Here is a 118,157-nt window from a genome sequence, read left to right as displayed (position 1 = left end):
AAATCGGGTCAACCACAGTGTGCACAACTTCAATGTTTCTCCCGCTATTTGAGAAGTCGCACCTGCCAAAATTCTCTTTTATTCAGATGTTTGACAGTTCTATCTCTCTCTCTCTCTCTCTCATTTTGCAGCTGGTCAGGCTCAATTCTAAAACAAAAAACAAAAAACCACCCAAAATGAAAATCTGGTTCACTTACAATAAGCAGTTAAATGCCATGGGAGAGTGGTGTGGTGTTGGGGTAGCATATGCTAAGTTCTGACATTCAGTGGATTTTAATAACTACTGGTTGGGAGGAGGCAGCATCAAAACACTCGGGGGAGGGGGGAGATATCGTAAGCTGGGATTTAGCGCATCGCTGGAAATAATATAAGAAGGATTTTAGGTGGAATTATAAATGGCTGGGGGGTATTATATAAAAAGTGAGGGACATCTACCGCTGGGCACTTCTCTGTTAGTCAGTGTTTCAAGAGCACTTAAATATGTATAAGATGCTTGGGAAATAAGAAGTAATCACCCCTCATCCAGGACTCCTCATTGGTGGTAGACATGGTGGAAAGTCTCATCTGGACCATTTTTAAAAATGCACTAACCCAGTCTGCAATTCCCAGGCAAAAAGTGGGTCAGAATGAAGTTCTCTTCTTCTTTTTGCATATCTGCAAATTTTGGGATTCATCTGGAAAGAAAAGCAACCCCAGGATGCATACAAAGAACTATGGCTGTGCTCTGTCTCCACAGTCAAAGGCAGCAATGTTTGTGGACACCAGCTGCTGGAAAGCACAGGAGCGAAAGATGCTCTTGGGCTGGAGTCCTGCCTGTGGGTTTCTCACGGGCATCTGGTTGGCCACCGTGAGAACAGGAAGCAGGACTAGATGGGCCCCCATTGGCCTGATCCAGCTACCAGACTCTTCTCATGTATGTGATGCATAGCTTAGGATAGCAAGTTTTTTGGGGGGATGCATATTATAGGATACAATGGAGACAAAAATGAGTATTTTGTGGAAGAGACACGTTCCCAAACAATTCAAATGTCTGTGTGGATTTTACAAATAAAATAAGATAAAATGATTTTTTTCCAGGGGGATACAGAAATGGAGCAGGCTTATGACAGAGCATGTACAAAACTGAAGGAAGTCAGAAATAGATGGATCTGTCCATCCTTTGTTGGTGGAGGCCTGTAGCCCACAGGAATCCATCCACAGACATCCAGATGCCTTTGAGAAGGTGATTCTGAGATGCCTACTATCTGTGGACATCAAGGTTCTGAGTTCAAAAGGAGAAAGCAGCTTCCTCTGGAGATCATGTTCCTCTCCCCGATTTTGCAAATGGACATCGGAAGCTGTCTTATATCAAGTCAGACCATTGGTCCATCTAGTTCAATATTGTCGGCACTGGCTGGCAGCAGTTTTCCAGGATTTGGGGCAGGGGTCTTTCCCACCCCTACCTGAAGACTCTAGGGATTGAACTAGGCACTGAATTGTGGTGCTTCCATTAAAAGTAGCGTAAGTCGCTGGTATTCATGGTTCTGATTTAAACCAGAATTACATAGGAAGCTGCCTTGCATTGAATCAGACCTTTTTGGCTTTCTCCAGCTCTGTACTGTCTACACCAGGCATGGCCAAACCTGGCCCTCCAGCTGTTTTGGGACTACAACTCCCATCACCCCTAGCTAATAGGACCAGTAGTAAGGGATGATGGGAAATGTAGTCCCAAAACAGCTGGGGGGGACATGTTTGGCCTGATCTACGCTGTTTAACCTCTAGCCCTATGTGGAGATGCTGGGGATTGAATCTGGAATGTTCTGCATGCAAAGCTGGTGCTCTCTGTCACTGAGCTGTGGCCCTTCACCTCACTTGCAATACCTCAGTTCCCACCTCAATGTGCACTGGGGCAGCCCCACTTCTTCCATCGTGCCATGGTTGTTGTCCACCTGAGATGGCATCTATTATTTTGCTCTGCATTCACCCAACATCTGGAGCTTTAGAAACCAAGGGAATGTGATGGGTTTTGTGATGTAAAGCAGTAGCAACAAAACAGGCTGGAGGCTGTATTATACATTAGATGCACACACTTTTATTATTATTGAGGTTGTAGTTTCATTTCATTTCATACCTGGCCTGCACCTTGAGATCTTTCATCTTGCAAGGTTCTCGTAGGGATATCATGGGGAGGGGGAGAAGTGAGTACAGTCTTGCCTTGGTTCTCACACCTAATCCGTTCCAGGAGTCTGTTCGACTCCCAAAACAGTTCGAAAACCAAGGAGGTGCAGCTTCCGATTGGCTGCAGGAGGTTCCTGAACTCAAGCGGAAGCTGTGTTCAGGACATTCGGCTTCCGAAAAACGTTCACAAACTGGAAAACTTACTTCTGGGTTTGCGGCGTTCAGGAGCCAATTTGTTTGACAACTAAGCCGTTCAGGAACCAAGGTACCACTGTACACCACTTTGAGCTCCTTGGAGAATAGCCCCTTTTGAGATTCCTGCAAAGGTCACACACACACACACACACACACACACCAAAGTGACATTTGCTTGCCCTGGTTTGAGGTGCTGTGTGTGGTGGGAAAGATGGCAAAGTATGCCATTAGAAACTCAGAATTCCAGGGCTCCCATGACATCTCTGCAAATTTAAAGCAGCTTCAGATGAGTCTAAGGGGCGGCTCATTCTGTTCCTCTTCCTTTTCCACCCATCCACCCTCCCAAACTCTGACTAATGGGAATGTCAGGGCATGGAGGGAGAGGAGGAATTGCATCTCCTATTAGATTGATTGGCGCCTATCACTGGTTGCTAAGCAACCTGGTTGCGGGTTCACCCAACTGTCTCCAAATGGGCTTAGGAGCCAGGGTGAGGGGCATGAATTGTGGGTATATATATCTATACACACACACACACACACACACAGAGAGAGAGAGAGAGAGAGAGAGGAAGATGAACAAACGCACACAGGAGGATGCTTTCCCTGGTCCAGCAATGAGGCAGTTGCTAAGCAACAGGACTCCTTCCTGACTTTCCTTCCGCAGAATCCACAAGCATATATTTTTGGAAACAGCGGGGGGGGGGGGATATTATATAATTGAGGTGGGAGGAGGAAGTTAATTTAAACCACATCTGTTGGCCGTAGATTTGGCAAGAAGTCCAGGCCCAGGTCAGCAGAGTCCTCGATAGGCAGTTCCGAGGGAGATCTTACTTGGGATGCTGTCTAAACTCTGTTGAGAGGAGTAAAGAGGTTAAATCCCCTGCTCAGAGTGGGGTCACCAACATGTGCCCCAACTAATTTCCCTGGTCTATTATTATTATTTAATTCCAGCCTCTCTCTCCTTGTTCCAGCTGTGCATCTCCATTAACAAAAGTACAACATGGGTTTCCCTCTCATCACCACCTTTGAAAAGGGCGGCATGTTTGATGCTGTTTGTTTTTGAGGACAATTTTGTCATCATAAGAGGCTGTGGATGTGCTCTGGTCCTGCAGAAGCACTACAGCACCACTTTAAACAGTCATGGCTTCCCCCAAATAATCTTGGGTGGCTGGGAGTTGCTAGGAGACTCCTACAGAGCTATAATTCCCATAGTGGTTTAACAGTCCATGCCTTTTCCCAGGGAACTCTGAGAATTGTCATTCTGTGAGGAGAAAACGGGAGTCTCCTTATGACACTCAGCACCCTTAACAAACTGCATTAGAGGGAAGTGAGTATAAAAATGAATATATTGGACAAAATAACACAGAGAGAAAAAGCATTATATCAGAGAATAATGCTGGCACAAATGTGTACATTAGTCAAAACTGCATATAACAATGTTGTTTATTAAGGGAAACTTTGCACCAAAGTGCTGATGGATTTTCATGAGGATTATTGTAATGAAAATTCACAAATTGCTGTGGGAAATTGAATTTAAGAATGGGAAAAATGAGAAACAGGGAGTTGAAATTGACCCTTTTATCCATCTATGTGGATGAAGAATGACTCTTAAACTGGTGGTGAATATGTGCTATGGGACCTCTCTTAGTGGATGAATATATAACTCATTGACTTTTCTTGCAGTGCTTAAAAAGGATCCCTTTGCATACAGGTATATCATTTTCTTTGCGTCCAAGATCTCTTCAGCCACAGCTTGCAAAGGGAATCTCATTTGCTCAATGTAGGAAGCACACCGATGTGGGGTGGCTGTTGTGGAGGGAGGCAGCCAATGAAACCTTCAAGTAGCTTATCTCCCCATTGCCACACAGAGGGATCCACCAGCATTTTCCGGATTTAGACACACTTAGGTCAGTGCTAAATTGGCAGCAGAGCAGAAAGGCATTTGCAAATCCAGAGGGAAAGGTCAGGCACGACATCAGCAGCAGTGGGGCGGGAGAATGCGGTTGGGTTAACCCAGAAATGTGAACCACACAGGCTCTGGAGCATGCTGCAAAGGAGGTCAGAATGAAGGAAGGGGAAGACACATCTGCCTCCACACACACACACACACAGAGAGAGAGAGAGAGAGAGAGAGAGAGAGAGAGAAAACATTGCACCCTCCAGCATTTGGCAGATGAAAATGGGAACATGCTTCTCATTCTTTCCATTTCTGATGTTCAGGCTGTGCGTGCCATTCATTTTGTAATCAGAATGACACCACCCAAGTCCAAGGGGTGGGAAATCCTTCAGGGTCCCCCCACAATAGCCCAAAAGAGGATGGAGCAGGAGTGGATCCAGCTGGACTACTGTGGACAGTTCTGATCACCTCGGAAAGGACATTGCAGAGTTGGAAAAGGTTCAGAAAAGGGCCACCAAAATAATCAAGGCAATGGAGTGACCTCCCCCTATGAGGAAAGGTTGCAGGGCTTTTTGTTGAGAGAAAAGGCAAGTGAGAGGTGTCATGATAGAAGTTTACAAAATTAGGCATGGCATGGAGAAAATGGATAGAGGACAGTTTTTCTGCCCCTCTCATAACACTCGAACACATGGACATGCCATGAAGCTGAATGTTGGGAGATTCAGGACAGAGGAAAAACCATCCTTCATCATGCAGCACATCATTAAACTTTGGAACTCACTTCTTCAGGAGGCAGTGTTGGCCCCCAACCTGGATGGCTTTGAAAAAGGATTAGACAAATTCATGGAGGAGAAGGAGGCCGTCAATGGCTACTAGCCCTGTTGGCTATTCTCTGCCTCAACGGTTGGAGGCAGTAATGCTGGAAGGGGAGAGTGCCCTTGTGCCTGGGTCCTGCTTGTGGGTTTCCCAGCAGAGGCATCTGGTTGGCTGCTGTGAGAACAGGATGCTGGACTAGGTGGCTCATTGGCCTGATCCAAGAGGCTCTTATGTACTGGTATAGGCACGTTGCCAAGTGGGAGCTCTCCGTGGTTCTGAAACAACCAACCTGTCTCACCCTGTGAACTTTTGCATTGGACCAGAGCAGGACAGTTAAGTCTGGGTTCTCTCTGACTGTATAGATTGCACCCAATCATGGCAAAACGTACCAGATTGCCTTGCCCCATATATGCCCACACAACCACTTTGATCGGCAGAACGAGCACTTCTTAAGATCATTGCTACTGAATGTACATTCCGCTGCAACCCACTGCTAACTGTGGCTCCCAGACGTGTGTGCATGTAGATCCCACATTTTTTCAGACACTGACTATGTCACACTTGACAGTTCCAAGTACACACTTAGAGTGTACATGCCCCTCCCCAAACACAAAAGAAACAGTCCGAGAAACTGAAGCTCCCTCCAAACATGTGAATTGACCTCCAGTGTCTGAAAGAGGGCAGAACTGTGATTTACCCCATTAGTTGCCTTTGAGGACGAGGCAGCTCAAGATGGATCAGCGCCACGCTTATTAAAAGAGCTGCATGAATGATTAATAACTCTCCGGAAAGCGAGATGTTGTCCAGACAAAGCTGTGCCTTTCAGCTGAGATACAGCCTCGCGTCAGCTGGATATCTGAGACGCTGCCTCGTCTGCCCTCGCCGGAGCATCGCCATCCTCGGGCTCTTCTCTAACTGTGCCACTTCCAGCTGGAGCGGCATTGTGCGGGCCCACATACTGATCTTTTAAGCCATGGTAGGGGACCCCTTTTCAGCCAGAGGGCCACATGTGCTCATGGGCCAACTTTACAGGGACAACCTGCGGGTGGTGAGCAAGGTCACAGGCGGGGCAGGGTGAGAGAGGAAGGCAGGAGCATCACAGAGTGGTTTGCCATGCCACTTTGTGAAGCACCTCTCCCTTCCATTAAACAGCTCACCTGGCCACCTGACACCCATGCTGCTCACTCACCAGCCTGCCATTATGCTGCAGTTTTCGTGGCCCCCTGTTGGCAGTGGGGCAAACTGCAGTGTAACAACAGCCTTACATTCTTATGTACAGTGGTACCTTGCAAGACGAATGCCTCGTAAGACGAATGCCTCGTAAGACGAAAAACTCGCAAAACGAAAGAGTTTTTCGTTTTTTGAGTTGCTTCGCAAGACGGATTTCCCTATGGGCTTGCTTCGCAAGACGAAAACGTCTTGCAAGTTTGTTTTCTTTGTCTTGCAAGTTTGTTTCCTTTTTCTTAAAACCGTGCATTCACTTCGAGGAGCACTCATAGCACGCGGTGTGGTAGCCTTTTTTGAGGTTTTTGAAGACTTTGGTGATTTTTGAAGCTTTTCCAAAGTCCGTGCTTCGCAAGACGAAAAAATCGCAAGACGAAAAAACTCGCGGAACGAATTAATTTCGTCTTGCGAGGCACCACTGTATATAGGAATAGACAGAGATAGATAGATATAAATGACTTTACATACTTCAACCTATTGTAAACTGCTTCAAGCTCTCCAGATAGTAATACTTAAAGGTAAAGGTACCCCTGATTCTTAGGTCCAGTTGCGGATGACTCTGGGTTTGCATGCTCATCTCGCGCTATAGGCCAATGGAGCCAGTGTTTGTCCGCAGACAGCTTCCGGGTCATGTGGCCAGCATGACTAAGCCGCTTCTAGAGAACCAGAGCAGCGTACAGAAACACTGTTTACCTTCCCGCTGGAGTGGTACCTATTTATCTACTTGCACTTTGACATGCTTTCGAACTGCTAGGTTGGCAGGAGTTGGGACCGAACAATGGGAGTTCACCCCGTTGTGGGGATTCGACTTAATTATTAAATTTATACGCCAAGTTGTTTCTCCACCTGTTTTTGCCTTGGCCCTGCCCACCATTGCCTCTGGCCTCTTCCACCCCTGCACCAAAATATGATTCTTACCTTTGTGCTCTGAAAATCGCCTGCCAAATTTTCAAGGTCAGAATTCTCCATGGATGATTTCTCAACTGAATTTTTGAGACCAAGTGAATGCTAGCAGCCACCTGGGAAATTCTGGATCCCCACCCCCCTTTTTGGTGGCCACCAAAAACAGAGGCCTGCACCTAGAGTAGACCTGTTGAAATTTATGAATGTGACTAACTTAAATCAATTAATTCCAGTAGTTCGAAGTATTTATTTATTTCATAAAATTTATACACTGCTTGGTTTAAGAAATCCACACACCTCAAAGCAGTTTACAGAGAGAATAAAGCAATATAATTATCAGTAAAAACTGTTAAACAACTAATCGCACCATTCAAAAAATAAAATTGGTGATAAACTAAGAACAGATTAAAACATATAGTGACGTTCTGCATGTCTGGGCAGGCTTGTTTAAGCAAATCTGTTTTTAGCAGGCACCAAAAAGAGTACAGAGAAGGTGCCTTCACAGTATCAATAGGGAGGGAGTTCCAAAGTGCAGGTGCTGCCACATCAAAAGATCAATTTCTTACAGTTCTGCAGTGGGTATTATGGGGCATCTGTAACAGTGCTGGTTTTGCAGTTCGAAGTGGTCAACTGGGCATATATGGGGTTAGGCCATCTCTCAGGTAAACTGCTCCTAAGTTGTTAAGGGACCTTACTTGGATACAACCCAGAGGGAGGGGGCAAGTGGGGTGGGGGTCCTGTGCCAATTTCTTTTCTTTAATCATGTATTTTTTTTAAAAAACAAACAAACCATAAACTGGGAGGGGGGGACCCACAATCCTGTACTCTCATTTTTATTTGCTTGCACAAGCTCAGCTGCAATCCAGAGGAGCTTTGATCTTAATTATATTTCCTCTGCCAAACAAAGTATGACATTAAAGGAATGTGGGAGGGGGGAGAAACACCTTTGTAGCATCTAGCTATTCCTCTTCTCGCCCAAGATTATTGTCATCAGGTGGATTTTGATGCCTAATGAGATGGCAAAGCCACCGTCCCTCTTTTTTTCTCCTTCTGGAGGCCGATTATAGGGGAGTGCCGCTAATGTTTTTGAGCCAGTGGGCACCAGTAAAATTGCAGTCTATTGTTTCTTTCCACACAGAGACCTAGATTACATCCTCCTTAGTTAGCAATGGGAGGAAACAGGCACCCCCCCAAAAAACCCCCCTATTTTCAGCTATCAGCTACCCTAGAGGTAGCCAATATGTTCCCTTCCACATGGTGTTGGAGTCCAATTCCCATCACGCTAAGCCAACATAGCCAAAAAAGAGGGGATGATGGGAGTTGTAGTCCAACATCTGGAGTGACCACATTGGCTATCTTTGACCCAACCATTCAGGAGGCTTCAGGAAGATCCATCTCTTGGGAACAAATGAGCCCATCTCCAAAATAAAAGAGGCAGTTGCGTTTTCACAGCAACCACTTCTAAATTGGCCATAAAGGTAAAGGGACCCCTGACCATTAGGTCCAGTCGTGGCCGACTCTGGGGTTGCGGCGCTCATCTCGCTTTACTGGCCGAGGGAGCCGGCGTACAGCTTCCAGGTCATGTGGCCAGCATGACTAAGCCGCTTCTGGTGAACCAGAGCAGTGCACAGAAACGCCGTTTACTTTCCCACCGGAGTGGTACCTATTTATCTACTTGCACTTTGACGTGCTTTCGAACTGCTAGGTTGGCAGGAGCTGACACCGAGCAACGGGAGCTTACCCCGTTGTGGGGATTCAAACCGCCGACCTTCTGATCGGCAAGTCCTAGGCTCTGTGGTTTAACCCACAGCGCCACCTGTGTCCCTCCTTGGCCATAGATGCATCTAAATTAGGATGTGCAAATTTTATGCAAATCTGTGCTCCCTTTCAGTCTCCCTGTCTCTATATAGTCAGTGCATAACTGGCCACCATATTCTTCACCCAGCTGGGGTGGGGAAACGTTCCCAGTCTGAAGGCCACATTCCCTCAGCAAAGGGGCTGCTGTCACCATCAGGCAAGCCTTGGGGCAATCCCTCCCCTCCCGGGCTGGCCTGCTGCTGTGTAAAACATCTGTTGCCAAATGCTGCCATGCCCCAGAACACGCGCCATGCCCCTGCCTGGTCTCCGCCCCTGGTGCCAGAGCATGCAGCTTTGCCACTGCTTGTTCCCTCTGCTTGCTACCATCACAGCCTTCCTCTGGTTTTTCAGCTTTTTAAGGGATGCATCCAGTAGCATAGTGGCAAATTCAGAGGTGCAGGATCCCTTTGTAAGAGTCACAGCCATGCCTCCTCCCAGCTGCCACCCCTTCTAAGATTATGCAGCCTTCTGAGATTGGGGGGGGAATAATTGGGGGTGCACAGCAATGATCACTGCTAGGTCTGCTTTCTGAGCACATACATGGGCTCAGGATTTGGAATGCTCCATTACCCTCTTTTGGAGTGACTTAAGTTGTAAGTTCCATTGCACTCAGCAGAACTTGCACCCCATTCTCTTGAACCCAGGGCGCCTTGTGGTTTCAGGGTCCCTAAATTCTTAGCTTTGAAGCATTCAGAGCAACCCCTCCTCCACGGTGTTCTTTCCACACATCTTCTCCAGAGTGACCCCAGGAGCCCTTCCTCAGTGGCCAACTCACCTTTCACTCTGATTGACTCCAATCAGCACAAAGGGTGAGAAGACTTCTTAGTGGCTCCCACTGTTTAATGATGGAGACCTCAAAAAGCTGCCTTCCTTTGCTGAATTATCCTGCTCAAGCAAAGTAAGCTTGAGATAAAGGATTATGAGCGCCGTTCAAATGCCTAGACTCAGAATGTGCTCAGAGGCACTCTTGCTCTTTAATTCTACTTGTACATCCTTTGCATCTGGCCTTGCTTGGTAGATCTTGGGGTTCCGAGAAAGTAGATCTGGCCAACTGGATGTCTGCCCTGCTTTAAGACATCTAGTCCAAACACTTCCATCTCTGATGGTCCACAAGTTCTCTTAAATCAGCGTTTTAATTTTTTTTCTTGCTGAGATTTGCTCCCATCCTTAGTTGTTCATAACGCTGGAAATATTGCTCTGCAGAGCTCAGAGGGTGCTGGGGGAGGGGGCAGAAAGAGATTGCTGAATGCCACCGAAATGCTGCGATGAAGTGCGGCTCTTTCTGATGCCCTGTTTTGGAGAGCGGGCTGCAAAGCGAATGTTGTAGTTTAGTTTCTTATTTATATCCTTTTGTGTTGAAAGAATAAGGAAAGGAGCCTGCAGAACAGTGGAGCAGCTTGCAGGACAGCAGGGGTACTGTGACCAGGAGAGGGGTAGAGCTAGAAAGCACAAACAACAGAGCAGTCAAGGAGTGTGTGGTTATGAGATAAAGGTAAAAGTAAAGGACTCCTGGACAGTTAAGTCCAGTCAAAGGTGACTATGAGGTATGGCGCTCATCTCACTTTCAGGCTGAGGGAGCCGGTGTTTGTCCATAGACCTTTCCGGGTCATGTGTCCAGCATGACTAAACCGCTTCTGGCGCAACAGAACACTGTGATGTAAGCCAGAATGCATGGAAACACCATTCACCTTTCCGCCACAGTGGTACCTATTTATCTACTTGCACTGGCATGCTTTCGAACTGCTAGGTTGGCAGGAACTGGAACAGAGCAATGGGAGCTCACTCCATCATGGGGATTCCATCCACCGACCTTCTGATTGGCAAGCCCAAGAGGCTCAGTGGTTTAGACCACAGCACCACCCGTGTCCCTGTGGTTAGGAGTCCCTTTTGGTTCAGCTTTTGAGCCAAAGAATCTATGGTGTGCTTTGAAGGAGTGTGTGATCTGTAGGTTATCTGCATTGCGTTATTAGTCCGAGGAATGGAAAGCCATTCAGTTTGCTGAAAAGGTAGATCGAATAAAATCCTTACGTGCCCCTTGGCCGGCCTGCCTTTGACATTTTTTACTGAATTGTATTTCTGGGATAATGTGAGTCTGGGGGCATCTCTGGGGATGTTTGGGGGTGGGGGGCAGGGCTACCTTCCCTCCAGCCACCTCTCAGGGAGATGCTGAGTCCCCTGCGGCCATCCTGGTGGCAGGATGGCTGGTCAGATGGACAGGTGATTGGCAGATCCCAGACTCCCCAGGGAACGGCGGGTGGAAGGAACGAGTTGCTAAATAATTCAGGCAGCGCTCCTGCCTCCCTTGACGCCCCTTTTGTTAACAAACATCATCATCCCGGAAAAAAACCAAACCTAAGCATGTAAGCGAGGAGACAAAGGAGAGATGTATATTACCATCTGCCAAATTAGACTATCTGTAACCCTTGTTTTGCACTGGGAAGGGCAGTCCCAGGGAGAGAGGAGGGGGGGAGATAGACTCCTTTTCATGGTGGCACCAACCAAGGTAATTGGGTGGGGGAGCCAAAACATAAAGGAACCAATCTGTATATGTGGACTGTACCATTTTCAGGCAGCAGGTGAGAGGTCAAAAGAATCCTATGCAAAGCCCTGCTTTATCAAATCATAGAATCGTAGAGTTGGAAGCGAAGAAGAAGAAGAAGAAGAAGAAGAGGAGGAGTAGTAGTAGTAGTTTGGATTTGATATCCCGCCTTTCACTCCCTTTAAGGAGTCTCAAAGTGGCTAACATTCTCCTTTCCCCTCCTCCCCCACAACAAACACTCTGTGAGGTGAGTGAGGCTGAGAGACTTCAGAGAAGTGTGACTGGCCCAAGGTCACCCAGCAGCTGCAGGTGGAGGAGCGGAGACACGAACCCGGTTCCCCAGATTACGAGTCCACCGCTCTTAACCACTACACCACACTGGCTCTCAGACCCTAGAGAATCATCTAGTCCAATCACCTGCAGTGCAGGGATATGTAGCAATGGCCCATTTAGTTCCTAGGTGTCCTGCTGAACATCAGAATTTTTCCAGGAAGCCCGCAAAGAAGTATTGAAGGGAATAAGCCTCCTCTTGCTGTTTTGTCATCTGGCACTGAAAGCTAGACTGCCTTTCAGCATGGAGGTTCTGCTTCACCAACAGAGCTTGCAGCCTTTGCGTTTCGATCCTCCATCCATTTGTCAAAGATGCTGCAGTCGCATCCTGAACCTTCAGTCTTTCAGGGGGCTGGGCTGGAGGACGTCTGAAGACCCCTTCCAGCTTGACAATTATTTTCGAAGTCGTGAAGTGCGGGTAGGGCTGTAGCCCAGTGGTAGAGAATCTGCCTTGGATGCAGAAGTTTCCAGGTTCAAGCCTCAGCACCTCCAGGTAGGACTGAGAAAGAACCCTGCTTGAAACCCAGGAGAACCGCTGCCAGTCTGTGCAGCCAGTACTGAGCTAAAGGACCCAATGACCCGACTCAGCATGAGGCAGCTCCTATGATTTGTCAAAATCTTTTTGACTAACAAGCCTTTCCTCCGGTTAAAAAGGCAGGTGAGGCAAATCAATGTTCTTCGATCGCTCAATGGCCCCTTAATGCAGCAGCCTCTTTCCAGCCAGACCCTGGCAAGGCGGGTGTGTGTGTAGAGAGAGAGAAATATTTTGCTTTCCCTGAAATTAGCTTCTGGAGAAGAAAAGCCCACGTCCGCCAGTGCCAAAGAAAGCCAAGCCCTTTCCTTGGCTTTTGAGGACAGGAGGAAACCACATTCATCAGTGATTAACTAGGTTTCCCATTGAATAAGCCGCGGTGCCCTGCCCGGTCGTGCCCCAGGTGTCTGCCATGCTAATCGGCTTATCAAGAGAGAGCAGCGCTCTCTGGATGGGCCTGGCTTGTGCTTTGATGCTAATGCAGGCAAGTGGAGCGTTATCAGGCGTCCCGGATTCCACCTTGGCCGGCTGCTGCTGCCTCCTGTTTTGCCTCGCTGCCAACCTCATGTTTCGCCAGTTAGAAGAAATCGCCTTCTGGAAAAATAAGATGAGCCTTCCCCTTCTCTATTTTTTTCATCCTTTAAAAACTAGAACCAGTGGAAGAACATAAGGAGAGTCTGCTGGATCAGGCCCACCTAGCCCTGCTGAGAGTCCTGCAGGGAAAAGGGGGCATCCTGTGTTTTCATGGCCATTTTGGGTATTGCTGTCTCTCACACTCACATCCTGCACTCTCGACACACACAAAAGCACATACACTCATTTTTGGGTGCCACACAGTATCTTTCCCTGAAAAAAAGTGCTTTTGGGGGGGAATGAGAGTAAGGTGCAGGTTAAGTGACTTGCCTGGAAGAACATTCCAGAAGATCCTGGTTTGGGGCCTGAAGGAACCTCAAGAGACAACTGTGCAGGGTGGCCTTCGGTCTGATCTTGCAGAACTCTTTTGATGTTCTCACTAGAACCAAGAGAATGGTTTGCAGCACACTGCAGCCTCACATCATATCAGGGGCATTTCAGATGGCCGGCGGATGGCCATCACATCACCCAAGTCCTCTGTTCCCCAGTGGCTGCTCCTGAGGGAAATGGCTCACTTGTGCTTACATGGCAGAAGGAAAAGCTAGAGTCATAAGATTGGTAGGAGCATCGGGGCACAATGAGTCCCCTCTGCCGGGCCCAAAGCAGATGCTTGACTTTTAAAACAGGGAATTCTGAAGCTGTTTCCCCCTAAAGCTGCTGGTGCTTGGACAAATGGGTCAGTTAAGAAAGAGAAAGTCGGAGATCACAATAATTGCTGCATTTTAGATGCTTTTCTTGCTCGCTCGATTGAAACTGCTTGAGGGGCGCTGCAGATGGTGGTGGAGGAGGATAAATGGGTTGGCTTAATTAGATTTATGGCTCATCCTGTTCCCAAAGACTGGGGGCAGATGTCATCACCCTTGTATTCAAAACAAGGGTTGGATCACTCCCCACACCCTCCATATTGTATCAAGGAGGAATGGCTATGCTTGGATCCAAGCCGGGGTCCTTGAGGTAACTCTCCAGTAAGAACATAAGAAGAGGCCTCCTGGATCAGGCCAATGGCCCATCTAATCCGGCATCCTGTTCTCACAGGGTCAAACTAGATGCCCTAAAGGGAAGTCATCAAGGAGGACCTGAGCACAAGAGCCCTTGTGGTTTCCAGCAACCGCCATTCACAAGCATTGCTGCTTCCAACTGTGGAGGCAGAGCAGAGCCATCGTGGTTAGTAGCCATTGACAGTCCTCTCCACTGAATTTGTCTAATCTTCTTTTGAAGCCATCGAGGTTGGTGGCCACATTGTCCTTGCTTGGGAGGAGGTTCCATAGATTAACTCTGCGCTGTGTGAAGAAGGATTTTCTTCTTTATCTTTCCTGAATCTTCCAACATCCAGCTTCATTGGATGTCCACAAATTCTAGCATTAGGAGAGGGAGAGGAAATTGTTTCTTTCTAAACTTTCTCCATGCCCTCCATAATGTTATAAGCCACTATCATGACACTTCTTTCTCGTCTTTAAACTCCAACATCCCAAATGCTGTAGCCTTTCCTCATAGGGGAGTGCTCCCCATCTGGTCTTGAAGCTGCAATCATGGACACTGTTGCAAGGAAAAAAACCTCTTTGATCTCTCTCTCTCTCTCTCTCTCTCTATTTATTTATCATCTATCACATTTATAACCCTCCTTTCCTCCAAGGAAAGGTTCTCCTCCTCCTCGTAGTTCTTCTTACAACAACCTGTGAGGTAGGTTAGGCTGAGAGACAGTGACTGGCCCAAGATCACCCAGCAAGTGTCATCATGGCCAAGTGGGAATTTGAACCCTGGTCTCCCAGGTCCTCATCCATCACTAAAACCACACTGGCTCTCGGTCAGGGGTGTCAACTTGAATAAAATATTGAGGGGCCCAGGTAAGCCCAACGCTGCACAATCAATCACAAGACACATTGTTCACACACCATTTGAATGGCAGTGCCCATCAACTTTGGGGGGCCCCATTCCCTTCAATTATTATTTTTTGGGGGGGAGCAAAGGGACCTCGGCCCTTAGGAGTTGGCTCCTATGCTCTCAGCCACTTGGAAGGAGCCCACCCAAATAACCAGTTCATTCAAATGCACTCGCGTTCTGACATTTTGCCATTCAGCATTGCACATTCTGAATCTGAGGGGTGATGCTGGAGATGGGGGAAATTCCTCTTGAGGGGGTGATGACACTGGGGAAATTTGGAGACCAGAGACTTAATTTGACCCACCTCTGAAAATCCCCATTGCCAACCCCCATCTTTTTGGATGGGGCAGGGGGACAAGGCAGCTCTTACTCGCTCCAGAATGGTGTCTTTCAAGGGCTTATGCTCTGCTAGGATTATAGTTGGCGAATCTGCTAGGGCTGAGCCTCTGAGCTTGTGTGTGTGTGTGTGTGTGTGTGTGTGTGTGTGTAGAGCAGCTATTTATAATAGGATTGTTCTTTGCTGCGCAGCCATCTCTCTACACCCCCCCCCCACATCGCCCGGCACCACATCCATGCCTCCTGTGTAATGCACCAGCTTTTATTAGCTATTAGTCCTATTACTCATGTCTGTGACTTTATTTCATCCCGCCTCTTTCCCTTGCATTGTACTTGGCTTGCCTATAAAATGCCCCTGACTGAGATTCTGAAAAGAAGAAAAGGGATCAGAAAGCCCAAAGTGGGCACCATGGGGTGTAGGGGCAGCGAAGCCCATTAGCGGTGCTGTTTTCCAGGATCCCTCCCACAAGTCTGCCAGAAATTCAGATTATTTTTTAAATGGTGGCTGTGGATCAGAGGGAGGGTAATTATTTTTCCCAGCCCGTGGTTTCTTTCTTCTTCTTAAAATAATAATAATAAAAAAAATCAACAAGCTCTGGGACTCAGGTCGGCCTTTAGGTCAGGCCCTCTCATCTCATTTTGGTTCCTCAGTCAAGAGATGAAAGTGACAGGGAGTCTGGCTGCACCAGGCGATAGACACATCCATCAGTTTAGCTTATGCATTTCTCTAGTCTTAAACATCTTGTGGAAATTCATTAGCATCCATTCACATTTCCCTTAATATACATGTTCATACACAGTCTTGCCTAACATATACAGTGGTACCTTGGGTTACATACACTTCAGGTAACATATGCTTCAGGTTACAGACTCCGCTAACCCAGAAATAGTACCTCAGGTTAAGAACTTTGCTTCAGGATGAGAACAGAAATCGTGCTCCAGCGGCATGGCGGCAGCGGGAGGCCACATTAGCTAAAGTGGTGCTTCAGGTTAAAAACAGTTTCAGGTTAAGAATGGACCTCCAGAACGAATTAAGTACTTAATCCGAGGTACCACTGTACAATAAAGGTATGTAAGGCATTTCCTCTGAATGCATTTCTGTAACAGTCATTCTCTTTTCCCAGGGAATTCTGGGGATTGTAGTTCCATGAGAGGAACAGGCAGTGCTTTTTTCTGGAGGGGGGACGCAGGGGTACGCATACCCCCAAACATTTTGTGAATCTAAGTTTGGCCTCATTGAGGGGCAGTATTTCAATATGAACAGGAAAATGAGAGTACCCCTAAACATTTTTTTAAAGATAAAAAGCACTGGAAATAGGGGGTCTCATAACTCTCAGCACCCTTAATGAGCTCCAGCTCCCAGAATCCTTTGGGGGAAGCCATGACTGTTCAAAGTGGAATCATAGAGCTTTCAATGTACAGTGCAAATGTGGCCTACGTCTACTCTGGGAAGGATTAACACAAGAAATGACTTTGAGGGCACAATCTTATCCCCAATTGCCACACACACACACACACACACACAGAGTCTGAGGTGGAAGGTGAGAGGGTGGGTATGTTGATGTGCCATCAGGCCTGGATTGGGCGTGATGCCATCATGTGACATTGGTAGGGCTGGTGTGGGAGTCAATGGGATTTTGGGCCAGTTCAGTCCCTCCCACCATCAACCACCAGAATGTCTTATTTGGGGCTCCCTATTGGTGGGGATCATGCAGGTGGGTACTTCTACCTGCCCATGTATTTGGTAGGAACCACAGGGAGGTCTGAGCTGGCATTGTGACGTTGGCATCAGAGGCAAGGGACAAATTCAAGCTAGCACCAAGAAGATTGCTCCATCTAGAAGAAATTATTGTTGAATGGAATAATCTACCTTCTCCCCCCCACAACACATTGCGCTGTGGGTTCTCCTGATCTCTCCCAAGCCAATTTAGAGGTGTCAGGGCAAAGAAGAGGGGGGAAGCTCTGTTGCCCTATCAGGTCCTTGTGTGGACTTCCACTGGTGCAAGCAGTTAACTTAATCTGGTCCGCTGGTCAGTTGGAGTAGGTGGGAAACATCTCCACACAATCTACCATGCCTGGTGCAAATTGTGGTTTGCACTGCATCTCCAAATCTCTCCCTTGACTTTTCACAATTTGCCAGGTGGTTTGGGGCAAGTGTGCATGGGAATATATTTAGGTTCCTCCTTTTTTGTCCTCTCACAGGCTTTGAAGCATCAAGCAGAGGGGATCCCAGTTCCTAGAGGAAATGTGTTCTTGAGGAGAGAAGGCCTGGAGCCTGCTCAGTGACGTCCACCTAAGGGGAATGCATCCCAGCTTTTGAGAGGTAAGCTTCCGGGATGACAGGACAAGGGTATTGCTGTATCTCTGTGCTAGGAAGAGGAATGGTTTGCAAGTATAAAAAACCAATGACAGTAACAGTGTGTTGCTTGAACTTCTGAATGCTTCTTTCTATAGAAAATGCACAACCAAAGCTGGGTTGGGTGGAAATCTTTCTGTCCAACAGTGGCGGAAGCTCAAACCGTGACTGCATTGAGGGCAAAGCAGGAAACTGTTGCTTTTATCTAGGCAGCATGGGAAATTTCACTCTTCCCACCTAGAAACAGTACAAAGGTAAATATGGTGCCTTTTGCTCCACCCATTTTTGCCTGCTAGCTCCTCCTACCACTGACATGTGGGCCTCAGAAGGTCGCACAGAGGGAAATGTGATCCTCAGGGTGAAAAAGGTTCCTCAACCCAGTGTACTGTTTTGGGGGAAGTGAATTAGGTAGGCCCACATGAAAGAGGTTAACATCTGGTTACCGCAGCAGCCATTTTCTCTGAGATCCACCAAAGCCCAGAGCTTCAGAAACAGATTATCAGTTGGCACATCTGAAGTGTGGGGGGCATATCAGTGCCTTTGCCCCTCCCTAGTAAATCTTGTATGTTTTGCTTCATTTTTAAAATTATTTTAAGCCACTTTGGGGACTACAGTTGGTACACACAGCTTAAAAGGTCAAGGTAAAGGACCCCTGACAGTTAAGTCCACTCAAAGGAGACTCTGAGGTTGTGGCGCTCATCTCGCTTTACAGGCCGAGGGAGCCGGTGTTTGTCCACAGAGAGTTTTCCGGGTCATGTGGCCAGCATGACTAAACTGCTTCTGGTGCAACGGGACACTGTGGTGGAAACCAGAGCACACGGAAACACCGTTTACCCTCCCTCTGCAGCAGTACCTATTTATCTACTTGCACTGGCATGCTTTCGAACTGCTAGGTTGGCAGAAGCTGGGACTGAGCAGCGGGAGCTCACCCTGTCACGGGGATTCGAACTGCTGACCTTCTGATCGGCAAGCCCAAGAGGCTCAGTGGTTTAGACCACAGTGCCACCCGCATCCCAGCTTAGAAATGCTCTAAATAAATGGGGGAGTCTGTAAGTAATCCTATCAAGAGTGCTACAAAGTGCAACACAAAGCGGTTGTGAGGTCGACCTGCAATTATGTGAGTGAAGGGAAACACTCCTAGGGCCCAATGATGTGCAGTCTACAATAACGCTGGACACTGCCTTCCTGCTAGCTGGACTGTACTGGCTCTGAATGTTCTAGGGTGCCAAAGAATGTTCACAAACATTCCAACTTCTGAGTGACATTGAAGATCAAGTCGGCTCTTGTGAGGGAAATGGGAAAGCAAGCTGGGCTGAGGTAGGAAAAGAAAGGAACTCAGAGCATCAGGGAATATTCACAAACATTCCGACGGTCCAATGACCATTTCAGGATGTCAGAAATCAGGGAAATGGAAGGTCAGTTGGGCCAAGGGAGAAAAACAAGCAAACTCAGAGAGCTTTGAGGTGTGGGTTTTGGGAGCAAAGGATCAGAGGCTTCGAGGAGTCAGGAATGAGAGACAGGTGATGGAAACACGCATTGGATAAGGGGGACCGTATCCTCTTGTCTGCAGAGGGAGCTATAGTGGTGGGTGGGTGGTGGAGCTGTGGGGCTGCCCTCCTTACTTGGCTGCTGCTGCTGCTGGGGTAGGACATGGCAGTGAGGAGATCAGGGCTGCCTCAGAGCTGCCCCGCCATAATCCCAGAGCCGTCTAGGTAGGCTGCAGTGATGCCAGTGCTGGGACAGCTCCAGAGCTCTGCACCAGCACACTGGCCGCTACCGAAAGGTCAGTTCAGCAGTCACAACAACAGCGACAACTGGGTATTTGGCTTCAGGTCTCTCTCTTTTTAAACAAACCAATTAAAAATAACAAGGACCCAAAATGTGCTAAGTAAGGTTGGCCACTGGGCAGGGTTCCAAGCTGTCTTCCTCCTGCTCCTCCACCTCAAAGGTAGATCCCCGGTGGAAGACAGCCAGGATGTTTTTTCTCGGGACGTTGAGCGGAATGCAGCCAAAGCCAAACGCCCCATAGTGGGGGTCGGGTAAAGTTGCCCCACACTGGACCCAGTTCTGCTGGCCTGGCTCCCAGTAATGGATCGCGCTGGAATAGCGGTCGTTGCTGTCGCCCCCGAAGACATATACCCTCTTCCTCCAGCAGACGACGCCCGGGTAAGAGATGGCGATGGGGAGGAGAGGGATGGAGAGTTCTTGGTTCACCGTGCCATCGCTCAACAGGCAGACGCAACGGCCGGTGAAGTACCGGGAGCCTTCGTTGCCTTCCCCAGAAAGCCCCCCGACCACAAATATGCAGTCGCCCAAGGTGACAGCGCTGGCCTCGTAGAATTCAAAGGCCATGGGGACCTGGGACCAGGCGCCAGATTTGATGTCGTAAACCAGGAACCCCTTGTGAGGGGCAGGAAGTTCGGTGTCATCCCTTTCCCCGCCGACGAGGTACAGTTTGCTCTTGAGTGTCACAGAGGCGAAATAAGTCAAGGCAAAGGGGAGACTGGAGATGTCCGTCCACTCCTCGCGCTCCAAGTCATAGCTCTCGGCGCACACGAGAGTCCCGGTGCTGTCCCAGCCTCCAGCAGCGTACAGCCTTTTCTGGCATAGGAGGAAGGCATGCCACGCCCGGGCTGTGGTCATGGGAGGCAGCTTGGACCAGTGGCCCCCAAGAGTGTCGTACACCAGGAGGTTATTGGAGTAGGAGCCATCTAAATGCTGCCCGCCGGTGATGTAGAGCTTGTGGCCCAGAGAAACGCAGCTAGGCGAGGTCAGCGATTTCAGGTCGGGAAGCTGCTCCCACTGCTCAGTGGACGGGTCGAAGAAGTGGACGTGAGAATCCAGCTCCTCGTCCCCCAGGCTCATCTTGCTCCATTTGGGGAGCCCCACGCACACAACGCCCTTGTGGTACATGCCTTGTCGTAGGCCTCTGCTGGCCCACAGCCGTTCAGGGACGCTGAGTTCCTCCCACGGCAGTCGGACGCACTCATAAAACTCTTCTGTCTCAGCCCGGACCTCGGCCAGTTCCTCAGGGCTCAGGAGAGAGAGGCGGATGTGGTCCATCAGGGCCGCGTGCTTCAGGAGGCGCTCGTCAGGGTTGTGGTACACCCAGCGACGCATGGCCCTGTAGATGGTCAGTTCGGAGTCCACCTCCAGGCCGTCCGAGGCAATTATGCTGACCAGGACGCTGAAGTCGAGGGCAAGGAAGGCTGTGAGCTCGATGAGGTGCTCAAAATGGAAGGCAATGTAGCGCGAGGCCGGGCGGAGGAGAGGCCGGTGATTGTGGGAATACGCCAGCACGTAAAGACCCAGGCAGTTCTCCATGGAAATCCTCTCCATGAGGAATCTGCAAGGAGCAAAGGAGGAAAGACTTTTCTCATATATGTCATGGGGGAGAGAAAATAGGTAGACTGGGACATGCTTTTCTCCCTCTTTCGTAATATCAGAACTTACAATATTAGAACATAGCAGAGCAATTGAAAGTGCTGCTTTTGACCTGCAAAGCCTTATCCCTCAAGGACTGCCTTTCTCCATACGAACTAACCTGAACCCTGCAACCATCATTTGAGGCCCTTCTTCATGTGCCCCTTCCATGGGATGGTGGCAACAGAAGAACAGGGCCTTTTCAGTGGTGGCATCCTATTTGCGGAATGCTCTCTCCAGGGAGGTGCCATCATTACATATCTTCAGGTGCCTGACAAAAACCTTCCTTTTTAAACAGGCCTTTGGCCATTAACCCCTTAGATGGGATGTTTTAATGTATCCCACCCCCTAGTCTTACGTATGGTTTTTGTTGTAAGTCATTTTTGTAAGCCACGTTGATATGCCATGGCAAAAAACAAGGAGGCTGAAGAGAACACGCTGGTTCTGAACTGGCTGTCCAACCCCACAGGGATGTGTCTTTAGATGAATGGCAAAGTTGTGGCCTTTCAGCTCTTTGGACTCCATCAGTGGTCAGGAGTGATGGGGAATTGTAGTCTGGAAACGTGAAGGGCCACAGCTTCCCCTTCCCTGTTTTTGATGCACTGACCTACCCCTTCCTTATTACCTGGTGATGATTTCCAACGCGGACGTGATTTGAAGCCTGCTGGCTGCTGTGAACAGATCTTCTACATCTTCAGAGATGAGGAGCAGCTCCCCTGTATAGATGTAATCCAGGAGCCTCTGGAGGGAGGAGGCGGTCAAATCCATCAGCACAATTTCGCCCTCCCGAGATTCCTTGAAGGTGCTGGTGAACATTCGCTGGAAGTAGAGGCTGATGGAAGCCAAGAGTGTTCTGGAGGGAAAGAGGAGAGATGCGCTAGGATGCATCACACACAGAGAAGAGGCGATAGAGAACATGTTTTGCACCTGGGCTGATTCTACCATTAGAAAGAGTGAGGCAGCTGCTTCAGGCAGGAGTTGCTGGGGTGGTGGTGGCAGGGACTGGCAGCAAGGATTTGAAGGGCAGGGCCATTTTTTGTCATGTGTCCTCCCCTCTGGTCCTGACCTAGCCAGCCACTAAGGATGCTGTCCCATCAGATGTATGAGAGTAAGAAGCTTCAACTTCCGGTCTGGTTAGCTTTCATACATGCACTGGGGTGGAGGGATCCTGCTTGCTTCAGGCAGCAAAATGTCTTGAGCAGGCATGCCCACCGTCTGGGCCAAATCCCCAGCATCTGTGGTTAAAAGGAGCTTAAGGAGCAGAGTGAGGAAAGAGGCTGACGTGCAGCTGCCTGCCAGTACGCCACCAGCCAGATGGAAGAGCGGTCTGGCTCTTTTTCTAAGGAGCTTTTGCGTACTAGGGAAGCAAAGCGCAACCTTGCTTCTGTGGACATCACTTAGTATAAGGCAGCTCTCTGCAAGAAGGGCTGTAGCTCAGTGGTGGAGCAACTGCTTTACATGCAAAAGGTCCCAGATTCAATAGCCAACAACATCTCTGGTAGGGCTTGGAGAGCTCCCTGTCCGAAATCCCAGAAAGCCACTGCCAGTCAGTGTAGGCAATAGAAGGACATAAGAAGAGGAGAAGAACCTGCTGGATCAGGCCCATCTAGTCAAGCATCCTGTGTTCACAGTGGCCAAGCACATGCTTGTAGGAAACCTGCAAGCAGGACCCCAGCATGAGAACTCCCACCCCTATGGCTTCCAGCAACTTTAGCATTTCTGACTCTGACTGTGGAGTCAGGGCATAGCCATTGTGGCTTGTGGACATCAATAGCCCACTCCTCCTCCATGCATTTGTCCAGTCCTCTGTTTAAGCTATCCAAATAGGTGGCCATCACTGCCTCCTGTGGCAGGTAGTTCCATAGTTCCATAACACTGAGCTGGATTGATCAATGGTCTGACACAGCATAAGGCAGCCTCCAATTTTCTGTCCCCGCCTTGATGCAGGTCAAATCCACTTTCTGTGTGTCTCAGCCAAAGTAACTTTGCACCTCTTCTCCTAGAATGCCTTAGCATATACTCCTACAGTCATACCTCAGGTTACAGAAGCTTCAGGTTGGGTTTTTTCGGGTTGCGGACTGCCAAAAGTACCAGAATGGGTTACTTCTGGGTTTCGGCGGTCACGCATGTGCAGAAATGCTAAATTGCGCTTTGCGCATGTGCAGAAGCACCGAATTGCAACTTGTGCGTGCGCAGATGCACCACTGCGGGTTGCGGACGCTGCGGGTTGTGAACGTGCAGCCCACACGGATCACGTTTGCAACCTGAGCGTCCACTGTACTTGATAAATGGCTTCCGTCTTTTCCTTAAAGTCCCTCCTGAGATGCCCCACCCCAGCAGAGCGTGGCTTGGAGTACTGCTGGCTTCTTACCTGTGGCAAGGGAACTTCCTTCCCTCGGCCACCAGGGTGACATCACAGAGCAATTGAGTCTGGTACAGCTGCCTGATACCTGCAGGGGTGAGAGGATGACATGAGGGGGTTAAAGGAGGCCGGTGAGCAGGTTTCGCTTCAACACACCAGGTGATGGTGCAAGTACATTAAAATGTTAAGCATGAGGTTGCCGGATCAGGCCGCATTGCAATAAATAGCATAAAATGAAGAGGACAACAGAGCGCCACATAAAATTTGCATGTGCTAATTAATGCACCCAGCCCTTGCTAAAAGCAGGATTGAATTCCCCACGCATCAGCTGATGTGTGGGGAACTCAAACCAGCTTGCTCGCTGTCTCCCCTGACACCAACTGTGACAGGTGGGAAGAGGCACCTGCCTGCCTATCACCTGACATTACTGTGATGTCAGGTGTCTGAGAGGCAGTGGTCCTGCCCACCTGTCAAAGTTGCTGGAGAGGGGGTGGGATAGAGAGAGAGGAAGATCTGAACCACTGGAGGAAAAAGGTTCCCCTTCTCTGCTCTATAACATAAGAAGCAATGAAAAAAAGAACAAAATGTTTCAAGGAAAAGGTACAGTGTTCCTTTTCTTTATAGTTGGGCACCTATAGGAAGCTACAAAATGTTTAAAATTAGGAGGGAAGGATTCCAGGCAAACTTGCTTTCCCAGTGGGGATGCTCCAGCACAAGACTCCTGCAGCCAACCCGGTTCTTCTGCTTGCTTGTCATGCAAAATCGAACGCACAGGGATAGGGAAAGTCCCTGCCAAGCCTTTAATTTATTTACCACTTATTTTGCTCTGGTTATCTCCCGCTTGGACTACTGCAATGCACTCTACGTGGGGCTACCTTTGAAGGTGACTCGGAAACTACAACTAATCCAGAATGCGGCAGCTAGACTGGTGACTGGGAGCGGCCGCCGAGACCATATAACACCGGTCTTGAAAGACCTACGTTGGCTCCCAGTACGTTTCTGAGCACAATTCAAAGTGTTGGTGCTGACCTTTAAAGCCCTAAACGGCCTCGGTCCAGTATACCTGAAGGAGCGTCTCCACCCCCATCATTCTGCCCGGATGCTGAGGTCCAGCGCCGAGGGCCTTCTGGCGGTTCCCTCATTGCGAGAAGCAAAGCTACAGGGAACCAGGCAGAGGGCCTTCTCGGTAGTGGCCCCCGCCCTGTGGAACACCCTTCCAGCAGATGTCAAAGCGATAAACAACTACCTGACATTCAGAAGACATCTTAAGGCAGCCCTGTTCAGGGAAGTTTTTAACGTGTGATATTTTACTGTATTTTTGGTTTTTATGGAAGCCGCCCAGAGTGGCTGGGGAGGCCCAGCCAGATGGGCGGGGTATAAATAATAAATTATTATTATTATTATTATTATTATTATTATTATTATTATTGTAACTTTTATAAACCACTTGATTTTTTTTAATAACAACAGGTTAAAAACAGATTAAAACTGGGATCAACTTTCTAAGCATGTGGACAGGCATGCCTAAGCAAAAATGTATTTAGCAGGGGGCCAAAAGAGTACCGAAAAGAGCAATCTAGGCTTCTTGAAAAGAAACTGTCACGAATCTTCCAACATTCAGCTTCGCTGCATGTCCTTGAGTTCTACCGTTTTCAGAAAGGGATACAGACTTTTCTCTATCCACTTTCTGGGGCGCAGGGGAAAGGCACCCATGAGGGTCCAGTTCTGGGAGCCCTGGTGCTGCAAGATCTGATTCAGGGGCCTCCTGCTGGCAGCCAGCTTCAGGTTTGGTGAACCCTCCAATTGGCAGGATTGGGGAGCATAGGATCCAACTCCTAGGGGCCGAGGGGGGTTCAGCCTCTCCAATAAAATATTTGAATGGCCGCCACCCCAAAAGTTGATGGCCATTGCCGTTCAAATGGTTTGTGTGCACCGTGTCATGTGATTGGGGACGTGTCATGTGGGACGGGGCTTATTCTCCCCCCCCCAATACTTTATTCAAGTTGGCACCCCTGTTAGGACGCCGCTCTGGCTTCTTAGCCTGCAATTCTGTAGCTTCACTTACCCTGCTTGATGATGTGTTTCAAAGACAGTAGTCCGCTTTGGGGGTCATCTGACCCCAATTCTTTCTCCCTCGGAGCCTCTGTAGTCTTAGCCATTGGGGATGTCTGGCGAGGAAAGCTGTTATCGCCATGAACAAAGATACAGAATGTTAGGTCTGCAATGTTGGGGTTATTCAAAGGGGTGCATTCATTTCAACCTGTTCACACAGACCTAAAAATGCAACCTGTAAAACACAGAATCATAGAATAGAATCATAGAGTTGGATGGACCTCAAAGGTTCTTCCTCTTGTTGTTCTGCTACTAATAATAATTGCATTTATAGCTCATCTTTCCTCCCGAAGAAACTCAAAGAAGCTGACATGGTCCATCTAGCTTAGTATTGTCTGCACTGACTGGCAGCAGCTCGCTATGGTTTCAGCCCTACCCAGAGTTTCCAGGGATTCAGCCTGGGATCATCTGTTGCAGATAAGGTGCTCTACCACTAAACTATGGGCCATTTCCCTAAGAATAAATCAAGATTTCAGTCCTCTTGGTTCTGATGTAAATAGGAATGCAGGAAACTTCCTTATACGGAGTCAGGTTTTGGTCTCTCTAGCTCAGTATTGTCTAGAGAGCCAGTGTGGTGTAGTGGTTAATAGCGGTGGACTCGTAATCTGGGGAACCGGGTTCGGGTCTCCGCTCCTCCACATGCAGCTGCTGGGTGACCTTGGGCCAGTCACACTTCTCTGAAGTCTCTCAGCCTCACTCACCTCAGAGTGTTTGTTGTGGGGGAGGAAGGGAAAGGAGAATGTTAGCCGCTTTGAGACTCCTTAAGGGGAGTGAAAAGTGGAATATCAAGTCCAAACTACTACTACTACTACTACTACTACTACTACTCTTCTTCTTCTTCTTCTTCTTCTTCTTCTTCTTCTTCTTCTTCTTCTTCTTCTTCTTCTCCTCCTCCTCCTCCTCCTCCTCCTCCTCCTCCTCAGTGGTAATGGCTCTCTAGAGCTTCAGGCAGGGAAACATTTCTGGCCTGACCTGGAGAGATACCTGGGATTGAACCCTGGAACCCTCTGCATGAAAAGCAGATCCCCTAACCACTAAGCCATGTGGACCTTCTCATAGGAAGCTGCCTTATACTGAGCCGGATCCAATTAATCTAACTCTTCAACATTTTCATTCATTCATACAGAGAGAGAGAGAGAGAGAGAGAGAGAGAGATGTATCTATAGGCTGTGTTTTCAGCACCACAACACAAAGCAAAATAATAATGAAGTCAAGATAAACCCAAGCAGCTGCATTACTCTTGTTTAAAAAGCATAAAACAATCCAGAATCAGACAGCATCATTAACACATTTTCTAAGAGGTTTTTTTTTAAAAGAAGTCCCTGTCCATAAATATGCAATCCAGAGAAAAGAACAGGAAAGAGGAAATTAAGCTGAGGAGAGCCTTCACACTGAGAGGCTGTCTACCTTTATACTGTCCTTATCACCCTTATTTCAAGATGGGGAAGCAGTGAGCCTGCAGGTGTCATTGGACTCCTAACTCCCAGCAGCCCTGATAATTGAGCTTGCTGGTTGGGATGGCATTAGTAGGGGTGAGAAACATCAGAGCTGCTTCTTCTTCTTCTTCTTCTTCTTCTTCTTCTTCTTCTTCTTCTTCCTCTTTTTCTTCTTCCTCTTCTTCTTAACTGAGGTTGGATGGCCATCAGTCAGGGATGCTTTAGTTGCGCTTCCTGCACTGCATACGGTTTGAATAGATGACCCTTGGGGTCTCTGTCATCTCTACAATTCTATGAGCCTATGATTATTTATCGATTTATCGATTTCCCACCCTTAACCATAAGGCCCCAGGGTGGATTGAAGCATTAAAACACAGTATTAGAAACAATTCAAAACAACTTGAAACCAAAAAAACAAGGCGGCTCCTAAAAAACATACATCTCAAGTGTCAAACGATCAGGGCAAAGAATTACAATGTCAGCATTCTCCAAAATCTGTATAATGAAGGTGTCCAGATACACCTCTGTGGGGAGTTCCACATCTTAGGGGCCACCACAGAGAAGGCCCTCTCCCCTTGAGCCACCCTTCACTGCGGGTGGACGAAATTTGTCTATAGGGAAGGAGGTGACCTTTCAGATATTTCAAATGTTCCCCACTGACCCCTCGCCCCCAATGGTTTCTTAAGCTGAATTAAGTATTTGTATAGTAGGATTAGAAAAAATAATCATATTGCGCTGTCAACATACATGATACATCACAAAGCAATGCCAAAAACTGGCAAGGTCCTTCGCTCCAAGGAGCCTAAAATTTGTGCTTTAATTGGTGGGCAGGAAGCAACTGAGGAGGGAAGGGAGAGAAGGTAAGAAAGAGGTGGTCAAATGCAGACAGACTGTAGGCAACGAGGACCACCATACCTGGGCCAGGGGGAGGAGTCAACAAACCCATGGGGGAGAGAGCTAGACAGGTGAGCTGAGGAGAGCTACCTCACAGGAGTGATGAGGAAGCATCATCTTGGTTGCCCGGGTAACCAGGATTCAGTGGGCTGGGGACACATTGGCCTGGTTGCCATGGTGACAAGGGCACAGATACCTTCTACCTTTAGGCCCAGCAGAAGTGAGAGCCTTGGGTGACACCCACACTGCACAATATCTCTTCCCAGAGCAACAGTTTCCAGCTCCTCGTGGGAAGAACCATGTGCTTTAAATGTGTGCTAAAGGGTGTGGATGTGACCTTTAGGGATCTCAAGTGAGTTGTGAACATCATCGAAAAGGAAGCAGGCAGTCAAAATCTATTTTAGGGCTGTGGGGGACAGACATTGAGCAACTTTAGCCTAGAGCAAATGAAACACATTAAGCTCCCTCGCTCCTCACCAACCAGTACGGTTGGCAATTTACCTGGGTTTGTAGCAACAACAGGTGGAAATGTAAACCATTACATCTTCTAGGATCACTTGGAAGAGCCAGCATGGTCTAATTGTTAAAGTTTTGGGTTTTTGACCTGGGAGACCAGGGATTCAAATTCCCTCCTGGCCATGAAGCTCCCTGACTGACCTTGGGACAGCCACTGCCTCTCAATATAGACCAGTGTTTTCCAAACTTACAATAGCTGCAAACCCTTTTTGAGGGTCCAGTCTTTATGGCGTACCCCGCTTCTTGCACGAAGGTGATGGGGGGTAGTTTTAATAATACTATTTTATCTAGAATAAAGTAAAATTTGAAAAAGATGTTGTTTACCTTTTGAAACCCTTTCATACATCCCCAGGTATGTTTCCCACAATTTGGGAAACACAGCACTAAGGTGAAATAAAAATGCATACATTCATAGAGATAATGTAGGGAATTTGCATTATATTAGAGGCAATTGCTTGTTAGAGAAAACTGCATACAAAAATGTACATATTAGGAGAAATTCACACTGAAGGGCTGATGAATTTTCATGAGATCTTGTGTTTTTGTTTTCAAATCACCAACTGACATGGAGAACTGAATATTGCAAAAATAAATAAAAATGAGATGCCTAGAGGACCCAAAATTATCCAATAGTGCCCCTCCTTCCCTGTCAAACATAAAAAGCAAACCAAACACAATGCTGCTTTAAAAAAGACAAGAAAAACCATATCATTGTTGGGCACCAAAAATCAATGGGCGTCCATTACAAATGTGAGCTGCTGAATGAAGATCCAGGAAATGTGCAAACATTCAGAGAATACCCAGTGAACAGTCAAGGTCAACCTTTGCAGAGGAGAATGCAAGGGGATGGGGATGTGTTACGACTTCTAGAAGAGGGCGTCTGTTTCCAGCACATTTTCAGGCTTGCCTGAGTGAGACGGCTGTTTTCACACAGACGCGGTGCTCCACCTCTCCTTCAGTAATTCCTGCACAATCATTCTTATCTCCTGCCGAATCCACCTCCATTAAGTGGCTGATTGCTTAATTATAAGCCTCTATTCTGCCCTCATTCCCTTCTGTTCCTCGCTAGCAGCCGGCAACCGTCTCTAGTCAATTCCACGGCCAACAGGGTTAGACAGCTGTATTTATATTTCTGCTTGGTGTTTGAGCGCTCCTTCAGAATTAGCTGAAAAGCACTCCCGGGCTATGTTGTGCCACAAATGCCCACTGCCGGTAATATGCCATCGACGTGGGCGGAATTGCCAATGGAGGCACGAGGCAGTCCCTTGCAAGGGGAGCGAGGAATCTCGTTCAGCCTGAAGACCGTATTCCAACTAGAAGGAGGTTGTTGTTGTTTAGTTGTTTAGTCGTGTCCGACTCTTCGTGACCCCATGGACCAAAGCACGCCAGGCACTCCTGTCTTCCACTGCCTCCTGCAGTTTGGTCAAACTCATGCTGGTAGCTTCGAGAACACTGTCCAATCATCTCGTCCTCTGTCGTTCCCTTCTCCTTGTCCCCTCCATCTTTCCCAACATCAGGGTCTTTTCCAGGGAGTCTTCTCTTCTCATGAGGTGGCCAAAGTACTGGAGCCTCAGCTTCAGGATCTGTCCTTCCAGTGAGCACTCAGGGCTGATTTCCTTAAGAATGGATAGGTTTGATCTTCTTGCAGTCCATGGGACTCTCAAGAGTCTCCTCCAGCACCATAATTCAAAAGCATCAGTTCTTCGGTGACCAGCCTTCTTTATGGTCCAGGCTACTCCAAATATCCCATAGAATTGAAGAGTTGGAAGGGACCCCAAGGAATGCAGGAATCCCAGCTACAAAAGCCCTGACAGATGGCCACCCATCCAACCTCTGATTAAACACTTCTAATCCTCAGAAAGTTCTTCCTAACGGGCCACCTCATTCATGGGCCAACTTTGCTGAGTCATTTCACAGGGGTGGATCCTGGCGATGGAGGTTAATTAGGAGGAGGCAGCAGAGGAGAGCAGGACAGCTCAGTGTGTCTATGCTGTAATTTGCAACCAGCACCTGCCAGGTTGAAGCTTGCAGCTTCCTTATTAATATTTTTAAAAATTATTAACCCCGACAAAAGAACAGTGGCAAGAGAAATTGATGGACTATGCGGAATTGGCAAAATTGACGTACAAACTGTGTGATAACGAGAACTGTGACTTCAAAGAATAATGGGAACCTTTTACAAAGTACTTAAAGAAACAACAAAATGAATTGGGCTCCTTGGCAGGTTTTGAATAAACAGACACAAATTTATTTGTTAATATAATAGACGGATAACTTAGAGATTTTTACATTTTTAGAACATGCAGAGAATAATATGTGTTAATAAATCAGAAAGAGAAACTGAGTGAAGTTGTAGGGGGGAGGGGGTATGTGGGGGAGATGGGAGGGGGAAAATACAATTGATGAAATAATTCGTTATGTGAAAATAGTCAATATTTTTTTTTAAAAAAATAAAAAATTATTATTAAAGGGACTCTCCCCCACCTGGAGATTCCAGCCCTCTCGCTGCCACCTGCAGGGGGCCAGGCAAACCTGTCTGCATTTGCCTTAGCCAGAACAGTCCAGCTATAAAGGCTTCCTGGCTGGGGCTTAGAACTCTGCCTGCACAGTCTCTTTGCCCAGCTGCATTCACACAGCAGTTTATTCCATCTCCCCGGTGATTCCCTACCTGTTTATTTTTGCATTATTCTTCTTTGGCGATCACTCGTAGCCGAGTAAGATTGTCTTCCATAAACACGGTTTTAACAATGAGTCCGTAAGTGACTGTGGAGACCAATTCTGGATCCACGCGTCCTTCCACAGTGGGGACATAGGTTTCCGGGCGGGAGTTGATTGAACTTTCACTCCACGGAAAAGCGACTTCCAGTAATATAGCGGAATATGGCACAAGTTTGGCACTCGTTTCCACATCACTGCTTCCAGAAACAATCCGTTTGCAAGTAGCATGGGAATGAATGCTAAACCTGGGCTATATTCTGCTACATATTCCCGGAACTGGCTTTTAAGTTGTGTGAAAACGCAAACATAATGCAGACACTAACAGGTACGGAAAGAGAATAAACCGCTCGTCGGAAAATAGGACCTTTCTTTACACTGAGTCAGACCAACTCGAGGATATCCAGTGAAGGTCGGAAGATTCAGGGGACAAATAAAAGAAAGGACTTCTTTGTGCAGCACATACAGTAGTTGAACTATGGAACTCACCCCTCCAAGAGACAATGAGGGCAACCAACTTGGATGCCTTTAAAAGAGGACTGGACAAATTCATGGCGGAGAGGGCAGCTGATGGCTACTAGCTGTGATGGCTGAGCTCTGCCTCTACAGCCAGAGGCAGGAATGCTTCGGAATACCCATTGCTAGAAACTGCAGGAGGGGAGAATGTGCTTGTGCTCGAATCCTGCTTGTGGGTTTCCCTTTGCAGCATCTGGCAGATTTAGGGCAGCATGGCCGGTTCCCCCACACTGGGCGTTGAGCCAAGGGGGTGCTGCAGGGCACCACAACTATGACGTAGTGCAGGGGTCAGCAAACTTTTTGAGTAGGGGGCTGGTCCACTGTCCCTCAGACCTTGTGGGGGGCCGGACTATATATTTTGAAAAAATAAATAAATGATGCAAGAGCACCATGAGCTTACCTGTGTGTTGCAAGCAGCAGGGGCTGGCAGCAGAAGCGGCAGGATGATGAGTGGCTTGCAAAAGGGCTCCAGAGAGGGGCTGCTTAAAATGGCGGATGCTTGAGCACTGCTGCTGCTGGCACCAACAAAGCCCAACCCCCTTCCTCCTCTAGGCAGGGCAGGGAGAAGCCAGGAGGAGGGAGGGAGGAAGCGGCGGTGGCGGTGCCATGTGTGAGAGAGGGAAAGGACATGAGATCCACGTGGCGATTCCCAGACCGTCCACGGGCCAGATCCAGAAGGCAATTGAACCTGATCTGGCCCACGGGCCTTAGTTTGCTGACCCATGACGTAGTGCATGCACAGAACAGAAGGTGCTGGATTTTGGCTCTGCTGAAATTTGGAAGGCCAAAGTCCACTCCTGCACTTGTTTGGCCCCTGTGAGAACAGGATGCTGTACTAGATGGGTCCCTGGTCTGATCCAGCAGGGCTCTTCCTATGTTCCACGGAATCATTTATCTCAGAATCGTCCACACTGATCAGGAGCGGCTCCCCAGGATGCCAGGCAGCCTTTTCTCCTAGCCTTACCTGGAGATGCCTTGCAAAGCGGATGCTCTATCCCTGAGCTAAGCCCTTCCTTCCTCTTGCCAAAGCCGACCCTGTCAAAAGCTACCAATCTTAGGGGAAGTGGGGAGGGGGGAGCTATGGAGCAATGTTCCAGATTAAAAATAGAACCGGGGTGGTGGTAGTTATATTCTCAGATCCTCTTTCCCTCGCAAGCCACACACTGTTTGGGTCACTCCTTTCCCGCCTAATTGGTGTTTTTCATTGCGTCCAAAGCCGCCAGTCCCTCTGGTGCATACGCTTATTTATTGGGCATTCCTCTTCTCCCGCTCTCTCTCGCTCTCTCCCACACCCCAGTGCTGCCGCCAATACTTTTGCACGCAGGAAGATGGAGCTGGCAAATTAGCATCTTGATTGTGCAAAAGCAGAAGAGGAGGAAAATGAGGCAACTTGTCTTTTGCAGAGTCCAGAGCGGGGTGTGTGTGTGTGTGTGTGTGTGTGTGTGTGTGTGCCATGCTTGAGGAAGATACAAGCAATTACGCTGCCCCTAATAAGAGGCTCATCAAACGCCAGGGCAAACTCCTCCGGGGTATCCCAGCTGCTTGCACTTTCATGCCAGGACTGGCATTAAATATTCTGATATCTGGACAGGAATCCTGATCAAGGTCCGGGAACTGGGGGGAGAAAACACACACACCCCAGCCTAATTTTCCTCTGATTAGGAGCTACTCCAATTGCTCAAGTCCTTTAATCAGCAGTGCCGTGGCTGGCTGCTGCAGTGGGAGACCTGCTGCCAATCCAGCCACTACAGTCTGGCTGCAGAATAAGAGGCTGAACCAGTGGTGAAAGGATGGGGAACCTCAGACTAGCAGCCTCAGGGCCCAGTAGAACCTCAGTGGAGCCTCAGGTCTCAATTGAGCCTCAGAGGACTGTCAGGCTTTGGTGGAGCCTCAATGGAACTTCAGGCCTCAGTGGAGCCTCAAGTTTCAGTGGAGCCTTGGTGGAGCTTTGGGTCTGAATGGAGCCCTCAGAGGACCGTCAGGATTTGGTGGAGCCTCAATGGAACTTCAGGCCTCAGTGGAGCCTTGGTGGATCTCAGGCTTCAATGGGGCTTCAGTAGAACCTCAGGCTCCTCAGTGGTGAAGTTGGGTTATGCTCCGGGCTGAATGGGCTTGTGAAAGGGAGGGATGAGGAACCTCAGGCCCAAGTGCCACATGTGGTCCTCTAGGCTTTTCTGCCTGGCCCTTGGGACTCCTCATATCACACACCCTTCTTCTCCAGATGTTTCCCTGTTTATTTATTCACATCACCTGTACCTCTCCTTGTAGCCAAAAAGGCTCTCAGAGCGGCTTATGAAAATCAATCCTAAGGCACTCCCCTGCCCAGTGGCTCACAATCTTAAAAAAAGGGACGTCACACAAGAAAAAAGGAGGAGGAGGGAGGAGGGAAAAGTGAGCCTCTTGAGAAACTTCACTGGTCCCTAGCATGCTGTTCTCCCAGAGCCTCTGAGTAAGAGAGCACCTGGCTTTTCGCTTAGCTCCTGCTGTGTTTTAGGATGCAGAAATAAACATGTTTTTTCTTTCTCCCTTTCCTCAATCTCAACAGGGTCTACAGAAGGCCCCACCCACCCACCCACCCACCCAAATACACACCCGGCATTCATGGCTCTCTACAACAACGGTGCCAGGATGCCTTCTCCACAGGAGGCCTCCAACGGCTTCCCCCAGGCGGGGGCCTCGGGCACATGGCACAAGCCAGAGGACGAGGTGAGGCTGGTGGAGGCCGGTTTGGTGAAGAAGGCTCACCGGGAGATCCTGGACCACGAGAGGAAGCGACGGGTGGAGCTGAAATGCATGGAGTTGCAGGAGATGATGGAGGAGCAAGGGTGAGCGCAGCATTCATTTACTATGCATTTACTGCTGCTACTACTACTACTACTACCACTACATTTATATCCCATCTTTCCTCCATGGAGCTCAAAGTGGCATGTATAGTTCTCCTCATTTTATCCTCCTAACAGCCCTGTGAGGTAGGCTAGGCTAAGAGTGAATGCTGGGCCCAAGGTCACCCAGTAAGATTCATGGATTTGAACCCTGGTCTCTACCAGGTCCTTGTCCAGCACTCTAACCACTATGTTACTGCTGGCTGCTGCTATTATTATTATTATTATTATTCCAATTCTATTTATTGACTTAGTTTAGAACATTTGTAAACCTCTTAACATTTTGAAAACCTCTAATATAAAAGCAAACAATATCCTCAAAGCAAAAATACAACCCAAAACCGGTAAAATAGCAGCACAAAAGCATATCATTCTAATTATCGCCGTCAACACCAGTATTGTGAGATGTGCATCTGAACCCACACTTGCGCACATTCAATGCACAGCTCTGAGACGATTGGAATCGTTTTGCTAGGGTCAGGACGTGCCTCCGTTCTGAATATGGGCAACATAGGAGAGTATAAGACCACCAGCCTCTGCTTGTCCGTCTCCTTCTGGCTTACAGTTCCAGGGGAGGCCAAGTGGACACCAGGCCAGCTGGCAAGGACCAGACCCTGGAGAGCTCTCAGAAGGCTGTGCTTGCTGGGACTGGCTATTGCCCCAGTGACATGCTGAGGCCTTTTGAGGGCCGACTGGCCTGAACCTCTTATTCACCCCACCTGCTCTGAGGAGTTGACTGCTCTTTTGCCCTGTTATGTAATGGCTAGTTTCTGCCATGCGGAGGTGATGAATTGGAGAAATGTCTTCTCTTTTTTTTTAAAAAAAAGTAATATTTATTAAAGTTTTAAAGGTTACACAAGGAAAAAAGAGGAAACACCAAGTTAAGCAAAAACAAGACAACACATCACAATAAGGAAAAAACCAAAAAAACAGAAAACAGAAAAATAGATACAATTAAAAAACACAACGAACCTTCCCATAACTTATCTTTCATTTGCTTGTTTCCTTGACCTCCTCACACCTCCCTTTTTTGTATTCTAGTTCGGTTAGCTATTTCAGCAAATCCTTTCCATCTTTCCCAGTTTTTGTCCTATACTTTATCTTAATATAATGTAACTTTACTTTCCCTCCTTTCACCAATTAACAGTCTATTTTTACCTAATCCTTTATAACATTTCTGCTAAAGCCACATAACTTCATTCCAGCCTCCTTCTAACATTCCTTAATTTTACAATGTTTCTGTAAATAAACTTTAAATTTCTTCCCAGTTAAAGGAGTTCTGATAGGCCAACAGCTTCTGGCCTGGATGGTGAGTTTGGTGCAGTGTGAGCGAGTTCAGGCCCCGGTAAACATTTTGGGGGGGCCTCTCAACAAGGGCCAACCGGTTAAAAATATTTACACAAGATAAAAATAAACGTGCAGTCTTACTTTTGTTAATAAGAAACATGATAATATTTGCACCTGTTGACAATATTGCAACCCAATGACTAATAACAATAATCTAAGCACCAGCATGATCGTCACATAATACAGTGGTATTATGTGTATCGCACAACCTACAAACGTGATTGTGTTTAACAAGTTGAGGCTGAGCTGTCATACTGACAGTGTGCAAGAGCGAATATTCATAGAGACTTGGTAATACTCAGAAATGTTCGGCACACGGCACAAGTTCGCAAGTTGCTGTTCAGAGTTGTACATGTATTGAATAAGAAGTGCATATTTTGTTAAGAATTATAGATAGGCGACTCCCGACTTAAGCCGGGTTACATTCTGGGCACCTGGGCACATCAGCGAAATGCACTTAAGTGGGGAGCCTCATCAGAGAGGGGAACTGGGGTGATTTAAGAGGCACTGGACAAACATTTTTATTTTATACCGCACTTTTGCCTCCAGATAACCAGAAAGGGCAGGCAACAGCGCAACCAAGCAATACAGCTTCCCGCCCAACAGATGCTGAGTGAGATACTGCTGCAGCCGTAAAAACTCTGTGCGCCATTTTGGAACCCACAGGTTCTTTTTAAAAAAGCCTTTTAAACCTTTATTTCTGGACTTTGGGCTCACTGGCATCCTCTTAGGGCTCTGGGGAGTGTCTCATGAGCCACAAGGACTTTCCAGCCCTCTCCTACCATTTCCAGATTTGAATTGATTGATTGATTGATTGATTGATTGATTGATTGATTTCCAGGCGATCCGCGTATACACGACCACACGTAAGTGGCGAGATGCCTGTAAAACATACTCAAGATAGTTGGGTCCTGAGTCCCCTTCCAGACCACCAGGTCCCAGTAATTTGTACCAGCTCCCCTCCCCTCTCGTCACCCCGAGTGGTAATATCTTCTGTCCCTCTGAGCCAGATGGAGGATTGTGTCCAGAGAACACAACATCCTCGGCTGTAGTCTGAAGTGGTAATGGTGCTTAATTTTTGCGTGCTTAAATTAGTCCCCTCCCTATATGTGTGTGTGTGTGTGTGTGTGTGTGTGTGTGTAATCATGGGAATAAGGTACGGTTTGATTGCTGGTAAAACATGCACGTCTGAGACAATATGGTCCCCCAAGGACTGGACCATCTGCCATTTTGATCATTCCCAACTCGCTCCCCGAATGCGTTTGAAGTGCTTGCCAACCCGCCATTCAAGCTAGATGGGCCATAGCCTTGTATGGCTTACATTTACTGCAAGGCACGATCCTATTTGATGGTGAATTTCACCCCTGAGAGGGCAGCCAAGAAAGCAGGGTCATCAGAGGGTCAGAATGGATGATAGTCTGCTCCCTAGCAATGGAAGCTCAAGTCCCCAGGTGGTTCTGTTTTGATCCTGTTGGTACTTCAAGGGATGGATGACTCATAGGGATTTCCGTGCTGGGGGGTTGGATAGCAGAAGGCGACAGCGATAGCGTGACGTAAGATCCTTCTTTCTGACAAAGAGAAGCAGCTGGTTTCAGCTCACCCAGCTGGTCTGTGACTCAGACTCTGACTGTAGCAGCGATCTCTGGTGGGCTGGGCTGGTCAGTTTCACTTCCTCCACAGTGACAGGATCCCTGAAGAAGAAGCTAGGAGTGGATAGATCTAGGTCTGTTTTGTGTGCCCTTAATCACAGGTCTGACCCATCCCATTTTTTTTGCGGGTTAAAAAAAAAAGCATTTTTATTGTACGCATTTTAATAAATTCTTCTAAAATGCCTAAAATTCTGTATTATAAACATTGCATTAAAGTATTGTAAAGTTGTGCCATCAAATCAACTAATATTCAGGAAGATTAACCTGTGGAGATTATTTTTCTGAAAATAAATATTTCCCCCGTTAAAATACACATTTTTACACTTGTCCTTGGTTTCCCCCCCTAAAATATGCATGTTTGTAAAATATGCTTGTGTGTGTGTTTTTAAAACAAATCTACCTTGCAAGATTTGGAGACTTCCATACAGAGCTGAGTCCTAATATGCATGTAAATCCAGCTTGATTTGCTTTGAAATCAGAGCAAATAACTCTTTGCTACACCTTATGTGGAGGCCTTGGTTCCATTCCAGTCAAGTGAAATATGGCACACAAGAAATTTTCTGGGGACTTTTAATAAACCAAAGGCAAGCTTCCCGAAGAGAAATCCATCTGGTCAGGACCTCCTACGGAGTCAACCATTGTGCAAAAGTCCCTTCCTGTCTCCCTGGTGGTTTGTTTTTAAATATAACTGGAAATCCAGCAATAAAATAACAGGACCTTATAGGCTAAAGCATTTGGTCCCAGATAAATGCCAGCTTTCCTTTCCCTTTCGCACCCAACTCCTTGCCATAAAACTGGGTCCTTGTGTTTAGTGGAAAAGCAACTACCCTGTTAGCCACTGTGAGATGCTAGACTAGAAGGGCCAGTTGGGAGGTTTCCTAAAATATGTATTTTATTTTCTGTGTGCACCTTATGTATTTATTTGAAGAATTTTTGCCCTGCTCTTTCATGGACACCCCCAAATACCTGGGACGATTGCCCCACACACCCAATAGCATTGCACAATTTGAAGGACATACCGTGGCAGGGGCCTCCTTGGCACAAAAGGAAGCTCTAAACAATCCTAATCCTGCACCGTCCCTCCCTTCCCGTAATGATTAATCCAGCCCCAGACAGAGCCCCATAAGAAACAGGCCTCCCTCCCCCCCCCCCACTAAGAGCTCTGTGAAAATGAAAAACAAGCAGCCTGCCTTTGGATGGGAGAGCCTGCTGGAGAAGACAAATATTTGCAGTGGAGCATTATTCATGGCATGGTCTTGGCGGTGGGCTGGGCGTCAGAGGGATTGGGCCATGCTGGAGACAGCAGATGGCCCCCTTGCTTCTCATTAGCTGTTTGTTTATTTTGCAGAGGGAGGCTTTTGGGTTTTTTGAGGGCGGGAAGGAAACAACCCTGAATCGGAAACAAAGAAAGGAATTACTTCCTTTGTGGCTCTTGGTGGGGCGCAGGGACCCTCCCAGTGGACACGCCACAAAATTTTGGGGTTGGCTTTTATAGCCCTCCCCCCCATTCAGTGTCCCCCTTAAAACTGCAGCAGCTGGAAGGACTGTTGTTTCAAAAATATACGTAGAAAGATTGATTTGGTTACCTGTGGCAACATGGTAAATTCTGAAATGGTAGTTCCCAGCGCCACACACGCTGCCTGACCCCCACAATCAGTGGCGCTGTGAGTGTCACATGCCACCCCAATCTCTGAGTGGCGAGAGACTCCAGAGGTTTCAGGCATCTGCCCAGGTTCAGTTTTCTCGGAACGAAGGTCAGTGGAGACTGTGGTGTCTTTAGTATACATGGTTTTATTTATTTTAGATATACAACCTGAGCATTGGATGGAGGGGCTCACAGTATTAACACCCCAACCTTCCTGCTTCTCCATTGGTCACAGCTTTGGATCCAGCACAGAGCAAGCAGGTTTCTGTGTATCCAGCTTCCCACCTTGCTTCTGTGCCTTGATTAGGGTAATCTGGTCATGGTAAGATTCGAATGCAGGTCTTCCGGGCTCATAACTCATATTGCGCACCGCACCAGCTTCTAAAAGCCCAGGCCTTCTTGATACCCCCAGACTCTCCGCTGCTCAGGGACTGACAGTGCGTCTGTTCCTTTGTATCTGCCTTCCTTTGAATTTTACTTTCCGCTGTTGAATTTTGATGTATATTTCAAAAGGCAATGATTTAACGAGTCTGTTGGTTCCTGCTTTCTCTCTCTGCCACTCGCCTTGCCGGCTCCCTTTCATCTGACAACCGTCCTGAAGCATCTCGAAGCCACAGACTGTTTTCATGTCGTGGGACTTCAGAGAGATGGGAAAGGGGGGCGGGCGCCAGAAAGCTGGTGGACCAGCACAAAAAGCCTTTGCTCATTCAAGCCGTGTGCCGTGGCAAACGCGTCTCTCTCCCTGCCACTTTGTCACCGTAATTGCCAACCCGGATGAGAGCAGACAAATGCATTGAGGCTAGAACTGTCGACAGCTGCTAACCATGAGAACTAAATGGAGCTGCCATATTTAATGGCAGTCTATCTGAGAATTTCAGGTGCTGGGGCAAACAGGGAAGGGCCAATATACCTGAAGGAGCATCTCCACCCCCATCATTCATCCCAGACACTGAGGTCCAGCTCCGAGGGCCTTTTGGCAGTTCCCTCACTGCAAGAAGTGAGGCTCCAGGGAGAGGACAGGGAAGGGTTAGTCCTTCTAAATATTGTTGCAGGATGATAATTAGTTGATATCTCTCTTTTTTTGATGTATTTAAAATTTTGCGCTTTGTATGCTTTTATAACTGTAAGCCTCTTTGAGACATTTTACGTAGCAATAATAAATACAACAAATTATCATTATTATATTAGGGGAAAATGGAAAAAAAACCATATTGGGCAAAATAAAAGTCAAATGTGTATGTATTAGCAGAAATGAATCTTAAAGGCTGATGAGGACTTTTTTAAAAAATAAAAAATAAATAAAAAACTGATCTGGAAAATCAGCAAACTGAAGTGAAAAGGGAGAAATTGAAATTAACCTGTTGGTCCACCTATATCCTACCAGTGTTGAAATAAAATCCACCTGCTAGTCCAGTCTGCTCCTGTACATAGAACAGGAATTGAGTTGGGTGGGGGCGCATCTTATCCTTTGCCTCAAAAAGCTTTAGTCTAGCCCTGGTCTGACATGGAGCTTCTTGTGATCTTACAAATCCATATCAGCACATAGGCTATACTTCTAGCTTTGCTGGTGGGATCTGGGACTTCCAATTCTCTGTGCAAACCAATAGCGGAAACACAGTAGAGTCAGTTTCAGATCTGACCAGATGTGCAAGATGACACAGACTTCATCCTTCCCCCCCCCCCGAGATTGATTCCAACCTCTGTTGTGGCTCAGAATGTGTGTGCTTTTGGAGACAGGGAAAATGATGCAACTCTGTGCTCAGGTAACACGTGAGCCCCAGATCTGAATCTGTTCCAGGCTGGTTTTGGAACACAAACTGCCTTTGCCATCCCCGTGGGCAATGTGTGCCGGGAGACAGGCAAGGGGGAACGCTACCCGGCTGATTTCCATTGATCCTTCCATCCCTTTGGATGCAGCAGAAACCAGCTTAGTGGCTTCTGGAAGAGGCTTGGGCAAGTTGATAGGGAAGGCTACAAGCCAGGATGGCTGTGTCCTCCCTCCATCATCAGAGGCAGGATGCTGGGGATCATGTGCAAGGGAGAGTTGTTATGCTCATATTCCACCTGCAGGCTTCCTATAGGTATCTTGTGGGTCAGTGCTGGAATTGGTGGCCTTTGGCTCTTCTCATTCCTCCGCATCCACCCGCCCTGTGGAACGCCCTCCCACCAGATGTCAAAGAGAACAACAACTACCAGACTTTTAGAAGACATCTGAAGGCAGCCCTGTTTAGGGAAGCTTTTAATGTTTAACAGACCACTGCATTTTAATACTTTATTGGAAGCCGCCCAGAGTGCCCGGGGTATAAATAATAAATTATTATTATTATTATTATTATTATTATTATTATTAGGTAGGGCTGGGAATGTCCCCTGCCTGAAACCCTAGGGAGACGCTGCCAGTCTGTGTAGACAATACTGAGTGAGACGGGCCTGACTCTGTATAAGGCAATGTCTTATGTTCCTGTGCTCCAGGTGTTTACATTTTAGGAAGGGCTGTAGCATCTGCTTTGCAGACAGAAGGTCTTCAGTTCAGTCCCTGGCATCTCCAGGTAGGAATGGGGATTTCTGCTACCTGAAACCATAAAACAGAATCATAGAATCATGGAATTGTAGAGTTGGAAGGGACCCCGAGGGTCATCTAGTCCAACCCCCTGCAACGCAGGAATCTCAGCTAAAGCCTCCATGACAGATGGCCACCCAACCTCTGCTTTATAGGAAGGTGAGTCCACCAGCTCATGAGGGAATGCATTCCACTGTCAATCAGCTGTCAGAAAGCACTTCTTGATGTTTACTCAAAAACTCCTTTCTTGTAACTACAAGCCAGTGGTTTGGGTCCTATGTTCCAGAAAACAAGCTCGCTCCATCTTCCTTGTGACAGCCCTTTAGATATTTGAAGATGGTTATCATATCATAATGTAAAGGTAAAGGACCCCTGACCATTAGGTCCAGTCGTGGCCAACTCTGGGGTTGCGGCGCTCATCTCGCTTCATTGGCCAAGGGAGCTAGCATACAGCTTCCAGGTCATGTGGCCAGCATGACTAAGCCGCTTCTGGCGAACCAGAGCAGCGCACGGAAACGCCGTTTACCTTCCCACTAGAGTGGTACCTATTTATCTACTTGCACTTTGATGCGCTTTCGAACTGCGAGGTTGGCAGGAGCAGGGACTGAGCAACGGGAGCTCACCCCGTCGCAGGGATTCAAACCGCCGACCTTCTGATCGGCAAGTCCTAGGCTCTGTGGTTTAACCCACAGCGCCACCCGCGTCCCTATCATACCATACCTGTCGGTACAATCTTGAGTTGGGTAGGCTGCAATGGTCCGAAACGGCTTCCTCTGTTTCTTTGCATCGCACGTTGGAAATTTACGCAGAAACCAAGAGCTGGGCTTTGTGCGTTGCAGTGATGCAGTGCTCCTCCCAAGAAAGGGGTGGGGGTGGGGAAAATACCCATTGTAACAGCAAACAAGGCAAAATAGGTAGCGGTGTTTGTGTGTCGGGGGAAGGAGCTGGCTGTCTCTTCCGCACTACCTGAGCTCCGACACTCAAGGTGAACTGCTCAATTATTGAACGGCGGAGCACGTCTGGAGACCATGAAATATTCAAGAGCCCTCGGATGCCAAGCTGAGCCCACACAGGGCTTTCGCCTGAGAGGAGAATGAATGGGAGCTGCCCCTTTTCAGATCAGTTTGTTCCTCCACTCCAACAAGCAGGAGGAAAAGTGGGGCATCCTTTGGGTGGGTCCAAGGCAGAACGTATGAAGGCTGGATCAGGCCAAAGGGGGCTCATCTAGTCTAACATCCTGTTCTGGCAGTGGCCAACCAGATGCCCGTGAGAAACCCACAAGCAGGACTTGAGTGCAATGGCGCTCTTCACACCTGCGATTCCCAGCAATTGGTATTCAGAAGCATCACTGCCTTCAACTGCAAAGCCAGAGTATCGCTCCTGTGAACAGAAAGAGGCCAGACATGCACTGGAGACAGATGAAGAGAAGGGTGCCTCTGAGCATGCGTAAAGAGGACCTTACATATGAAAATTGTAAAACATCAGACGTTAAATAAATTTCCCGATACTGCAAGTGAAAATCCAAAAGCATAGGAGTATAAGGATGTCTTTGCCTGGTGCCTGAAAGCTGGCAATATTGGTACCAAGCAAGCCTTCTAGGGGAGAAGTATTCTGCAGCCGAGGGGTCACCACTAGAAAAGGCCCTGATTGTCCGCCACCTTTGGAAGAGGCACACAGAGAAAAAGCCTCTAATGGTGATCTGAGACCCTGGGTCTGTTCATGTGGGGATATGAGGTCACTCAGCTGGATCAATATTTGAACTAGGCGGCTTACTTCCTCCTTCTTCCTCCTCTTTGTAAAGATCTTTTATATAATTTGATAACATGCTGCGTATAAGATCTGGTCTGAATAGAGACATTGGCTTCTTATCTCATTATACATGATAAAGCTATTTTTAGCCATCTCACCCCTTGCTTTTTCCTGTAAGACAAATTGCAATCGTTAAGTCGTCAACAGGTTTACCACACCTATCAGCCAATCACCCATTCCCACCACCCTTCTGAGTAATACCCCTCTCACTATATATAAGGGTCTGGTGGCTTCTGTTTCAGTGTATCTGAAGAAGTGTGCATGCACACAAAAGCTCATACCAAGAACAAACTTACTTGGTCTCTAAGGTGCTACTGGAAGGATTTTTTAAAATTTTGTTTCGACTACTGCAGATGAACACGGCTACCTACCTGCGTATAAAACAGAGAGAAAACTAAAAGATGAAAAGGCAAACCCTAAAATGGGAACATAAAGGACAATTACATGTGGGTTAAGTGACAAAGTCCGTCATGAAAGTTAAAAGCAGGAATAAAAGTTATCTTCACATAAAGAATGAATATTTGTCTCATTTGATTGTCAAGTGTAGTTCCAGGTTTGCCAGGCGTGTGATGAAGGTTGCCTTGAAAATGGTGCTTTTTCTGTATATGTCACAAAGGATATAAAAAATGTCTGGAGCTTCCAATCAGGTGGTGGTGATGATGATGATGATTAACCCTCCCTTCACATTGAGGTCCCAGGGTGTGTTACAACACAGCATTTAAAACAGTTCGAAATAATTGGCAATCATAAAAACGAGGTGGGTCCTAAAATTATACACTTCAGGTGTCAAAAGCCAGTGTCAAGGGTGAAATGAGGCATAATTTTCTCCATTGCAGGTATATTACAGAGTGAGTGGAACCAAGCATCCAGTGTAAGATTTGGGGCTGTTTTCCACCGAGTTGCAATTACTAATTAAGCTGCCAAGATTATATATAAAGCCAATTCTTTCAGCATATGCATCTGCATTTGCATCATCAAAAATATCCAGCAACATTCATTTTGGGCAGCAAACTAGGGGGCTTTTGGATTTGGAGCTGAGCCTGTTAAGTGAATCCACACATGAGCTGCCACATCTGAGCTCTCGGGAGCAACACGACAGGTTTTTTCCCATGGCACATTCTAGAAGGCAAAGGTGTGGATTCTGAAACGTCGTGAAATTTCAGAGGTGTGCAAAAATTGCACTTCCGTACTAACACCACCCTTCTGCCTCCAGCTCTGCTCACCTCCCAGCCTGACATGCCCACATACCCTACTGAGCGTAGCTGAGTCACCACGATAGCTTCCCAACGGGATGCTTTGCATCCCTTGAAGGCAGCTGAAGGAGAATTATTGATGGCCTCATTACCCAAGCTTCTGCCTGCATGGGGGGAACCCCAGGGTGCTGCCAAGGGGCGAGAAATGAGAAGGAATGCTCAGCATCACGTAGGATCAGGCTCTAAGCATCACCCACCCAAAGGCACATTTACTTGTGGGTGGGCGCAAGTGGGTGGGTGATCCTGTTATTGCAGCTTCTCGTGGGCCCTGGATCTGCAGCCTAACACAGGAAAGCGCATTCACTTTCCAGCTTCAGGAGGGAAACACCAGCCCTGCTCTTGAAGGAAATAACAGGAATCTATTGCAGCAGCCATCCTCTATACCAACACGTCCCTGGGAGTAAGCTCCAAATTACTCAGTGGGGATTACTGGGGAGTAGACGTCCCTAAACGTGGGTGGTGCTGTGGTCTAAACCACAGAGCCTAGGGCTTGCCGATCAGAAGGTCGGCAGTTCGAATCCCAGTGATGGGGTGAGCTCCCGTTGCTTGGTCCCTGCTCCTGCCAACCTAGCAGACTGAAAGCACATCAAAGTGCAAGTAGATAAATAGGTACCGCTCCAGTGGGAAGGTAAACGGCATTTCCATGCGCTGCTCTGGTTCGCCAGAAGCGGCTTAGTCATGCTGGCCACATGACCCGGAAGCTGTACGCTGACTCCCTCAGCCAATAAAGCGAGATGAGCTCCGCAACCCCGGAGTCGGTCACGACTGGACCTAATGGTCTCTGCCTAGAAAGCACAGGGCAAAGTAAGTGTGGGTGAGCCCTGAGACACACCACTCGTCCATCTAGCTCTGTATTGTCTACACTGACTGGCAGAAGCTTTCCCCTGCCCTACCTAAATACCTATAAATAATAATAAAATCAGTGGTTTTTTTCCTGGAAATAAAAGGTGCCGGTACTTAACACGCAAGGGAAGGCTCTGAGACACCTGCCAGAGCATCTTCCCTCCCTCCCTAAGCTGGGCAGAAGCTTCCCAGGCTCAGGGAGGGAGGCACAAGGCAATAATAAAATGATAATGCTGTTAATGGTAATGAGAATAATACCTGGCAATTGAACCTGGGACCTTCTGCATGCAAAGCAGTGGCTGTTTCATTGACCTCCCCTTCCTCCTCCCCTAATAGAGAGCCTGGCCTGCAATATAGACAGGATTGTGGTGCTGGGCTTATGCAAGGCTGCTCAGTGCAGCAATGGGCATGGCCAGAATCCTGTTTCTTTTTGAGGGGGGTTGGCCAAGCTCCTGCCGAGCTGCTGGGCGCTTTCACTGCTCCGAGAGCACAAAGGAAACAAAGGGAAGCCCCCCCCCCCCGCCATCTCCTCTTCTCCCCGCCTCTCCAGGATGTTTCACCCAATGCTATAAATCATTGAGCTATCGACCCACTGACTCTTGAGGCCTGGCAGCCGGAGAGAGGGGGCCTCTGGTTGCGAGCAGAGAGCAGCGTCCAGCTCCTTTGGCTGGCCCGTAACTCAGAGTTAATGGGCCATGAAAGCTGTGGAAGCCAGGCTGAATCACCCAATAAATACTCGGCCGGGCCTCTTAAGTCAATTGGGAAGGAAAAACAAAGGGGTCCTTTTTCGCCGAGGCCAAACGTCAGAGATAAAAAGCAGCACCTGGGCAGGGAGACCTGTTTGCCCTGGCTATATTTCCCCCCCCCTCCTCCTCCTCTCTCTTTCTGTCTCAGGCCAATGGCCCACTCACTCCAGCATCCTCTTCTCAGAGCACAAGAACCCTCCATCCTTCTGTAGTTTCCAGCAAGTGGTATTCAGAAGCATTGCTGCCTCCAACCACAAAGGCAGAGCAGAGCTGTCATGGCTAGGTAAAGGCAAAGGTAAAGGGGCCCCTGACCATTAGGTCCAGTCGTGGCCAACTCTGGGGTTGCGGCGCTCATCTCGCTTTATTGGCCGAGGGAGCCAGCATACAGCTTCCGGGTCATGTGGCCAGCATGACTAAGCTGCTTCTGGCGAACCAGAGCAGTGCACAGAAATGCCGTTTACTTTCCCACCAGAGCAGTACCTATTTATCTACTTGCACTTTGACGTGCTTTCGAACTGCTAGGTTGGCAGGAGCAGTGACTGAGCAATGGGAGCTCACCCCGTCCCAGGGATTCAAACCGCCGACCTTCTGATTGGCAAGTCCTAGGCTCTGTGGTTTAACCCACAGCGCCACCTGCGTCCCTTTCTGTCATGGCTAGTCGCCATCAATAGCCTTCTGTTCCATGACTTTGTCCAGTCCTCCTGTAAAGCCATCCAAGTTGGTGGTCATCGCTGCCTCCAGTGGGAGAGAGTTCTATAGTTTAACTATGCACCGTGAGAATGAGTACAAAACCCTCCCTGGATGCTAGGTGCCTGATCAGATTAGCCTCCCCACCTCACACCACCGAAATGCCTGGATTGTTTTGGGTGTTTTTAATTGCATGAGAGCCTTAGCATGAATCTTCCTAAGGAGATGAAATATGTTTGAGACCGGCTGGGCTTCTGCAGCACGGTTGATCTTTCCAAAAGGTTTGTCTGTGATGCGTTCTCTGTGGGGCTGCCCTGGAAGGCGACTTGGTCCAAAATGCTGTGACCAGAGCTCAGCAAACGCCCGTTTTTAAACAGTTATCATCATCATCATCGTTATATTGATCCCCCCCCCCGGACTGGCTTTCAACACAGATAAGATACAAAAGCTAATCACCGAATCATAATAAAATTCAAATAGTGTTAAAAACACCAAAAAACCAAAATCTACTGAAATACAGATGATAAAAACAGCAGAGCATTATAAAATCCCTTTTTAAAAAATAAAACAACAACAACCAGTTCCCAAAGGTGTGTCAGAATAAAAGAGTCTTTGTCCGTCAGCAGGACAGTTGCCAGTTTGTTTCCAAGCCCAATTCAAGGACCTCACATTAGTGTCTAAAGCCCCGAAAGGCTCCCAAATATCTGAAATACCTTCTCCTTCCCTACAGACACTTTTAGGTGCCCTCTTGGTAGTTCCACTGCCCTCAGAAGTTTGGGAATGGCAGCTGGACAAGGGCCTTCTCTGTGGAGGCCCCTCAGTTGTGGAAATCTCTCCCGACTACCGTGTGTCTGGCACATTCATTGCATGGCTTTCACCCTAAGCTGAAGATGCACCTCTTTACCCAGCCTTTGGCCACCTGAGAGAAAGAGATTTTAGGACCCACCCCATTTTTTTGAATGGCAAATTGCTTTAATTGAGTTTAATGTTCTATTTTTATAATATTCTTTTTTTTAAAAAAAAATCATTCTCTCATTTTGCAAATAGTTTAACAAAAAGAAAAGAATATTTACACAATCTATCTACAATGCCACATCCTCCTCGACCCCCTCCCCACCTTTCTGTGGTTACCGTACTTATTTTATATCTTTTACCAATGCATATCGAATTCAAACTTATTTACTAATTTTCCTTTTGTATCCCCTTTAAGTTATTCTTACTGCACCTTTTTATGTGAATCCTGCTAATGTTATAAGTTGTTTACATCTTCAAATAGTCCATACATTTCCCCCATTCTGTATTAAAAAGTCTCTCTTCTTGGTTGCTTATTCTCCAGGTAAGTTTTGCCATTTCAGCGCAGTCCATAAATTTTAGTTGCCAATCTTCCTTCATTGGACTTGTTTCTTCTTTCCATCTCTGGCTGTAAATAATTTGGGCAGCCACAGCAGAGTACATAAATAGTCCGTCCCCCTGTCCCCCCGTTCTTTGGGTACCTCTCCACCAATTCTACCTAAAAGAAAAGCTTCTGTTGTTGTTTTTTAAGTTATCTTTAGCATTTTCCCCAACTCATTATAGATCATTTCCCAGAAAGATTTAGCTACCTTACATGGCTCTATTTTTATAATGTTCTGATCTGTCCTGGGACGCTGAAGTAAAGGGCAGGTAAGAAATGCAATGAGATGATGATGGTGATGATGATGATGATGATGCCACAAAAAAGCCAAAATCAAATTCTCACTCGACTGTGAAGCTCACTGGGTGACCTTGGCAGGTCTCTTTCAGACTAACCTTCCTCACCGGGTTGTTGTTGAGATTAAATGTAGAGGGGAGAACTCTGTACGCCTCCTTGAGCTCCTTGGAGAAAACTGGAGGGATATAAGTGCATGATTTTTTAAAAAATAATGTCATCGAATCCTAAAACCTTAGAGTTAGAAGGGACCCTAAGCATCATCTAGTCCACCCCGCTACCAGGCAGGAATCACAGCTGAATAATGGGCAATGGTGGGAGGATGAAACCATGAGTATTCCTGACTAACTCTGTCTTTGCTTTGTCTGCTACGGCAGGTATTCCGAAGAGGAGATCCGTCAGAAAGTGGGGACCTTCCGGCAAATGCTGATGGAAAAAGAGGGTGTTCTCACCCGTGAGGACCAACATGGGCGGCAAATGTGAGTAGGAAGGGATGGCATGTACCAATTGCTTGCCTGGCCAATGTGAATACACCTGTTGCTATATAGAGTCAGTGTGGTGTAGTGGTTAAGAGCGATAGTCTCGTAATCTGGGGAACCGGGTTTGCGTCTCTGCTCCTCCACATGCAGCTGCTGGGTGACCTTGGGCCAGTCACACTTCTCTGAAGTCTCTCAGCCCCATTCACCTCACAGAGTGTTTGCTGTGGGGGAGGAAGGGAAAGGAGAATGTCAGCCGCTTTGAGACTCCTTCGGGTAGCGATAAAGTGGGATATCAAATCCAAACTCTTCTTCTTCTCTTCTATATATCTGTAAAGGCGCTGGGATCCTCACTGCAAACTCTGCCTGTTTTAATATCTCCCTCCTGGTTTCCAGTGTGCCTGAGCCAACAGAGCCTAGTTTCCCCTGAACTCCTTGCATTTAGAAAACTAAGGTGTCAGGGCAAAGGATCCCCCCCCCAAAAAAACTCCTTGCATGTAGAAAACTAGAAAGTTGGGTTTGAAAGCTTCCAGGTCAGGCAACCCAGCTGCTCATTTTCACTGTCCTTGCAGACTGCTTTCCCCCTTCCCTCGAACGCAGCAAGGTGAAGCCAGGCTGGTTGGTTCCCTTCCTGAGGGACTGATTGCCCTCACGGACCATGGCTTGGCCTCCCTGCCCCCACGTGAAAGGCCCTCTCCATCAGTAACGCTTCTGAGCTTTCCCAGGATTGATAGCGACTTAGCTGCCGTGCCAGCAAAGCGCATATTATAATCCATTAGCCAGCACTGGGGGAGGGCGTAGAAGAAACCAGGTCACTGAAGAGGACAGGAAGAGAGCTTGCTGATTCATTGCACAGGAAGGCCTCCTTTGGGTGGGGGAACTGGGGAGGACGTGGAACTTGGGCAAAAGGTAGAGCAGCTTGTGCGGTCCAGGGTATCGTATCACTTTTAATCACACCTTCCAACTTTTTCCGATGCAAAACCGGGATATGCACTTTTTGGGTTGTGCTCCTGGGAGAGTCATGTTCCCCACACCTTGCTCTCGCCCCGAAAACGTGCTTTTGGGGTGAGTTCTTGTGCGGTGCCCAAAAACCGGGCAACCCAGTCAGATGGGTGGCATTTAAATAAATATTAGTATTACAAAATGATGCATGGCATGGATAAAGCGGATAGAGGAAACATTTTTCTCGCTCTCTGAAAACACTGTTTCTCATGACGTTGAATGTTGAATGGCTGTCTGAAGACAACTTCTTCTTCTTTGGCGATCACTCATAGCTGAGTGTCTTCCATAAACACGGTTTTAACAATGAGTCTGTAAGTGACTGTGGAGGCCAGTTCTGGATCCACACGTCCTTCCATAGTGGGGACATTGGTTTCCGGGCGGGAGTTGATCACGGTGTGGATTTGCTTTTTTTTTTTTTTAAATAATATTTATTAAGTTTTTAACAAAAGAAAAAGAGTTACAAAACAATAGACAGTAAACAAAAAACACACATAGTAAAATACAAAAATACAAAAATCAGATTTTCACATAAAAATAAAAATAAAAATAAAAATAAAAATAAAAACCCCTCTTTCTGTTATCTTGCCTCTCATTTACTTATTTTCATGACTTCCTCACACCTTCCTTTTTTGTATTCCATTTAAAAATTTGTTCAGCAAATTCATACCATCTTAATTTAGCCTTAATTATTTCTCCTCACATATTCTAACTTTAAAATTTCATCAAATATTAATCCATTCTTGCATATTCTTGTTTTACCTTATTGCTAGGACCACTTTGTTTCATTCCAACATCATTAACATTCAAAAATTTTACAACGTTTCTGTAAATAAATTTTAAATTTCATCCAATCTTCTTCCACCAACTCTTCTCCCTGGTCTCGGATTCTGCCAGTCATTTCCGCCACACGGTGTGGATTTGCCAAGCGTGCCTTCCTCTTAGCACGTAGTTGAACTATGGAACTCACTTCCCCAGGAGGCAGTGATGGTCTCTGTAATAAACGGAAATCTGCCCTTATTCCTTTATGGGGGACACAAGAGCCCTTATAGAGTCCTTTGCAGTTTCTCCATTGGTCGGAGAAAAGAATAGAGGCCAACCAGAGAATATTGAGAAGCAAAGCAGCTAGTAAGCCTGATCTTTATTGAACTGTTGCAACAGGGTGCCCCCTTCACACGCAGAAAAGGAGGAGGAGGACCCAGAACCCAGGTGTGCCCGCTCTTATATAGACATTTTAAATTGCCCGCCCTGGAGTCCAAGACCACCCCCAGAAACATTATACATACATCACAGAAAGGGCGGTCTACAGCAGAAATCTGAGTGCGTTGTTTATCTCCTATCTGGCAGGTTACCTGTTAATGCTTACTTGATTGGGGAGCCTAGGGAGCCTGGCCAGTCTTTTGTAGTGACAAATACTTAGTTCCTGAGGGAGGTCACAGGCTCACCCTATTCATACATAGATATACCCTTAAGACAGGTTTTGTGAATGAAAAGACAATGGGGAGGCTTTTCCATTTTCCTTTGACCTTGCAGAGAAAACATTTGGTCAGTTTGGGAACCAAAATGGCTCCAGGACTGCCCTCCTGTGCTGCCTCAGACATGTGGCCCATACATTTATATACGTGCCATGAACATTTATTATATGTGTGTGTGTGTGTGTGTGTGTGTGTGTGTGTGTGTGTGTGTTTGGATAAATTCATGAAGGAGACAGCTATCAGTGTCTACTAGCCATGATAGCTCTGCTTTGTCTCCACAGCTGGAGGCAGTAATGTTCCCTGAAGTCATCTGGTTGGCCATTGTCAGAACAGGATGTTTGGACTAGATGGGCCATTGGCCTGATCCAGCAGGCCCTTCTTATGTTCATCTTTCCACATTACTTCTGGATTGGATTAGGGAACTCACTCAATCGATCGGTTTGTAGCAGCCCCAGCAAACCATATTGTGGAAAAACATGGGAGTCTCATGGCCTCTGCCTTTGTGCGTCTGCCTTTGCAAAATCGTAAGCGCTTATAAATATCAAGGCTGGCAAATGGTTTTGAGAAACTGACTCACTCCTCTTTTGCCTGGCATCCCCAGGGGAAAAGCTGAAAGGGGGGAATTATAAGGGGAGGCCACAGCAGCCTGCAGATACAGCCCAGGAAGCATTAATCTCTGTCGCTAAGGGAGCTTAACCCAATTACAAACCGAGTGAATAATTGGCTGCTTTAAGGGAAATGAACCCCAGGATGTTTTGGCTCAGAAAATACAACAGAGACATCAGTGGGCTGGAGAAGCAGGGAAGGAAGCATGGCTGTCACGGAAAAGCCTATTCATGACTTTTGCCTGTGGTAGCTAGAGTGCAAATTAGATGGCTGTGAATAGCACATGTTGGGGCTCAAAGGGGTGGGACCCTTTATAAAAGCGGCAGGGTAAATGTACACCCATTCAGAGCAGGGACAAAATGCATTGCCCTCACTCTGAGTTGGCTTTGTGTTGTTCTCCCACACTCCAAACTCATAAGCTGTAAGGGGGGGTGATGCCATCGTGCTTGCTGGTTCCTATATTCCTCTCAGAGGAAAAGGTTTGAGAGAGTGTGGATTTGCACATTGTGAAATAGAAATCAAGCCCTCGCACTGTGAATGGGGGAAAGGTCTGTTCAAGACTCTGTTTATTAAGACAAGGCAATTGCACCCCCATCAGCCAGGCTCTTCTCTGAGCTAATCAACAGGGTGATCTGCTTACATACAAATTTTATAAGGATGATAAAGTTGTCACAACCTGGTTAATAAGAAACCACAATAAATTGGCTTTGCGGGGGGGGGCACAGGAAAACAACATCGCAGGTCAAAAACCTGAAACATTCCATACTTCCTTCACTCTTTCACCTTTTCTCCCACTTTCAGGCTGACTCTTTCTTTTTATATTCTTGTATTCCCCCTTGTCCCGCTGTTTTCCCCTGGGGAAAACTGCTCTTTAGCGCTCAATCGGAGAAAACAGCAATTTCCCACAGATTGCTGTTTGTTCTGATTTAAAGCTAAAGAGAGGTTTTATCCTGGGAAGGGAGCGGGACAAAGGGAAAACTGCTCGGACCCATGCTTTCTAGACCAGGGCAAGTGGAAGTCTGGTTGAGCCCATCAAGAGAGGTGTCCTTAAGACATAACCTGGCTCAGGCCCAGGGCAGGAGCAAGGTGGGGGCAGTGGGGGTGGTCCACCCTGGCTGTCATCACTGAGGGGGGGGACATTCGTTCCCATGGGCCACCCGCGACTCTCGCCTGCCCCAAGCCGTCGGGGGAAGGGGGGTTGTTGTGTTGCTTTTCGGCACTTCGTTTTGTCAGCCCCACGCTCCCGGGCTGCTGGAGGAAGCATGCAGGCAGGCAGGCAGGCAGGGAGAGGATGGGAATAATAATAATAATTTATTATTTATACCCCGCCCATCTGGCTGGGTTTCCCCAGCCACTCTGGGCAGCTTCCAACAGAATATTAAAATACAATAACCTATTAAACATTAAAAGCTTCCCTAAACAGGGCTGCCTTCAGATGTCTTCTAAAAGTCTGATAGTTGTTTTTCTCTTTGACATCTGATGGGAGGGCGTTCCACAGGGGGGGTGCCACTATCGAGAAGGCCCTCTGCCTGGTTCCCTGTAACTTGGCTTCTTGCAGGGAGGGAACTGCCAGAAGGCCCTCGGCGCTGGACCTCAGTGTCCGGGCAGAATGATGGGGGTGAAAACACTCCTTCAGGTATACTGGACCGAGGCTGTTTAGGGCTTTAAAGGTCAGCACCAAGGAGGCAGGAGAGTAAACAAGTGAAGGGTGGAGGGAAGGAGAGAAGCAGAAAGAAGCAGAAGCTCTATCAACTCAGGACCCAAATCCTGTAACCCCCCCCCCAAAAAAAAAAAAAAAAAAAGCTCAACAGCTTTGGCCAATCCTTCCCTAAAAAAAGCTCAGCAACCTCTGGCAATAACAATGGGCAGATCACAGCCAGTCTTTTTATACTGTGAGTAGATTGCAGTCTCTTGGGAGTCCAACTAGATTTCAATGTTTGGCGGGGGGGTGACAAGAAATTTTCCTCACTGGGTACCACCTGACCTTGCTACGCCACTGCTCAGGCCTATTCCAGGCCCGAATCCTTGCAGAGCCCAGATCCTTACACAACACTTCTGCAATGTCCCCCTCCTCCTTTTGTCTCTGGTGCAGAGCGATCGAGAACCATCACATGGTGGATGGCGAAGAGTACATGATTCAGTACCCGGAGTACGGGAAGGGATGCCCTTTGCAGTGCGACTGCACGACCGACTGCTACCAAGACGACAGCAGACACCGCGAATACAGGTGAGTCTCCCGTGAAGAACACAGGTCATTTCCCACGGTTACAAGAAGGGTCTTTGTGAAAAGGCGTGGACACTTCTTCATGCTCTGATGGTGAGAAACAAACCCTTGGGCAGTACTGCCCCCTAGCTAATGTGGCATTACTTGGGGGGGGGGTTCTAAGAGGCAAGCAGGAGGCAGGAGGACACAGAGACCAGGGGGTGACAGCGGGGGGATGCTAAGAAGTGAGGGGGTGGTAGTGGGCTGTAGGTGGGCTGCCCCAAATCCATTGATCGCTTATTTACCATTGACCAGTTTAGTGCCTAGAGCAAAACACCTTCCTCGCTTCGTATTTAAAGTTTTACTGCTCTTGATCACTTACAAAGCTATTTAATTTGCCACGTTGGTTTGTATTTACGGTTCTTGTCACAAGATAGCCAGTTATTGGAGATAGCCATTGATTTTTCTTATAAATTAGCTACCATAGGTCTGTGGTAAGCGAAGGTTTGTTCATGCCTGGTAAGGAGTTATACATAAATAGCTCATGCTATAAATGTCCATCGCCCTTGCATCTTTGTCAGTGAAAATATTTTTCATGCAACGTCTGGTGCCACTGAATCAGTTTTGTTGAATTAACCAGACAGAAGGTTTTGAGTGGATTTTAAATAAATGCTACTGTTCTGAAATTGTTGTTGTTGTTGTTAATATGCTGCCCATCTGACTGGGATGGCCCAGCCACTGGGCGGCAAACTGCTATTCTGAATGATGTTTTTAATAGGGTAGGGAAAACTGAGGGTGAATTTATGGAACCAGTGGGACTGTGCCCCAAAAATGTTTGAGAACGACTGAATTGGCTTACAGCAGGGTTCATCAATGTTGTGTCCTTCAGAGGTGGATGGACTACAACTCCCACCATCCCAGGCTCTTAGCAATGTCACCTGGGGGCTGATGGGAGTTGGAGTCATATTAGCTTATGGAGTGTATTGTGTTGGCGACCCCTGTAAACCAGCAAGTGACTATCCTAAAATCCTCTTCCTCTACAGGCTGAAGAGACGATCGAGCAGCTCCACCTCCCCCCCACCCAAGAAGAAAAAGAAAAAGAAATCAGGGCATCGCCGGAGCCGGTGAGTCACCCCCCAGTGGCGCTGATGTTGGGTTGGAAGGGCAAACAAGTGGATATGACCCGGGCCAGGGACTCTTCGATCCAGCCAGAATGCTGGGCTTTGAGCAAGTCCTATACAAGGATGTGGGAACTTTTGGCTCTCCAGACGTCGCCGCTGTTACTGCGACAAATTTATTCATAGCCTTCTAAGCCGCAATCTGCAAAAATAAATAAATAACCCCAAACAGTTAAAAACACAAAGACAACAGACACATTTGAAACAGGGCTGAAACCCAAACCATTTTATCCTGCCGGAACCAATATGGCGTCATCTGTTTCTGTTAAGTGCAGATAGTGGGGAGGCCTATCGTATCGCACCAGGAATGTTATTTCAGTTGGTTAGAGCGTGGTGTTGATAATGACAAGGTTGCAGGTTCGATCCCCGCATATTTCCTGCGTTGCAGGGAGTTGGACTGGATGACCCTCAGGGACCTTTCCAACTCTTATGATTCCATGTTTTAGATTTCTCCCAGGCCTTTGTGCAGCCCCCATTCCTCCCTGAAACATAAGCTGTTGAACTCTGGGCTCAGCACACCTTCCCTGTGGTTGGCGTTGCCAGTTTCTTCGGCCTAACACAGAGACTGGCTCTGCGTCCCCCGGCACAGAGACACTTCTTGATGCTTCGCTGTGCCAGTATTCCACACCTGACTGTGAAACGCATCTATTCCTGGATGTACTAAGTGCGGAAAGGGGAGGGTGGGGGTCTCAGCCGTTCTTTGCCTCCAGTTCTCTCCCCCCCCCCATCCTGATTTCAGATCCCTCCGCTAATGATTTCCTCCTCAGAGCTCAGCTAACATTTTAATGAGTGTGGCTTTCTTAAACCAGGCCAGGGGGAAATGAAACTAATGAGGAAAGTAGCGGGGGGGGGGGGACCAGGCGAGAGCGGCGCTGTCTCCTCCCTTGAACCAGATGACGATGTATAGGTATATGTATAAATTCCCCATAGGGCTGAGAGGGTTCATCCCAGAGGACCACCCTATGGGGGCTCAATCAAAAATAAAAAATCCTTTGAATCCAGGGGACAGGAGATTTGGAAGGTTGCCTGGGTAACTGGGCACAGGAAGTGATGTCACAGGGGGATTTGGGGGCGTTTGGCATAAGGCTTGGGATAGCTAAAGAGAAAGAAAACCATTTTGGCAGGCTTGCTTATGGCGGGCTGGGGGAGATCACAGCCTCCAGCATTTCTCCAACGAGAATAGGGATGCCCTATTCAATAATAATAATACAGTGGTACCTCAGGTTACAGACGCTTCAGTTACAGACGCTTCAAGTTACAGACTCCGCTAACTCAGAAATATTACCTCGGGTTAAGACCTTGGCTTCAGGATGAGAACAGAAATTGTGCCACGGCGTTGCGGCAGCAGGAGGCCCCATTAGCTAAAGTGGTGCTTCAGGTTAAGAACAGTTTCAGGTTAAGAATGGACCTCCCGAACGAATTAAGTACTTAACCCGAGGTACCATAATGATGATGATGATGATGATGATGATGATGTTATTAGTTATACCTTGCCCATCTGACTGGGTTGCCACAGCCACTCCAGGCAGCTTCCAACATATATAAAAACATAATAAGACATTAAAAAACTTCCCTCTACAGGGCTGCCTTCAGATGGCTTCTAAAGGTTGTATCTCCTTGCCTTGGGGTTGGGGCATAGCTGTCAACTTTTCCCTTTTCTTGCGAGGAATCCTACTCAGAATAAAGGAATTTCCCTTTAAAAAAGGGAAACATTGACAGCTATAGCGGGCGGGGGGGGGTCACATAACTCCATACCCCGCAACATTTCTCCAGTAAAAATAGGGATGTGCTAAGGAAAAGTAGGACATTCTGGGATCAAATCAGAAACCAGGACAGCTTCTGTAAATCTGGGACTGTCCTGGAAAATAGGGACACTTTGAGGGTCTGGGAGATGCCTTACATTTTGGTGCTGCACTGCTGTGAAGAACAAGCCCCTCTTGAGATGACCATGCTGTAAGAACAGTACTTTGAAACGTTACAAAGTCACCGTCAGTTTCCTCGCATGCTGCATTTCCTGCAAATACATTTTGCTCCCAAGTGGTTCCGTGCGTCGATAATTTACAGACAATCACTATAATTATAACGCAGTACGATAGAAAACGTTAGCAATTCAGCAGCGGCTGCTTATTTGATGCAGGGATGGGGAGTGTGGCGGCCCTCCTTCAGGTGCATATGGCTTCCCCTCTCATCTGCCTCCGTCAGTGGTCAGGGATGATGGGAATTGTAGTCTGGCAACCGGTCCTGGAGGGCCACAGGTTGCCTCTGCTTTCAGCCAAAGGGTGGGGAGGGCACCATGGCCAATGGTATCCGAAGCTGCTGAGATCAAGAAAGAAAAACAGAGTCCTACTGCCCTCACCGCACTCTCAATAGAGGTCATCCATTAGGGTGACTATGGCTAATTCAGTCCCCAAACCACGCCAGAAACCAGCTTGAGATGGATCCTGATCACATATATCCTCCAGGCACTCCTGGTATTAATAATAGCAACATACGACCCAGGATTACGTGGGTGGCGCTGTGGGTTAACCCACAGAGCCTAGGACTTGCCGATCAGAAGGTCGGTGGTTCGAATCCCCGTGACGAGGTGAGCTCCCGTTGCTCGGTCCCTGCTCCTGCCAACCTAGCAGTTCGAAAGCACGTGAAAGTGCAAGTAGATAAATAGGTACCACTCCAGCGGGAAGGTAAACGGCGTTTCCATGCGCTGCTCTGGTTCGCCAGAAGCGGCTTAGCCATGCTGGCCACATAACCCGGAAGCTGTACTCCCTCGGCCAATAAAGCGAGATGAGCGTCACAACTCCAGAGTCGTCCGCGACTGGACCTAATGGTCAGGGGTCCCTTTACCTTTTACCCAGGATAGCTCAGTCAGTAGAGCATGAGACTCTTAATCCCAGGGTCTTGGGTTTGAACCCCACATTGGGCAAAAGTAGACCTGCATTTTAGGGGGCTGAACTAGATGACCTCGTGGCACCTTCCAGCTCTACAGTTCTGTGATTCTATTATTATACCCCCATTAAGCAAATAAAAATAGCATTTGCCAATCCACCAACCCCTCCCCAGAAATGTCTCAACAAGTGGGGCAGGGGAGGGGGGCATCAAATTGAAATCATTAAATTGTTGGCTGGATAAATGAAATGTTATGAATCGCTTTAAGAATTATTGGAAGGATGTCCTCATAGCAAAAGTGTGGTCTTAAGGGAACAAAGCAAGATTATATGGTGGTGTGAAAATTGCAGTATATGTGTTTTATACAAACGTTACCCAAGTGAATACATTTTGGCACACATTACTTGGCTGGAGAAGTGCATTGCAAAATTGGGAGAAGTGTGGATTTTGAAGGGTGTCTGTGTTTCATTTGCATATTGTTTCCGGAAGTGTGGATTAAATAAAGTTTGTCTTTAAATGTGAACTCAGTAGAGTCAGTCCCCCCTTTCTTACTACCTCCCCATAAGAGGTGGTGAAATTTAACAAGTTTAAAAAGTGGGGGTGATGACCACAGCAGATGCCATTCCTTAAATACTGAAATTGTAACATGTGAAAAGGGGGGGGTACTACCTAGCATCGCCCCAACTCCCTGCTGGGGTGGGTCTTACCCATAATGCCACCTAAGTAGGGCTAAATTAAAGCAACAGATACATGAAACATAAAAAGGTTTGTGAAACACCCCCCTTGCAAAATTGTATAAGTCTGAGAAATGTTGTTCTCTCTTGGGTTGTAGTGTGGATAAAACTGGAAAACCCTGAGCTCCTTGGAGGAAAAAAAAGTGTGTGGGGGGGTACAAATTTGGCAGATGGAACAAGAGTTCTCCAACCCCAAATCCCTGGCAATGCTTCTGAACCCCGCAAGTTCTGAACCCCTGCTTTCACCTCCACAGGGACTAGCAACTTGCTCAAGAAAGCTGAGATTCTTTGGGTGTTGAATTGAACCCTTTCTGTGTTTGCGCAGGGTCACAAAAACACACACAGTCCTGATAGATGTGGCCTGTGTAATTTACTTACTGGTTTTAAAAATATGCCAGGTTAGACACTTGTCCGGCCCGGTCCTGATTTCAGAAGTCTACCTTGTTCTCCAAACCCTCCGCTCTTTTCAGAGAGACACTCCTTAACCCCTCCTTTGTCTGTTTCCTGCCTTGCAATCTCAGCAAAAAAAGGAAACCTGGATCTGAACGCAGGTGAGTGCCAACAGAATTCGCATCATCCACATGATCTATTACCTATAATTTCCCATATATTTATAGAAACCCATCCAAGGTGTCTGTTTTTTTTACTGCTTTCCCCACACGGTTTCCCCAGCCACCTAAAAAGCAGTCGCATAAAGTAAGGGGGCTAATTTGTCTGGATGCCTTTAACCCTTGGATGGCTTCAAAAGAGAATTGGACAAATTCATAGAGGGGAGGGCTCTGCCTCTACAGTTGAAGGCAGCCCAGCTTCTGCTTCCCAGTTGCTAGAAACCACAGGAGGGTAGAGGGATCTTGTGGTCAGGTCTGGCTTGCAGATTCCCCATATAAAGCATCTAGTTCAGGGGTCAGCAAACTTTTTCAGCAGGGGGCCAGTCCACTGTCCCTCAGACCTTGTGGGGGGCCGGACTATATTTTGAAATAAATAATAATGAATGAATCCGTGTGCCCCACAAATAACCCAGAGATGCATTTTAAATAAAAGGACACATTCTACTCATGTAAAAACACGCTGATTCCTGGACTGTCCATGGGCCGGACTGAGAATGCGATTGGGCCAGATCTGGCCCCCGGGCCTTAGGTTGCCTACCTATGATCTAGTTGGCCTCTGTGAAAACAGGAAGCTGGACTAGATGGGCCATTGGCTTGATCCAGCAGGCTTTTATTTCCTCCTGACAAACTAACATGATCCTTTTTTTGCTTTTCAGCGGGGATAGCTCTTCCCCGGTCCGGAAGGAGAAGAAGAAGAAGACAGGGAAAAGGCATCGGAGAGACAGGTAAAGGAGACTCAGGGCTCCCCCTTTTCATCTCCCCCTATCCTATGGAAGGTCCATAGCTCACTGGCAGAACATCTGCTTTTCATGCTGAAGGTGCCCCCGTTCAATCCCCAGTGTCATCTCCGGGGAGGGGTGGGGAAAGGCACTGAAAATCCTGCCAGCATCTCTTTGCATCTCAAATGCTTCACTAACAGAGCCAGAACCTGGCTTCCATTTTCTGGTCACGCTGGACAGGATTTTGACAGGATTTTGGAAACTTGTATGGGTACTTCTGGGCAAGCAGCCAGTTCCAAAGCTGGCCAGTAGCACTGCCAGCTGGCCTAGGGATCTGGACCCTGGAGGCAATTGCCCTCAGGCTGGTAGGTAGAGGAGGCAGAGCAGCTGGGGGACTGGTGCAACCTGTCCTGTCTGTCCCTCCATGGCTTATCTGGGCTGCCCATCCACCACTAGTCAGCATGCTGTAGTCACCAGTCAGCAGCGCCACCTGTTGACAGCCAAGCAAACTGCAGCATGACAACACCCTTCTATTTTTATTATATTCGATCCCCAACATCTCTGGCTAGGGCCCTAGGGAGCTACTGCTGGTTGGTGTACTGAGCTAAGTGGTTCAATAGTCTAACACAGCCTCATTTGTTCTTATATCTGTCTCTTCCACTAGACAATCTCCCATTGATAGGAGAGTACATACTTTTTTTAAGCAAAAGGTCCCAGGTCTGACCCCCCCAGCATTTCCAGTTAAATGGAGGCCCCTGGACTGGAAGAGACCTTTCTTTTCAGGAAACTTCAGGTGTGCCACGGCCAGTCACAACAGGTTAGAACTGGGCTGAATGGACCAGAACTAACAGAGGCTATAGATTGTGGCAGCCTCCAACTCCCATCAGCTCTGGCAGGATGCTGTGAATTGGAGTCCAATTCAGGAATAGGGTAACCTGGGTGCTGCATCTTTGGTGTGGCTTTTATGCAAGGAAAGAGATATTTGGCTATCCGCTCCCCCCCCTTTCTCCTGGACCATCTCAACCAGTGTCTTTCCTTTCCTCTCTTTGTTCCTGTTCTTGCCGGTTGCCCATCAGGTCTGCGTCTGGCTCTCGTAAGAAGAGGAGGCACAGGTGAGGGTTAATGGTGTAGATTCCTCCCCCCACCGCACACTTTGTCTCCCCTAATCCCACATCCACGTTCCTTACCTCCTCCCCCACCTCAGCTGGGACCAGCAAGGCAAACTATGCACTGCCCTCTAGTGGCCAAAGACCACATTTGATCCCTTTTCTAGAAAAAAATCACCACTTGCCCCTTGTCGGGCTCAAGGTCTCTTCTGGTCAAGCTCAGAAGAAACCAAATTGGTGCAGGGCCATGAAAGTAGCTTCATAAAGGCCACCATAGCCAGGCACGAAAAGGCCAAAGGATCTGGGTTCAAAGGCTTGCAGGGAACAAGGAAGGTCACTTGACTTGCCCGGGAGGGTGTCACCAAGATTTCACCTGCCAGGAACTCCTGGAGGAGTTCGCTCCATAATGATGGGGCCACCACCAAGGAAGTCCAGCCTTGGACATCCAGATGGGTGCAGGGGTTACCTGTGGAATCTGCTATGGAAGTGGTGGTTACCAAGTTCAAAGGCATTTAAAAGCGGAGTTGAACAGATTTATGGAAGGAAAGGCTATCAGTGACTACTAGTCATAGAAAACATAACTCTGAATACCAGAACAACAGCAGGAGAAAGTAACCGCACTCCTGCCCTGCTTATGGGATTCACAGAGGCAACGGTTGCCAGCTCTGTGAAACACATCACCCAGAATCTGCCATTGGAGGCGGCTACCTCACTTTGTCTAATGATAGAGCCGGCCATGGCAAAGATTAGTTAGGTGAGCTCTCGGTCTGATCCAGCAGGGCTCGTCTTATGTTCTTACATGAAGTACAGTCTCTAGAGCTGTTCTCTGCAAGCTGGGGAGGGTGTGGTGGCCAGAATTTATATAATAAGGCATAAAATGCACCAACATTATAATCACTTAGTGATAACAATGGAACTGCAAGAGCTTTCAGTGCAGGCACACAGAGCTCTCCTCATCTGCAACAGCCTCCCTGTTCATTTCAGCACAGGAAGCTGATTTGAAGGTGCAGATAAAGCAATGGGTCATGGTGAGGTGAGATGTCATGACTTGCAAACTTTCTCTAGACCATCAGAAAATAGCCTGCCCCTCTGATTCCGGACCCTTCCCCTAAGAGTCGACTCCCCATGGAGAGGCTGATAAGCAGGCCACAGGTTTGGCACTTTGGCACCTGGAGAAGCTGTTCCATGAAATATTCTAGAAGGGAAAACTGGCTGCTGAGGCTGGTGTTTCCTGTGCCCATGTCTGGTTTCCCTCCTCCTCCTCTCTCTCTCTCTCTCTCTCTCTCTCTCTTCCTCTCCCTTTTCATGTGCGTTCAGTTTTCTGCTGTCTCATAGGTCCAGAAGTCTCAAGAGCAAAAGGAAAGAGAAGAACAAAGACAGAAAAAGGTGAGGATCAGAATGGATTGCACCCCATCTGCAGAAGAAAACAGCACAGAAAATAGCACAAGTTGAATGCTTATTTCCATGTTACTTGCAAGTGAAATTTCCCCCTGGAAGCAAATAAAATGGGAATTAACCATCTTGAAATAACTCATGGAAGATGAAGCAAGCTTGTTTCCTGCTGCTCCAGACGGCAGGACCCAAACCGATGGATTCAGATTACAAGAAAGGAAATTCTGACTAAACATTAGGAAGAGCTTTCCAATGGTAAGAGCTGTTTGACAGCAGAACAGCCTCCTTTGGAAGGTGGTGGACACTCACTTGCTGGAGAGTTTCCAACAGAGGTTGGATGACCACCTGTCAGGGATTCTTTCGTTGTGATTCCTGAATGGCAGAGGGTTGGACTAGATGACCATTGGTGGTCCCTTACAACTCTGTGATTCTAGGACTAACACCTTGAATTTGGCCCGGTAGCTCACCAGCAGCCAGTGCGATGCTTTCAGAACTGGTCCCTCAAGGTCCCGTCAGACTCCTGAACCCAGACCCATGGTTAGGCTCAGCATCCAGGCCTGGATCCAAATTCAGCCCCTCTGTAGCTTGCACCAGCTGGTCCTTCCTTTGTGCCAAAGTCCTGGCTGTCAATCAGGGTCTGGGTCATGATGGGGGCAGTCCCAGAACTCCTGCTGAGCCACAGTCATGGACTAATTGGACACAGAAGAATAGTAGGGGGAACCAGCTGAGGAGCCCCCAGGGGAAGAAGGCTGAGAACCAGGGGAGTGGTGGTCGGACAATGGGGTGGGAGGGAGAAGAGGGAGAGGACTGGAAGGAGGTGTCAGAATCTGAAGGGTTAACAGAGCTTAGTGAGCTGGGGGAGTCTGTGGCAGAGAGAAGTCCAGAATCAGAGGCAGAGGTTGAAGAAGGAGAGGAGGGAGACCAAGAGACAGAGAGGAGTCAGGCTGGTGCAGAGTCATGTGTGCCTCCCCTTCCTGCCACGACAAGCTCCCCTCCCACCTTGTCTTCTAGAACCAGGAGAGGCATGAAAAGGGCAGAGGAGAGATTAGCTGTGTGTAGGTGCAGTCTCTGATTGCTTGGGGAAAATGCTGGAGCACTTAGGCAGCTATGGGGAGGTGAGGACCTTCAGCCTCCGTAACTGCTCCATGGGGCAAGACCTACCAGGGATAAGCTGCTGTGCTCATCCAAGTCTGTGCAGATCGTGGTTTTGCTAACAAAGAGTTAACTCCAACTTGCACGGTGTGATTTACTGCTGGCTCGCTCCTGACAGCCAGGCTGGTGATGCGCCTGGTTCTGCCTCACCCTCCCGCTTCTCCCCATGCTCTCCCAGGTCACACAGCGAGTCGTCCACTCGGAGGTCCCACAGGCGCAGCAGCTGCAGTTCCCGGAGCGCCTCGCTCTCCTCGGATTACAGCGACTGCAAATTGACAAGCAGGTAGGCTGGGCTTGCGCCTGGTTTGGCCCCAGGTTTAGGGGTGGGGAGGCACAGCTTGCGGGGGGGGGAGCTCTTTAAATCGGACCGGTTGTGAATGGTTTTTTCACTCAAAGAACATACATGCAGAGTTTTGGGGTGTTACAAGTGCCACATATTATCCATTGTGCATTTTTTTGGAGTTGATCCTGCTTAGTGTCTATGATGTCAAATGGTACATCTGTTTTCACACGGATGTTGTTGTAATGAACGTTCTTATTATATATTTTAATTATGGATGTTTCAATGTTTTACTGTGTATTTTAAGAACGGGTAGCTGTATTTTTATTACTGAATTTTGTTTCTATTCATGTTTCATAATGTTTATATATGGCTTGATTGTAAAAAAGGGGGGGGGGCTTAAAGCAGTCTGCAAAAAAGCAAGAAATCATTGGTAGAAGCAGTTTTTAAAAATAGAATAAGTGATAGACAAAAACCAGATCAAATACATGCCAACATATCTGGGTAGGCTTGCCTAAACAAAAATGCATTTAGCAGGCACCAAAGAGAGTTCAATGAAGGTGCCTGGCTGATGTCAAGAGGCAGTGAGTTCCAAAGTGTAGGTGACGCCACACTAAAAGGTTGACTGCTTACAAATGCGGAAGAGGTATTTTGTGACACCCGTAACAGTGCCAGTTCCACAGATGGAAGCAGTCAAGTGGGTGTACGTGGGGGTAAGGTGATCTCACAGGTATGCTACTCCCAAGTTGTTCAGGACTTTCAGTTGTTACTAGAAGTAACACCTTGAACCTGGCCCAGTAGCAAACTGGCAGCTAGTGCCCATCCTTGAGCAAAGGTGTTCTATGGTGAGAGGGTCTCACTCCTGTCAGCAATCGTGCTGCAGCATTCTGCTGCTCCAGGATCAAGTGCAAAGGAAGCACCAATACAGCGCATTGCAGGAATCCAGTTTTGAAGTAACCAATTAATGGGTAGCTGTATTTCTTTAATAGACCTTCTGGACATCCAATGAAGCTGAATGTTGGAAGATATAAAGAAGGACTATGGAAGTTCCTCCCGCAGGAGGCAGTGATGGCCACCAAATTGGGGGGCTTCAAAGGAGGATTAGATAAATTCATGGAGGAGGATAAGGCTAGCTCTGCCTGCACAGTTAGAGGCGGCGATGCTTCTGAATACCAGTTCCTGGAAACTGCAGGAGGGGAGAGGGCTCTGGTGCTCGGATCCTGCGTCGGGGCTTCCTACTGGTTGGCTACTGTGAGAACAGGATGCTGGTCTAGGTGGGCCATTGGCCTGATCCAAGAGGCTCTTATGTTCTTATATTGGCACAAGTTTCTCAGTGGGAGCTCTCCTTGGTGCTGAAACGACCAGCCTGCCTTTCCCTGTGAACTCTTGCACCAGATCAGAGCAGGATAGTTAAGTCTGGGTTCTCTCTAGCTGTATTACATCCTTCTGCAGCAAAACCTACCTGGTGGCCTTACCCCATATGCTTCCAATCAACTTGCTTGCTGGCTTCTGTTAGAGCAGCTGGTTGGCCACTTTGAGTAGAGGATGGTGGATCAGATGGGCTGTTGGCCTGATCCAGCAGACTCTTCTTATGTTCCTAATAGATGTTGTTATTCTTTGGTTGCTGTTGTCCTTTATTTGTTTGGGAACTGCCTTGCTATTTCTCCTTGAAATAAAAGGGGATATATAAATCCTTCTAAGAAAGAGAGCAACAGTCTCATGGAGGCCTACATAGCTGCTGACCAACCCTTTCTGTCCTCCCCTTTGCTTGCAGACTGAGTCCCAAGTACAGAGAGGATGCCCAGAAGGGCAGCAGCCACCAGTCCAGCGAGAGCCCCTCTTCCTCCTGTACCGGCCACAGCCGATCGGCCACGCCTCACCAAAACGGGCACAAGGGCGGTGCCCAGAACGGCCGCCATAGCCACGGCGCCCTCTTGGAGAAGAAACAGGAGGTATGGACCTTTGGGGTTTGCTTTTCTCAGGGTTCAATCCAACCCCACCTTCTCCAGCTGCCGCCATCCCACCTTTCCTCCCCAGATCGGATCAGCCCCATCTCACGTTGCTCCCTCCTCTTAGGCGTTTTGCTCAAAGCGTGGCGGATGGGGAAGGCTAAGATGAAGATGTTCCTCCAAGCCAGGCTTTCAGGTGCTGCTGGACTCCAACTCCCAATAGCCAGCATGGCCAATGGTTGGGGACAATGGGACCTGTAGCCCCACAGCATCCGGAGGGCTGGGGGGTTGCTCTGGAACTTCTCTCCCTCCCTCCTTCTCCGTCTCTTTCCCCTCTCATCAGACACTCATGTGCTACATCTGCATTGGGGTAACTCGATGGTAGAATTTGGGCTAGATGACCCTTTGGGTCCCTTCCAATTCTGTGAGTCCAGGAAGCACTTTGCTGAGATCTTTTTGAGGAGTTGCATTGAGACAAAAGTCAATTGGCAAATGTTTTCAGGTCCGAGGACTTGGGTCTGTACGCCAAAGGTTTCCATACTTCTCTCCATGCTTTTATCACCACCTCTCACTGCCTGTTTGTGGTCCGCAGGAAAGGTCCCGATCCTGGCTATTGCTGGGAGTCTTTTTGCTTTTTTTTTTACCCACATGTAAGCTGTCTGAAGGCAGGAACAGGCTGTAGTTTGGTGGTAGAGCACACGTTTTGCACAGACCATCGCAGGCTGAATCCCTGGTGTCTCAAAGATGCCTGCTGGAGACCCTGCTGGAGAGCTGCTGCCAGTCAGTGTGGGCAATATTTAGCTAGATGGATCAAGGTCACACTCGGTTTAAGGCAGCTTCCTATGACTAGGAAGCAATGCCCTCCATGGCTTAGCTTGACAACAGCACCGTGCCTTTAAAGAGCAGAGATGGGGAAGGAATGGATTCAGTTTGTGTTTTAATGCAATATCACCTACAGCCAATTCCAGGCTTCCCCACCCTGAAAGCAGCCCTCCCCATGATAAAAATGCTTCAAAACAAGATGAGTTCTTTCAATTTAAGCATTCTCCATTAGGATTACCTCTCCCCATTCCCCTCCTCCTCCCCCTACCATTTTACCTCCAAATTTCTGAGCATCTTGAAAGGAAGGAATTCCTGGTACAGTCTTCCCCAGAGAGTTTGCTAGGCCAGTCCACTCTAAGTTTATCCATTCCATTGTCTCTTTCTCCCTCTTTTTTTTAAAAAAAAATATAAACAACATGTATACACATTTTTATTTATTTTCCTAACCATGTGATTCTACCTCTTTTTTCTGACACCCCAAATCACTGTTGTTTGTTTATTCCATTATTCATCTCTGTGTGAGCCTTTCCCCCTGCCCTGCCCCAGTTCAAAAAAGGTGGCATTAAATGAAAGGTGAGGGCTCTGTGACACCCCCCCCAGGGTGTTGATGGATTCTAACTCCCACCATCCCTGACCACTGGCCATGCTGGCTGGGGCTGATGGGAATTGTAGCTCAACAACATCTGGAGGAGGGCTGCATCCCTGCACCAAGTTTCCTAATCCAGGGATTGCCATACAGGGTGCCAGTGAAGAATGTGAGACACCAAGGAGTTGGTTGCAGAGGTTGCCTGGGTCTCTGCATGAGTAACTGTTCTGGTGTTGGGTGGATCATTTCCCCTTCCCTCGGACTCATTTTTCCCAAACTGACTTTGGAGTCAGTTATGACTCCGGGCTTACATGTGTGACTGGATCCATCAGCACAATTGTGTCCTCTGAAAATTCACTCCCAGAACAGCAACTCACACAGAGGCGTCAGAGATGAGCACTCTTGTGAACAGGGGTTGTTTTCTCTCACACCCTCTAAAACTAGTCATACAGTGCGCTTCATGTCTCAGAAGTGTGGGAAACAAAGCAGAATGTATTTTAATGCTTCGGGAAATGAATAATAGAGCCAGCTTTTCTCCAAATTCCCTGATAATACTCAAGTCAACACACGTTTCCCTTGGTTGTCAATTGCGGCTCCTGCTGTCCTGTGCAACTTTTATTTTATTTTTCATTTTTAATCCCAATCTGTGTTTTTCTTTAGCCTCCCGTTCGAAATGTGGTAATATAAAAGTTCAATTTCTTGCTTGGCAGAAATCAGGGGACTGGGCGGGAGGGCGACTGGGGTGTGCCTTTCGGATTCCTGCATTTTCTTTCTTGTTTTCTTCCCTTTTTGTAATGTACAGAAATGCAAACTATATCTTTCTCTTTTTCTTTTTCTTCCATTGTTGTCATGTGGATCTAGAAAATAAATATTATTTCTTCTATTATTATCATTATTATTATTATTATTATTACAATTTTCCCCTTCCGTTTCGTTTCTTTGTGTGTGTAAGTGTGGAACCCTCCCGGCCAATTAAGAAATGCACAGACGTCTTCTTTAGTTCTTTACAACCATTGAACTCTGTTGTCTGTTAAATTTCACATTTAAAAGGGAAGATAACTGTGTAGTTTCCTTTTCCTTTTTTAAATATTATCTGAGGCAAAGCAGAAAGCTCCATTTCCCTCTCCTACAGAAAGTGGTGGGTTTGAGGTGGCTCAAATAAAACCCCCAAACGAATCTGGTGCTATGCCTGTAAAGAAAATGAGAAATTTATCAGGCCAGTTTGATACTAGAATCAATATCATCTGTGCTATTTTTTCTAGAAAAAGAGGTGTCGGAACTCACCATGAACGCCTCCCTTGTTCTCTTATAATGGTGCCCACCTGAGAGGTGCCAGAACTGGGGGGGAAAACCCTGGTTATCATAATTATTATTTACTTGTATCAGCCACCACATTTTAGTCAACCAACTATTTAGATTAAAAAGGAGTATTTGTTGCCCCCAATTAATCCATCCGAAGTCTTAAATTATCATTATTTTTTAATCTCAGTACTCTTAGAAAAGCCCAGGTGGTTAGCAACATATACGATGGGGTGGTAGATGTATCTAGACTACAATTCCCATCAACCCCAGTGGCCAGAGTTGATGGGAGCCAGGTTAAGGTTCATGTTTAGAGTCCAGCGACTTCCAGAGGACCGCCGGTTCCCCATCCCTGATGTAAAACAAGGGTTTTCCTCTTGTGTCAGAAAACAGAACTTCTCCTAGCAGGGGCGCTGGCTCCTAGGGGCCAAGCCCTTTTGGATCCCCCTATATTTTTGGGGTGGGGCTGCCCCCCATGCCCTAAAAACATGGAACTGAAGAGTGGAACTGATCATAGTCCTCCTCCAGCCGCAGAAGGAAGGAGGGTCGAAGTAGCTTCCAACCGGTGGCAGTGCCAAGAGAGGAAGAGGAGGAGCCGCATTCGGCTCCTCACAACGTTCTGATGTCACACTCATGACGTCGGGATATTGCACATGTGATGATGGCTCCTCCAATCGCAAGCTGGCACCTCTGTCTCCTAGGAACACAGGAAGCTGCCTCATATTGAACCAGACCATTGGTCCACATAGCTCAGTATTATCAATGGGGATTGGCAGCAAGTCTCCATGGTTTCAAGCAGGGTTTTTACCTCCTCATACATCCCATTCCCCGGGCCCATAGGAAATAAATTCTGCAGGCTAGGATGCAGGGGGAAAAGAAATAGTATCAAGGCCGGCTCTACCATTGAGCAGAGTGAGGCAGGCACCTCAGGCAGCAGATTCGGTGTCATGAAAAGGCAGCAAATTGCCAGTTGTTCACTGTTTTCTTCTTCTATTTTACTGCCAGGTAATCAGGAGGGATGCTAGTGGGATATTCTGTCGCAGCTCCCAAAATAACTCTGCTGGCCTTGAGTACACTAGATACCTTGACTTTGACTTCTTCTTATTGATATTTAATTATTGTATATAATAATAATAATATCAATAAATTAACTTTATTAGTTGGGTTGTTTGTTTGTTTTTACAAAAGTCATGCAGAGTGACTTATCACACAATGAAGGCATATCTAAAAGACAATACTATTTTTAAAAGGCAGGATTAAAACATCCCACCCACTTGATGAGGCCAATGATGGCACCAGGAGAGCCTCCCTGAGGACAGTATTGCGCAAACAGGGGAGCCACCACCAAAAAGGCCTTTTTTTCGTGTTGCCACCCTCCAGACTTCCCATGTAGGAGGTACTTGCAGAAGGGCCTTAGGTGATGCTCACAGGGTCTGGCAACGGGTGGGCAGCATTTGCTTCTCTGCTTCAAAATATTTTGAGTTATCCCTGAGTAGAATCAAACTCAAATGAAGTTGACTTCCCTTTTAAAAAGGTGGTTTCAATTTTCATGCCATATTTTCATGCCGGTGGGCTTCCTTGGTGGTACTCTATATCTATTTCTCTTTCTCTCTATTTCTCTCTCTCTGTTTCTCAGCTTCTCTTTCCTCCTCCTCCTCGCCCTCTCATGTACACACTTTACAATTTCTCCCTCTTTCAAAGGGGCCCCTTCTAGCTTAACCCAATACAAACAGATTCCCATCCCCACCCCACCCCCAACTTGACATTTTCTGCCTTCATCCGCTTCCTTTCTTGCATGATCTTTGGGACTTTTTTTTTCCTTTCAAAAATATTTAAATGTTACAGAGAAACTTTTTAAATCGTTTTATTTTCCGATGGCTGCCGCTATTTAGACAACTACTGGTTATCCATATGCATATTTTTTTTTTAATTTAAACAAAAATGAAGAATGATGGCTGCCTGAACTGACCAAGGCCACGTTTGCACCATAGATTTAAAGCAACTATTACACCACTCAGAATGGTTGTGGCTTCCCCCAAAGGATTCTGGGAACTGTAGGTATTGGTTAAAGGTGATGGGCATTTTTAGGAGACCCCTGTTCCCCTCACAGGGCTACAATTCCCAGAGTTCCCTGTGAAGAGGGATTGATTGTTTGACTTCTCTGGAAACAGTAGCTCTGTGAGGTGAATGGAGGGGCTCCCAAACAGCCCTTAACAAACTACGGCTCCCAGAATTCCTTGCGGGGAGCCATGGCTGTTTAAAATGGTACCATAGTACACTCTGCGAGGGGAATAGGGGCCTCCCAGCAACTCTCAGCAGCTCCCAGAATGCTTTGGGGGAAACCATAAGTCTTTGAATTGGTACCATAGTGCTTTAAATTTATGGTGTGAATGGGGCCTGAAATCCAAAGTGTGGTCAAAGCAAAGCAAAAGTTGATTAGCAAAAGGGGTCTGAAGCACGTTACTAAAGAGTCGTTGTCTTTTTCCCCATTCTGCCCTCCAAATGTGGAGATTACCATTTCTTTTTTTATTATTGCATTCCTCACCACTCCGAAGGTAGGTATTTCTCTCCCTCCGCACGTTCACTTCTACAGATCAGCCTGTTGAAAAGCACCGTAGTTTGATTAAATGTGATTTTTTTCTATCTTCTCTCTCTCTTTCTTCCTCTCTCTCTCTTCCTCTCTCTCTCTGTCTATCTCCTAACGCTTGTCTATTTTTGGTGGCTCTGTAAAATTTTTATTTATTTTCTTACAATTAGCTACAAAGTCATGCTTCTCTTATCCTTCCCCCCCCCCCATGGAAATTTATTTAATTTCTTTAAAAAATAATAATCCTCGTTCTGTTGTTAGAATGCATTTCTGTGTGTTTTTTCTGCTCTTCGATCTTGTGTTTGTTTCCATAAATGGTACAGTCATATCCAGCTGATTTGATTTCCTTTTTGTGATATTATTATTATTATTATTATTATTAAGACGGCTTACTATGCAAGCCATTTAATTGTTATTGCCAAAGTAAAATCACTAAAGCTGAGGGAGACTCTCCATACAATTGGAATTATCCTTCCTCTGCCTTGATCACATGGGTGGTTATGAGTTTTGTAGATGGTGTTAAAAAGAAAGTTCCAGTTCCAGTGGTCACTGAATTTTGGCAGCAAAATCCTCTCTCTCTATAGAGTCATACCTCGGAAGCTGAACGGAAGCTGTTCCAGAAGTCTGTTTGACTTCTAAAACGTTCGGGAACCAAGGCGCGGCTTCCAATTGCTCCTGCAGCCAATTGGAAGCTGCAACGGACATTCAGGTTCCAAAGAACATTCACAAACCAGAACAATCACTTCCGGGTTCGCAGCATTTAAGAGCCAAACCGTTCATCTCGCAAAGCATTCGACTTCCAAGGTACGACTGTATATACATGGAGCCTTTAACTATAGGCAACAACATCCAAGGGGATTTCGACGGAAGTGAAAAGATGTTTAAAATGACATTGAATATATACTATCTAAGGCAGGGGGTGGTGTTGGTTTGCAGTACAGTATGATCACATCTTACAGACGTCTAACTTGCGTGATTTCAACCATATGAAGTTGGAGGTCTTTAGTTGAAAGTTAAATGCATGCAAGACAGAGATCTTACAAGCTCTTTGCAAGGCCCTCTGAGTACACCAGCTGTGGAAGCCACTGGATGCTCTTTCAGAAGCAGTTTTGCATATATGTGGAATCCATGCATCCGAACACCCACATAAGATATGATTGTACTGTACATAATCTGGGAAGTGGGAGTCACTGAGTTTTGAGATTTGTGGCTACTGTGGAGATTCCACAAAGAGCAGGAAGAACTTATGAGGACTTATTAGAAGAAGATCAGGCAGCCCCCTTTCCTTACCTCTGCAAAGTGAGGAAACTGGTAGCGTGTAACGCAAAAGACATCGAAAGAAATAATGAAGCTCCCCCTATCCTCAGAAGGGCCACCTGGACTCTGCCTAATTCCAGTGACCTTCCACCACTGGGACTGTGTTATTTGCAAACTGGCTATATTCCAGAAAGTGTTTTTAGGTCATGTGGAATAAAATGTTGTGTAGAAGCTCAGACATAATGCGTAATTTAACAGTTAGGAAAACAGCAGGAAAATGGAATAAACTGACATGTGAGTGTATCCCGCAACTCACTGCCCAACACTGGACTTTGTACAATGGATTTCAGAAATCTGTTCCTAGTATTGGTGCAACCCTAAAAGTTCCCAGAGGCTCTGCAGCTTCCGTAAGACTTATAAGCCGCACAATGCTTCCAGACCACATTCATCCCATGCATTTAGACTTAGAACCATAGATTTGGAAGGGACCCCAAGGGTCATCTAGTCTAACCCCCTGCAATGCAGGGGTCTCAACACATAGCTCCCTCATCCAATTTGAAACCATACTGGACCCTGCTTAGCTTTGCAAATGTGCTAGCAGTTTTATGTGCCCTAAAGCATTATGATTCCAATTTGAACAATTGTGGCTTTCCCCCAAGGAATTCTGGGAGCTGGAGTGTGTTAAAGGTGCCGAGAGTTATTATGAGGCGCCGATTTCCCTCACAGAGCTACAGGTTCACAACCAGTCCCACTTTGCATGGAACTCTGGGAATTGTAGCTCTGGAACTGTAGTCATTCATTTAAGATTTCCCACAAAATGTACCATATGGAGTCTTCTGTCCATGTCAGAAAACGTGCAAAAAAAGGTCACCACTGATTCCAAATCAAATCTTTAGGGTCAACAACCAGCATTAAAGAGGCAAAACAAGAGGCATTATCCAGATGTGTCTATTAGGATGAAATGGGATAAAATGAAATCCTTTACCTGAATGGTCCCCTGTCCCTGTCTCTTGAGGTAATTGACCTGGTAAACCAAATTAATTGGGTCAGGCCCCAGGCTGTGATTATGTCCTCCAACCCAGAGTTACTCAGGAGAGACATTGCAACCCAGAGTTACTCAAGAGAGACATTGACTGGGGGGGCTCCAATTCTGGCAAATCTCTTCACCAACTTCAACAAGTAATTGCACCATTGATTCAAAATTCAGTTAAAACTACCTAGTTTAATTAATTTAGCAAATCTGATGAACTTGACTTTTCAAAGCCTGGTAGTCCTTTAGGTATACCTCCATGCCCCCCTCACGCCCCCTTGCCTCTTAGCGCCTCCCCCCACCAGTAAACCCACTGCCCCCTGGGGGCATTACCATTCACTCTGGGAACCCCTGATCTGCAAGGTCTCAAATGGAAGCATGGAAATGATTTGAAATCAAGCCTGTTTGTAAAAGAACCTGGGGAGTGTCAGGTGATGGACTCTGGGTGGGTGTGCAGGTAATCTCATCATAGTTCAGAGGTGGGCGATGTGTCCATCACCTCCTTGATCAGTTTGGGCATCACTGCTTGACCGAGACAGACCAGTTAGGCCTGGAACATGAGCCAAATCCATCAGTCAACTCTTCCCTTGGTAAAGAACACTGGGGTTAATGGTAACACCAGGATTCAAGCACATTGCCTTTTGTGTAGAAGACCCCGGTTCTGGTTGTCCTTCCATTCTCCCTGGTGTGAATCAGACCCCTTTTTTCTCACCATCTCCCCCCACCCAAAAATCCAATAATTACCTCCACTTGAAGGGGCTATAATGATGGGTGCTGCTCCCTAAAGCTGTGGTGGTAACTCTGCTAGGTGCTATGGTGAAGGTGGGGAATGTTAACATTTTAGACCGAAATACTGATTTCCTTTTGTTTTCTTATTCATGCTGAAGCCTCCATAGGGTCTCTCGCTGGTAGGTATATGTGTATCTAGAAGGATTACTAACTCTCTTCAGATTTAGCTGGGCATGCTTTGAACGGGCAAGACTGGCCACTGATTGCATCTGGGCAGAGACCCAGAGGCTCTGCCACTGACCAGCAGCAGCCTCAAATCCCTTGCGGTTGACCCAAAGCCCTTGCAATTGGCCTCGTGGCCACCCACAAGGCAAAAGACAAGCCTTCAATGTGTTGCTCTGTGTGATTCATGCTTTTCGAAGGCAAATCTCAAGATCTGAAATGGTTTTGTTCCAGTGTATACAGAATTCAAGTGGTCTGGACTTTCCTGGGTTGATGGCAGAAAATACCAAAACAATATTCTTGACCATTTGTTGCGTGGGTGAAAATGAAGGCATTTCTCTGGCATTTTCAGGAGGGGGCCCCTTGCTAACAAGCTGGCCAACAGTTTCCCATGTTTCCCCTTGCTTTTTATTTTTAAGCACTAAAACACACATGGCAGCGCAAAGCTCTCTCCATAGCTCCTCGACTGCCACACTTCATGACTGCCTTCATGGGATACCCAAGGCATTCTGGGAAGTGCCACTGGCAGGAAGTAGCCTGAGGCTCTCCCCACTGCTTCCCACTAGCTGTACTTTCTAAGGAAAGCACCAACTCCCTCCTGAAAATTTCAGAGATGTTGCTTCCCCTCTGTACACCTCAAGAAAGCTGCAGAAAATCAGCAACCATTTCTTGCAAGGGGATAATATTTTCTGGACACATGGGCAGGGAAAGTCCGTTTCAGTTTTAACAGGGGATGTTTCCATATCCTGCCCAAGGTGCCTGAGGGAACCCCGATCCACCCTTCTTCTAATGCTCTGGCCCCATATATTCCAGTTATCCCTGTTTACCAGGGTCAGTTCTGGTTTTCTGTCTCCCATCTAAGGTAAATCAGTGCCATGGTTTGGCATTTTCTTGCAGTCTATGTAGGGGGAGATGCCTTCAAAAAATAGTTATGTACACACATGCATCAAAGCTGCCCTGGGTCAGAGCTCAAGGTCTCTTTTCCAGGTCTCTAGAAGTTAATTCTGCCAATGAAGGAGGGGAGGCATCTTAATTCTAGGGTATATGTAGGTAATTGTACACCTGGAAGTGGAACACTGAGTATACAGCAGCTGGAGAGGTCCACTTCGAACCTTTCTGCCTTTACCCAGCTATGACTTCCTGTCTTAAATGTTGACAAATGAATAGCAACTGTGTGTATAACCAGACCCACCGTGAGGTTAAATATGGTGACATCTTTTCAAAAAGAAAGGAAAGGGACCAGAGCTGACAATACTTTTTTTCCCCTGAGAGATTTTTATTTTTCACACCTGCTTAGACAAAGAAGGTCACTTGCAGAGTTTTCTCCAAATATTCCCCACCATTTTTGTGTGCATGTAAGTGGTAGTCACCATTTCTCTCTCTCTCTCTCTCTCTCAAACACACACACACACACACACACACACACACACACACACACACCAGAACTATGTCAGGTCTCTGGGGCATTGTGGAGGATGCAAGATGATTGCTAGGCTATCCATGCAGTTGCTGCTGTCATCGCTTGGAGCGACAAAAGCTTTGATGGGAGGGGAGTTGTGTTCCTGCTAATGGTGACCCTCAATACCCAAGAAATAGTTGGATAATTTCTCTTCCCCCTGGAGAAATTCATCAGCATCCCCTCAGTTTCTCTGCCCAGAAGCAGAATCAACAGTGTGGTGTAGCAGCAAAAAAAATTTAATGCTATTCCTGGCCGGCTCCCTCAGCCAATAAAGTGAGATGAGCGCCGCAACCCCAGAGTCAGCCACGACTGGACCTAATGGTCAGGGGTCCCTTTACCTTTACCTTTTTAGGCCAGGTCAACAGAAGCATAGAATAGCACCACACTATTCTGCCTTTGTCAGACCCTACCTGGATAACTGTGTCCAGTTCTGGACACCACAATTTAAGAAGAATATTGATTAGAGTTGGCATATTTCAAAAAGTGAAAATCCAGACAGAAAGGTTGTTGAGCATTTTTTGGCCAAAGTTGTTGAGCCAAAGTTTCCAATGGCCTATTTCCGGCTATGTTTGGGAATTTCCAGACCTATGGCAACCCTAATATTGATAAGCTGGAAGGTGGGCAGAAGAGAGTGACCAAGACGATCAAGGGTCTGGAAACCAAGCATTTTGAGGAACGGTTGAGGGAGTTGGGTATGTTTGGCTTGGAGAAGAGAAGACTGAGAGGTGATATGATAGCTGTCTTCAAATACCTGCAGGGCTGTCACATGGAAGGCAGAGCTGCTCCAGAGGGTAGGACTTGAACCAAGGGCTTCAGATGACAGGAAAGGAGATTCTGACTAAACAGCAGGGAGAACTTGTAAGAGCTGTTTGACAGTGGAATGAGCTCCCTTGGAAGGTGGTGGACTCTCCTTCCTTGGAGGTGTTTAAGCTGAGGTTGGATGGCCATCTGTCATGAAATATCTAGTTGAGATTCCTGCATTGCAGGGTTTTGGACTAGGTGACCCTCAAGAGTCCCTTCCAACTTGAAAATTCGGTGAATACAGAATGTCAAGAGGCACACAGGTCTAAAATTGTGTACCAGGCAGGGGGGAAGTCTTTAGTGTTGGAGAGAATCTCAGGAAGTGATGCTCTTTGTGAGAACCAGGGGTGGGGTTTTACAAAATCTGAGGCTGGCCCTGCTGTTTTCACCTGCGATAAGTTGGAGGGTGTTTGGTAGTATTTATTTTGATCAAATAGGAAAGGGGAGAAAGAGAGGGCTGCCCCCCATCCCACACTACCACCCCCTGAAAGAAAAGGAAACTGCACACACAAAATTTGACAGAATGTTTTGAACCCTGAATACAAGTTTCCCTTTGGGGCATCTGGTTGGCCACTGTGAGAACAGGATGCTGGGCTGGATGGGCCACTGGCCTGATCCAGGAGGCTTTTCTCACATTCGTATTGCCAGCTCCCTTCTGAGTCATTCTTTCTTACTGAAAGCAAGAGCGGAATGAACTGAGAGTAGTGAACCAGAAAAAAGGGGGTTGGCTTAAATGTCAGCATAGGGGAGAGGCCTAAGACCTAACCCTCTCCTGTGCTAGCCCTGAAAGCTTGGAACAAGCCCAAACCTGGGTAGGAAGGAACCCTTCCTCTTTTTCATTCTATTTTAATACAGTGGTACCTCGGGTTACATACGCTTCAGGTTACAGACTCCGCTAACCCAGAAATAGTACCTCGGGTTAAGAACTTTGCTTCAGGATGAGAACAGAAATCGTGCAGTGGTGGCACAGCGGCAGCAGGAAGCCCCATTAGCTAAAGTGGTGCTTCAGGTTAAGAACAGTTTCAGGTTAAGAACGGACCTCCGGAACAAATTAAGTACTTAACCCGAGGTACCACTGTACTGACCTTGAATGCCATAGAACAGGGTGGGGTTTTGTTTTGGTTTTTTGGTGGGGTGGAATTAGAGTAGTTGGGAAAGTTCTGCAAAAGTAGATAAACATTTACTGGTCAGGGAGACCTAAGGAAGCAAATGCCCCCTCCAAAAAACCCCCAATCCAATGAAGACCCAGCATGCTCAGTAGCTACAGAATGAATGACCATGTGCCAGAGATGCCAAAGATTGATAGGCACGGGAGTAGAATGGAATAGTGTTCTGAAAGGAGGCAGGGCTGGGTGGATGGGTTGAACACTGAACAGGAGCACACCCCGCACTGCAACATTTTGTTGCAGACCCCACTTCCTCTCAGCACACTTCCTTTTTCTAAAATAGGGTTTCGTGAGAACTAGCAGACCCAGAGTTTTCAGAGTTTCTTCTTCTTCAGGCAAATAGATCAGGCCAGAGTATGAAGGGACTGGCCATTATTAGGCACATGCACCCATGTACCCACTCAGCTAAGAGAAGTAAATGTTTTACAGGCTAGGAAGCCTGTCTTACTCAAACACCTATTACCCTTTTTGGAGGGAGTGGGGGGAAACATTTTTTTCCACTACATTTGATCCCCATAGTTTTTTTGATGTGGGACGTTTAAGATGCCAGCCCAGCTGCTGATTTTGGGTGTCTTTGGTTGCTTCCTTTTCTCTGTGTCTAAGGCAGCCTTCTGCAATCAGGAGCCCTCCAGATGTTCTGGGCTACTATCAGCCTCAGCTGGCAATGGTCAAGGATGAAGCGAGTAGAATATTTGGAGGGTAGAAGGAGGGAAGCGAAGCAATGGATCAGTGGCCCTCCAGATGTTGTTGGACTCTTCCTCCCATCAGCCACATCAGGAGGGTACCAGAAGATGGAGAAGGCTCAGCTAAAGTCCCCAGCTCTCACTCAGCCCAGAGGTTGCACAACAGATACACCCTCTGTTGCCTTTTCAAAGCCGCCTGTTGCCCAAATGTTCACCTGCTTTGCAGATGGGCATCTCTCCAAGGGAGATTTGAACTGGGGCAGTCATTTGGCCTTCTCAAGGAATCCTGGGAGTTGTAGTACAGTGGAGGAGCTGGGTTCCCGTGGGGAACTAGCTCTCACAGCACCCTTTAAAACTCCTGGTTTTCACTCTCAGCTGTATCTCCACCTGCCCCACACATGACATGGCATAGGTGTGGGGCAGGTGGGCATGGTTTGAGGGAAACAGCCTGCAGTCCAAATTTGAACATCTGGTGGGCTATGTTTGGCCCACAGGCTGGATTCTGGGGACGTGGAGAGAAGTTGCAAAGGTTATAAAGCCGATCTATGTCTGTCACATGGTCGGCCCTAAATCTACCAATCCATCAGTGTTCTGCCTCCGCCGACAGAATTGTTTCAGCCTCCTTCTGTATAATAACAATTCCATGTTGAATGATTCCCTTATGGGGCTGTCCTACACAACTGTGTGCAGGAAGGCATAGCTCAGTAGTCCAGGGCCTGGAGAAGAAGGTGCGAGTCCAGTCCCTGGCAGCATCTCCAGTGAGCAACAGGTTTAAGTCACAGGTGAGGAAAAAGATGCCTCTTCCCCAGAGAGCTTGGAGAACAGCCAGCTTGACAATATTGAAGTACAAGGACCCATCACAGCCTGGCTGGGCATAGGGCAATTTCCTGCGTATCACCAAATATGGGAACAATTCCCATCATGGACTTTTGGGGAAAGTCCACAGGAAGGACATGACTCGAACCCCCCTACAATCTTCCCACTATACTAAATTTAATTTCTGTGCCTTTGTGTGGGTTTGAGAGAAATGGAGCAGACAGGTCCTGGACAGAACTAAATGAGGAGAGGTGGGGAGGGAATCTGTTGGACTCCCATGCCCAACAGTAGCCATGGACAATGGGTGTTGTAGTCTAACACCATTGGGAGGGCCTCAACACTGACCTAGAAGAATCTGATCAGTTAGAAGCAGGTTCAGGACAGCATACTCAGGATGAGGATGGAACCAGATTAGAATCTCTGGGGTAAGGGGCAGAAACAGGCCACAATCAGAGGACTAAGGGTTGTGGTTGGCGCCTGGGCAAAGATGGCTGCTTTTGAGATCCCAGTACTGGTGGGAAAACACTAGTCCCAAGAGCGGCAAGCTAAACGCCAATGGCCTAGCAAACCTATGTACGTCATCAGGCTCCCGCAGCCTTGAGAGCATGTCCGTCTTAAAAGAAAACCCACCCTGTCATTTCCACTAATTTTAGGGAAATCCAAATGGCATTCCGTTTGTTCTAAAAACAAAAGAGGGGACTGCACACAGGGTCCACCTCATGGCTGTGTGTTGCAAGAGCTTAGGAGACCAGGGTGGTTTGGTTTTTTATTCCTCTCCTTTCTATCTCTCTCTCTCTCGTTCTTTCTTTCTTTCTCTCTTCCTCTCTCTCTCTCTCGATCTCTCTTGCATTTTTTGTCAATCTAATGATTCACTTATATTGCCCAACTTTTCCCTTCTCTTCATACCTTACCTACTAAAGGAGGAAATACCACTTTCTTGGTAAGTGGACGTTAACCAGGACGGACTTAAAAAAAAAAAAGTGGAAATTTAACAAAAATAAATAAATAACATAAAATAAAAAAGGAAAGAGAATAGAACGCTGGTGGAGACTCTGCACAAATTTTCAAAACCCAGGAAGAGTTCAGAAACTTTTTTTTAATATCCTTTTTTTTTTCAGTACTGATGACATTTGTGGAGTTTTCTTTTGGTTTAAGATTTTATTTTCTCCATCCCCAACCCAGCCCCTGTTCCAATCCCCATCACCTACACATAGCTCTCTCTTTTCTTCTACATGCCTTGATCAAGCTCCCCACAAAGAAATCCATTTCTATCCAAACCCCACCCCACCCGATCCTTGGCTTCTTATCCTTTCCCCCCACCATCCCATAATGTACCCCCTCTTCCACCGATATGAGCACCCTCCCTTTTCTTTCTCTCTTTCTCTCTCTTTGTTTTTTTCAACAAAATATAATTTGGGGTCTTCTTTCTTTTATTTTAAAAGAACACACACATGCACACACACATGCACATATTATATACTTTTCATTTTTCCAAGGTGACCCTCTCCCTCCCGCCCCGTTTGAAACTCTCCGCCTCCCCTTCCCTGTTTCATTTTTTCATTTTGGTTTATTTCCTGTTTTTGCATGCCAGAGATTTTGCATGAGCTGCATCGTTTAAGGTCGAGAGGTTGAACAGGGGAGAGAGGTGCAGAGTAGTATCTGTGTAGCCTGCCTTTATTCAAATCATTGTGCATCGCTGTTGTGAAATTGCAGCTTTTTCCTGCTGGTGAGGGGGTCTCTCTTTGTTTTTTTAAAAAACCCTCTCCTTTCCTTCTTTCTCTCTTTTCGCCCCACCCTCCCTCTCTCTGTATCTCTCCCCGTCCCTCCGCGTCTTTCATTCTGCTAGAGGCTGGATTCCACGTCTCCTTCCACGAGGGCCCACGTCAAGTCTGAAGCCCCGTCGCCCCACTCCAAGGAAGGCTGGTGCAGCAAATATGGCGTCAAGGCCTCACGCCGGTCCGCCTCACCTCCGGGGAGATGCTCGGGAGGAGATAAGCGCTTCCACAGGCGCCATGCGAGGTCCACGTCGACCCACAAGCACAAAGGGCGTGGCAGGGCCAAGCTCTCAGCCGCCAAGGAGTCCCCGCGATCTGTCAGCCACACAGGCTACAGCAGTGACTCAGAGGGGTCCACCTGCTCACACCCTTACCACACCGTGGCCGGGACAGAAAAGAACCATGGGGTGCACCTGAAAACGTAAGAACCAGAATGGGGTGCATGCTTGTGAGTGGCCCATATACCATACCCTCCAATGCGCAGAAAAACAACCTGCTGCTGTTTAGTCGTTTAGTCGTGTCTGACCCTTCGTGACCCCATGGACCAGAGCACGCCAGGCACTCCTGTCTTCCACTGCCTCCCGCAGTTTGGTTAAACTCATGCTGGTAGCTTCGAGAACACTGTCCAACCATCTCGTCCTCTGTCGTCCCCTTCTCCTTGTGCCCTCCATCTTTCCCAACATCAGGGTCTTTTCCAGGGAGTCTTCTCTTCTCATGAGGTGGCCAAAGTATTGGAGCCTCAGCTTCAGGATCTGTCCTTCCAGTAAGCACTCAGGGCTGATTTCCTTCAGAATGGAGAGGTTTGATCTTCTTGCCGTCCATGGGACTCTCAAGAGTCTCCTCCAGCACCATAATTCAAAAGCATCAATTCTTCGGCAATCAGCCTTCTTTATGGTCCAGCTCTCACTTCCATACATCACTACTTGGAAAATCATAGCTTTAACTATACGGGCCTTTATTGGCAGGGTGAAATCAAATCCCCCCCCCCCGAATTAACCATTGTCTGAACCTGACACCCACACCAAATACCCCCCTCTGTTGCTTCCCCCTCTGCGCTCTGATTGGACCTGCTAATCTCCGCCCACTGCATGTTTCAGAGCAAAGGAGAGGCACCACCGTGGTAGGCTGGGCAGTTGCTCTCCAGCCCCAGCCAAACACTCCAGGCATAAGTCAGAGCGAAGGAAGAGCCTGTCTCGGAGCAGCTCCTGGAGCTCCAGCCGGTCCCCGTCGAAATCTCGGTCCCGATCCCGGGAGAAGAGATCTGCACGCAGCAGGACCCGGTCTGGATCCCAGAAAAAAATAACAAGCAGCAGGTAAGGTGCTTGTAATCCCCGGTTCTTACACTGGGGGCAGCGGTAGCACAGAAGACGGTGACTTAGAACCCGGATCGTGGTGGTGGGACACTGGAAAGCAGCCCAGGTAAGGGACAAGGTGGGAGGTGCTAGAAGCAGGGGGGTTGAGTGATCAAGGGAGGGGGTCAAAAGAAAGAGGCCCTTCCAGGACAGGGCTGGAGGCTGAGAGTTGCAGTGGGAGTGCAGACTCGGATAGAGAGGGGTCAGAGATTCCCCTGCTACACAGCACCAGAGAAGTCCCAGTACTGCTGGCTCTCCTCCCGCTCTGACACCCCGATTGATCGAGGAGAGTCCTGCACGTTGCTGAGCACTGGGCCAGACAGGCCCAGAGGAGGAGCCCACCCATTTTTGCAGCCTTTGTCTGCTTGGGAGGGATCCAGAGTGACAGGCTAGAGGGGAAGGGCAGGGCCTGTGGTCAGTTTCAGCACCGTCCCAAGCTGAATGAGTCAAGCCACAGTGATTCTGCTGTGATGTTACTTTCTGTGAATAAAAGCTAATTGCATTTTGTGCCTCATATTCCTCCTGCCCTGTGGATGACCTGTGCTTGCCTGACAGCTCCTTGACACACTGCCACTGACCTGGGTCTAAGTCTTCTTTCTCTGTGTCATCCCTGGGGGGTTCTTGGGCTGGTGCCTCCCACCGCTCTTTGCCACCCAGCCATTCCCTGACACAGAGTGACCCTAGGAGCCCGTCCCCAGTGACTGACTCACCTCCTTTCACCCTGATTGGTCCAATCAGCACAAAGTGTCTTGATCCCACCCCCTTGTCCCACAACCCTGGACAGCCTATGAAGGTTGAGCTAGATGGACTAATGGTTTGATTCCATATAAGGCAGATTCCTATGTCCCTCAGTGTTTGCAAGATGGGGGGTTGCTGCCTTTCAATCCCAGGGGCCGGTGTCACAAGCCGTCATTGTCTTCTGATACCTGAAGGGGGCGCTGCAGCTGGTTTGCACAGCCAACTGTAGTTCCCAAGACCCAGATTCCCAGTTGCGCTTCAGAGACTCTCACAATGTGTGTGGAAATGAGGCCACGGGGCTGCTGTGGTTGTTGTTTTCATCCAGAGAGAAGGACAATGAGCCGCGCGCCCGCCACAGTGACACAGAACCCACGCGTGCCCGGCGTCGCTCCCGGAGCTACTCCCCCATCCGAAAGAGAAGGCGTGACTCCCCAAGCTTCATGGAGCCCAGAAGAATCACCAGGTAAAAACTTGGCCACAGGAGTTCACGCATTGGTGCGCTCGATATTGGATTGGCGCAATGTGCTCTTTGTGGAGCTGCCCAGGCACTCGATCCAAAAGCTGCAGCTAGTACAGAATGCTACAGCGTGATTGCTGGTATAAGCAAAACCCACTGGGTGCAAGGGTGGGTGGGATTGCCAAAATCATTTTCCCCGGAACCTCAGCCCCTTTCTGCACCCTTTTACATTTAAATGCTTGTGAAGCTGAATGCACACAAGTTAAATGCACATGTTGCAGACTTACTGTTTAAGGTTTAGTCATTGTTCTGTTTCTACAGGTAATGCCTACACCTGTGGTGTAGAACAGGATTTTAAAAAAATATTATTATCGCCATTTTGAAGGATCTAAACTAAACCTCTGAGTTCTGTTGACTTCAGTTTTAACTGAATTTAACTGTTGTTTTATTTTACAGAAATTCCACTGCTGCCTTGTTCATTTTAGTTGTTTTTAGTTTATTTAGTGTGGTGTTCTCTCTCTCTCTCTCTCTCTCTCACACACACACACACACACACACACACAATACTCTGCCCAGCCATGTCCTAGAACAGGCATCCCCAACCTGCAGCCCTCCAGATGTTTTGGCCTACAACTCCCATGATCCCTACCTAACAGGACCAGTGGTCAGGGATGATGGGAAGTGTAGTCCAAAACATCTGGAGGGCCGAAGGTTGGGGATGCCTGTCCTAGAACATCTTCATTATATGCAGAAGCCGCCACCTTGTTTTTCGAGTGGCCTCGTTTCACTTCCGAAATGATTGGCCCTCAGCTGCCTCAGTCCACTGCCAGAGGGGCTGATGGTCATGTCTCCTCACCCCAATGAGGAACACCAGCCAAATCTCTTAAGGCGCGGAAGCCATATATGTAAGCCGCTCCTCGTATCTCCTGTGTGTTTGGGCTTCTCTGTCCATTTCCTCCGCCTGCCTATTCCTCCTCCTCCGTTAATGATGCAAATTTCTCCCTTTTCCCATCCCGTCTCAAGGTTCCTCCTGGAGAAACATCAAGCAGAAGCCTCTAGCTGCAGGGCCGGGTTACCATGGTAACCTTGCCTCCCATCAGGACCCCGCTGTGCATCTCCTTGAATCCGCCACTCTGTGAGGCCTTGTGGAACTAAACTGCGTCTCTCTTGTCGTGTCTGTCTCTCTCCCTCTCTGTCAGTCTCGCTAACAAGGAAGATAATAAATTGGAGGCTGGGTGGGTGTGTTTGGTGGGTCAGTGAGGCCGGTGACTCTTGAAAGGGGGACAGGTACCTCAGAGATGGCTGAGCAAGCCAATTCCTCCCCATTACTTCCAAAATATTTATCATGCACCTCCCTAAATACTTCTCTTCTCTTCCCTTCTCCACAACAGCTTCAGGCCAGCTTCACACCATGCATTTTAAACACCGCAATACCGCTTTAGATAGCCATGGCTTCCCCCAAAGCATTCTGGGAGCTGTAGTTTTCTAAAGGTGCAGAGAATTGATAAGAAGACTCCAGTTCCCCTCACAGAACTGCAATTCCTAGATGGGTTTCGTAAGTCATTCCCTGTTTGCAGGGAACTCTAAGGATTGTCGCTCTGGGAGGGGAATAGGAGGGTCTCCTTGACAGACTGCAGCTCCCCAAATCCTGATCATCGGCCCCTCAGAAAGGGCTCTCAGAGCAGTTCACAAACGCTTGAATTGAGGCCGTTGCTGCCCACAGGCTTACAGCCTAAAAGGCACGGCACAAGAGGAAGAAGGGACAGGGAGGGAAGAGGAAGCATAAACGGGCCCACCATCACAGCTAGGTCGCTTAAACAGCAAGAAACACAATGTCTGAAATGGTTGGCTGGGGGAGCATTGGTATGGAGGTGGTTGGTTTTGGTACTTTGGCAAGAAATTACCGTAGCTCTTGATGGGGTGTGTGGGCTGCACTCCAACTAACACCTAATCTCTGTTTTCCTGCAGCTTTAATTCTCCAGCGTCTGGAGCAAAAACACACAAGCGCTGTTAACCCTTTCATGCTCGGTTGTTTTAGCTGGCTAATCCAGGACTAACGACTGGAGAGGCAACAGCTTTGGCACTGAGGGCTCCAGGTTTGGAGGGAGGTGCTTGGGGTGGGGCAGAACAACAAGTTTATTATTTTTACTCCAACCATCTGGCTGGGTTGTCCAAGCTTGTACCCATGAACTTGGGTCATGTTTGCAAGATTCCAAATTGACGGCATTCCCTTTATGCGGAGCGAAAACCAATACTGAACTGAAAATTTAGAATTTGTGAATGTTCTGCTTTGAACTGAAAATGTCAAACTTACGCAAGAAGGCAAGGCTGCTGGGAAGAATTTTGTTTGGGAGTGACTGTGTTCCTCAGAGCTCATTTAAATAATAATAATAAAAGAGCAAGCCCAAAAGCTGAGATTTCAGCTGCAACAGATTAGTTATGGGTTTTTTTTTAGTACATTTGGATCCAGGTCTTCAGTCAAAAAGGTTCCTTGAACATACAACCAATGAAAACAAGACAGTCACTTCCTGTACGCTGATAATCTGAAAGACACAGCACAAAAGGAAAGCAGGACAGGGACAGAAGAGGGGGAAAGCAAGATTATTAAGTTAACCAGTATAATGTACTGCTTATTTGTGGGAAATGCTTTGTACAAAGAAATTGACAGTGGCTCTGACCCTCCAGATGTTGTTGGGCTCCAACTTCCATCATCCCTGACCACCAGCTCTGCTGGCTGGGACTGATGGGAGTTGTGATCTAGCAAGCAACTAGAGGGCCACAGGCTTCCCAACCTCTCCTCTGAAAGTGTATTTATTATGAAATCCCTGATTGGTTGAGGCATGTCCAGAAGTTGCTGGACTACAAAGCCTATTATCCTTGACCATTGGCTTTGCTGGCTAGGGCTGATCTGAGCTGGAGTCCAGCCACATCTGGAGCGCCACATGTTTCCCCGCTCCTGATATTGAGCATACAGCCCTTCTGTCCTTTAAGTGTAGAATTTAGGTTGGGTTGGACCAGATGAGGACCCCTTCCAACTCTATTTCTAGACTCACAGATCCGTAGCATTAGACGGGATCCGAGGGTTATCTAGTCCAACCCCCAACAATGCAGGAATCTTTCACCCAACGCAGGGCTCGAACCCACGACCCCGAGATTAAGAGTCTCACACTCTACCAACTGAGCTATCCCAGCAGTGTTCAATGTTCTACGATTCTATCTTCATCCTTCCTTGCAAACTTGGTTTTCACTCAGCTCTGTATTTGAAAGAAAAAAGGAAACAGGTGTTTCTTGGCCCTCAGTGCCGAAGCCACTGCCCTCTTCCTAATCAAATCCAGTTCAGACCACTCTGCTTCTGCCTAAAGGCACTAAAAATGTCCTTCTTCTCTTCCAGTGCCCGCAAGCGCCCGATCCCCTACTACCGGCCCAGCCCGTCCTCTTCCAGCTCCCTGACGAGCTACTCCTACAGCCGCAGCCGCAGCCGCAGCTACGACAGCTACAGCAGCAGCCGCAGCCGGACTCGCACCCAGAGCCGCAGCCCAAGCTACAACAGCCGGAGCAGTTCTGAGAGTGCTGGGTTTTGAGGGCCAACTGCCTGCCCGGTTGCCGGAGTGAGCTGGCCCTACCCAGCTGCCCTCCCCGCCCGCCCACCCCTCCAAGGCATGCCCAGTTTTAATTCCTCAACCAGCGCCAGCCTCCGCTCCTTCTTCCTTCCTCGTGACTCTGGAGTTGCTGGGTGCGTCCAGCCAGCGAGGAGCTGGGAGCTGGCCCAGCCATTAACCGGGGAGTCAGGAAATCTTGTAGGTGGGGGAGAGAACTGCTGAGTCACCTGTTAGAACGCAGCATCGTGGCGGAGGAGGCCAGACACTCGCTGAAAGTTTGGGGTTGCAAAAGGATCGAGGTTTTGTGGGCAAGGACCCCAATCGTCTGGCTGCTCACATGGACAAGAGGCCTGATGGTGGACTCCGTTTTGCTTTGTTGTTGTTGTTTTTTTAAAAAAGCTAGTTTCTACTGACAAAAGGGTAGGGAGGGTCTCCCGGGGAATAATGCCTCCAGGGTTCAGGATCACGCACAGAGCATATGAACAAACACCAAAACCCACCACTGAACTTTGGGCTCTAGAACATAGGAGTCCTCGCTTTTTGATCGCACCCAGCCTCGAACAAACAGCTCACAGAAGATTCTTCCTCGAGGGGAGTTTGAGGGTTGTTGTTGTCCACCCCACCCCACCCCCCAATTTATTTGTAGCATTTATTTATTTCGACTCCAGCAGCCTGGAGAGGTTAATGTTTAATTTATTTTAGGAGGCAGAAAGGAGAGGGGTGGCTGGCAGGGGAGCACAACTCTGTTAATTTCCAGAGGGAGAAATTCCGAAAGAAATCTTACTTGGGAGTTTGGAGGGTTGTGTAAAATGCAGGAAATGGATGGAGATGGATGGATGGAAGGAAGGAAGGAAGGAAGGAAGGAAGGAAGGAAGGAAGGAAGGAAGGAAGGTAGAAGCTGATCACTTCCAAAAAGTTACAAAGATGACTACTGGATTGACTAATTCAGGACTACTTCTGTGTCCCAGGAATGACCTCAACTCAATGCTAGAACCCAGCGCACAGGATTGGTGTTTAGAAGTTTGCGGGTACAAACAGCATTTGCCACCAATGAAGACACACAGAGAGAGCACTTCCTGATGGATGCAACGACCTAGGGAAGGCCCCAGAATCAACCCCTGCCTGGCAACATGTCCATCTGGTTCCACGGCAGGTGATAGCAAAGCCCCGTCTCTGCGTGAGACCCTGGAGAGCAGCTGTTGTTCAACTTTGATGCTTCTGGGCTTGATGGACAAGCAGTCGATAAGACAACAGGGACACCTGATGGGGCTCAAATGGCATGGACTGGTTTGCCAAGCTGGGCAGACCATCAGCCTGACCTGGTCTAAGGCGGCACTTTCAGATAAACATACATCTACGTGCCCCAGGCTGTATGGAAGCTTGCAGAGAGAGCGAGGTGCTTCCAGCCCCCGGCTTTGCAGGATGGCCTCTGACATATCTTAGCACAAAGGGGTATTTTGCTTTCTGCAAGAGAGCAAAGGTCAGCCAGGCGAGGGTCACGTAACTTAGCGCCCTTTCTGTAGAACCAGATAGCACAACCGGATCAGTTTCCCTTGCATATATGAGGTGGGAAAAAATAAATAGAGCAAGTTCAGGGACACCACCTGATCAGACCTTTGCCTCAAACCAAGGGAGAGAGAAAGAGAGAGGGGAACAAAACAGGTGGGTTGTGAATCAGATCCCCCTTGGGAAGCCCATGGAACCTCCAAAAATCAGTCTGAATGTCCAAATCTCCTTCCATCAGATGTCAGATGTAAAGATGTAAAACTCACAAAGGACTAGAATCCTGACATGGCCTGTGCTAGAAGGGCAGAAAGTGCACTGGGTAAGGAGGAGCATCACCCATTGGACATCATTCTCCAATTAGTGTAGCATGAACAAATCAGAGAAGCCACAACACCTTTGGAAGAAAACCTCCTGGTTCTGCGGAGGTGCCATCCACATATTATTTAAGGCCCACCATTCAAATTCAGATACTATAGACACCCTCCTGATTCTTTGGATTGAGCTCCAGACCTGAATTCTGTGGTTTGTTGGCCATATGTGAAAAACTGGATTCAGAAGAAGCAGTGCGTTGGATCTCTGTGTGGCCGTGTTGCAGGTGGAGCAGAGAGGGAGGGAAAGAGAAAGAGAGGAATGAAGGACAATTCTTTTTAGGGACATCTGACATTGGATCCACCCAGTTCTTCCAGTGACACGTTTAAACTATGGAGATCCACAATCCGTGACTTACTTGGCAAATTTGGATTTGGGAGGCTTTTGAAGCAAAATGACACCTGCCTGTTGCTGAGTTGTGATTGTGGATCCAGCTATTACGATCTTTATTTAACACTTATAAAGCACCTAATGTTTTCTAAGCACCGTCATATATTAAAAGCAGAGAGAGTCCCTGCCTGTGGTCTCGCAGCCAAACGGAAACAACATGAAAGGAAAAGGGGATGGGGAGGGAAGAGGAAAGCAAGCTGCTCCTTACTAGCTGAGAGATGGGGCCAAGATGCCCTCCCCCTGACCATGAGGTTCTTCCTGGGAGGTGCATGCCCCTCACTTCCCATGCTGGCAGCAGAGACCACAGTATGCCTCCCTTCAGCTCCACAGTCCCAGGCAGCTGGCAATTGGACGTGACAATCAAGAACTCTTGGAGGTCTTTGGAGCAAGAGCTGCCAGAGGGAACTCTAGTCTAGATCTAGGCAATAGGTCCTACTACATTGATCAAGGAAGGAGGGAAGGCTAGGCTTCTAATTTAGTCAGCCAAAGGTTATACTGTTGGACCCTGGTATTGCAGAAGAAATCCCTAACCTATATCCAGCTGTTGGTTATTGGTTTTTTACATCCCTACCAGTAGCTGAAAGCTCACACTGGCAGCAGGCAGAGCCAAAATATCTTCCTCCTATTAGTTCACACCTGAAACACAGTTGCCGCCAGGGTGCTGCCTGGGCTCTCCGAAGATGACTGAGCAACAGCAAATACTGGTTCTGTGGGGCTCTCCAAAGATGATGGACAGCTGGGGAAGCTCAGTCAATAGAGCAAGAGACTTATTCTCAGGGTTGTGGGTTCGAGCCCCACATTAGGCAAAAGATTCCTACATTGCAGGGGGTTGGACCAGATGACCCTCGTGGTCCCTTCCAGTTCTACAGATCTATCACTCAGTGCCAGCAAACGGCGGTTTAGTGGTGCATCAGTCTCCAAAGGAAGGTCTCCAAAGGACTGCAGTGTTGAGATGCTTTTGGGGTTCCCTTCCAATTCCAAGCAGCAGCAAGTGTAGAAAGACGGCGTTATCAGGGAAAAACATGTCCAGTCTTCCTAGCATCCTTTCATAGTCTCTGCAGCCATTAGCAAACCAGAACAAACCATTCTCTAGAGGAAAAAAAATTTAATCTCTCTTTCTCTCTTTCTCTGAATTGTGAAGTTGAGCTGTAGATTCAGTGAGCTGGTTCAATGATAATAAAATATACAATATATATATTGTAATGGAATCTTCCTGAAGTAGAGCCTATTTTTGATGGTGGTGCGGGGGGGATAGCTGAGTGGGAGAGCATCTGACTTTGCATGCAAAAGGTCATGGGTTCAATCCCCAATGGCAACTCCAGGGAGGGCAGGCTGGGAATATCCCTTGCCTGAAAACCGAAAGCGTCATTGTCAGTCAGTGCAGCTGGAGGGTGGGCAAGATTTATTTATTTTTTAAGTGCATCAAGGTTATCCGTCAAGGGCCACGTCTCAGCGGGAGAGAGGCCAGAGCTGAAAAGACGTGGCTCTGGAGTTGAAGCTGCGTCAATGTGTTTGCAATTGTACATCTTTCCAGATGTTGCCCTTTTCTCAGATTTGCCCATCCCTAGAGAGCTGCGCCAGATTAGGATTCGGTTTGGGTTATTATATTCCCATGTTGCGCTACAAAAGCCTCAAAGCAATTTAAAAACCAACGTAAGGACATGATAATAAAAATCACAAACGCATGCTGGAATACAAGATTGGAAAAAGGTTCATCCTCTTACATAGGCGAATCCTGCTTCCCTGGTCTGGGCAGGCAAAGGAGCCCACAAACCTCTACTCTCTGCCATGGACTTACTCTCTTTATCAGCTCTTCAGGGTGACCCAATTCATTTCGGATTATGCAGACACCTCTATGTGCAAACATATTTGGGGTCTCACTTTGTCATAGAACAATGAGGTGGAGCTGTTATCTATGTAACCTCCCTAACACCATGTAAGCTAATATTTGTAATGAATACAAGAAGAGCCAGGATCAGCATCCTAGTCCAGCATCCTATTCTCACCCAGTTGGCCAACTGGAAATGCCCCCCCCCCGCGGGATATGAATGCAATAGCAGCTCTTCTCACCTGTGATTCCCAGCAACGGGTTTTCAGAGGCACGCTGTCTCCCGACAGTTGAAGGACAACACAGCCATTGAGAGCCTTATGCCTCAGGAAATCTGTCCAATCCTCTTTTCTTCTCTCTCTCTCTCTCTCTCTCTCTCTCTCTCTCTCTCTCTCTCTGTGTGTGTGTGTGTTTGTTTGTTGATTGATTGATTGATTGATTGTATTTTTATCCCATATTTTTCTCTGAGGAGATCAAGGCAGAGTATGTGGGTCTCTCCAGGGCTTTTGTTTTGTTTTGTTTTCAACTGGAACCCACCAGAACTCAGTTCCAGCACCTCTCAGGTGGGCACCCTTGCCTTTATAAGAGAACAAGGGAGGCATTTGGGATGAGTTCTGCTACCTCTGCTTCTATAAAAATAGCACTAGGTCTCTCCCTCCTCATGGAATCCCCACAACTCTGCAAAGTAGGTTATGCTGAGAGGCAGCCCAAAGTCATCCAGGTCTCTCCCATCCCAGGTTGTAGTCTGACACTCTCACCACTTCCTCACACTGGCTCTCGGTTTTTATCCTATGTGGCAGCTGGGCGAGGGGTGTGAGGTGAAAGGCCCACCCATTTGTTCTACAGACCAGAGCAACTTCATTGGATGTGTAAATTGTGGTACCTAACCAGCCAAAGCCATTCCCTTACCTTAACAAAGGAACGGGTTCCTTACCACAGGATCCCAGACTTGGAACAGGCACAGGGCATCATCAAGACTGCACAAAAAAACCCCATAACATTGTATTTTTACGTTCCTGGGGGGAAGGTAAAGGTAAAGGTAAAGGTACCCCTGCCCGTACGGGCCAGTCTTGACAGACTCTGGGGTTGTGTGCCCATCTCACTTAAGAGGCCAGGGGCCAGCGCTGTCCAGAGACACTTCCGGGTCACGTGGCCAGCGTGACATCGCTGCTCTGGCCAGAGCCAGAGCCAGAGCCAGAGCCAGAGCCGCACACGGAAACGCCGTTTACCTTCCCGCTAGTAAGCGGTCCCTATTTATCTACTTGCACCCGAGGGTGCTTTCGAACTGCTAGGTTGGCAGGCGCTGGGACCGAACGACGGGAGCGCACCCTGCCGCAGGGATTCGAACCGCCGACCTTTCGATCGGTAAGCCCTAGGCGCTGAGGCTTTTACCCACAGCGCCACCTGCGTCCCTTGGGGGGAAGGTAGGGGGCTCCATTTGCCGTTTCCCCTTTCCCCATTGTAGCACAAGCATCTGGCCAGCAGGAGGAGCTGGAGGGTAGCTTTTCCCTGGCCTGTCGGACGCCCGGCCAGGAGGAAGGAGGAATGGGAATCTGGAGGGAGTCTTCTGGATGCTTCGCCCTCCCTTTTCCCCTGCGCAATCAGCCCTTCTCATCATGCTCCATTATCCTTGCAGCTGGGGGATCCGGGCGCGCAGCACAGCAGATGGGGCCCGTCAATCTCCAGTAATTGAGACAAGAGAGATATTTATTGCCCGGCTGTCTGCTCAGCCCGGCCTTTGGCTCTGCACTGAGCCTGGGATCCTGCAACCAGCACGGGTGGAAGGAACGCACAGCCATGGCCACTGCGTCTTGCTTTTGACCTTGCCGTCCTTTCTGTTGCAGGAGCGCCTATGTCCTCCTCCTCCCCTTAATATTTCACCACTATTGTTATGTATTATACGGTCACAGACCTGCTAAAACAGGGCATGCAGGGAGTAAGACGTGAGCATTAAAACATACACTCAAAATACAGTGTGTTGCAAAGAAACAAACTAGCAAACATTTAAAATGCAATATAATACAAGAGAGAGAGAAATATGTAGACTGCAACTAGAATGAATGCAACTAGCATACAACTTGGGAGGCCTTTGAGCAGAGAAAATGAAATTATTATTATTATTATTATTATTATTATTATTATTATTATTATTTATCCCGCTCATTTGACATAGTATAAAAACACAACTAAACACCAAGCATTACTTGTGTTTGTTTGTTTGTTTGTTTGATTGATTGATTCCCCATTTTTTATCCCAGAAGCTCAAGGTGGCAGGCATAGTTTTCCAGCTCCTCATTTAATCCCCACAACAGCCCTCTAAGGTAGGTTAGGCTGAGAAGGCTGAGTGGGGATCTGAACCCTTGACCTCTCAGGCCTTGCTGTTGACTTTCTAACCACCACAACCACACTTAATTTATTTACTCATTTCGAAACCTTTCTTCTCCGTCCCATTTTATCCTCACGACAACCCTGTGAGGTAGGTTGGGCTGAGAGTGAATTAGCAGCGTGTGGTCACCCAGCCAGCTTCAAGACAAACTGGGGGCGGCGGGGAGGGGAGGACTTGAACGCTGGTCTCTCCCAGATCCTAGGCCAGCACTCACAACTCTACACTGGCTCTCTCCAAAGCTCTATACACCAATGAAATACAAAATGAGAAATACATTGTTAAAAATCTAATGAAACAATACAAGCCTATAGTATTCCCTGCCTCCGTGGTCACTCAAGTGAAGTCACACACTTTGCCTTGCTCTGCCATGAATGTGGCCAAAGTGGACTTCCCTCCGGCCAGCCTGGGTGAGAGGGGGGGGGGGAATGAGCTCTGCTTAGGAAATGCTTCTCTGCTCTCTCTCCGTGTCTTTTTTTGGGTGTCAGGTGTCAAGGCCAAAAAATGTTCTGGAGACTCTCAGAACCTCCAGGGGTTATTCTGGCCTGTGGCCAAGGATGACTACAACTTCAGGGTGGGCTGCGGGGGATGGGCCTCTTCATAATCTTCAAGCAGTTGCTTTCCCTCGCTGACTCATCGTCGCCGAGACAGCGAGAAAGAGAAAGATCTTTCTCCCGGTCACCTTCTCCTCACCAGCTGCCTTGATTCTGCCTCGCAGCCATCCCACGACAGGGGTACCTTGGTTCCTGAACTGCTTAGTTGTCAAACAAATCGGCTCCCGAACGCCGCAAACCCGGAAGTCAATGTTCTGGTTTGCGAACGTTTTTCGAACATCCACTGTGGCTTCCGCTTGAGTGCAGGAAGCTCCTGCAGCCAACCAGAAGCTACGCCTTGGTTTTCGAACCAAGGTACCACTGTGCTCAAATGCACTCCCATCTTCCCTGGCTATATTCATCAGGCTGGCTGGGAATGATGGGAGTCTGCAATTCCTGGAAGGCAAGTGGCAAGGCCTTGATGGGAAGGTACAAAATGATGGAGAATGTGGGTTGGGTTTTCTCCCTCTCTCCTTTCACTCCAACTGGTAGAGATCTGATGAAGCCGAATGTTGGGAAATTCAGGACAGATAAAAGAAAGGGCTTCTTTAAACTGCTTCCAGTCAGTGTGAACAACCCTGAGCCAGACGGAGCAATAATCTGACTTGTTCTTAGGCAGCTTCCTATGACATCTCTTCTGTTGCCTGCCATCTCCAAGCGGTGAGAGATTCTAAGGTTTCCAGGCACTTCCCCAGAGTTTGTGTTTCCCTTTGGAAATGTGGCACAGTGGAAACTGTGGTGTCTTTAGGATGTATGGTTTATTGGATACATCTATGCAACCTGAGCCTAGGATGGAGAGGTTCACAGCATTCACACCCCAAGGTCCAGTTTCTTCTTCCATAGCCGCAGCCTTGGATTCAAGCAGAAATCAAAGCCTTGCTCTCTGCCTGTCTGCTTGCTGGTTTGTTCTCCAGCTTCCATAACAGCAAACTCTGCTCTCCAACTCAGGCATTGCCCTTCTTGCTATTTGAGAGTTGAGGGAAGGGCCTCACCCATTTGCCACCTGGCACAGAGCCGCCTCTCGTTTGCTTTCTTAATGGCCTATCGCCCAGGTGATCACCCGAACACAGGAAGCTAGCCAGGCTTGATTTGCTTCTAACAAATAATAATAATAATAATAATAATAATAATAATAATAATAATTTCTGTTTATACCCCGCCCTCCCCCAGCCAAGACTGGGCTCGGGGCAGCTAACGCCCTATATAAAAACAAATTGATTGAAATACAACTTAAAAACAAGATTAAAATACAACATTAAAATATTAAAATACAGCCTCATTTCAATGGAAACTCAAATCAAAAACTTTTTGGGGGATGATAACGTCAAGTCTTCACCAAGGCTAACTTTCCAGACTGGTCCTACATGGGTCAGAAATACATACAGGGAATATATAGGAATATAGGTGACTGGCTCCCACAAAGTCGTAACATCCCTGCCTGAAATGCTAGAAAGCAGCTGCCAGTCAGTGTAAACTGCACTGAGCTAGAGGAACCCCTGCTCTGACTTGTTCTAAAGCAGCTCCCTATGACATACATACGAAAGACTCAGGTACTCCAGAGCCACTAAGGGGTGTGGCCTGCACAGAGGGGTGCGGCTTGTAGAGTTGCAAGAACCAACTTTGGAAGATGAAGGTGAACGTTGGAAGATTTAAGCCAGGTAAAACAAAGCCCTCCTTTCATGCAGTGCAGTTAAACTGTGGAACTTCCTCCCACAGGAGGCAGCGATGGCTTCAAAAGAGGATTAGACAAATTCATGGAGGGAAAGGCCATTGATGGCTTTTAGCTCAGTCGGTAGAGCATGAGGCTCTTGATCTCAGGGCTATGGATTCAAGCCTCACATTGGGCAAAAGATTCCTGCAACGCAGGGGGCTAGACTGGATGGCCTTTGGAGTCCCTTCCACCTCTACAGTTCTATGATTCTATGGTTATGAGAGGCTTGGCAGGCTGGATTTAGCCCTCAGGTTTCCAAGATTCTCTGCCTCTTATAAGTAAGGCAGAGGAGGGAAGGCCAGCGAACTGTGAGCCATCTGGGATGTGAATACAGTGGTACCTCGGGTTACATACGCTTCAGGTTACATACGCTTCAGGTTACACACTCCGCTAAGAACTTTGTTTCAGGATGAGAACAGAAATCATGCTCCAGCAGCGCAGCAGCAACTGGAGGCCCCATTAGCTAAAGTGGTGCTTCAGGTTAAGAACAGTTTCAGGTTAAGAACGTACTTCTGAAACGAATTAAGTACTTAACTCGAGGTACCACTGTACTCCCCAAACACATTCCCTCTCCAGGCTGGCCTGTGCTTATTTTCAGTTTGCTGAGATCAAACGCAGGCCTGGGAAGTCAGGATCCTGCTCAGCTCCGATGGGACTTGGTCTCCATCCCACCGCTCCCCTCACTGGAAAAACACACAGGGCAGAAATGACAAATGCTGTCAGGACCTGGGCAACATTCATCACCAGTTCCTCTGGCCAAGAGTAATTTCCATTAATAGACCTCTGGAATTCCTCTCCCAAAATAGGCATTTGTCTGTTGATAAGGGGCAGCTGGCGGCTCCAGCTCTCCACAGGAGTCAAGAGGCTCCACAAAGCGGTTTGGGACGACTCCGGGACGCCTCGCCATGACAGAACGCCAAGTCCCCTTCACCTTCCTGCGCAGCCCCAGCTGGGACCCCTTCCGGGACTGGTCCCGGGGCAGCCGCCTCTTCGACCAGTCCTTTGGGATGCCCCTCATCCCTGAGGACTGGTACAAGTGGCCTGCGGGGACCACCAGCTGGCCGGGCTACATCCGCCCTCTGGCCAGCCCTAGCCCAGAGCCAGTGGCCGCCAGCCCAGCCACTGCCGCTGCCAGCCCAGCTGCCAACCCAGCATACAGCAGGGCACTGAGCCGCCAGCTCAGCAGCGGCATCTCAGAGATCCGGCAGACTTCCGAGAGCTGGAAAGTGGCCTTGGACGTCAACCATTTTGCGCCCGAGGAGCTGGTGGTGAAAACAAAAGACGGCGTTGTGGAGATCACAGGTAAGTGCCATCCCTTGAGAGGCTGGGAGGGGGACTTCAGGCCTGGAGGCCAGTATGGCCTAGAGGCAACCCTCAGTTGGGCTCCTAAATGACTCTCCCCAAGGCACACACCCTCCCGTCCCTCCTGTGGTGTAGTGGTTAGAGTGTCAGACCAGGACCTGGGTTCGAATCCCCACTCAGCCATGAAGCTCACTAGGTGACCTTGGGGGGAAGTCACGCAATCTCACCCTAACCTCGCAGGGTTGTTGTTTGTATTAAATGGGGGGCAGCGGGAACCCTGTATGCCGCCTGGAGCTCCTTGGAGGAAAAGGTGGTCTATTAATGCAATCATTAATCCATTGATTGATGGCTGACTTGCTCAATGGATGAACAGATTTGCTGCATTTTTCTCCAAAGAGATCATGGTAGCAAACTTGGTTCTCCCTTGTCTCAGTTACCGTAATTCCGCAATGCCGCTTTGAGGTAGCTTAGGCTGAGGGGGCCCCAAGGACATCCAATAAGCTTCTTCAGGACTGGGGTGGGGTGGGGATTTCAGCCCTGGCCTCTCCCAGATTCTAGCTAGACTGACACTCTAACCACTAGGCCACGCTGGCTCTCTGCACTCTGAAGTATTTTTGCCTGGCTGGATTGTGTCCTTGAGCTCTGATAAGGCCGTTGTGCCCTTTGCCTCAGGTGACAAAATGTATTGGAGCTGCCCAGGCATTGTGTGTGTGTGTGTGTGTGTGTGTGTGTGCGTGTGTGATGAATGGACCAAAAGAAAGTTGTAGCAGCCTGAAAATAAGATAAGGCACTTTCTCTGCTTTCGGAAATAAGGGCAGGTGATGTGGAACTCAAAAATCTGCTGAGACTCCAATGCTGAAAAATGTGGAATCTTCCCAAGCCTCTAGGAGACTAGATCATGGCACTCATAGAACCAATCTAACCCCCTGCAAAAAGCAGGATTCACAGCTAAAGAATCCAGGTGGGGTCTGGCCAAGGCAGAATAGAGCGGGAGTATGACTTCCCTTAATCAGGACACTACACTTCTGTGGATGCAGCCTGGAACAGCATTAGCTTCTTTTGCTGCTGCATCACACGATTGGCTCATGATCGGATTGTGGTCCACTAAGACCCCTAGATCCTTTTCTCATGTACTGTTGCCAAGCCAGGTGTCCCCATCTTCTGTTTGTGCAGCTGGTGCTTCCTGCCTTTTGTCCCAACTCTACTCAGGTGGCAGGTGGAGGGCTTGAATCTCCAGGTAGGCAAGGGGGTATTTAATAATAAAACACTTATTGAGGAAGCCATGGACACAGCTGCTGCCAGTCAGCGCAGGACACTACAGTGGTACCTTGGTTTGTGAATGGCTTAGTTGTTGAACAAATTGGCTCCCAAATGCCGCAAACCAGGGAGTAAGTGTTTCAGTTTGCGAATGGTTTTCAGAAGCTGAACATCTGGCGCAGCTTCCGCTTGAGTGCAGGGAGCTCCTGCAGCCAATCAGAACCCACACCTTGGTTTTCGAGAAGCAAGGTACCACTGTACTAAGATGAACCAATGGTCTGACTTGGGAGAAGTCAGATCACTATGTTCCTATGGCACTGGAAATTCATGTTTTGCAGGACCCTAACCCTCTTCTTAGGGACGCGGTGACGCTGTGGGTTAAACCACAGAGCCTAGGACTTGCCGATCAGAAGGTTGGCAGTTCGAATCCCCGCAGCGGGGTGCGCTTCTGTTGCTCGGTCCCTGCTCCTGCCAACCTAGCAGTTCGAAAGCACGTCAAAGTGCAAGTAGATAAATAGGTTCCGCTCTGGCGGGAAGGTAAACGGCGTTTCCGTGTGTTGCTCTGGTTCGCCAGAAGCGGCTTAGTCATGCTGGCCACATGAGCCGGAAGCTGTACGCCAGCTCCCTCGGCCAATAAAGCGAGATGAGCGCCGCAACCCCAGAGTCGGCCACGACTGGACCTAATGGTCAGGGGTCCCTTTACCTTTACCTTTAACCCTCTTCCTGCAAGTGCCATCTGTCTTAACTGTTTTTAATTCTGAATTCTAAATCCTTGTAGTGTGTCCAGAGACCTGCTGGTGAAGGACGGGTAATTAGAATTGTAGAATAGTAGAATTGTAGAGTTGGAAGGGACCAGGAGAGGCATCTAGTCCAGCCCTCTGCAATACAGGAAACTTTTGCCCAAGGTGGGGCTCCAACCCACAACCCTGAGATCAAGAGCCTCATGCTCTACCGACTGAGATATCAGCACTACTAATAATACAATTTGCTAGTTTTCTTTTTCTCTCCCTCTTGGGGTGGGGAGATCATCCCCCCCCACACACACACCTCTTTCTCAGCCCAACGGTGGAGGGGAAAAGCTAATGAGATAAAGCCACATTAGTCAGTAACAGAAAATTGGGTGGGAGGGAGAGAAGGACTGGTCTTGTGACACCTTAAAAGCCATTGGGTTTATTGTGGCAAATGCTTTTGGGGTTTTTTTGAGGCGCATCAGGGCGATGAGTGCTCTGAGTCAGATCTCCCCACTTTTTCCCTCGGTCAGGCTCCTCCAATCAGAGGAGCCGGAAAGAACAAAGATGGGTGTGGCCCAAGAAGGCAGACAAAGGAGCACAGAGCTTGGGAGCTCCCTCCCCCCCCCCTCTTCTCCCCCTCTCCTCCTCCCAGCCAGCTGGGTTGCAGCTGCCACATTACACCCCTGATTAAAATCAATGAGATTGATCAGGTGCCAAGTTTGCGCCGTGGGCAGAGGAGGAGCGGGGAGGAAGCATGGAATCACAACCTCCAAAGAGACACCCTTTCTTTTTCTTTCTTTTTTAATAGTAAGAAATATGAACAGTTTATTTTGAGACAACAATAAACCTTTTTGGCAAAACATTAATAAATAGGTGGAAATGAGAGAATTATACTATACTGGACATTTTGGCTATTACTAAAACGGATCATTCTCCCCAAATTAACAGATTCCCCCCTTGCTGCTACATGCAAGACAACCTTTCTGGGAATCATTATTCCCTGTCCTTCCCTACCCCCTCAGCTGCTGCCTCCCCAGAATCTGCCATTCTGAATTATTCATGCTTTCACTCAGTCGTCCCCCCCCCTCAGGAATTAGGATGGGATAAATGTGGCTCCCCCCACCCATAGCTGTCAAGTTTTCCTTTTCTTGCGAGGAATCCTATTCGGAATAAGGGAATTTCCCTTTAAAAAAAGGGAAAAGTTGACAGCTAAGCCCCCACCCCACTTCTCATGCTCTGTTGATACCGCAGCCGGCACCCATCCTTGTGGGGTCCCCCCCCCCAAATCTCAGTTCATCGCCCTCTGAAATATTAATGGATGTTTGCGGTCCATGGCTTAACATGTGGCCATGGCAACCAGCACAGCAGCAGGCAAGGGTGGGGAGGCAGGAACACAAGGAAGAGGGAATGGTTTGGTGTTGCAGTCAATTCTCGAAAAAATACGGCAGCAGTGAAGGTTGGTTGGTTGGTTAGTTGGTTTCTTTGGAGCTTGATATCAGGTCCAGGGTTCTCAGAGTGGCTGATGAAAATCAGCACTGAAACGGCCCCTGCTAGGCTGACCATTTTTAAAAAAGACACAGCACACGAGGAAAGGGGAGGAGGAGGGAGGAGGAGGGAAGCAAGCTCAAAGTTACAGCTGTTCATGCCATCCAGCCTAGAAGGCTCCCTCCCTTCTGGCGCCGACCGAAGGGCAAGAGGCATGCTGATGTTCGGTGTGACCAGTGATTTCCCTACAGATATTCATAGAATCATAGAACTGTAAATGATCCCTGAGGAACATCTAGTCTAACTCCCCTCGCAATGCAGGAGATTATACCTGCAACCTTGGCATTATCAGCACCACACTCTAACCAATTCATCCATGTTAAGCATTAAATATCTGTTCTTTTTAAACATATGTCTCCCCCATCTTTAAAAAAGGGGGGGGAGGTGGTTTATGCCAAGTCTGAAACTTCACCCATTCAGTAGCAGGGATGAGAGGCAGAATTTGGTTCGGGTCATATTTAAAGGCCTACAGAGGTAATTCACACTTTTTGGAGCAATCCACAAACCATATCAGGCCACCTTTTCAAATCTGAACGTCTCCAGATATTTCAGCACAGTTCTCCAGCCAAGTTATGTTTGCAGAAATGCATATTATTTTGGAAGAGTGGGTGTTACTAGGGTAAAGAAATGCATATATTTGGGCTAAACTTACCTAAAAATGCATATATTCAGTGGGTGGGTGGGAACCATGGCAAACAGCATTCTGTTAGGGAAGATTACTTTGCAGGAATATGTATATTAGAGAAAGTTTCATCAAATCACTTATTATGCTGGAACAAACCCATTAAGATAGAAGAGAGAGTGAAAAATAACAACACTCAATGCAGCATTCATGTATTTTTAATACCATATGATGCACAGAGTAAAACACACACATATTTGAAACAGAATGTGCTACAAGGAGAAAACCTGAGATACAAATAGCAGTTAAAATGAGAGTACCATCTTGCAAGACCTTTGAGGAGAGAGGAGGAACTTGGTTATTAAATCATTTGTATCCGCCAAGAAATATTCCAAATACCAACTCCAGGGTTCTTCCCTCAAAGGAGAGAAAATTCCATAGGTTTATGCATATTAAGAGAAATTCACATTAAAATGCTGATGAATTTCCATGAGGAGGTTTTTTAAAAAATAAAAATAATAATAATTTAAGATTGGAAAAATGAGAACCTGAAACTGAGATAGGCCTTTGGATAATTAAACAATCTGTGGCCTTTTGGACTGTCTGTTTGTGTTAGTGTTTTTGCTTGTTATTATGGTATGTATTCTTGTGTTTTCACTTTGCAAATTGCACATTGCAAATCTTCGGATGAAGGGCGGTATAGAAGTTAATAATAATAATAATAAATATTAATATTAATAATAATAATAATAACCCATCCTTAAGTAAGCATGCATGCAGATGCCACAGGCTTCCCTTCGCTCTCCGCATGCCATTCTTGCCCAGTGTTTCTGACACGGAGGAAGCCAGGCGTAGGCTGCTGCTGCTGCTGCTGCTGCTGTACCTCGCTGGTGGCTGGGCACTGGCCCTGCTGCTCCCCTCACGCCCTGCCCATCCCTGCCTCTTGGATTCTGCTTTGGCGAGGGTGCATGTGGCTTTAAACCCTGCAGGGGTGAGATAATGGCAGGGACGGGATGCATTTTCTCGTCTGCCTCAGGTGGCAAAATATCTTGGGCCAGACCTGAGAGAGAGACATGATTAGAGTAGGGGTTCCTTCCAACTCTACAATTCTACGGTCCTAAGCTTCAGAACTGAGGTTGAATAGAGCTGCTTGGGTGCCTGGGGAAGAGTTAAATGAATGTAGCCCATGGGGCATGTATTGATGTATCACTGGCCCCATGACAATGTCGTTTTCTTTTTCAGGCAAGCATGAAGAAAGGCAGGATGATCATGGGTTCATCTCCAGATGTTTCACAAGAAAATACACGTAAGTAGCTGAACCAGTTGGCTGGGGAAAGAAGCGAAGCTTTTCAGGGTCTGAGGACAAGGAAGGCAGATCTGCTGCCCCACCAACCTCAATATTGATTTTTTCCAAGCCTTTCTGCCATCTGTCTCTCATTACCTTGCAAAGGAATTTGTCCAACCAGCTCAGCAGCTTCTTCTGCTGGATACTAATCCTCACTGGGCGCAGAATTACAGGCCTGCAAGGGACCCCCTGATATCATCCAGACTGACCCCCTTGAACCCATAACAATGTACTGCTTTGGGCACCTCGCCTCATTCCACTCTCATGCTTCTCTGTTCCCTTCTACAGGCTGCCCCCTGGTATCGACCCTGCTGCAGTCCGCTCCTCCCTTTCCCCCGATGGCATGTTGACGATAGAGGCTCCTTTGCCCAAGCCGGCCATTCAGTCTGCCGAAATCCAGATTCCTGTCACCTTTGAGGCGCATGCCCAAATCACCCCGTCAGGAGCCAAGAAACCGGAAGAGGCTCCCAAGGTGTAAATGCTGGGTGGGAGTTTACCACTCGGGTTTCGAAAACGGGCAAACCCTTCTGTATCCCCTTTTTGTAAAGACAGAGACCTCTGCAACAGTGCCACAAATAAAGTTGTGTTTTTTTAAAACCCCATGTATGGTTTTTGATTTATTTATTTTGAATCATCTTGTTTTTGTGTTTGGGGTCATGGTGGGAGTCGGCCGATTAACGGGCATCCATGTGGACTAAGAATCAAGGCCTTCAAAACAGACAGTCAGATGCAATGGACATACAAAAATAATTATCATTAACAAGTAAATGTTTCAAAGCATGCAAAACCAAGCATAAAGATTTGATGCACATCAGCACCCCACAGTTTGGTCCTTTTCAGAAGACATCTGAATGCAACCCTCTATTGGGAAATTTTTAGCGTCTAATGTCTTACACTTTTTTAATTGCTGTAACCTGTCCAGAGTGGCTGGGGAACATAAGCCAGGTGGGTGGGGTATAAATAATAAAATTGTTGTTGTTGTTGTTGTTGTTGTTGTTGTTGTTGTTGTTGTTGTTGTTGTTCTTCTTCTTCTTCTTCTTCTTCTTCTTCTTCTTCTTCTTCTTCTTCTCCTCCTCCTCCTCCTCCTCCTCCTCCTCCTCCTCCTCCTCTTGGGTAATGCATCAATGACCAACCCCATTCATAAGTACTGGTCATCCCTGGCTGGGTTGCACAGTTGCTAGGCAACCCCTCCAGGGAGCAGGCCCACTCTCTGCAACTCAGTGTGTTTGCTGTCCACCAGTGGCTCAAAGCCTTTTCCATGCTCACAGAGAATTCTTTCCATGTAAGGAAACCATGTGGGAAATGAACCTGAAACCCACCAGTCTGAATGGAGCTCACCAGCTACATATAAGATCAGCAGAAAGGGGGCAAGGAAGGTTTTAAGGCCAGCCAGAATTGGCCAGCTGTGGCTAGCAAGTGGCTGCAGTTGGCTTCCACAATCCTGCCCAAGATGAATCTCTGTCTTTGTTCTTTGCCCTCTTCTTCCCAGCACACCTTGCTAAAGACCCTCTTTTCCTGTCACTTCACTCCCAGTTACCCTGATAACCTTCTGTCTGCCCAGGCCCAAGAACTCCTCTTACATGGGGCATCAACACCTTTTGTTGTGTTCATGCCTCCATCCCAGGTGTGGCCCTGGCTTGGAAAGGAAGCTTGGTGTTATGTACTGAAGTTCTCACCCTGGGCCAGCAGGGGGATATTGTAGATAGTTATGCAAATGAAGGATCGAAAGTGACGTTCAGTGATTGGATAGTTTTAGAAAGTTGTTACAGTAATGTGGTACTAGAGCTCTATATAAGCAGGCTGACTGAGCCCTTCAGTTCAGTTCAGTTCTGGCCTCTGAATAAAGAAGAGCTGTTTGAAGAATCGCTGTATCGTCTGATATGTTCACCCACAACATAACACTTAGCTTGTTTCCCCCCGACTAGCCTGCAATTTCCCCTTCAATACTCCAAATAATCAAAATCTGACCATTTATTAATTTCTTGGGTTTAGCTCCCGCCCCCAATCTATAACAATATATTGGTGTGAGGGAAGGGAAATTTTTTTATTCAGTTTGTACTTAAAAGGCAAATCTACCAGATTTGCACTTTCCGGAACAATATGTCAACAATGCAGTGGTACCTCGGGTTAAGTACTTAATTCGTTCCGGAGGTCCGTTCTTAACCTGAAACTGTTCTTAACCTGAAGCACCACTTTAGCTAATGGGGCCTCCTGCTGCCGCCTCATTGCTGGAGCACGATTTCTGTTCTTATCATGAAGCAAAGTTCTTAACCTGAAGCACTATTTCTGGGTTAGTGGAGTCTATAACCTGAAGCGTATGTAACCTGAAGCATATGTAACCCGAGGTACCACTGTATGTCCACATTTCTCCATATTTTGCCATGCAGTTCTCCTGCTAAGTAATTTCTGCAGATGTGTGGAAAGTGCATTTGTAAGTGAACCTGCCCCCCACCCAAAAAAACCACCAAAACGAAAAAGCATTATATTAGGGGAAATGTATATCTTAGGGGAAAAGACCCATTTCCAATTCTGGAAAAAAAGGTGTTGGCCAGAAGAGAATAAAAAATAAAAAATAGAAGGAATGCATTTGTCTGCACAGGTGAAACGGGAGTTGCGCAGAGACATTCCTCTGTGGCCGTCAGAGCTGGAGGTTTCAAAGCCCCTGACACACAGCATTTCGATGGCATCTCGATACCGACAGCTGGAACTTTTAAAATCGCAGGCGGATGTCGCCTCGCAGTCAAGCATTGTGAGTGCACATCGACGTAGCTGGTGCAATCAAGTTGCAGACGGTCCCCCAGGAGCCCCTGACCAGGCTGGGGAGGGAGGCAGAGCGAGAGAAGCAGGCTAGCGATGAAGGCGAGGCCTTATATGGTCAGAGGCAAAGGCACAGAAGAGCCTCTCTTGTATGGCAGGGGAGAGAACAAAGCCGGCAGCCCAGGGCACCAAGATTAAGAACAAAGATCCGAAGGAGAACCAACTGGATCAGGTCAATGGTCCATCTAACCTCACGGTGGCCAGCCAGATAGCTCAGTGGGACATCCGCAAGCAGGACCTGAGCAGTAAAAGCACTTTCGTCCCTCCTGTGGATTCCAGCAACTGGCATTCAAAAGCATTGTTGCTTCCACCATCGTGTGTCTTGATGATTCAGAGCTACAGTAAACAGTGGTGTAGCATGGGTTGCCAGTGCCCGGGGCAAGGCAAATATTGCACCCTCAACCCATGGTTCCTGCGAGGGTGGGGCAGCGGCAATGTTAGTGGGGAGGGGTATTCCCAGCAGGGAGAGGGAAGCTGGGCAGGGGACAGTGACAGCGGCCGTATATTTTATCATTATTATTTACAGTGGTACCTCGGGTTAAGTACTTAATTAGTTCCGGAGGTCTGTTCTTAACCTGAAACTGTTCTTAACCTGAAGCACCACTTTAGCTAATGGGGCCTCCTGCTACTGCTGTGCCGCCGGAGCACGATGTCTGTTCTCACCCTGAAGCAAAGTTCTTAACCTGAAGCACTATTTCTGGGTTAGTGGAGTGTGTAACGTGAAACATATGTAACCTGAAGCGTATGTAACCCGAGGTACCACTGTATTTCATGGCTTTTTTACACCACTTGATTTTTTTTAAAAAAAAAAAAAACTCAAAGCGGTTTTACTTTTGAAATTCTGAACCCAGGGCAACAGCCCCTCTGCTCCCCACCCCTCTATGCTACACCACTGGTTCAGAAACCCAGTTGCACAGGAGATGAAGCCTCCTAGCTCCTAATGACTGACCAGGAAAGGAGACCTTGGGTTCGTAGTTGGTGGGTCATTGATGATGTCGGCCCAGCCGTGGAAAAGGCAAATTCCATGCTAGGGATAATTGGGAATGGAACTGAAATGAAGGCTTCCAGGCTCGGAATGCGGTTATACAAATCCACTACGTTTTTGGAGTGCTGTGTACTGTTCTGGTAGCCTCACCTCAAAAAGGAGTTGGAAAAGGTTCAGAAAAGGGCCAGCCAAATGGATAGAGGAAAAGTCCGTCCCCCCTTTCATAACACCAGAGCTTATGGACATCCCATGAAGGCGAATGTTGGAAAGTTCAAGCCAGACAAAAGAAAGGCCTTCTTCACACAGCGCATAGTTAAACTGTGGAACTTGTTTCCTCAGGAAACAGTGGTGGCCACCAACCTCGACAGCTTTAAAAGAGGACTGGACAAGTTATTGGAGGAGAAGGCTATCAGCCATGACGGCTCTGCTCTGACTCCCAAGATCAGAGGCCGCAATAATTCTGAATATTGGTTGCTGGAAATCGCAGGAGGGCAAAGTGCTCTTGAATTCAAATCCTGCTTGCGGGTTTCCCACAGGCATGTTTGTTCACTAGGAGAACAGGATACTGGACACAACAGGCCATTGGTAAAATTTGCATAACAATGCACATATTAGTGAAAACAACATACGGAAATGCATTACAGTACAGAAAATTGATCTGCAAAAACTAAAATGCTGGTGCATATTCTTGTTTTTTTAACTACCAGTAAATCAGAAATTGATGTGGAGGTGAACTTTAGACAGGAATAACAAAAACCTGAGAGAAATAATACGGAAAGGTTTGCATATCCTTAGTAGCAGCCCTGCATAAGCATGAGAGGCCAGGGTTGAAAGCCCGACAAAGCTATAAAGCTCACTGGGCCAGTCACTGCCTCTCAACCTGGCCTACCTCACAGGGTTATTGTGATGATTAACTGAGGAGGGGAAAGAACCATGTGTGCCACGTCGAGTTCTTTGGGGGGGGGGGGGAAGGATGGGATGTAAATGCCATCAACCAACCAATTCAAATAGTAAATAATTGCTTTCACCTATCCAATAATGGTTTGGCATTTTCCAGGGCTTGAATTATTTCAGGGTGGTGGTTGCAGAGCAGTGTGTCCTCTTTATTTTCCTAATATCCTACTCTTTACTGGAGTGTTGGGGGGGGGGTCGTTTGGGGGTTTCGAAATGTCACCGCTGAAAACTTTAATCTGACATAGCTGCATTGTTTGCGCACAAAGCGCATGCTTGTTTTCTTTCATTCAGAGGGTCTGTATGTGTGTATGTGTGTGTTGGGGATGTTCACACTTGTCCGGATAAGAAAGGAGAATGCATTGCCATTGTGTGAGTTTATTGTGTCATTTACTGCCTTGTGTCCGGTGTGTGTGTGTGTGTGTGTGTGCGTGTCCTTTTAAAGGGCAGGCGGGGAGAGGAGAAAAGAAACCGGGAGGAAAATATCCTGCCCAGATAAAATCCGCACATGCTGTATGTAGTGCTCTCTGTGACGGCAAGGCAATGGTTGTTAGGCCGGCCCAGAGACGCAAACCTGCATCTCTTGGGCTCGTTGCTACGCAACAGTGGAGGCTTCTGGGTAGCCACTGTTCCTGATGAGATGCAGTTAAGAGATCTTCATATCATACCCTACAACACTTCTCCAATGAAAACAGTGACGTCCTACTCCATAATAATAATAATAATTTTATTATTTATGCCCCCGCCCCTCCTCATGTGACAGGCTTTCCCTCAGCCACTCTGGGCTGCTTCCAACCTATATGAAAACATAATGAAACATCAAACATTTTTAAAAAAACTTCCCTATACAGTGGTACCTCGGGTTACATAAGCTTCAGGATACATACGCTTCAGGTTACAGACTCCGCTAACCCAGAAATATTACCTCAAGGTTGAGAACTTTGCTTCAGGATGAGAACAGAAATCGTGCTCCGGCGGCGCGGCAGCAGCAGGAGGCCCATTAGCTTAAGTGGTGCTTCAGGTTAAGAACAGTTTCAGGTTAAGAACAGAGCTCCGGAACAAATTAAGAACTTAACCTGAGGTACCACTGTACAGGGCTGCCTTCAGATGTCTTCTGAAAGTTGTCGAGTTACTTATCTCCTCGGCTTGAGGGTCACATAATTCCATACCCTCCCAAAAATTCTCTAGTGAAAATAGGGGCGTCCTAAGCAAAAGTGGGGGGGGGGGGCGACATTGCAGGATCAAATCAGAAACCTGGAGGGCTTCTGCAAATCCGGGACTGTCCCTGGAAAATAGGGACACTTGGAGGGACTGTATATCCCATGTTAGGGCGTCTGCACACAAATATCAAACCTCTCTCCATGAAGGCCCCCCAGAGTTAAACTATGGAACTCACTCCTGCAGGAGAAATAAGGCTATTGGTGGCCACTAGCCATGGCGGCTGTGCTGCCTCTACAGTTGGAGGCAACTATGCTTCTGAATGCCAGTTGCTGGAAATGGCAGAAAAGAGGCAGATTGCTCTTGTGTTCGAATCCTGCTTGCTGCTTTCCCACAGGCATCTGGTTGGCCCCTGAGTGAACAGGATGTGGATTAAATGGGCCACTGGCCTGATCCATCAGGAACTCTGATTATTTTTATTCCTTGAACCAGGAAGCTTGTAAGAGCCATGGGATTTCACCCCTTATTTCCCCAAATAAGCCATATTTAGAGGGGGTGGTGGAAAATCTGCTCTGCTCCACATCTGCTTAAAGCCACATTTTCCTTTGTGCCGCAGGAGGCCCTCTGCACATGCTCAGGGGCCCACTGTTCAAGCAGTGCCTCTTCAAATCTGCAGGCCCCTCGGGGCTCACCAGGAGTGTCTTTGCCCCCAAATCACACTGTCTCCAGATGCTCATCTCGGGACACACTTCCCGGCTTCCAAAAGCCGCCTCTTAATTTCAGAAGTCCAGATGGTGGACTTAGCTGGGGCGTTTTGACCCGGCGGGCCTTAATACAGGATGTGACTGACGGCCTGGGCTTGACCCAGCTGCAGTTACATAAAGCCCCACATGCATGCAGCAGGCGCAGGAAAAGATGTGTGAACTCTCTCTTCCTCCCCCCTCTCCCCAAATCCTTCTGCCACAAGGCATGAGGTGGGGGGGGAGGCTCTCCCTCCTCCCCAATTTGTTCCAGCCTTAGCAACAGACTGGTGATTTGGCAGCCAGCTGCTAGCTCCCTCTCCCTCATTGGCTGCCGAGATTGCGCAGGGATTGGCCACAAGCGATGTGTGCGAGTGTGCTTGCACACTGGGAATTGTGTGTCAGGTCCAGAACAAAGGGCGTGGCAGGCTGGGAGTCTGCTGCAATTGCGGTCCTCCTCGTCCCAATGCAGATTTCCGAGGGATCAGGCCGGACTCTGGAGCTGCCGCGCTGCACCAGAGATGTGGCGCAGAGCAGGATGTGCCCCTCTGGGGACGGAGGGCGGGCAAACCAGCAGAAAAGGCTTGGCTGCGATGCTGTCTGTGCTCTCTCGCTCTCCAGCACTTCGCAGATGGAAACAGGAATATTCCTCTGTGCTGGTAACAGCTGAAGGCTCTTTTCTGACAGCCCAGATGATGGTCCTTGCTTGCCCAGCAAAGCTCCAGAGCTGGACCAGTTTTTAAAGGACAAGTGTCCTTTGCACACTTGGGCAAGGTGGAAGGAAGGAAGGAAGGAAGGAAGGAAGGAAGGAAGGAAGGAAGGAAGGAAGGAAGTCTGGGCTGCATCTGTCTCTTTGACAGCACCTAGACAGGCTAGTGAAGCTCTTTCAGGGCAGGGCCATAAACTGCATCACCTACCAATTGTAGAATTGATGGGCTGGAAGGGACTCCAAGGGCCATCTATTCCAACCCCATGCAATGCAAGAATTGCAGCTAAATAGTCTCTGACAGATGGCCATCCAACTCCCATTTTAAAATCCTCCAATGAAGGACATTCTGCTACCTTATGAGGGAGTCCTTTCCATGGTCAGACAGCTTTACTTACCCTCAGAAAGTTCTTCCTGTGCATCAATTTGCTCTTCAGGCACAGATATATCAGCCAGTTTAAAAGTTTGAGCTTTTTTATAAAAAAAAAAAATTATTGAAGTGAATCAAACAAATCAATAAAGGTAAAAGGTGAAGGTAAAGGACCCCTGGATGGTTAAGTCCAGTTGACTATGGGGTGCGGCGCTTCAGGCCAAGGGAGCTGGCATTTGTCCACAGACAGCTTTCTGGGTCATGTGGCCAGCATGACTAAACCTCTTCTGGCACAATGGGACACAGTGATAGAAGCCAGAGTGCACGGAAATGCCGTTTACCTTCCCACCACAGTGGTACCTATTTATCTACTTGCACTGGTGTGCTTTTGAACTGCTAGGTTGGCAGGAGCTGGGACAGAGCAACGGGAGCTCACCCCATCGTGGGGATTCGAACCACCGACCTTCTGATCGGCAAGCCCAAGAGGCTTGGTGGTTTAAACCACAGCGCCATCTGCTCCCTTTTTAAACAAATAAATACAATAAAAACAATAGAAGTACCCAAAAGCAGCGCAGTACAGTCATACCTTGGGTTACAGATGCTTCAGGTTGCAGACCACCAAAACCCAGAAGTATCGGAACTGGTTACTCCCGGGGTTTGGCGGTCGCGCATGCGCAGAAGCACAACCCCCGCGTGTGCAGAGGTGCTTCTGCGGGTTGCGAACGCCATGGGTTGCGAACGTGCATCCCGCACGGAGCACATTCACAACCCAAACATCCACTGTATATGCAGGACTTAATATTAGGCGTGCGTTTCTTTATTGAGTTTATAGCCCACCTTTCCCAATGAGCTCACGGTGGCGCACAGGACTCTCCTCCTCTCTTCCCCATCCGACAACAGCCCTGTGAGGTAGGCATGGCTGAGCAGAAGGGAGTGTCCCAAGGTCACCCAATGAGCTTCATGGCTGAGTGGGGATTCAAACCCTGGTCTCTCCCAGGTCCTGGTCTGACACTCTCACCACTCAAGTCCATTAAGAAAGTACTGATTTGTACGTTGTACTGTAGGGAATGAATTCTGTGTGTCTGCATTTGCTGCAGACAGGATAAAATCCCACCAAAAAGCATACAATTTATCAGGGTCCTCCAAGCCTTATATAATTTATTAGTCTCCCCCCACTTATTCTTATTATTTATTGAATTTATATACCACCCTATACCCTGATGCTAAACTCCACATATTTTTTATACCAAAGGAAAAGTTGCATGTCCTGTAAGATTTTCCATTTTGGGGGGGCAACTGAAGTCCTGGCAGCCGCCATCATCCTGTTCCTGAAACCTTGCAGCTGATCGTCCCATGCATTTAGCAAACAGAACTGTAGTGAAAGTGGAATGGGGTGTTTGAGTGCTTTGACCATTGATTGACAAACCATTATCCAGAATTTGAATACCTGTGGGCAGAAAAGGGGTCTCTTTTTCCACAGCTAAAACACTGGCATTGCCGATTGTAACCCTGAGCTCATTAGACCTAACAATTTCCAACTTATGGCCTGGTGCAGGCAGCAAAAAAGAGGATGGGGAGTTTGTCAAGTGCCTTTGCCAGCTGATCAGCCTGTGACACCTGGCTGATTAGTTTTTAATCCTCTAGGTAAAGGTAAAGGTAAAGGGACCCCTGACCACTAGGTCCAGTCGTGGCCGACTCGGGGGTTGCGGTGCTCATCTCGCTTTATTGGCCGACCAGAGCAGCGCACGGAAACGCCGTTTACCTTCCCGCCGGAGCGGTACCTATTTATCTACTTGCACTTTGATGTGCTTTTGAACTGCTAAGTTGGCAGGAGCAGGGACCGAGCAACGGGAGCTCACCCCGTCACAGGGATTCGAAGCACCGACCTTCTGATTGGCAAGTCCTAGGCTCTGTGGTTTAACCCACAGTGCCACCCACATCCCTCTAGGCCAGTTGCCAAATGGGAGGGTGGGCAAGCACTTTCCTTCCCCATCTGATTTCCTCATGCCTGTTATTTTATTTGTAATAGTTGACATGTGTGTGCTTTTAATGCTTTGCTGATTCGATAGCTCAGTTGGTTAGAGCATGGTATTGACAGCACCAAGGTTGCAGGTTCAATCCCCATACGGGACAGCTGCATATTCCTGCACTGCAGGGGGTTGGACTAGATGATCCTCAGGTTCCCTTCAAACTCTACAATTCTATGATTTACCCAGACCCCCCTTGCCTGCCTTCTTACTTAAAAGCAGTCAGGAGTTGGCTCTGCCTGTCATTATCTCTTGCACCCCCTACTGGTGGCCTCCCTGCTTTTCACCCTATCAATCCCAATGGACACCAGATGGAGGTGGTAATATTTGGGGGTGGGGGCTGTAGCAAGCATGTACCGGTATTCTTAATCAAAGAGGGCTTTTCTGCTCATGACCATTGCTGTCAACTTTTCCCTTTTCTTGCAAGGAATCCTATTCGAAATAAGGGAATTTCCCTTTAAAAAAGGGAAACGTTGACAGCTATGCTCAGGACCAGGTCCTGCTTGTGGAAGATGGGGCTCGTCAACCTGGGAATGGAGCCCATTTAGGAGAAGGAAAACTGATCTGAAATCTGCACTGCCTTGCAGGATATATTTGGGAGAAGGAAAGGCACAAATCCAAATATTTGGCAGCCAAGCTGCCAAATGGACACATTACTCTGCTTTCCTTTGGACCACAAGGCCAAGAGGGGTGGGGTCTTGTTTTCTGGGCAGCCCCGGACCTACATGCACACTGCTGCCCAGGCTTGCACCCGAGGAGGTAACCTCTGTGCTGCTAACGCAGTAGATCAGTTACCACCTCTGCAGGACAGAGGTGCGCTCGAGGGTGGCATACCAGTAGCAGCCTGTAGGTGGCAGCGCCACCGAGCAGACGCCAGGCGGGGATTGGAAGCTGATGCTGCTGCAGCAGCAGCCAGGAGCTCCCTTGCCGTGCAGGAGAGGTGAAGCGGGCGAAGTGCGCCTGCGCAGCTGGAAGGGAGGGGGATTTCTGCATTGCAGCGAGGTCCGTTTTGCAAGAAACTGGGGGTCGGAAGGACCCCATGTAAACTGAGGCACGGAAAAGGAGCTGGCAGCAAGCCTCAGATCCCAGGACAAGCACATCCATCTCCCCATGGTGATATCATTAATTAAATTTGTTTTTTGGCGGTCCCTTCTGTAACAAGAGGCAGAAACCCAACAGGTGTAGCTTTCCTCTCCGTGCGATTCCGAGCTCTGTGTGTGTGATGGCATGGAAAGCGCTTCTGCAAAGAATCTCTCTCTCCCTCTCCCTTTTTATCCCTCCGAACAGCACTGCGAAGGACGTTCAGCTTGGTGACAGTGCCTGGCCAAAGATGAAGAAGTCAATTTTCATGGTTAAGTGGTCCTAGTTCTGCACCTTATTAGCCTATTCAAGTGGTGGTGGGAGGGAGATTCAGAAGAAGGTCAAATGCTGGCAGAAGTCCCCAACAGCATGTAACACCTGTGCTCAGAGACCCGGAATCATATAACGCTTGTTCCATGTTTGTAAGAAATCAAACTTGGCAGCACCCCCACTTTGGAATTCCCTGCCTATTGAAATCAGCCAGGTGCCTTCTGTTCGGCACCTGCTAAAAACATTTTTCTTTAGGGCAAGCTGACCCAGACATGTAGAATGTTGGCATGTGTCATAATCTGGTTTTTAGCTCACTCCACTGTCAAACGGCTCTTACCATCAGTAAGTTCGTCCTGATGTTTAGTCAGAATCTCCTTTCTTGTAACTTTTAAGTTACTGGTTCAAGTCCTACCCTCCAGAGCAGAGGAAACCAAGAGAAAACAAAGCAGTTTCCCAGACTTCTGCCCACCCCAGTTATCTTCCAACAGCGGCAAGCTGGTACCCATTAGGACTCGTAGGATGGAAGACCAACAGTATGAGAGCCAACAACAGGCTCCCTGATGGGCTGCAAGAAGACAGGGCAGGCAGGACTGGGGGCGTAGGGCCCCATTTTCCTTAATGTCTCAGCCTCCACCTGTCCAGTTTCTCAACACCCTTCCCAAAACATGGTGCCAACAACTGGACACAGTACTCCCAATTCTAGCCTGACTGGTGCAGAATTAGCTAGAACTATGACTTTTCACGATGTAGACAATTGGTTTAATGAGGTCCATTGGTTGCCTTTAGGCCAGTTAATATGTGAAGCATATCCAGATGTTGTTGGACTCTGGCTCCCATCATCCATAGCGAGTGCGGCCCCTGGAACTGCACAATGGGAGTTGTGATCCTGCAGCACCTCAATCTTTACCAGTGCTTCAGCACATAAAAACTTCAGAAGCGCCTATGATGCTGGAAGACTTACCGGTACATGTTTCCAGAAATACAGGCACATCCTATAAGAGTTACCAGGGGTGTGTGGGGAGAGAAGGCGCCAGTGCTGTTAACTCAAGCTTTTGAATGGGTTGTGACTAACATATGCAGCTGCACCCTGGCATTTCGCTTAGCCCGTGCTGCAGAAATTGTGACTCACCATTTTTTTAAAGTCTCTCTGTGCAGCAGCAATCATAAGACTGTAAGACAATCCTGGCTGCTGGATCAGACCAGGAGCCAGAACTGTGCCTTGACTCACTGGCTCTGCAAAGGAGACAACCAGGAGTGGAAAGTTTACACTTCACAGCCCCAGAATGGAAAACTAAAAACAGAAATCCATGGCCCTTGGGTGCCCTCTCAAGAGGTTTCCCCAGAGACATTCCTCCTTAAAGCTCAGATCTGATAGAGAACAGGGGCAGGAAATCTGTAGACTCTAATTTCAATCAGCCTCCAACTTACACAGGCAAGACTGAAGGCAGACCACTCCTCTGAAACCTGCTCTGGTTTTGGTGAACATCAAGCCTGTGCATAGAGACCCACAAAACCTTTAAGGGGGGGGTGGGCATTTATGGCCCTCCAGATGTTGAATTACAACTCCCATCATCCCCAGGCAAGGCGTTGAGAGCCCAACCACATCTACAGAGAGCCATCGCGTGAGAAGCGAGCCAGCAGTAAATCATACTGTGCAAATTGGAGTGAAGTCTTTATTAGCAAAGACATGATCAACACAGGAGTGTCAGGCCTAATGAGCCCAGCAACTTAGTTCCACTAGGTCTTGCCTCTATGAAGCAGTTGCTGAGACTCTCAGTTGGTCCCCGCCTCTCCATAGCTGCCTAAGTCTTCCTCCTCTCCAAAAAATGTCCCAAGCAATCAGAGACTGCATCTGTGCATCAGTAATCTCTCTTCAGCCCTTTTCATGCCTCTTCTGATCCTGGGAGATGAAGGGAAGAGGAGCTTGTTGCAGGAGGGTGATAAACCCATGACTCTTCCCCAACCTAACTCATCTCTGCCTCTTGGCCTCCCTCCTCTCCTGCTTCAGCTTCTGCCTCTTGATTCTGGACTTCTCTCTGCCACGGACTCTCCCAGCTCACTAAGCCCTGTTGCTCCTTCAGCTTCTGACACCTCCTCCCCACAGTCTTCTCCCTCTGACCGCTCATCGTCATCCTACCAACACTCCCTGAGCTCCGAGACTTCTTCCCCTGGGGGTTCCCCAGCTAGCTCCTCCCACCATTCCTCTGCATCCAACCAGTCCATGACGCATAGATCCCGTTTCTCCTCTAAGGCAATGCCATCAACACCCTTGAATTACATGCCAGCAGTGCTACAGCTGCATTATCAACTAATCTAACCTAGTCCAGCACGGATTTCCCAATTTAAATGGGCTGCGTGGACGTGATGGAGATGCAGCGGTGGCAGAATTGATACCTGCCAGATCTTCTCCAAGCAAGTGTCTGCTCAGGTGGCAAGATAAATGTTAGGAGTAAGCCACACATTTGTTTATCCCCAATCAACCTACATAACGTTCAGGCAAGGCTTGGTATTTAAACTACTCTTGCATATATGAAGTGTCCACCACAATCAACCCCCTTTATATCCAACCGTCCACTGAATGGACAAGCTACCGCCAATGAACATTGTGCATCTGCTTTTTGATGGCATTTAGCCACCTGTGTCCTGAACCATTGCTCCCTGCTCCATCTTATCTGGCATGCAGAGTTTCCCGGGTTCAATCCCCAGCAGCTCCAGGCAGGGCTTGGAGGGGACTCCCTGCCAGAAAACCTGGATAATTCCAGATGGGCCAATGCTCTGACTCATTTCAGTATAAGGTAGCATCCTATTTGAAAGCCAGTGTGGTGCAACAGGTAGGGTGCTGGACTGGGATCTGCAAGGCCAGGGTTCAAATACTCACTTGGTAATAAATAATAATAATAATAATAATAATAATAATAAAAATAATAATTGGCAAGCCCAATGAAGCTCAGTGGTTTAGACCACAGCGCCACCCGCCTCCCTAATAATAATAATATTTATATGCTGCCCATCTGACTGGATTGCCTCAGCCACTCTGGGTGGCTCCCAACAAAATATTAAAAACACAATAAAGCACCAACCATTAGAAACCTCCCTTAACGGGGCTTCCTTCAGATGGGGTGTGGGAGAACCATATGCCTTGAGCTCCTTAGAGAAAAAGGTGGGATATAAATGCAATAAACAGTAGTATATTTAAGACAAAGCGTTCACTCCATAGCTGCTGAACATGGATACAGTCATACCTTGGTTGCTGAATGCCTTGGAAATCCTATGTTTCGGCTCCCGAACGACCGAAAACCAGGAGTTAGTGTTCTGGTTTCTGAACGATTTTCGGAAGCCAAACGTCCGGCACGGCTTCCAATTGGCTGCAGGACGCTCCTTGGTTTTCGAACAGTTGTGGAAGTCGAACAGACTCCCAGGACGCATTCTGTTCAAGAACCAAGGTACGACTGAATTCTAATTCAGGCTAAGTGGCCAAAGCACCTTGGTAGTCTTTCAAGGAGAACAAGTTGCACCACCACATGTCAGAGGTACTTTATAGGAACAGAATACTGCCAAACTGGGTTCCATAATCAAGAAGAACATATTAAGAATT

The 118,157-nt window shown here is 47.8% G+C and overlaps 3 protein-coding genes and 1 long non-coding RNA gene across 9 annotated transcripts; 2 read left to right on the top strand and 2 right to left on the bottom strand.

Annotated features, from left to right (window-relative positions):
- Positions 1–19,477: 19,477 nt before the first annotated feature.
- Positions 19,478–28,033, bottom strand: LOC307204563 (kelch-like protein 25). The gene is made up of 5 exons (XM_079956156.1): positions 27,905–28,033; positions 25,507–25,622; positions 23,451–23,529; positions 21,705–21,932; positions 19,478–21,002 (listed from the first exon to the last, which is right to left on the bottom strand). Exons 2-5 carry the CDS (start codon positions 25,598–25,600, stop codon positions 19,541–19,543), a joined length of 1,863 nt encoding a protein of 620 aa, XP_079812282.1. The 5' UTR covers positions 25,601–25,622; positions 27,905–28,033; the 3' UTR covers positions 19,478–19,540.
- Positions 28,034–34,204: 6,171 nt separating this feature from the next.
- Positions 34,205–88,265, top strand: SRRM3 (serine/arginine repetitive matrix 3; the record flags this gene model as incomplete). Of its 6 annotated transcripts, XR_013833504.1 has the most annotated exons (15): positions 34,232–34,455; positions 49,116–49,217; positions 54,387–54,521; positions 55,541–55,621; positions 59,814–59,843; positions 60,557–60,625; positions 61,696–61,731; positions 63,043–63,111; positions 64,448–64,552; positions 66,324–66,501; positions 81,802–82,151; positions 82,828–83,043; positions 84,146–84,283; positions 85,301–85,412; positions 87,669–87,800. XR_013833504.1 is itself a non-coding variant. In XM_079955609.1 (14 exons), 14 exons carry the CDS (start codon positions 34,232–34,234, stop codon positions 87,856–87,858), a joined length of 1,905 nt encoding a protein of 634 aa, XP_079811735.1. In that variant the 3' UTR covers positions 87,859–88,265. The 6 variants fall into 6 exon arrangements, 5 of the variants coding, with proteins under 5 accessions (XP_079811735.1, XP_079811734.1, XP_079811737.1 ...); XM_079955609.1 differs by lacking the exon at positions 85,301–85,412 and having other exon boundaries at positions 34,205–34,455; positions 63,061–63,111; positions 87,669–88,265; XM_079955608.1 differs by lacking the exon at positions 85,301–85,412 and having other exon boundaries at positions 34,205–34,455; positions 87,669–88,265.
- LOC307204378 lies at positions 68,483–70,288 on the bottom strand. Its single transcript, XR_013833655.1, has 2 exons — positions 69,191–70,288; positions 68,483–68,763 (listed from the first exon to the last, which is right to left on the bottom strand). It is a non-coding gene; the product is annotated as an uncharacterized lncRNA (long non-coding RNA).
- A 9,236-nt stretch (positions 88,266–97,501) lies between the features above and the next one.
- HSPB1 (heat shock protein family B (small) member 1) lies at positions 97,502–104,060 on the top strand. The gene is made up of 3 exons (XM_079955887.1): positions 97,502–97,958; positions 103,356–103,419; positions 103,747–104,060. The coding sequence occupies exons 1-3, from the start codon at positions 97,562–97,564 to the stop codon at positions 103,934–103,936; spliced, it is 651 nt and encodes a 216-aa protein (XP_079812013.1). The 5' UTR covers positions 97,502–97,561; the 3' UTR covers positions 103,937–104,060.
- The last annotated feature ends 14,097 nt before the right edge of the window (positions 104,061–118,157 follow it).

Source organism: Podarcis cretensis, assembly GCF_951804945.1.
Source record: "Podarcis cretensis genome assembly, chromosome: 15".
NCBI lineage: Eukaryota > Metazoa > Chordata > Lepidosauria > Squamata > Lacertidae > Podarcis > Podarcis cretensis.
This window is presented reverse-complemented; position numbering and strand designations above follow the sequence as displayed.

Excerpts from the sequence above, each read along its gene's own strand:
- HSPB1 (XM_079955887.1), top strand. The coding sequence starts at position 97,562 with ATGACAGAACGCCAAGTCCCCTTCACCTTCCTGCGCAGCCCCAGCTGG. Across the intron at positions 97,959-103,355 it reads CGGCGTTGTGGAGATCACAG|GCAAGCATGAAGAAAGGCAG; the intron begins GTAAGTGCCATC and ends TTTCTTTTTCAG. Across the intron at positions 103,420-103,746 it reads TGTTTCACAAGAAAATACAC|GCTGCCCCCTGGTATCGACC; the intron begins GTAAGTAGCTGA and ends TCCCTTCTACAG.
- LOC307204563 (XM_079956156.1), bottom strand. The coding sequence starts at position 25,600 with ATGGCTAAGACTACAGAGGCTCCGAGGGAGAAAGAATTGGGGTCAGAT. Across the intron at positions 21,933-23,450 it reads AGGAAGTTCCCTTGCCACAG|AACACTCTTGGCTTCCATCA; the intron begins GTAAGAAGCCAG and ends CTTTCCCTCCAG. Across the intron at positions 21,003-21,704 it reads GCGTTGGAAATCATCACCAG|ATTCCTCATGGAGAGGATTT; the intron begins GTAATAAGGAAG and ends TGCTCCTTGCAG.